Source organism: Lutra lutra, chromosome 11 (assembly GCF_902655055.1).
Source record: "Lutra lutra chromosome 11, mLutLut1.2, whole genome shotgun sequence".
In the NCBI taxonomy this organism is placed as follows: domain Eukaryota; kingdom Metazoa; phylum Chordata; class Mammalia; order Carnivora; family Mustelidae; genus Lutra; species Lutra lutra.
The window spans coordinates 66,376,252-66,520,430 of NC_062288.1; the positions used below are offsets into that span (position 1 = coordinate 66,376,252).

Sequence of the window (144,179 nt, forward strand, 5' to 3'; positions counted from 1 at the left end):
ATGATCTTTCCAAATAGTAACGACTACAGAACATACTTCTGTACACTTTAGAATCCTCCTTCTTGAAATAAGTGTCCACTTTGAGATCACTTCCCTCACCTTATTTAGAGCTCATCTAACTCCCCCTCAGCATTCAAGACCCTGTTCATCCCCCTCGTCCTGTAGAAGTGCTCTCAGACTCTACCAAGTAGAGCCAATCACAGCTTCTTCTGTGCCACCACCGTACCTGGCACTCTCCTCTGTCTTTGCCCCATCTCATCGTACTGGGATTTCCTTGATCTAGCATTCCTCCTTACCAAATCACGAGTCTCCAGGGGGCAGTCAGCATTTCTTACACAGCTTTGTTCATGCCAAGGATAGCTTTGAACCTGATATACATAGATGTTCAATAAATGGCAGTTTAACTATTTAATTTTGAACAAGTGCATTAATTTATTAATATTATTATCATTTGCCAAACTCCTTATTATGTGGAAATGGTTGGAGACAACTGGACTTCACGTGGATTGTTCTATGTAGAGACTGGATATCCTACCTAGACTGGATAATTGACTCTGCCATTCCCCTCTACGTGCATTACAAACTTATTTTAAAGAGGAGTTTCTTTTTTTATTATTATTATGTTATGTTAGTCACCATACAGTACACCATTAGTTTTTGATATAGTGTTCCATGATTCATTGTTTATGTATAAGTAACCCAGTGCTCCATGCAATACGTGCCCTCCTTAATACCCATCACCAGGCCAACCCATCCCCTCGCCCCTGTCCCCTGTAAAAGCCTCAGTTTGTTTCTCAGAATCCACAGTCTGTCATGGTTCGTCTCCCCCTCCGATTCCCCCCTCTTCAATTTTCCCTTCCTTCTTCTTATGTCCCCCATGTTATTCCTTATGTTCCACAATTAAGTGAAACCATATGATAATTGACTTTCTCTGCTTGACTTATTTAACTCAGCATAATTTCCTCCAGTCCCATCCATGTTGATGCAAATGGTGGGTATTCATCCTTTCTGATAGCTGAGTAATAGTCCATTGTATATATGGACCACATCTCTTTATCCATTCATCTGTTAAAGGGGATCTTGGCTCTTTCCACAGTTTGGCTATTGTGAACATTGCTATGAACGTTGGATACATATGGCCCTTCTTTTCACTACATCTGTATCTTTGGGGTAAACACCCTGTAGTGCAATTGCTGGGTCATAGGGTAGCTCTATTTTTAACCTTTTGAGGAACCTCCAAACTGTTTTCCAAAGTGGCTGCACCGACTTGCATTCCCACCAACAATGTAAGAGGGTTCCCCTTTCTCCACATCCTCTCCAACATTTGTTGTTTCTTGCCTTGTTAATTTTTGCCATTCTAACTGGTATAAGGTGGTATCTCAATGTGGTTTTCTTTCTTTTTTTTTTTACTTAAATTTTTTTTATATATTTTTTAATTTTCAGCCTAACAGTATTCCTTGTTTTTGCACCACACCCAGTGCTCCATGCAATCCGTGCCCTCTCTAATACCCACCACCTGGTTCCCCCAACCTCCCAACTCCCGCCGCTTCAAACCCCTCCGATTGTTTTTCAGAGTCCATAGACTCTCATGGTTCACCTCCCCTTCCAATTTCCCTCAACTCCCTTCTCCTCTCCATCTCCCCATGTCCTCTGTGTTATTCCTTATGCTCCACAAGTGAGACCGTATGATAACTGTCTCTCTCTGCTTGACTTACTTCACTCAGCATAATCTCTTCCAGTCCCATCCATGTTGCTACAAAAGTTGGGTATTCATCCTTTCTGATGGAGGCATATGAACAGACACTTCTCCAATGAAGACATACAAATGGCTATCAGACACATGAAAAAATGTTCATCATCACTAGCCATCAGGGAGATTCAAGTTAAAACCACATTGAGATATCACCTTACACCAGTTAGAATGGCCAAAATTAGCAAGACAGGAAACAACATGTGTTGGAGGGGATGTGGAGAAAGGGGAACCCTCTTACACTGTTGGTGGGAATGCAAGTTGGTGCAGCCACTTTGGAAAACAGTGTGGAGATTCCTCAAGAAATTAAAAATAGAGCTTCCCTATGACCCTGCAATTGCACTACTGGGTATTTACCCCAAAAGATATAGATGTAGTGAAAAGAAGGGCCATCTGTACACCCCAATGTTTATAGCAGCAATGGCCATGGTCACCAAACTGTGGAAAGAACAAAGATGCCCTTCAACAGACGAATGGATAAGGAAGATGTGGTCAATGTGGTTTTCATTTGAATTTCCCTGGTGGCTAATGTTGATGAACATTTTTTCATGTGTCTGTTAGCCATTTGTATGTCTTCATTGGAGAAGTGTCTGTTCATGTCTCCTGCCCGTTTTTTGACTTGATTATCTGTTTTTTGGGTGTTGAGTTAGAGAAGTTCTTTGTAGAGCTTGGATATCAGCCCTTTGTCTGTAATGTCATTTGTGAATATCTTCTCCCATTCCGTGGGTTACCTCTTTGTTTTGTTGACTGTTTCCTTTGCTGTGCAGAAGTTTTTATCTTGATGGAGTCTCAAAAGTTCATTTTCACTTTTGTTTCCCTTGCTTTTGCAGACATGTCTTGAAAGAAGCTGCTGTGGCCAATGTCGAAGAGGTTACTGCCTATGTTCTCCTCTAGGATTTTGATGCATTCTTGTCTCAAATTGAATTCTTTCATCCATTTTGAATTTATCTTTGTGTATGGTGTAAGATGGTCGAGTTTCATTCTTCTGTATATAGTTGTCCAAATGAGTTTCTTTCCAGCACCAAACCTATGTCTAACTCAGTCAATCTCCCACCTTTTTTGACGCAGCAATAAGACTGATCCTAAATTTTATTTATTAGCTTAAGGGAAATAAAAGATGTTATTAAGTCCTGAAACTTATGGGAATGAAAAATGGGGAGTTTATAACAAACAATAAGTAAATATTTATAATATTACATTTACAATGCCTGGGAGGCATGCATTATGCCTTTCCTGGGACAGCATTATAACAAATGGAAGAGATGATCAGAAAGATATTCATTCTTTCTGATCTATTGATCTGCTTGGCATAGCACGGGGAAGACATTCAGAACTACAGATTGTGTGTGTTTTTAAGGCAAGGAGCACCCTAAAAAGGTCAAAAAAGTAATTGGGATGTAATAGGATTGTGTGCGATTACATTAAAGCCTACAGTTATTCCGTTTATTACATTTTGCTATGAACCACTAAAATGTCTATCTATCTAAGCAAATGGAAGCTGATTCAGTTATGCTTACGAATGCTCAGATAATTAATATTTTAGAGGACCTCATTCACTAAAGCTACGGATAAAACATGTTTTCTCATGAGGAGTGGTTTGTCTAGTGAAAAGCACCATGACTGAGAAAGGCATTCTGAAACTTTAGTAATTCACACACCAAATTCATAATTTGGGCCACAGTCTTTGCTGTATTATCATACAACTGGTATATCTATTGTTCTACTTTGAGAAATTCATTCTTTTTCCTTTTCTACTTAAGTAAATTTATTTTAAAAGGAACTGCACACATTTAAATAAATATGTGCATGCACACACACACAGACACACACACACATCCTTCAAAGCTCCCCAGCCTTGGATAATGTGTGTGTATATATACATATGCATATGTATATATACATACACATATATACTTACATATATATTAGAGATACTGTTAATCTGAAGGCTCCGAGCCTGGAGGCCTGATCTTTCTTTACTCAAAAGTGAAATAAGAACACCATAGAGAGTATATGTTAACTAACTAGAATTTAAATAAAAATTTGAAACATAAAAAAATAATAATTAAAATAAAAAAGAACATGGTAAAAAGGTGATGGCATTCAGTATGGGACTAACCTGAGACTTCTCCATTGACATATTAATAAAAATAATTGAAAAGTGAATAACTGGGGTGCCTGGGTGGCTCAGTGGTTTAAGCCTCTGCCTTCTGCTCAGGTCATGATCTCAGGGTCCTGGGGTTGAGCCCCAGTCAGGCTCTCTGCTCGGCGGGGAGCCTGCTTCTGCCTCTCTCTCTGCCTGCCTCTCGGCCTACTTGTGATTTCTCTCTCTGTCAAATAAATAAATAAATCTTAAAAAAAAAAGTGAATAACTTTCTGTGAAAATGTAATTTAGTATTGTATCCCCAATCCACATAAAGTCTGTTTAAATACCATCAGATACACACACACTACAGCTTGGCAAGTATGAGCGTAGTAGAAAAAACACTGATTTTGGAGTCAGAGAGACCTAGATACAAACTCCAGCCCCACCACTTCCCATGTAACTTGGACAACTTCCCTTATCTCTCTGTGCTCCACTTCCCTCATCTGCAAAATGGGCATAACAAAGTACCACAATGGCATATAGTCGGAGAACAGAATGTCATAATTTGCAAAAGCATGCTGATGTATGAAGACAACTATAGTTTAGGTCAATAAAGAGTTCACATGTAATGTCTGTTAGAAAAAATTTTCAAACCTCAACAAAGTAAAAGAATACAGTGAACACCTATGTACCAATTTCTTATATTCAATAATGTTACTGTTCTGCCATTTTGCCATTCTCTTTTCTCTCTCTCTCTCTCTCTCTCTCAATCTATGTGAGTGTGTGTGTGTGTGTGTGTGTGTGTGTGTGTGTGTGTCTTTAGAAATTCATGGATGGAATAGAAAAGGGCTTTTTTGGGGGAACAATAAATTTTGCAAAACTCTGTCCTTAATCTTTCTAGCCTTATAAATCCAACTACTGACTCAGCTCTCCACTGGTTGTCTCATAAGCAGCCCAAATGTAACAGAAAACTTGACTCATCATTTCCTACACCAGACCTGCTCCACCTCTGTCTTCCTCACCCTAAGAAATGATAAAACTAACCATTCAGTTGTTCAGCATGAAAATCTTGGAATCAACCTTGATTCCCCTCTAACATGGGACACTTTGAAGAAAAAAAAAAGATGTAGGGGCGACGACCCAGAACAGGAGGGACCCTGATAGCATGGGGGTTATGAATATGGATGCCCTGAGTTCACTGTCAGATAGATAGCTCATGAGCTTTGTGAACGTGGGCAAGATACTAACTACTCCAACATTCAGGTTTCTCCTGTGAAATATCAAGAGGTGTATCTATGACTCCAAAGTTGCTGTAAGAATTAATAAACTCAGAGTGGCAGCTGTTCCAAGGTTAGCTCACCCAGGGCACTACAGAGTAAGCCTATTTCTGGTTCACAGTCTCCTCCTTGCAGTAATGGTAGAAAGGTAAAGTGAGAGCTACATGATTGTCCACCTACAATAAGCTGAGCAGCATCAGCAGGGGACAGGACCCATTGCCCCAGAAGCTCCTTCTGTAATTACATTTGGGTTTATATACTTTTACCAAACCAAACCATTTTCTTTGTTTATTCCCTCTTCTAACTGTTTACATTTCCAATCACAGCCCCTCTGGGGGTGGGATGCCTGGTGCCATCCCTTCCACGCTCACGTTAGTCTTCAACACCCACCTCTCTGTGTCATATAGCCATTATGATACAGGCCCTAGTTTAGGATCCTTTCCTGCCTTACTTGAAACCTATGATGCCTCCTCAGTGGATATGATTTAATAGTTAGCTTATTAAAATGAATGTATTCAAATGATAAATCCAAAATTATAATGACTTCTGGCTCACTATCAACCATGCAATAAATAAGTTTTCTAATTTGATTAAGTGTCAGAAGCAGATATATTATCATTTAAGGGCCAAGTTCTGTGCTATTTCACTCACTGATGAAATAATCATTTAAATATATATGAATGATAGAAAAAATGTTCAAGAAAAACCCAATATAATATATATTGTTCTAAAATATACCAATAGGTTAATTATATTTTAAAGCTATAGTTAAAATATTTATATTTATTATTTATTCTTATATTTATATATCTGTATATATCTAAATAGTCATGAAAGATTATTAATAATCCTTCACTGTAAATTATTACATGAATAATTTATAAAATGAGTAAAACTAGAAGTAGGATTTTGTTATTCAGTAAAGTCTGTGCCCCTTACAATATTACTTTTATGTACACATTATCCCTACTCTGCAAACTCAAGAAAACTAGTTAAGTTTACTAGCTAAGGGGGAATTTATGCTAAGGTAAATGCCTCTTACTTTGCCAGCATCAATATGATTGGAGAAATGGAACAGTCTATGATTAGACTAAAAAAAAGAAGAAACATGACCTGGATCTCTGGAGAAGACCCACCTGGACTCGGGGGCATATTTTCTTGGCCTGGGATTAGTCATCTGGCCCTGACTTTACAACTTATTACAAAAACCAATGTTGTTCTTTCATAATTGCCTATATCCCACTTGACTGGCACATTCTGTACTGTCAAAAAAAAATGCACAAACACTGTCAGATCAGATTATTCAACGACGCATCCTTCAATAAAAGGAGCAAGGAGTACTAATTTGACCAAGTACAAATAATGCTTTCTGGACAACCTCCTGATAAACAGAATCTCAGTAATGGTGAAAATCTCAGTATTGTGAATTAACGTCCTGTGGCCTCATTTTATCCGAACCTTGACCAGAATGAGAGTTAGACAAATAAATCTCTGAATGCCAACAGCCGCACTAACAGCAAGACCATGAGGTCCTGCCAAAGATAAACAATTTCACAGAACACTAACATCAGATGAGGTCACTCTGGGATCATGTCAGTGAGATAAAAGTGAGACTCCTTTGAAATTATTTCTGAGCACAGACAGGAACAAGGATATTGGGAAAACCATGAAAATAATCAAATGTCTCCTTCTCTCAGCTAACATGAGTGACAATGGCCTTTTTGCCAATTTCATCTTTAGCTCCACTCCACTTCTCCTACCTCCTAGATAAAAAGGATTAAGTTATCCAAGCATAGATTTAATTTGACTTCCTTACAGTATCCAATCTGGAAGAGTACTCTGCTTCTTTGAACACTCCATGAAATCACCTAACACAGGCTCCGATCCCGAGTTGTTTTCTGCTGTCCTCTGTTTGCAGCAAGTCACACAGGCAAATCTGTTCCCCCACAGATATGGTCTTAGGGAACTCTGGCTCCAGACAGTGTTAACACCAAGAGCTACACTGAGTCATCTGACCCAAAAATGATCCAATGACAGGGGAAACAGAAGAAATCGGAAATAGAAATTGCAATTATCACTCACGAGATGTGTGTCAGGAGGAATTTTCACATGTTTGCCTTTGTTTCACACACCAACTCCATGATTTTTTTCCTTCCCTCACAGCCTCTGAGCAATCCACAAGCAGGCTTCCTTAACCCACCTCAGAGCGCATCCCCAACCTGACCACGCCTCATCACCTCCACTGCACACACCAAGCCCAGCCTCCCTTAGCCACCACCTGCCCTGTTGCCCTCTGCACCTCAGCTGTGGCCTCCAGGCCCCTCCCATGGCCCATTTGTCTCACCATAGCCAAAAGGCACTTTACAAATAGGAAATATATATGTATATGTCATATTGAGTTTACGAAAAAGTGCTCGATGTCAACAAGCACTTCAACGTTTTCAAATTAAAGTAACATGATTCTCAATGTAGTACTTGGCACAAAAGCACTACAAAAGGCTACTCTGTGAATATTTATTGTGTGCATGAAGAATAATTTTTCATCCAACAACTGGCAAAGATTTAAAAATAGAAATTCACAGTATTGGCAAGGTCTCACCTTATTCCATGCACTTCTGGAGAGATTGTGCATTTTATCAGAACATTTGTCTCAAAAGCCTGAAATGTCCATACAGTTTGAGAAAGCACTTTCATATTTTTAAACTTGTGATTTAAGGATTTAATTAAGGATGTGCACAAAGCTCTATGTACATTCAATAGTCCAGGCATTTTCTTTTTTTTTTTTTAAGATGTATTTGTTTATTCTAGAGAAAGAAGGAGAGAGAGAAAGCACAAATTGGGGGAGGAACAGAGGGAGAGAATCTCAAGCAGGCTCTACACTTAGCGTGGAGCCCAATGCAGGGGTCAATCTCATAACCCATGAGTTCATGACCTGAGCTGAAATCAAGAGTCAGTCACATAATCAGCTGAGCCACCCAGGCACCCCAGTAGTAGTCCTGACATTTTAACTAGCTGTTTAACCTTACATGTACAAGAATGGATTTTTTTTAAGTTATAAAAATTCATCATGAAATAAAAAGATACTCTTCTGTTGTTAAACAGTGTCTTCATCCCCTACTGCTACTGCTACCATAACTGTTTACCCCTAACTTGTGGCTTAAAACAACATAAACTTATTATTCTAAATAAATGAGGGAAGGAAATCAGAAATGGATCTCACTGGGCTAAAATCAAGATATCATCAGGGCTGTGCTCTGTCTGGACACTCTAGAAGGAAATCCATTTCCTTGTCTTTTCTGTCTTCTACAAGCCTCCTACATGTAAGATGCCTACATTTCTATAGTTCTTGACTCATGGCCTCTTCAACTTCAAAGCCAGTGGCTCATTAATTTCAAATCTCTCTGTGATTCTGACCTCCTCTTCTGCCTCCCTCTTCCACTTTGAAGGCCCCTTATAATTGCAACAAGCTCACTTCCATAACCCAGAATAATATCCCAATTTTAAGGTCAGATGATTGGCAACTTAGTTCTTTCTGTAACCTTAATTCTCCCTTGCTATGTAATATAACATAGTCAGACATTCTGGGAATTCAGCTATGGACATTTTTGGAGAGCCACTATTCTATCTACCATGGGGGCGGGTAAGAAAATTTTGATCTCAATTCTAAGAAAATGATGACATTCCAATTTAGAAAGCTGGTTTTCAAACTTTGAAAGTAGGCTGGAGTTTGCAGCCTCAGCAGCAGAAAATGAGAAAGACTTCTCAGCACACTCCAAATACCTTTGATGAGGACTGTAGTCTTGGTGGTTGGGAATCAGCATTGTTCTTGTTTGAAATCCAAATATTCAGGCAAATAAGGTGGCCTGACCAGAGCCCTGGTGCGTATTTGATCCTCAGACCCTAGGTTCAGTCTACTTGAAGCTATCTGGAGGGGAGGAAGGCCAGAACTTGAGTTCTTAGGCCATCTGAGAGTCAAAATTGAGAAAACAAAGTCCAAACACAAAACCCACGCAGCAAAAGTAGGGCTGACACTGTGAGACCAAGCCAGTAGCAGAAACCAAGTATAAGTGGGATAAAACTGGAACTAAGCATCCAAAAATTGAGCCCATTCAGCTAAGACACCTACTGTGTGCCTATTTGCCAACTGCTCTCATTGTGTTCAGACAAGTCAGCCTGGCTTAAAGGTATAACTTTGATTGACATCATTTTTCTCAGAGGAGAAATTAAAATTTTCCTTTTTCTCATACAGATTGAAAAAGCTCAGTAGTTAGAAGATGAACCTTTGGCCCCATGCCTAATAATAATTTGAATGTGGAAGCGGCCTTTGGAGCCACTGGCTGGGGTCTCCTTTCCCAGCACCTCTGCAGGTTACTCACTTATAGTACATACAAGAAGGGACACGAGATGGAAACCAGCATCTAGTGCACACCACTCACACATTTCCAAAGAACCCATATTGCACTGATTCTCCCCTTCCATCCAGGTTTATCTTATATATTTTCTTTCAAGCAATAATGGAATGCCATTGGTGAAGGAAATAATGCATGAAACCTCTAGCTTATTCCTCTGTGGTTCAGAGAAAAGAGATTTAGTGTTCACACCTCTGACTCATGTGCTTCCTTGATTTGAACAAGTAAAGGAGAAAAAAAAAAACTATAGCTAACTTCATTCTGAAACATGGAAGGTGGGGAGGATTATATAGGATAGAGATAAAGGAAGAAAGGGCAGATCAACTAATTCTATTTCTCCCAACAAAGGATCAAGAAAACAAAAGCCCAAATCTTTACCATAAACTACTGGGTGCCAGACTCCTAAAATTCTTAGGACTCTTGTAGCATTACCAATAAGCTGAAAGAAACCAGGTCAGTGTAGAACAGTCTTGAGACTCCATCACAAATTCTGGTCTCCCTTCCCATACCCTCTGATGTGACTGGTTGGTAGGAAAACAAATTGTCTCCATTTGACTGCAAACAAAGCTCACAGAAGAAACATTTCTTTTGAACCCAGCCTCTGCTTCATCCAATGCTTATGATTCACTCAGGGCCAGGCCCTGGGGCCCACCTCAGGGGTGAGACTTCTCTTCACCCCGCATTAAGGAAGCAGTGTTGAAAGCAAAGTATTTGATTTCAAGAAAGGAAGGCCTGTTCTCAAGACCTAAACATTTAACTGTAAATGTGTAAACGGTGCCATGGAATTCTGGCTGTGGTATGTGTCAAGCTAAGAAGGCAACATGCCATCTTGCCACTCTGTGTTACACAGAGGTACAGAGAGGCTGAGATAGATAAACACATACAGAACATAGTTCATTGTGATATTCAAATAAGAAAGCCACTCAGAGAACTTCTCTGCTGCTGAAAAATTAAAAGCCATAGACATTTTGGCTTGATATCATCATCAGTTAAGCTGCAGTTATTATAATTTGTCACTGGAAATGTATAAAGATAAGGGAATACCTTGTTTTTCACTTGACAGGTTTCTGAAAATATGGAATGTATTTTGTAAGTGATGTCATACTGGGCATACCACTATTTAAAAACTTTTTTCTATAGCACTTACTACCTTCTAGTATATAATTCACTTACTTGTTGCATTTATTGTTTATTGATTCTCTCCCTCCTATTGCAGCATGCAGATCTTTGCCTATGGTGGCTGCTGCCACTGCTGTGATGGTTGGCCCAGGACCCAGCGAAAACCTCAGCCCCAGGACTTCCTACTCCACACTTAGATCTCTTTCTTTACCTACCACTCCACTTTGCAAGCCTAGGGTGCTAACACTAATACTTCATTATCCAAAAGGAATTATAGGGTGATTTAGTCCCCAAACAGGCAGAAGGCATCCCTTTTACCAACCCTTCCCTGCAATCACCATCCCAGGTTAGCATGATGTTCCCACACAAACATGCCCTGATTTACTATTTCAACCTCAACATTTTTCAACAACTAATACTTACTAAGCACCTACTATGTGCAAGGTACTATCCTGGGTCCTTAGGGTATAAACAAAGCAGACAAAAACTCTTGAATTAATTCAACTAATATTTCTTAAGTACCCACTGAAGTTGATCCTGTATGCAATGCCTCTCTATAAATTTACCTTATATGTCTAACTCCATCCTTACAATCAATTCCACATTAAAATATCAACCTGAGGGACGCCTGGGTGGCTCAGTTGGTTAAGCAGCTGCCTTCGGGTCAGGTCATGATCCCAGCGTCCTGGGATCGAGTCCCACATCGGGCTCCTTGCTTGGCGGGGAGCCTGCTTCTCCCTCTGCCTCTGCCTGCCATTCTGTCTGCCTGTGCTCACTCGCTCTCCTCTCTCTCTGACAAATAAATAAAATCTTAAAAAAAAATTAAAAAAAAAATATCAACCTGACACTAATATCTGATGCTTGCCTTTAAGATGAGCAGACAATAGGGCTTATAATAGTCCAGATCTCTAGGGTTTTTGTGAAAATATCTTAATTCACACTTACTGTAAATGAACAGGTGCTCACCTCCCATATGGCCTTGGGGAAAAAAATCATTGAGTGTAAATATCACAGGCTGTACAAATCTCGTACTCACGTCTAGGAGACTCCTCACACTCCCCAAGTAACCAAAAAGCCAAACTGAATTATTATGGAATTCTGGAATAAATCTCCTAATCCTCTCAGACATCTCTGTCAGTCTGTATCCATCTCAGCATACTGGTCCACAATCCACCCAAGCAGAAACTCTTGCCCAGGCAAACCAATGGACGTTTTTAGTTGGAGTGTAATTTATGTACCATATCATAATAACTACCTCAAAAATATTATGAAAAGTCAATATAATGAAAAGCTTTCCCTTGTCTCATTCTTGAAATTCTTCTCCAGCTTAACCCAATTGCATGAGTCACTTAGAGGCCTTTAAACAAAATGAAATCCTAATGATGTCTCTGCCATGAATAATTAATTGTTCATGTACAATCTTCTCAACAAAATCCATTCTCATTAGATTAGAGGTTTCCTCAAGATGCGTGAGTTCATTATGGACATTTTTACCTCCTTCTTGTATCTTTCTTTCTTTGTCCATCTTATCTGTGTCTGTGATCTGAGATTCCATCACCCTGGCAGCCTTCCAAAGAAGAAGAGTTGGAAGGCATTTAAAGAACTTTGAGAAGTGGTCAAATGTCTAATGTTTTAGAACATAGTGGCTTAACTGAGACAGTAAACAACAGATAGTGAAGAACTAAACTCACCATGGTAAGGAAGGGTAGTTTGCTCTTTTAGTGGGAAACAAGGGGAGTAGGATAGGTATGCTTAGCCGTCTTCATAGAAACTCACTTTTTCATCTATGAGTCTTCTGTCTTCATGAGAAAATCTTGATGATCGAAAAGCCTTGGGAAAAAAGAAAGGTAATAAAGTCTTGTAATTTCTTTTCAGGTGACAGAATGCAATGTCATAAACACAAGGGGAGAAACTTTGGTGGTCATCTCCCACTTACTTGACAAAGAGCTGAATGTAGCCATCTGTTAACAGTTCTAGCCACTGGACCATAATGAAAGTCCCTATCCCCTTCACAACCCTTCCCTTCCACACTTCCCTCTTCCAGGCTTACACACAAGTGGGTTCAATTCTTCCAGTTGTATTGCTGAACTGAATCAGATTTATTAAATCTGTTTGAATTTTTCTAACTACTCTAGAAGAAGAAAAGGATCCCATCTCCAACTTCAAACACATACTATTTCTATTTTCCTCCTAAACATAAGATATACACATTGGATGATGCCTAAATTATCATTGTTGTTCACAGTAATGGTCTAAAGAACACTTAGGCATAAAGTGGACTTGGCAGATACTAGGCACAGAGCTTTTTGTTTCACAGTTTTTTAATATAACTATATTCATCCAATAGACAAGATTTTGTGTTCTGTCCTTTTTCGTCTAGCATATCCTATGCATTTTTGAGTTTACACATAGGCTTTACAACCACCATTTAGAAAAGCTGAGTGACATTCCTTCAGGTGGACACACTCTACTTTAACAAACCATGCTCTTTTCTTTCCATTTTTCATGATTATTAATAACACTGCAATGAGGGACATCTTTCTGCATAAAACTTTTCCAATATTTAGTATTATTTCTATAGCTTCAACTCTTAGAAGTGTAACTACTGAATTAAAGGATAATATTTAGCTTGTTGAGATATGTTGTGAAAAACTTTCCCAAAACACTCCTCCAATTTATACTCTTACATATTCTATTCAAATTAACAGGATCAATTCATGTACAATTCAAGGTAGTCAACAAAGTACAGAAGAGGGTGACTTTAAATGTTTATTGTGAAAGGTATTTTACATGCAGAAAAATATGTAACATACATGGAATTTAAAGAATAACAAAATTAACACTCATGTATCCATCACCCAGTTTAAGACAGTATTATGAATACCTTAGAAGCCCCCTTCGTATATTGTTGCACCTACAGACAGATCTCATAATCTCAATAGATTAAAATTCATATACAGACATATACATTTATATTCCATTCATATCCTAAGGAACTCTCCTTGACATAATTTTGGGGTGTTTCCATCTTATAATTTTGCCATCTTGAAACTTTTTTCTGCCTCTATTCAAGTATAACAAAGAAGAGACGGCATGGGGGTGTCTGGGTGGCTCAGTGGGCTAAGCCTCTGCTTTCGGCTGAGGTCATGATCTCAGGGTTCTGGGATAGAGCCCCATGTCAGGCTCTCTGCTCAGCAGGGAGCCACTTTTAACTGCCTTTCTCAAGAAGTGACACATCTCCGCTTTCCTTGTGAGAACTGCCTCATGGCCTCAACTTTATGGTAAAGAAGGTTGGCAGATGCGGCCTCTGTTTACACCCAAACAATGCTGCCCATCACATACAACCTCCACAATAGCCCCCTTCCCCAAGTGATAACCCCTTCTTGACTTTTCCTGTTAATCACTCCCTTGCTTCTCTTTATACTTAAAAACAAATTGCCTAGGAAGCACAAACCTAATTGTGTGAGAGAAGCACCCAAAATCATATTCATTCTAGACAATCTATTGTTGACTGACTTCTCAGATGCATTCCTTCTGTCATCATTTTTTTTAAATTACTGCCTTCTACATGCAAAATCTGGAAGAAAAGATGCAATTAATTTGTATGATATCACATAGTACTTGGCTCCATCAGTCCATCAGCAAACTTCCATCATGAGAAAATTCTAACTGTAATCAAGGAAGTAAATATCTCCCAAGAGCTCCTGGGAGAAATGGCTAATTCGAGGGCTGGGGCAGGACATTTACAATATGGGCCTGGAGCACCTTGTTACACCAAGAATTAAGGGAAGAAAGAGAAAAAAGAAAAATCCCATTTCGAAAGAAAAATCCCAGTGATGGGAATATGTCAAAGGGACATAGGAGCCAACTAAAAGCACTCACGATGGCCAAAGCTGGAACAATTTGAGCAGCAAAATAAAGTAGCATTGGTTTAAAACTCAAAGTATAAAATATGTTAAGATCCATGAACCCAATAAATGAACCCATAAATAAATGACTGGAAAATAAATGGGAGAGAAGAGACAAATCTTGCATGTAGAAGAATTCTAATTTATGTAGTATATACTCCATCTGCAAAGTGGTAGAACAGAGCTCCCTATGACTTAAGTGTAGGCTATATATACATGGTGACTTCCTTACAAAGAGCAGAGTATGGAAAGGGAATAATTTTACAGTGAAGAAATCTGACAAACACTACCTCAACCAGGTGATCACAGTCAACGTCAAGAGTGATAAGTCATGTTGATGGAATGTACTCCTGATAAGATGTGAAGAAAAGGGCAATTTATCTCTTTTATGATCATCCCCCAAAACACATATGACCCTAGTCTAGTGAGAAAAACAGACAAATTCCAAAGGAGGGCCATCCTATAAAATACCTGACCAGTACCTCTTCAAATGTTAAGGTCATCAAAAACAAGTGAAGTCTGAGAAACTGTCAGAGCCTAGTTTAAGTAGACAAGATAACTAAATGTAATGTGATATCCTAGAGAGGATTCTGGAATAGAAAAGGGACATTAGGTAAATATTAAGGAAATCTGAATAAAGTATGGATTTTAGTGAATAACTACATATCAGTATTGGTTTGTTAATGCAATAAATGTACCCTACTAGTGTCAGCTGTTAATAATGGGAGAAACTGGGTAAAGGGGACATGGGAACTCTCTGCACTATCTTTGCAATTTTTTCTGTAAATCTAAAACTGTTCCAAAATTAAACATTCATTTTTTCAAGTTAAAGAAGCTAAAGGAAAAGATCAAAAGAAGTATCAAGCAATTGTGGCCACTTTTATCTATATGCTTCAGTTTTAGACAGTAATAATTAAATCCCTGTAATAAGAGCTGAAGGCTGAAGAGAAATGTCTCCCAAGGGAACAGTAGGTATATGGCATGAGGCAGAGGGTGTTATCTCACTACCAAAAACTGTAGTCTTATTGGTGAGTTTTCTGTGAATTTGTCCAAAATAGAGGTTGTCAAAAATTTAAATAACCTTCACCTGAAAAATAACGGTCTGATTCAACCACCAGCACTCAGCTCTGCACATAGGAAGATAGCGACAGCAATGCTTAGCTCCTTCCGGAACCACTTGCCTCTCTGGTGCCCCCCTCCAGCATCCCTGAGGCACCTGCACAAGCCATTATTATTCTCTGCATTTTTCTGTATGCTTGAAACACTCCATAGTAATATTAAGGTCATGTTTTTCTAGAATTTTTTCCTATTGAACCTTCAATTTTGAAATTATTCCAGGCAACAATTTGCAAAAATAGTATGCCCTTCCCCCAGTGTTCCTAAATGTTAACATTTTACATAGCCATAGTACAATGATCAAAACCAAGATGCTAATTTGGAAGGAATACTATTAATTAATCTACAAACTATCTCCAAATGTCACCAACTGCCCCACTAATGCCTCTTTTCTGGTCCAGGATCACACACTGCATTTAGCTGCCACATCTCCAATCTGGGGTTGTTCCTCTGTCTTTGTCTTTCATATCCTTAGCCTTTTTGAACAGAGTAAAACAGTTAAACCCATGGAGTTTATGGCAATCTCCCCAAAACAGTTTCATTGAAGGCAGTTCTTTAAATCGTTGCCAGCACATCAGGGAAGACCTGTGATATGGGTTCTTACCTGAGAGGATGCAGTCACCTCAGGCGAATCCCCAGGAGCAAGAGAATAAGGAAGTGGCTGAGCAGGGGCAGGACTGTCCTGCACCGAGTTTTAAGGTCTCCTGTGCCTCTACCACAGTGCCAAGCTCCTAGAAGTCCAGAAAGCTCACCTCATGTGCAGAGACTTCACAGGTAGGGGGCCCCACCGTGGGTAAGTGTGTGCCCAAGTCCCCTCAGCAGGGCTTGTGGAGGAGTTCAACCCAACACTGAGAGAGCACCAGGCTGTCAGTACCACACGTCCTGGAGCTGACTGGGGGCCATGGTCTCCAGCTTTCCCCACGTTTAGCAGAAAAGACCAGACTATCAGGTCCAAGAGAGGGGGTCCTCTCTCGCATGCTTTCTCATGCCACTGTGACATAGCATCCTGCCCTACAGTGCCCCAGAGCGCTAAGTAACCTTCTTCTAGGACTCCCAGCAATAGAGATACACAGTGGCACATCACCATCTAGTGCTGAAATAAGGAAGTGCAACAATGCTCTTCCCTGCCTCTCCAGTTGCTGTTATCGGAAGCAGAAGACTAGTTTTTCTGCAGAGGTTGATGACCTTGAAGAAGCAACATGACAAGATTTAATCAGTTGACTAATTTAATAGTATGACAAGTCAATGTGGTTTATTGAGCAGAGAGACTTTGGATTCAGATGGACCAGGAGAGAATCCCTTCTCTGTTCATATTCAATGAGGCTTGTTCAGCCTCTGAATGTCACTGACCCTTATTTTCCTCACATTTAAAATGAGGGTAATATAATTACATTTAAGGTTGTTGTAACATACCTTGATGAGGCCTGGGTTCATAGTAGGCCCCCAATAAATATGCATTTCCCTCTCATGCTCCTCTCTTTGCTCTTGTGTGCAATTTCATTGAGATTGAAGTCACTGAAAAGAGACAGTTCATGAGAGGTATGATAACATTTATCCAAAAAGCGAGACACGCTGTAAAATCCAGAAGCCAGACCACATAGTGCTTAGAGCAGAGACTGTGACAGGGGACTGCCTTGTTTTGAATACCAGCCCTGCCAGTTGCTGGCTTTTCCATCTGTAAAACAGAAACGGTAATAAACATACCTACCTCCTAGGGTTATTGTGAAATTTAAATAAAGGAATACCTGCAAGGCGCCTAGAAGAGTCAACATTTGATGAGTGTGATCTCATTAATAATATTTCTTAATATTGCTGACCCAAAAATGCAGGCCTGGGAGTGCTAGCATTTATTTGATTTATAAAAAGAAAATGTTACACCTTTTTTGTCCTTTTCTTTTTTTTAAAGATTTTATTTATTTACTTGATTTTATTTATTTACTTTTTTTAAAAGATTTTATTTATTTATTTACTTTATTTATTTATTTATTTTAGAGATCACAAGTAGACAGAGAGGCAGGCAGAGAGAGGGAGGGAAGCAGGCTCCCCACCCTGCAGAGAGCCCGATGCGGGACTCGATCCCAGGACCCCAAGATCACGACCCGAGCCGAAGGCAGCGGCTTAAACCACTGAGCCACCCAGGCGCCCCCTTTTTTTGTCCTTTTGAATGCTGCTACTCTATCCCTTGTTTTCCCCTAAAACACACACACACACACACACACACACACCACCACCACCACCACCACCCTGGACTCTATCTCCAAATAGTTACTTTGAGTCTGGTGCTTCTTGACTGTTAGCTTCCTGGGCCAGATGAAGATGCAGCGGGGCCTGGGCAGCCTATCTGCGCTTCATAAACAGCTCAAACCCCCAGAGAGTTGCACCTTCCTCATAAAGTGAAATACCCCTCTTACTCCAGTAATTCTTCTTACCTTAAAGTCTGCTTTGGATGCTAAATACACCAGCTTCCTATTGATTCATAATTGCATGGGAAGGCATTTTCAAACACTCTTTTACTTTCAACCTTCCCGTATCCTTATACTTCACTCTTGTTGTTTTTAAGTCTCGTAGAATTAGGTTTTGTTCTTTATCCAGGTTGGCAATATTGACTTTAAATTGTAATGTTTAGTCCATTTACGCATGATGTAAATATTGATGCATTCACTTTAAATCTACTTTACTGTTTACTCCACTTGTCCCCATCTGTGCTATGTGCCTCTTTTCTCTTTTCTTGCCTTTTTTCCAATTTTTAAAGTGTCATATTCTCCTTCATCTGTTTGGTTTACATTTTAGTTATTCTTTTAGTAAATACCATAGAAATCAAAATACGTACCTTGTTTTATTATTTCCTAGTATAAATTAGTGTCTTCAACATTTCCATTTCCAAGACAATTTAAGGACCTCAGGATATTCAATTCCATTTACCTCTCATCAGATGTATGGGCTACTTTTGTAGTTCATTATATATGTAAGACCCCATAGAGCATGAAATTCCCATTTTATGGCATTATCTTTTTAGATTTATACACACATTTACCTTTCCACTGCTTTTTGATTCCTTTCTGCTCCTCCGAGTGATCTGTGGCCATTCTCCTTATGCTGAAACACACATTAGTGTTTCCTTTTGGTACTTTTGGTACTTCCAGATGGTGACAAAGTCTACCTTCATTTGCCTGAAAATGTCTTTTAAAGGATATTTTTGTTGCAAATAGTCTCCCACGTTGACTGCTGTTTTCTTTCAGCTCTTCGAAAATATCACCTATTAGGCTTACTTACTGTTGCTTCTTTGAAAGTTTTTCTCTGGCTACTTTTAAAATTTGTCCTTTTTTCAGCACTTGTACTAGGAAGTAGTTGGTGTGATTTCCTTTGTATGCTCTGCTTACCACAGTGTAGCTACCATCTGTCCCCATATGACATTATTACAATACCATTGACTATATTCCCTATGCTATACCTTTTATCCTTGTGATTTATTCATTCTGTAGCTGGAAGACTGTTTCTCCCATTCCCCTTCACTCATTTTGCCCATGCCTCTACCCACCTCCACTTTGGTAACCATCAGTCTATTCTCTGTATTAAAAGTTCCAATTCTGCTTTTTGATTGCTTATTCATGTTTTTTTATATTCCACGTATAAATGAAATCACGTATCTTTCTTAATCTGACTTATTTCACTTAGCATAATAGCCTCTACGAGCATCCATGTTGTCACAAATGGCAAGATCTCATCCTTTTTATGGCTGCATAATAGTCCTCTGTATGTGTGCAGGTGTGTGTGTGTGTGTCTTCATCCTTTTATCTATCAATAGACATTTAGGTTGCTTCTGTATCTTTGCTATTATAAATAATGTTGCAATAAACATAGGGGTAAAAAGATAAACACATCTTTTCAAATTAGTGTTTCTATTCTCTTTGGATAAATACTCAATAGCATTTGAGTAATTTTTTTGTTTTTAATTTTTTGAGGAGGCTCCATGCAGTCTCTCACGGTGGCTGCTCCAGTGTGCATTCTCATCAGCAGTGTACCGGGGTTCCTTTCTCCCCACATCCTCACCAACACTGTCCTCTGTTTTTTTATTTTAGCCACTCTGGCAGGTATAAGGTGATAGCTCCATGGGATTTTGATTTCCATTTCCCTGATGACTGATGTTGAACATTTTTTCATGTGTCTGTTGGCCATCTGGATGTCTTCTTTGAAAATACGTCTATTCAAGTCGCCCGCCCATTTTTAAATTGGATTGTTGTTGTGGTTTTTTTTAGTGTTGCATTGTATGAGTTCTTTATATATTTAGGATATTAATGCCTTATCAGATATATCATTTGCAAATATCTTCTCCCATTCATTAGATTGTCTTCCGTTTTACGGATGGTTTCCTTACATAAGTTAGGGAAATTTTCAGCTATTATTCCTTCAAATAAGCTTTCTGCCCTTTTCTTTCTTCTCTTCCTGGGACCGCTATAATGTGAATGTTTGTTCACTTGATGTTGTCTAAGAGATCCCTTAACCCATCCTCATGTTTTTTATTCCTTTTTTGTTATTAGCTTGGGTGCTTTTCATTACCCTGTCTTCCAAATTGCTAATCCATTCTTCTACATCTGCTAATCTGCCGTTGATTTCCTCTGGCATATTTTCTTTATTTCTGGCATATTTTGTAGTCTTCAATTCTGATTCTTTTTTATATTTTCTTTCTCTTTACTGAAAGTCTGAGTCCTTCCACTCCTCTCTGCAGCCCAGTGAGTATCTTTACAATCATTACTTTAAATTCTTTAGCAGGCATATTGTTTATCTCCATTTCATTTAGTTCTTTTTCTGAGGTTGTGTCTTATTCTTTCTTTTGCAGCATATTCTCATGTCTCCCCATTTTGGTTGGCTTTCTGTGCTTATTTCTATGAATTACACAGAAGAGCTACTCCTCCTAAACCTGAAGGAATGGTCTTGTGTGTGGTCACCTCCCAAGCAGACTGTGTGTGCCGGGTGAATGTGCTGACTGGCTGGAGCTATGGGTGGCATGGGCTAGGGGTCCCACGGCTCTCCATGCAGCAGGTGCCCTGATAGGGCAGCTAAGGCTAAAGTGAGTGCAAGCCAGGGTATTGAGGCTCTACACACAGAAAACACCTTAGCACAATAGCTGAAGCTGAAGTGGGTGTCATCTGGGGTGCCCTGGCAGGCTGGCTGAGCCAAGGTACAGGTCAGGAAGTCCTGGGCCTTTGTACACAGAGGGTACAGGGAAAACAGCTAAAGCTGAAGTGGGTGCAAGCCAGGGGCTATGGGGCACTCTCTGCAGGGGTACCCTGCTGGGGCAGCTAGAGCTGAAGCAGTGTGTAGGCTGGGAAGTCCCTGGACTTCTGCACAGAGGGTGTCCTGGCAGGACAGCTGAATCTAAAGTTTGTTAGCAGCCAAGGGAATCCAGAGCTCTCTGCACAGAGGGCACTTTGGCAAGATAGCTCTAGCTGAAGTGGTATTCTAGGACTCGTCACACAAAGGGTGCACTGGAGGGGTGACTGGAGCCAAGGCAGGGTCCAGGCCAGAGGGTCCTGGGTGCTCCACTCAGGGGAAGCCTGGCGGGACAGCTAAAGCTAGGGTGGGCAGTGGTCCCTGGGCTCTTTGCAAAATGCACCCTAGCAAGACAGGTGAAACTGAAGTTGTTGCAAAGGGGTTGTTCTGGGGCTCTCCACACTGAAGGCGGCCTCGTGGGACAGCTGAGGCTGAACTGGGTGCACGTCACGGTGTCCCAGGGTGCTCAGCTCAGGGCCTGACGACTGGAGCCAAGGCCAGTGCAGGTGAGAGGGGATGCCCCCCACAGGGGGTGTCCTGGCAAGGGCGCTGGGGGCTTCCGGGCAGGGCAGCTAGATCTGAAGGAGAGGTCAGCCGGAATGTTCTTGAGAGCTCTGGGCAGGGGTTGCTCTAGGAAGCCGTCTGAAGCCGAGATGGTGTGGAGCTGGAGCGTTCCGACGTCAGCCAAGGCTGCGTGCGGCTGGAGTGAGCACTAATCAGGAGTATCCCCGGGTGCAGAGCCCCGAGGCCACCCTAGAGGACAGCTGCGGCTGGAGCAGGCTGGGGACCCGGGGCTCGAGAGGCGGCAGGCGGGTTAGGGCGCTAAGCCTGTGCCCTCAGGGCGGAGGGGGAACATGGACCCGCGGACAGCCGCTCCCACCCCAGAGCCGTCCAGCAGCTCCGGGCCTAATGGCCGAGTCCTAGAACTGACTTTTCTATGCCAGTCGCTCTCTTAAACTCCGGCTTTTCCCCCCGTGTCCGAGGACAGAAGGGTCTGCTCCCTGTCCGTCCGCACTCGCCCTCCCGGTGGCCGTTCGCGGCACTGGCGGCTTGGGGTTCTCGCCTTACCTTGTCTCCGTCTCTCTTGCTGTTCTCTCTTGCCTTCTGTCTTTTGTTGTACCAGAGCTGTTCAGTGGGCCCTCGGTTCTTCCTCAGGAGGAACTGCTCGATAAATCCGTGAAATCTGGCGCCTCGGGTGGAGCGCCCGGCGAGTTTGGGCTCTTCCGACGCCGCCATCTTGGGCCGGAACCTTTCATTCCTTGAAGCTTTTAATCCCAGCTCTCATTAAGGTCTGTCAGATAATGCTAGATACCTGAATTTTCTGAGGCTCTGTTTCTATTCAATTTCTCATTTTAGTCAAATCCTATGTTTCTGTGTTCTTAGTTACCTTTTATTAATGAACAGAGTTCAAAAAACCTGTAGAGAAAATTGAGAAACTATATGTTATCTTCCGCCGGAATTTATTTTTGCTTCTGGCTGTTATTAGGTTTGGTGCAAGTTGCCTCATTCTGTGAGGGGTGGAGGTGGTTTGAGACTGGGCTTTGGTTCTTGTGAGAACAGGCCCATTTCCAGTTTGTATACTGGAGGGGTAGGTAGCCCTTTTGGGGTGCCAGTAGAAAAGCCTGGGGTGCTCAAAATCACTTCCACTCCGTACATCCTGGACTCTAGTTTTTGTTACCGATGAGTCTCCCAAAAATTTTTGTGCTGCTTCCCAGCCACTACACTTGACTGAACAAGGCTTTCAGGTCGGAAAAAGTGGCACCAAATGTAGGTCACACCTGTCTAGAATACTGGCTTTTGCTTTCTTGGTAGCTCTCTGGTGTCTTATTGAACACACATGTTCTGACTTTTCTAGTTTTCTCAGCAGAAGGGTTGGTGCAAAAACAAGCTAATCACCGATTGCTGGAACCTGAACTCTCCACATGCCTTACATGAATAATTAATTTTAAAGAGTTCAAGTTCTGAAGTAAAATGAACAAGTTCAAATCTTTTTTTTTTTTAAAGATTTTATTTATTTATGACAGAGAGAGAGATCACAAGTAGGCAGAGAGGCAGGCAGAGAGAGAGGAGGAAGCAGACTCCCTGCTGAGCAGAGAGCCCGATGTGGGGCTCGATCCCAGGACCCTGAGATCATGACCTGAGCTGAAGGCAGCGGCTTAATCCACTGAGCCACCCAGGTGCCCCAACAAGTTCAAATCTTGACTGTGTCACTTACTAGCTATGGGACCTTAGGTGAGCTATTTAACTTCGTTGTGTCTTAGTGTCCTCATCTGGAAAAATAGAAGTAACAATAGCCCTACCTTGAGTTTTTTTGTTTTTTGTTTTTAAGATTTTATTTTTTTATTTATTTGACAGAGAGAGAGAGAGATCACAAGCAGGCAGAGAGGCAGGCAGAGAGAGAGGGGGAAGCAGGCTCCCTACTGAGCAGAGAGCCCGATGCGGGGCTCAATCCCAGGACCCTGGGATCATGACCTGAGCCAAAGGCAGAGGCTTTAACCCACTGAGCCACCCAGGTGCTCCTATCTTGAGTTGATTTAAGGAATTTTTTTTAAGATGCAGGTAGAGCACAGAGCCAGGGATGTAGCAAATATTCAACTGTTATTCAAATATTAGTGATAACTGTTTTCAGAGTACTATAATAATTTACATAAATTAACACAAAACACCAGCCTCTCTCCTATGCACCCTCTGTGAGGGGTGGTAACTGGTAAAGATCCAAAACAGATCTTAATTTTTCCAACTTTCCTATGGCTTTCGAACCCTTGGATAGAGTGGCTTACTGCACTGCATGAAATAGTTTACGCAGGCATTCAAATTGGAAAATAAAACAATCGGAGTAAGAGAAAATTTAGTAGCAGGATCAAGGAAGTAGGATGCATGAAATTAGTCCTCCTAGACTATAGCCTCGAGGGTGTATCCAAGTGTAATGAGAGAAAGTAACCATCAAGGTTTGCTCTGGAAAAGGGAGACAGATCTTTTGCTGTCCTCCCCATATTAGGGCTGAGCCCTCATTGTGCTGGGAAAAAACATTCTGCTTACTATGACTCCTGGACACAGAGAAGCTCCAGGTGCTAAGGAACAAGAACCCTAAATAATTATTCTGGGTTCTCTTTGTAAGAAAAGCCTTTATTTCAAAGCTTCCATAGTATTTTAATAAGAGGCTACACTGCTTCACAACATTCAAGAAGCATCATTTAAATGTCTTAAATGGTTTTAAATGCTACTGTATTGAACACGTAAAAATCTGTTAATAGTCTAGATCTCATGTTCAATATTCCTACTGTGTAAAAAATTTCAAGAAAATGTTTAAAGTACTTTTAATTCTTGAAGTATTGAAACATCCAAACTATATTTATGTAAGATAGAGAATACCAGAAGCATGTTTTGTACTCACCATGTGGCCAATTTATTTCACTTTCCCAGGTTACAGTTACAGCATATGATGCCACATGGAGAGGTAAGTTCAGTTCACTGGGACTCCCAGGAAAAACTCTGTCATTAAGAACACTACATTCCAGAGCCTGCAGTTTTGCCAACCCAGAACGAAATTTCAGATATGACAGGCCCGATGGTCTGATTTATACCAGACTTACAGAAAACTGATCTATAAATCAGCACACCTTGGTCTCTCCACAGTGAAGCAAAAACAGCTCCTGGGACTGTACAAATGAGGATCCAAACATGGTCTTTTCTCTCCTCATTTGAAAAGCCAAATTTCAATAGTGATGATGGAGCCAGAAAACCAGTTAGAGAAACGATGGATGGTGGCATTGAACAACGCCACCAAACTATGGCAAGAATTGTCTCCAACTCTCCAGCCCTGAGGATCACCCTTTTCTTTTACCCTCTCACCCATACTGCTTGGCTATACAAAGTCTACTCTTTATTGTGATGTATAGGAACAGAAGTCCTAAGAAGTGTTTGTATTCCACAAATCCATTCTGGCTGTTGCTAGTCAGCACTTGGCCAGAGACCGGTGTCTAAGCTGCTGTGCTGCTCTTTTGCCATCTGGAAACCATCTCCAAGCTACCGCAGCCCCCTAGGCACCGTCTGGCCCCAGTATGGACACAGCTCCTCCCTTAATCCTCTAAAACACAGCCGACACTGGGCTGCAGGTTTTGACAAAGACTCACCCAAAGTGAGCCTAATAAAAGGGAATTAATAATGTGGAGAAATCATTAAAATCCAGCAACACGTTCTATTGTTCTTAGAATCCTTAGCCACCCCCCTTTAAAGGGGGGCGTCTATGACTAACATTTTTCTCCTTAGCCCCAGTCTACGGTTAGGATACAGTAACCTGTCCATTTCCTCCACAGGGGTGTCCCCTACAATGCTGTTCCCCTCTATGAATTCGATGGCTCCAATTCTCCCATCTCTAGCTCCCAATGGTAGAAAGACTAATCTGTCTCATTACCTCTGCATTCTTACCCTACCCACCCATTCTGGTTTAGGATATGACCCATGAAGCATTTCTTACAGCTTTAACAGTTTATTTATTTAGCTTCCAGGTTAAAATCCAGACCCTCCCTCTGGATGCACTCTCTCCCATCAGCCCTGAAACAAGCCATCCCTAATCCTGATCCAAACAGTATACAAATGTACCATAGCTCACACAGTTGAACACCTATCAGTTCTAGTTCTTTCCTGTTAAACAATGGAATGAATATCTTAAAGCTAAATCTCACACATACACCATACCTTTTCGAACTTTTGCTGATTCAAAGGGTATGCACAAAAAATAAACAAAAAAAACCCAAAAAACAAAAAAACAAAGGGTTATGTACATTTTCAATCACTCATTCAGTATCAAACTAATTATGGGCACTCTTCAAGGACTGGGGATGTAATAATGAGCATATGTCGCCTACCTCATAGTCCTCGTATCTTGTGAGAGAGACAAAAGGAAATAAATGTAAACTGCAATGGTGTAATATGTGAAGACCAGTGCTGCCAGGGAAAAGCTTCTCTACAGACTAGCCATTAGCTCAGATTTCATGAATGATTAGTAAATGTTAACAAGGAAAAAAAAAAAAAAAAGGAAGAGACTGTGTTCCAAGCAAAAAGAACAATTTAAAAGTCTTGGGGCTGGAAGGATGGAAGGAGAGAGTCCTGGGATTGGAAGACCAGCCTAGCTCAAACAAAGGCTTTAATGATGAGCAGAGACTGAGAGGGTCCAAGGATCCAACCTTTCAGAACTTTGTAAACATGTTAAGGAATCTGATCTTTATTCCAGTAACAATAGGATGACACTGAGTGATTCTGTGTACACTTTGAAAATTCGGTACTTGCTGAAAGGGCTATATACTATTTTATATTCCCCTATAGCTTCACCTACACTGAGTATTATCTTAATATGATAGTTTTAACCTTGAGACCCATTACATCTGTTTTCATATTTATTGCCCATATTTGTATCTGCTACAGACATAATGTTTGTGTGTCCCCTCCCCCTCATATTCGTGTTGAAATCCCAACCCCCAATGTGATAGTATTAGGAGGTAGGGTCTTTGGGCGGTAATTAGGGCATGAGAGCAGAGCTCTCAGGAATAGGGTCAGTGCCCTGTAAGAAAAGATGGGAGAGCGCGCGCTTCTGCTCTGTTCTCTGCCATATGAATATACAGCAAGATGGTCATCTACAAGCCAAGAAGAGGGCCTTCACCTGACACAGAATCTGCCAGAACCTTGATCTTGGACTTCTTAGCCTCAAAAACTGTGAGAAACAAATGTTTGTTGTGTAAGCCACCCAGTCCAAACTGACTAGAGAGTATCCTTGCCCATTTCCTTACTGGGACACTGTCTTCTTTTAACAAAATTTAAGACTTACTTATTACTATCTTTTTAATCTTTTTTCCCTCTAATTGTTTGCCTTTTAATTATGTATGTCAAAATATTATATACATAGCAACCTTTTCTTTCAGGAATTCTGTCATAAAGGCATTTTGTCACCCCAGTATTATAGAAGTATTCACCTATGTTTTTTGTTAGTATTTGCATGTTCAATTGCTCATACTGAATCATGATATTTTGACTGACATCTATAAACAGAAATCTAATTTCACTTTTCAAAGGGTTAACCAGTTATCCCTTGAAATGTCACTTTCATCATTATAAGTAAACAACTTAGAAAATAATTTGTTTTCTTAATCTTCTATTTTGTTCTTTTATCTAATCATATATTACCAGACCAGTACCACATATAACTTTATAATACATTTCATGTGAGATGAAGTTCTTCACACTAAGTTCTCCCACCCTCATTTGTCCAATTTTAATTTTTTTTATTTCTTTTCAGCGTAACAGAATTCATTGTTTTTGCACCACACCCAGTGCTCCATGCAATGCGTGCCCTCCATAATACCCACCACCTGGCTCCCCCAACCTCTCACCCCCCGCCCCTTCAAAACCCTCAGGTTGTTTTTCAGAGTCCATAGTCTCTCGTGTCCAATTTTAATTTTTAGCTACCCTATGAGAAACTTACTCCTTTTGTATGAAATACTGAATTGGCTTTCACAGGGCTTTTTAAATAGACTATCAGGGTTTCAGACTGAGAACTAAGAGACATCCATCTGGAACACAAAGAGGTGAAAATGACCTGGAAGACTTCAGCAACTTTTCCCAACAACTACTGAAATTTACATAGATTTTTACATGTAATGGGTATACTGGTGAAGGGTCCAAACAAATATCCCATAAGACAGTTTACCATAATTGACCTTTTATTTTAAAAAATTACAGGGAGCAATTTCCAGCATATTTTATAAAAGTACTGCCTGTATCAAACATTTATATCACTATTAATTCCATTGAAGAGCTGCCTTTTTTTTAAGGTACTTATTCCAATTGATGGGATACATGCCCTTAAAATAGAAAGTTTCCATTATTTATCCAAATGTCAAAATTAAGATTATTGAGAAGTTTATTGCTTTATGGCTGGGCAAGATGCTGCTAGCACATTTTAGGTAAATAATATTCTTTATTAAAAACTATGAGGTCATTCTGTTTAAAACTTTCAGGATAATTCACAGAAAATAGATATATTTATTCAAATTATACACTGAAGGGCTGGGCTATTGGCTATAGACATTTACATGTGAAGCAGCTCTTTAAAGAAATAAGACACACAAATAGATCTGCCTTGATATAATATACATAATTGAAATTAACAAAACCTGGAAGACCAATATTGTTATACTATGTTTTGTTAGGATCTTAAAAAAGAAATCACACATTTAGTAGTCCATTTGTGCTTAAAATATTCATATGCATGAGAAGTTTAAAGAAAAAAACACCTCTGTACATGATGATGAAAAGAAAGTAATAAATTTTTTTGAAATTGCACTGTTATTTAAAACACTTTCCTAAAGTTAGATCCTCCTTTGTAGCTGGCACAGTTTTTCAGGTCTAATTGGCAACCTGGGGAGGCCCCTCTGGTATCAGTGAAGTAAAGAAGGTGGTGATAAAAGACCAAGCTGATGCCATTAATCCAGGCCTTTGAACTGCACTGGCGTCTTCACCTGCATCTTCTCCACTCTCATCTTCAAGCCCATCATCCATAAGACGCTCCTTTCAAACAAAACAAGAAACATTCTCCTAAGGGATTTGAAGTTAATATTAACTCATGACAGAAAAAGAAAGAATTAAATCCTTCCCTACAGAAAAGGAATATGAGCATGTAATAAGGAAGTGGTACATATCTGGTCATTAGAAATCTTTGTTAAATCCAAAATTGATAAATTCCTCAGTGTTCAAGTTCAAAGGGATAACTGCCAATTTAATCAAATAAATTCTCATGGTATGCATAATTTTCTTTCTAGGTTATTTTCAATAAGAATAATGCTAATTTTTCCTGCTTAACTCTTCTTTGGGTTTTGTTTGTTTGAGAGAGAGAGCAAGCGAGCATGGGGGAGGAGCAGAGGGAGAGGGAGAGAGAATCTTAAGCAGCCTTCCTGCTGAGTGCACAGCCCAAAACAAAGATCTATCTCACAACCCGTGGATCATGATGTGGGCCAAAATCAAGAGTTGGATGCTTAACCACCTCAGCCACCCAGGCACCCCCTACTTAATTCGAATATATGACTGATTCAGTATTATATTCTAAGTTCTCCCAGAAAAAAATCATACAATTTTATATGTTAACTTTTCTTCCCATGCTATTCCACAAAAACTTGTGGAATGCTCCAAGATTTTTTTATCATGTTGGTTTCTTACACTACTGAGGAACATCTATATTTTAAGTATACGAAAGCCTCATTAGCATACCATTTCTTCAAGTTCTAGGTTGTTTGCATTTTGCCCATCATTGTTAACTTCAGCATTATTGTTGGGAGCCTGTTGCTGACCTCCTTCTTGCCTAAAAGGAAACCATCCAGCTTGGTGTCTGTTCAGTAAAATAAAGAGAAAAGGAAAGAAGTCGCAACTTTTTATTTGTAATGCTGTAAAACATTAGTGTCCTACGAAAGAAAAATTATTTCCACTATAATAGATAAAAAGACCAAATTTCCTACTTAGGGCCAAGAACTGCCCCTCTCAAAGCAATGAGAGCAAAACAGGAATCAACTTAAGTCTAAAAATCTATCATGGACTTTGCTGGTTCTATATCAGGTATCTTAACAACGAACCTAGCTGTCTTAATGTCCTAACATACCGAGAGTCATAACATCTTTCCCAATATTTTTCAAAATGAAATTCAACTACATTATTTCTTTGCCTCTTGGAATAAAGGTGGGCAAGAAAAAGTGTACTTAGGAAAAAAAGTCTGACCTATTCCTATAGGTCTTCTTACTGATAACTTTAACTAAAAAAGACTATCCTTATGCAATAGTGCATCAGACACTTCAAGTTCTAAATAATTGATAGAGCATGTCTAAATGAATTAATTTTAATGAAAGACAGTAAAAAAAAAATCTGCTTGGAGACAGTTCTGATAAATGTTCTAATTCTTACTCTTACTCTGGAGTCCAAAACTCCTATTCCTTCACTCAAGAGTCATGACAGACTACTGCATGCCAAATTCTGTCAACAGTTTTAGAAATTAAAAGAAAGCACAAGAAGTTAACAAGCATCACTCACAAATATACCAGTAGCATGGCTCCCATTACCATGATAAACCGACTAAAAGAAGAATAGAAGTATACAATGCTAAGGAGAATTGCGGCTCGTGAGAACGTGTACATCCAGTCTAGCCAGTCTCGGTTGAAGTCTTCTTCATTTAGCACTGGACCTCCCTGTGCATTCATTTGAACATTCTCATTCATGGGTCGATTTTCTTGGGCCACTAGGTTTGGAGCTGGTGGGGGTTCTTCGCCAGGAACATGTGCCAGATTTAGAGGCTGTGAAGCAGCAGGCTGGGCTGGGTTGGCATTTGATGTGGCCTGAGCTGAAACTGCAGCTTGGCTGAAATATTCACCAAAATAAATATTAAAAAGAAAAAAAAAAAGCTGTTATCATACTCTCTTTTATTTTGCAAAATGTTCTTGGGGAGTCATATGTATTTTTTCATAAACCTAATATGGAATATCACAACTCCAGTACCACATTTCTTAGGTAAGTACGAATCCCAGTGGAAAAGTGGAGCCAAGACTGATGGTAGGAGTGAGTAGCTCAGGAAAAGATGCTCTCTTAGCCTTACAGTCTAAGATGGTAGGGGAGAGGTGGAAGAGAAAGAAGGCCATGGTAATCATTATCTTTTCTCTCTTTCATTAAATTACTTTATACGGTAATGACTGAATCTTTTTCCAAATCTTTTCACTAATGGCCCCTTTTGTTTTTCTACATCGGATGACTATCACGGCACCCTCTCCTTTAGAGCCATGTTTTGAAAAATATGTCTAAATATGTACAGTGATCATTACCCTGTGTGGCTATTGGCAGTGATAAATGATTTGTATTTATGTTTTAAGATATTAACCAGATCTCAGATAACAACCCCTCAACCCAAATCCTGATTTTTGGGAACTCCACCTGGGAACCCTGGAATAGGTATTCGTACACCAATGAAGACTTGTGATCCTGAAGTTTGCTTATAATTTGACTGCTTGAAAGAATAAATTTTCCCATATAAGGCTCTCAGTAAAATGATAATGTATCTGGGATTTCCTTTAAATTATCCAGCACAGGAGGGACAAGTTCTAGAACAAGAATGCCATGGTTTGATAAATGTTGAGGCTGGGTGATAAGTACACAGGGATTCATTTCACTATTCTATCTTTTCACATGCTGAAAGTTTTCTACAATAAAATGTTAAAAAATCAAGATAGCAAAATAAAACAGTAGTTTCCTGGCCTACAAAAGCCTATTTAATTCAGTAAGCTAATACCTTGTATCTGTAGGGAGAGCTTTTTAGTTTCCAAAACACTTTCCACCTCACAGATATTCTGATTCATAGTGACTTATTTCATTAAAGAAGAGAACTTGAGGCTCAGAAGTTAAATAATGTACAAATATTGTATGATTCAATAGCAAGCTACAATAAGCCCTACCTTATCTTACACAGTTCTCAAAAGGTTATAAATAAGACAAGGGGTGTAAAGCATCCAGCATCTGGCAGAATATAAGCACAAAGCAGTCAGTCCGATGGTAGCTTTTACCACAGCAATAGGTAAGGTACAAATAGCCAGTCTGCAGCCAAGGGATCATGCAAGAGAACATGAGGATACAAGGTTCCTAGAGCACATCAGCTTTATGGGGTAAGGTCTGCAGTAAGGTTAAGGATGCAGACTTCACACTGTGGGCAAGGGAACCATATTTGGGAGGATGGGGAATGACTGGCTCAATGTTGTATTAAGCACATTAACCGGGCAGCAGCAGGATGAAATATAATGAAGAGTCTGAAAGGAGAAAGAACAGTTGCAGTAAAGTAAATCCAAAATGAGAAAAGATTTGGGCAAAATATTGAAAGTAAGGTCTAGGGGAAGAACAAAAGTTAGAAACAACATATTAACTCATCTTGGTAAACTGTTGGGTTTAGGGATCACTGAAGGCAGAGTCAAAGCTGATTAAAGCCTGGAGAATGAGTAAGAAGAGACTGTGTCACTGACGAAGAAGTCAGGAAGGAGAACACATTTAAGAGGATGGTGGTGTCAAATTTGAGACAGCCTGAATTTAGAGGAAAGGCAAATTTCCCTACAGAAATCTCCCAGCAACCGGGATGAAGCACAGGAGATAAAGAATAGGGGTCATCCACAGAAAGCTAGCGACAAAGCCACAGAAGAAAGAAGTCCAAGAGGACTGGCGCAGGGCTGAACCCTGTCTTCCTTACCAGACTGTCCTGAGGTACATGGCAAGTACACCGATATTTGTCTAACTAAACAAGCAATGTTACCATTTAGAAGAATGAAAAAAATACACCATCAAGGACACAAGATGAGTGATCAGAAAAACAGAAACAAGAGGACAACAAAATCATAGAAACAAGAGAACAGTAAAGAGAAGCTAGAAATGTTAAATGAACGCATAGAGTCCAGAAGAGTGAAGGCTGAGAAGCTGTGCTCAGTGCTAAGACACATGCTGACCAGAAGCAAGACTTATGAAAATGCTGATAGTCCAGAAAGCATATTATTAGCCTTATGTCAACACGAATCTCCCTGACACAGGATTCCTTTTCATTGAGCGTCCTATCTCTTCATGGGGATTTGCTGCCTTCCAGTGAAAGTTCCCTCAGTTTTCTCCTCTTAAGTAGATAAAATGCTATATTAAAGAAAGCATCTCAAGGCTGCTAAATGTAATTAGGGGAAAGAGGGAGAAACAAAGAACAGGTTTAGCTGATGTGAACTGGATGTGAACCCTTTTCTCGTAAGCCAAATAATTTAAAAGAAAGTATCTTTTGAAATGTTGGCAAATTCATTCTCACAGTAATTTTTAAAAACCAATAAAATACATCAGTAAATGAAAGCCCAAATCAACTTACCTAGGCTGAGAAAGAAAATAAAGCAAATAGCACACTAAGCAAAAAAACCGAACTCAAACTAACTTACTACTGCATGTAATACTGATGAGCATACAGCTGTTGCCACCACAGCATCTGCAAGGGGCTGAAAGCGGGATACACTGGGAACCCAGCTGGAATGGCTTGCCCAGGAAGTTGGTTGTCCACATTTCTGCAATAAAGAGATAAAGAAATGTCTTTCCATGCTCTAGAAGTTGAAAGCATTTCTCGGAATTTTCATTTCTTAAGTATAAGGCACCCGTGACAAAACGTACTAAGTCATAGTGAAAAGAGAAATACTTATTTTCAACATTCTTCAAATAAGATTATGGCCTACAGAAGATGACCCAGGCCCCCAAATATATAGAATAACTAACATTTCAGCCCAATCTTAATAAGAAAATAAAGCAAATCACCCACAAAATGTGTGGCAAGCCTGATCATTTTGCTATCTTTTCATTTCAGCAAAAAATGCCAAAATGCTTTTAATTACATTTTAAGTACACTCTCCTTAAGAACCAAAAGCCCTAAAATAAACTTCACAACAAAATATTTTGAGGAATGGGGAACCTACCAAAATGATACTGTATATTAGTAATATTATTAAAAACATAGCATCTATTAGCTATAAAATAAAAAACATTATAAAAATCTATAAAATATTTTTTTAGTTAAAAAAAACAAGATTGGCAGAACATATGTATACATGTATTCTTTTTTTTTTTTTTTTAAAGGCTTTACCTTTTTTTTTTTTTTTTTTTTTTTTTTGACAGAGAGATCACAAGCAGGCAGAGAGGCAGGCAGAGAGAGAGGAGGAAGCAGGCTCCCCGAGAGAGCAGAGAGCCCGATTCGGGGCTCGATCCCAGGACTCCGAGATCATGACCTGAGCCGAAGGCAGCGGCTTAACCCACTGAGCCACCCAGGCACCCCTGTATACACGTATTCTTAAAGTAGGTTAAATGTCTATTAACTCAATAAAAGTTGTGGAAGGCATATTTAAGTTCTCTATGACTCAGTTTCCTCACCTCAAAAATGGGGCTAATAATAGAATCTCCCTCATAAGATTGTTAGTCTGTACTCAATAAATGTAGCTATTTTTATTTTTATTGTCCCCTATGCCTAAATCAGAATAAACTCCAGAGTGTATTTGTAGATTTGTAGAAACTTGTAGAATTTGTAGATTTGTAGAAATTCACATATATCAAGACAACTATAGGGATAAATATGTGAGTAAACACAGAATTTGCGTATTTGCTAACTTTCTTTTTCTTCATATTACTTGAATTTTATCTTTAGCTGATATAACCTGGGTCTAACCAGAATGAGACAAGAATCATTGCTAAATTCATGAATTTTTAACATGATATTCAAAAGACTATTAATGTACATATAATTGGCAATAATTGACTTCACTGCTAACAGGATGAACTGGAATAAGGCTTTAAAAATGATTTTACAAAATTAAATACCTTTAAAAATGTTGACTTTGACCCAACTTCCCAAGTAATTCTGCTTCTGAGAATTAACTTAAATACAAAATATGGAAAAAAATTTCACATCTCTGCCCTACCCAAATGATATTTTGTTTTGGCAATATTGTTAAAACATAGCAGCTTTTAGCTATAAAATAAAAAATAAACATTATGAAAATCTGTTAAAAAAAAAAAAAGAGGGGGAGAAAGGAGTAAAGGATTAGAAGAGCTTTAAGAATCATCAACCAAGGAGCACCTGGGTGGCTCAGTGGGTTAAAGCCTCTGTCTTCAGCTCAGGTCATGATCCCAGGGTCCTGGGATGGAGCCCCGCATCGGGCTCCCCGCTCCGCGGGGAGCCTGCTTCCCCCTCTCTCTCTCTGCCTGCCTCTCTGCCTACTTGTGATCTCTGTCTGTCAAATAAATAAATAAAATCTTAAAAAAAAAAAAAAAAGAAACATCAACCAAATGTAATATCAACCTCTCTGAATACTGATTCAATCAAGACAACTATAAAAAGACATTTGAGATAATCAGGAAAAACTGAATACAAATAGGGTATTTGAGTGGCGCCTGGGTGGCTCAGTGGGTTAAGCCTCTGCCTTCGGCTCAGGTCATGATTTCAGGGTCCTGGAATCGAGCCCTGCATCAGGCTCTCTGCTCAGCAGGGAGCCTGCTTCCTCCTTTCTCTCTGCCTGCCACTCTGTCTGCCTGTGCTCACTCGCTCTCTCTCTGACAAATAAATAAATAAAATCTAAAAAAAAAAAAAAAAAATTAAAATTAAAACTTTATTTTAGTTAGATCTACTGATCAGATTTTAAGTATTGGTGACTGAGTAAGTAAATCTGTTTCTTTCTTTTTTTTTTTTTTTTAAAGATTTTATTTATTTATTTGACAGAGAGAAATCATAAGTAAGCAGAGAGGCAGGCAGAGAGAGAGGAGGAAGCAGGCTCCCCGCTGAGCAGAGAGCCCGATGCGGGACTCGATCCCAGGATGCTGGGATCATGACCTGAGCTGAAGGCAGCTGCCTAACCAACTGAGCCATCCAGGCGTCCCTAAAATAAAGTTTTAAATGGGAGGACAGAGAAGAGAGAAACACCATTATAAATGAAGTCAAAACACAAATGGCAACCTACTAAAACAAATGACAAAATAGAGTCACTTCAACAAGACTGTTAAGAACATAGACTTTCAGGGCGCCTGGGTGGCTCAGTGGGTTAAGCCGCTGCCTTCGGCTCGGGTCATGGTCTCGGGGTCCTGGGATCCAGTCCCGCATCGGGTTCTCTGCTCGGCAGAGATCCTGCTTCCCTCTCTCTCTCTCTGCCTGCCTCTCCATCTACTTGTGATCTCTCTCTGTCAAATAAATATATAAAATCTTTAAAAAAAAAAAAAAAAGAACACAGACTTTCAAGTGAGATATGGATTTGAATTCTAGTTCTGCTGCTGACCACGTCTGTGAACTTAGGCAAGCTTGGACCCTTTAAGCCCTTTTCTCATCTATAAAATGGGAGAAAATAGTACTTAGACCACAGAGTTTATGTAAAAGTCAATGTATAGCACTGAATTACAGCATGTATAAATGTTTAATACAATGCCTAGCTTGTGCTAAGTGCTCTCTAAGTATTACTAATATTCTTTTAGATAAAGAACTGTCAGAAATTAAAAACAGCAACACACCACATATAAGTATTTCACAAAACAAAGCAAAAAGAATGTCTCTTTATCATGACTCAAATTAAAACAGGAACATTACAATTCATCACACTGGCAAGTAGTCATTTGTATGGGGTATCAGACACCTTAACAACTGTTATTGGGAGAATAAACTGGTACAACTTTTCTTTACTGCAATTTTGCAATAATAGTCTTTAAGAGTCTCAAAAAGTCTTAAGAAACACCTTGACCCAAGAATTTCCCTTCTTACAAATTATCCTAAAAGAATAGCCACTAACTGTGAGTATTTAAGAATATTGAGGAGCACCTGGGTGGCTCAGTGGGTTAAGCCTCTGCCTTCAGCTCAGGTCATGATTCCAGGGTCCTGGGATTGAGCCCCGAATCGGGCTCTCTGCTCAGCAGGGAGCCTGCTTCCCCCTCTCTCTCTGCCTGCCTCTCTGCCTGCTTGTGCGCTCTCTCTCTCTCTGTGTCAAATAAATAAAAAAACTCAAAAAAAAAAAAAAGAGTATTGATTGTCGTGAGGTTTAGTGGGAAGAAATTAAACAACCCAAATATTTATGATAGAATATTGCCCAAATTCTTCACTCTTCTATAACAGGATTATACACACATACTGTCTAGCATATAGAGGCAAAGTGGGCTTAGGCCAGCTAATATTGACTCACAAAACTAATTATTTTAATTGTGAGCCAACCCTGGTATCTTGAAATCAGTCATGGTGAAAGTGTAAATACCACAGAAATCAGCAAATGCCACAAATCAGTTTATTCGCCCTCCCCACAGGAAAAGCCAGTTCGTAAGCATTTACTGGCACATCTCTGGTAACCTGGCAATACCTCAATGCTATTGAGCATGGCCATGTGATCTGTTTTGTCCAAGGGAACATTAGTGAATGTGACACATGCAGAGGCCGTAAATGCGGTCAGGGGTTAGCTTCCCCTCTTATGTTCCTGTCATTTGTCATAAAAAGAACCTGTCCAGGGAGTTTCTGGTCCAAAGAATGAGAAACATGAAACAGATCAGAACTCAACCTAAATATAGCCTGAAGCAGAGCTGTCCCAAGTGCCTAACAAGATTCATGAACAAGGAAAATGAAGTGTTTTGTTGTAAGCCACTGAGATTTTGAGGTCATTAGGTAGTACAACTAACTAAAGACATTCTTTATCGATAGAATAGTGAGAAAAGTGGCATATCCACATAATGAAAAATCTTAAACTTTCTTAAATAAATGGACACCAGATGTTGAAACATACAGAGATAATGCTAGGAACAAAAAATGTCCTGTGTGCATCAAAGTAGTCTCCCTGGAAAGAATGGGCTTTGAATTGGGTGGTGAATGGTAAGAATATGATTAGCAAGTGCTAACCAAAGGCTGTTTCAAACAAGAAGTCGGTACAGAAGCCGACCAAGGGGAAGCCAACCAGGATGTTAAACTAAGGCACTACCGAAACTTCAACAACTGGAGAAACTTGTACTTTTTAGATCTTCTCTAACGAGAACTACACATATGTGGAGAGAGTATTTCAATAAGATGCTTGGGGTGGTGGGAAGGGAATGTTCATGTTCAAATAATAATGCTTGGTCTTTGAACTTCCTGGTTAGCAGCAGGGCTTTTATTTTGCTGTTTGGGCACTGCCTCTAATGGTCTTTGTCCCTGTTCTTTATCCCCACTTCCAACTCTAGTCCAGAGTTAAATCACCCTAAATGAATATTGAACAAAAGTCTAAAAAACATTGGTGTAAATTTAAGAACTCATCCAGAGTGCCACGTGTCTCAAGACTTTAAATGTGGTAGATTTATATTTGAACTGGAAATATGTCCTGACTAAATTATATTTTTAAAAAAGATTTACCAAATATAATAGTATTATTTTTATTTAAAAAGTTTACTTAGAAGAGTAAAAGGATATTACAAAAATAGTTACTTCTATGTGATGAGCTATAAGCAATCTTTACTTTTGGAGGGTGATGCAGGAGAGAGAATCTTAAGCAGTATCCATACCCAGCACAGAGCCCAACTGTGGGCTCCATCTCACAACCCGAAGATCAGGACCTGAGCTGAAATTAAGAGTCAGACACTTAAACGACTAAGCCACCCAGGCACCCCAGCAATTTTTACAATTTTTACTTTAAAAAAAAAAGTCAGGGCGCCTGGGTGGCTCGGTCACTTGAGCGGCTGCCTTTGGGTCCGGTCATGATCCCAGGGTCCTGGGATCGAGCCCTGCTTCGAGCTCCCTGTTCAGCGGAGAGACTGCTTCTCCCTCTCCCTGCTGCTCTGCCTACTTGTGCTCTCTCTCTGTCTCTCTCTCAAATAAATAAATAAAATCTTTAAAAAAAAAAAGTCAATATGCAAGGGTACAACGAGTAGGTTTTGTTAGTATTACAGGGGAAAATCCGAGATACAAAACAGTGGGTATTCTATACCCAATCAGTAATTTTTGGAGTTAAAGTAAATAAATGTGACAAAAGACTGAGTCCAAAAGAGTCAGTCAAGATTTATAAATGATGGACAGCTACTGTGGTGATGTACATGTACTGCTTTGGTCTTCTTACATTTCCTCAATACCTAACTATGGGCAAATAATCACTGTATCAGGATTTCTCAAAGTTAGGTTCCCAGAGTATTAAGTTGGCAAATTCCTGAGCACCACCCCAAACCTAGTCATTCAAAATCTCAGGGGAGAAGGGACCAGAATTTAGCAGTTTTAACAAGCTCACTAAAGACTGAGAACACTAACCTACATGGTGAAAAACAGGTAATTAGTTAAATGTAAGCTGTACTGAATTTTGAAAAAGGAATGCAGAGCTTCTATTTTGTTGGTGAGTTCATCAAGGTCACTAAATTATTGCTCTTGCACATTTAAGGCTAAGGCACATGTTAAAATCACTTAAAGACAGATTTAGGGGCGCCTGGGTGGCTCAGTGGGTTAAAGCCTCTGCTCAGGTCATGATCTCAGGGCCCTGGGATCGAGCCCCACATGGGGCTCTCTGCTCAGCAGGGAGCCTGCTTCCTCCTCTCTCTCTGCCTGCCTCTCTGGCTACTTGTGATTTCTGTCTTGTCAAATAAATAAATAAAATCTTTAAAAAAAAAAAAGACAGATTTAAAGTCTTCATTAGTAAAAAATTATACCTGTGAGATTAAGTTAAATTATATTCATTATTAAACTGAATAATCTATTAAACTTTCAGTAAATTGCTTTGTATATCACAAAGTACTCTTCCCAAATAATATTTATTTTCTAGCACCTAGTACTGGCATTCATTCATTCAAGTCTGTTTGCTGAATCAACGTACAACATTCTCTTCTAAATATGAATGAATTTGTAAGTAATTGCTAACACATCACTAAACACTTTACATACATGAACTCTTTTAATCCATATTGGAATCCTGTATGGTAACTACTATAATCTCCAGATAATGAGCAAACTGAAGCAAAGCAGGGAAAAGACTTGCCCAAGCTAGTCAGCAGATAGATTCAAACCAAGGCAGGCTGACTCAAGAATCCGTAGTCACTAAGCTGTACCGCCTTCCTGATTTGAAACCAAACATTATTCATCTGGTAAGAGATTCCCTAAGTAAAGCTATAATATCTTTAAGGATTTTACTGTTCATCATCTTAATACTCATATTTGGCAAAATAAACACTATTTCTGAATTTTCTGATCTGTTTAATACATTGCTAAGAGCTGAACACTTTCATCTCATGAAATGAAATTATTAGAGAAGAGAAACTTTTAGAGAAGTTATTAATCCTAGAGAAATTATTCATCTTTTTCCAAGATATTTATGGCATTATTATGAAGACCTGCAACTTATAAGCTTTGTTGTATTACAAAATATATTCAGTGTAAGTATGGGAAAGAGTTAAAAATCTTATATTCTTTTAGGTTTATTATATACATTATACTCTCACTTTCCAGCACTACCACCAAATAAAATAAATAAAATCACTGTACAAATTGAAAGGAACTGAAACTGTCTTATTCTAAAAAAAAATTAAAAAAAAGAGAGAAGAAATGAATTACTGTCATAGGATAGAAAATATTTTAAGCTACTATTCCATAATGTAAACCCTGTGAACATTAATTTTTACAAATAACTGTTTTGGTATGCAGTAATCGTTTTCTAAAAACAAAAATTGTTTCATAGGTGCCTCATAAAAGCCGATCATCAGCCTTACCTAAATACTTTTACAGAAAAAACTTCACATTCAAAAAATAGGAGACAATGAGTTTTCTTATATTTTGCTATGTACTCACCTTTGTTTTTCAACATTAAGAATAGAGTTTTGCTGTACACCTTAATTACCTAATGTTTTATGTCAAATATAATTCAATATTCTAAACTGTCTAAATATTCTAGACTGTCTAAAGCCCTAAGTAAAAAGTATCTTAATGTTTATTCTATCCCTTTTAACATAGCCATCAATGGCTACTCCTTGGTTATGTCCCTTATGACCACTCTACGGTCCTAGCTACTTCCTTATTTCCAGCCTCACAATCATAGATCTGGAGCACTGCCACACACTGCAGGACCATAGCATGCTATGCAATACAAAACTATCTCACTACCAATATATTACTCATGTTTCCTTTACTTCAAAAGTAACAATAGTACCCCAAGTTAAATACCTTGGTTTCACACATAACCCAGGTCCAAACCGTATTCTCCAGGATCTTCTTTGAGCTGTCTGAAGGATGTGCTGTGGCTGTTGGCTACACTTCCCCCTAGAACTGCCTAATTCAAGAGACCCGTTATAATTGCTAAATATAATGTAGCCATAACAAGCCTCTTGGGTAAACTCCTCTAACACAGACTCTAGATAACATGCAATGGTTTACATATCCTTTTTAATACATCACAGTTGTTAACAAGTCTGGCTGATCAGAAACACCTGTGGAACTTTCTAAAACCAGATTATTGGGCCTTATACTCTTCCATGAACATCCTCACTCACCCATCATCTTCCCAGAAAGCTAATTTGAGTAGATCCATTGTGAAACTGACTAAAAAAGAATTTGTTTAGTTACCTAGATCCTGCTATTTGAAGTGTGCTCAAAGCATCAGAAGCATCAGCAGCACCTGGGAGCTTGCTGGAAATGCCGAATCTCAGGCTCATCAGATTTACTGCATCAGACTTACAGCTTAACAAGATCCCCAGGTGATTAGCACAGAGAGTAAAGGCTGAAAAGCACTGCCCTAGATGATTCTGAGGTATGGCCAGCTTTCAAAAGCACTGCTCTACTTAACCCCCTAATTCTCAAAATGTATAAGGAAGAATATGAATAAATTTCCAATATACATTGATTATTGCAGAGGGACGATCCTGAAATCAGGAGTAACAGATTTTTAAGAGACTCAACTACAATTTCACTCACCCTTGCATTACATAGGGGAACTGATGACTCTGTGCTGGGTCGGTTTGTGCTTGTGGAAGGGTACGTTGCCTCAATCCTTCTGAGGAAGAACTGGCAGCTAAAGACAAGGTTTCTTGACTGGATGATGGAGATGTTGATCCTGACTGATCTGAACTCTACAAACAAAAATGTAATTATTTCTTCAAGGAGATTTAATTCATTGCAATCATGAGATTAGAGACACAGTGGTAAAAACGTATTTATGAACTGCAAAAAATGAATTTTAGAAATATACAGATTTGAATCTTGGGCCCAACATAACAGGCTGATATTTTAATTCTGATGAGATTAAAAGTTCAGAAAATCAAAAATACTTTTTTTTACAAAATGAACAAGATATCAATAAAGATTTTAAAATTTTCATGTTCTGATGATATTAACTCAGAGATTCAATAACCTTAAAAATGTAATGATTTAAAGACCACCCCAATTTGTTGCTGTTTGAAAATAGTTTGTCACGTGTTTTATATAAATTTAAAACATAATTACATTTGAAATATAAAATAGCTGGACACAATATAATTTTAACATCTTTCCAACTTCATTAAAATTATATTTTACCTGTACTGCCTTCCTATTAACTGGATGTCTTTTGGTATGTCTATCTTCCTAACTCCTGCTATGCAAAAAGTGCCTGCCAAGAAGAGCAGTCTTTTGCAAAACTAACAAAGCTTTAAGACGTTATTCCACATAAAGTAGACACCAAATAGGTGTCTACCTAATCAGTCCAGGGAGTCTGATTCTTAGGGACCTAAACTGGTAAAGGCTTCCTTTCTGTCAAAATTTCTCATTAAATGGACCAGCACAATATGTTAGTCATTTTTTTAAAAAAATTAACAGAAGAAAGGCATATCCATTTGGCAACACAGCCTAATTTTGCTAGAACTAATTTTTTTCTGACCTTATTAGATAACACTTTCAATGACTAGATTTTGAAGACATTCTCAAATCCCACTGAAATTTCTCAGCCATAAGAAAAGGATAATTCAACTTAATTTTCCCCTAATACTTTTCAGATTTTCATAACACGGCTTGAAAAAAATGAATATATATATACTAACGACATGAAATCATGGTTGAGGAACCACAAGACAAGTCAGGAAGGATCCTTCTTAACAAAAACTGAAGCAACATATATGTGTCCAAAGACTATATCCTGAACTCTGTGCCAAGGCCAGTGTTTTGTCCCTTCTTATTGAAAGGTAGGAAACATAGAAAGACCCTTGGGTTTACTGATAAACCAAACTTCAGTTTAATGAAAGCTAAATTCCCATAGCTCATGCTGGAAAATACTTACCACTGAGCCCATACTAATTAAATATAGCAACTAAAGGATCTAGTTTCTTAAAGAAACAGTTAACTAGTAATTACTGGAAGATCCTTCAACTAGTTATAACCTCGGCCATCCATCCCCCCCTTCAAGTTTTGGTTAGATTCTTGACAAGAAGGTAAGTATACTTAGCAGTATGTAAGTTCCTTGTCCAAGAGGTTTAAAGCAACCTTCCATTCATCTCATCCTTTTCTCTCACCTCCAAAGGTGTCATATAAAACTTTAATGGGAAATCAAAAATAATTAAACATAAAGAATTTGTCTTTAAAAGTTGTATGAGTATATCTAAGTTGAAAAGTTCAACATTTTAAAAATTTCCAAAACAATTCTGGCAGATGGAAAAATAAGAAGGGAAAAATGAATACCCAAGTCTAAAAGAACTGAGCAGATGAAGTAATTTTTCCTCCTGAAGTTGGAATGTATGTCCAAATCCAGTCATTTAAAAAAAAACAAAATTCTTGACGAAGCAATCTACTTCAAGAAGATTTAGCATACTCAAAACTTAAATAATTTAATCCACCTTGAATACAAGTACCTTTAATATTTGTGAAACTTTACTGGTCCTAGATTTTAAACTGTGTAATCATATCATCACTCTGTTTTCTGGGTATTTTAGCATTTAACCTTTGAAGATTGGATCTTCAATCCCTATAGCAAATAACTCAAGCTTCCAGGGATAACACTATGCACTGGATCTCTAAAAACAAAGTTTAAACGCCTAACTCAAGCCATTCAAAACACAATCTCACAACCCACAAGCTCCAATTGTTCTGTTTTTTCACTTCTAAGGATAATCAGAAAACTTCAACATTTACTCCTCCCCAGAAAACTCACAGAACTGCTGCTGGATGCCAATGCTTCATGATTTTCTCTAGTGGTGCTGGATTTTGGAGAACTGGGAGGAGTCCGAGAAGTACATACTAGATGAACCATATGATACTCATCTTGCTAAAATTAAAGAAAATTACATTGAAAGGGTAGTACTGGAAAGTGTATAATTCAAAAAGTCAGTAACTAAGCTGAAATATTTAACTCCAATTTTAAATTCCTTTCTAGCGTAGCCATTTTATTAGTAATAAATCGTTGCCATCTGAAGGGATGGTGATTTACTCTTTCAGTATCTGGGGCCCTTCTGAATTCAATATATTCTCCATGCTCTACAGAAAACCATCTAGTCTAACTATAGACTATGCAGTACCTACTATACGAAAAAATTACTTTGTATATCAAGGAGTCTCAAAGCAAGCAGTGCTGTGAAGTTGTATCAATGCAATCTACTTCTTCAACATAAAGATATCTAGCATTTTAATACCAAAACTATGTAACAGTCACATTGGAACTTAGGCCTACAAATTTTGAGTAGTGAAAATATTTCCATTACTTGAGACTTTGCAGCCCTAATAAAGAAACTCAACTGTACCTACTCTACCTTAATTTTAGCCAGGTGATGTATAGTTTCTTTTATTTTAATTCAAAAATCAGTTTTACCTCTAACAATTATACACAGATTTAAAGTATATATTTGAACTACATCCTGTACATATACCAGGTGTTTCCACATAAACTTATAACTATGGCTGAAGGAAAATATTCTAATAAGGATTAGGATTGGCATTAAAGCTTAGTGATTTCATGAGTATATTTATAGTCAGGCATAAAGCTAGTATATATAAGATGGAGAAAGGAGAGAAAATAAAGGAGGGCAGAGAAGAACAAAGGATGGCTCAGCAGCTTAAAAAAAGGAAAAAAGAAAAGAAAACAAGAAAATGATAAAGGGGACAGAAAGAAAAGAAAGATTCCCATTTGTGAGAAAGAGAAACGAAGCTACCAGAAACTAAGAATGTATCAACGCCTTCCATCAACCTAGAATTGTGAGTAATTCTGAGGTGAATCCACAAAAGGGTAAGAGTCAACCCTTCACCTAAAGAGGCTCAGGACATTGTTAAAATATCAGAACAACACATTAGAACCCAGTTAGGGAATATATAAAACAGTCTTTTGCACAAAACTGATAGGCATAAATTACAATTGCTTAACAAGTTAACAAGGTTAGAAAGCTAGGGAGAAGACATTCCCAGAGAAAGCATGACACGAACTATGCCTAGGAAGGTAGGTAGAAAGCACACCTGACTTAAGGTCCTCTTAGCTTCAGAATACAAAATACTAAAAAGCATCCAAGTATAAGATGTTTATCCTTAGAAACCTAGTTTCAAAGGTCATATTAATCACAATTAATTAATAGTTTTCATTCACCTTTGGAGAACGTTTCGGCAAAATATTTTATAACTAAACTGGTAAAGCTAATGTCAGCATCTACCTGAAAAAAAGTAAAGGGGTACCCTGACTTTAACAAAAACGCTTTTATGATCTATTCAAAATATAAACAGATTGTTCAAAATGTTTCATATAAGGGGCACAACATCCTTTGAGCATTTGTATTTTAACTCTTCTGGACAGAAATCATTTATGGAAGCAAAAACCTTTTTAAAAATATTAAGAGGCACCTGGGTGGCTCAGTCATTAAGTGTCTGCCTTTGACTCGGATCATGATCCCAGGTCCTGCAATCGCCCGTGCTGGACTCCCTGCTCAGCAGGAAGCCTGCTTCTCCCTCTCCCACTGGCCCTGCCTGTGTTCCCTCTCTCGCTGTCTCTCTCTCTGTCAAATAAATAATTATTTTAAAAGTATTCATATGCATAGTCTAGCCATCTTGGATTAAAATTATAAATAAGTGTGTATTTCAAAGAGCATATAGCAGAAACGTTTTTAAGCATAAACACAGGGGGAAGATGAACAGGTGGAGCACACAGGATTTCTAGGGTAGTGAAACTATTCTTCAGGATATTATAACGGTGGATATACATCATTATTTACTTGGGAAACCCATAAATTGTACCTCACCAAGAGTGAACCCTAATGTAAACTACGGACTTTTGATGATAATGCTGCATCACTGTAATACACTGTGTACAATGTCAGTTATAACAAATATACCACTCCGATGTGGAATTTTGTTAGTGGGGTAGCCTAGGCATGTGTAAAAACATGGGGTATATGGGGAATCTCTATACCTTCTGCTCAATTGTGCTGTGAACCTAAAACTACTCCAAAAATTCAAGTCTATCAGGGCACCTGGCTGGGTCATTAGTAAGGATGTGGCTCTTGATCTCAGGGTCATGAATTCAAGCCCCACATAGAGCATAGGGCTTACTTTAAAAAAAAGTCTATCAAAGAGAGAGAAAGGGGGAAAATCTGCTGCAATCCACTATTTTTTTTAAGGTTTTTATTTATTTATTTGACAGAGAGAGAGATCACAAGTAGGCAGAGAGAGAGAGAAGGAAGCAGGCTCCCTGCTGAGCAGAGAGCCCAATGCGGGACTCGATCCCAGGACCCTGAGATCATGACCTGAACCAAAGGCAGAGGCTTAACCCACTGAACCACCAAGGCACCCCCGCAATCCACTATTTTTGAGGGGGGTCAAGGAAGAGAAGCTGTTAAGCCACTTTGGCAAACTAAAACTACCTGATTAAAACGAAAATGACAGCAAGAAGTCACAACAGCAAAGCTAAAATTTAAGATTTAAGATTTAAGGGATTTAAGAGAGAAGAGATTATCAGTGAAAATCCTTCACTACTACTTGAATACTCTACTGATAAGTCAATACTGCTTTCTTATATAACAAATACCTGCACAGAAACATAAAATCATATTTCATATTTAGCTATCAGAGGATATACAAAACTATTACCTAAACTAACTAGACTCCATCATTATGTTTCTTACTTTCTAATTCATGTTCATCTGTTTTGCTACCCAAAAGGGTTGATTTTTAATATCTAAAAACTGAACTAGTTGGATATAGATAAAACTTCAGAACATATCTCTTTTCATACTCTGAAAGTATCTGGTATCAAATAGTGGTTAGAAAAGCTTACTTTTCTGAGAATGTCTTTCAGCTGCAGATGATCGGGAAGCAGTCTGCCCGAATACACCAATCTCTGATCCTTCGTCAACTAAGAAATGGGACAAAGAAAATAATTCAACTTTTTCTAATTATACAAATTGGAAGTTGGGGATAACATGCCTAAATATGAGTAAAGTAAAACTCCCTTTAGGCACAGTTTAGCAGAAAACTGACATAATTTAAGAATTTTTTTTTTCCAAATTCTACTTAAGACATTAAGAGCTCAGCAAATGATAGTCTATAATAAAATATAAATAGGTAGATAAAACTAAATACAGGTAATTACCATTTTTTAAAAAAAAGGAGAAAAAGGTAAACTACAAGTTTGCCTTTTCAGCCATCATACAATGCATGTGTGACTATCATTAAAAACCTTTAACAATATGAGAAGATGGCTAGCCTTCTAGTAATAATAAGTCAACAATGGGATAAAATTTCAAGGTCACCACAGTTACTTTTAATTGTTTTATCAGTATTTATAATTTAAAAGAATACACCAAATTTATTTTCTTCTTTACTAACATACAGCACAATTTATTGGTTTTAATTCAAGAGTCATTTGGATTCAGTTACAGTTTTACGTAACAATTCCAGTTTTTATTATTCCTGCCATTCTCACAAATACCTCTGTACATTTTTCAAAAACACAGGACTAAAGAAAAATCAACTCAAGTGCATAAATATTCAGCTGTCATCTCTATATGAAACCGAGAATAGGAAATATGTTCTGGTTACTTCTGTCCTATTTTGTATGTATGATAAATCTGCTAAGTGCTCACACTACTACTATTAAAGTATTTAAAATAAAATTATGTACAGTCCCCATAGTACCTAAATAGGCAGATGTTCCACAAATTCTATTAAAACAATCAAGTATTAGTTATATTAACAATTGTTAAATATGCCAAATCCAAGCAACAACTGTAACAATTTTCAAACAGAATATATGTATTCAGCATGGCTACTAACAAGGGTCTTATATCAAAAATAACCATAATAGAAACTGTCATACTGAGTAAGATCTGTGGTTCAGGGTTGCTTGAGTACCCACGATGAAGGGAAAGGTATAGCTCTGTTTCCAAGATACTTAGCTGTTAGGCATAATCTAGCTTCTCCTGTAAGTATTTTGAGTGTGCCATTCCCAAAATGCACAAGTTCAAATTCCAATATATAAACAACCGAATCAACACAGGAGGTGTTTTTTTTAAAATACACTGTCACAAATCTTGAAATTTCAATCAATACATATAAATACTGAGTGGGGAATGAATAGTAAATTATATAACATAACTTAAAAGCTAAGTAGATAATAACTGATTTAACCCATGGACAAAATGAATTCTATAATGCTTTATAAGTTTCCATAATATACTTATTAATTCAGCTGGAATCTTAAAAAGTTTCTTTGATACTACAGTCATCATAAGGTATCATTTTTCCATCAGTCCAAACATTTAATAGATACTTCTATGTCATAACATTCTGCATAAAGGACAGTCTTATGAATTTTTTTTCTTTACTACGAAAATTTTCAAACATACACAAGGTGGAGAGAACAAAACGAACCCCAAGATACCATCTTCAAGAACTCCCAAGTATTCAACTCAAACAGTTATCAATATTTTGCTATTCTTCTTTCATCTATCCCCCATTGCCTTTTTGAGGGAAAAGAGAGTTTTGAAACAAATATCACACATCATTTCTTTTCACCTGCAAAAGCAGTAGGTATCTGGAACAGGTTTTGGGTTTTTGTTTTTGTTTCTTTTACCCCCAAATAACTGCAACGTTACCACAGTCAACAAAATAAGTATCAATTAGGTCAACTTTGAATAAACCTTTATCTTTCCACAACAAGGGAACATCGATTTTCAAAAAGGCATACAATAATATAGCAAAATTACCTGGCACGCACCCCCCACCAAGTACATGAAGCAAAAACAAATATGGATGAGGATGTGGAGAATTTGGAACCCTCACACACCACTGGTAGGAATATGAAATGGAACAGCCTCTATGAAAGTTTGGCAGTTCCTCAGAGAGTTAAAGAGTTACCCAATGCAGGGCACCTACGTGGCTCAGTCAGTTAAGCTGCAGATTCTTGATTTCCGGCTCAGGTCAGGATCTCATGGTCTTTTGAGATCAAGCCTGAAGAAGGATTCCATGCTCAGCACAGAATCTGCTTGAGAGTCTCTTTCCCTCTCCCTCTGCTCTTTTCCCTGTTCACTCTCTGTCTCTCTAAAATAAGTAAATCTACCCACCCACCCCAAAAAAAGAGTTACCTGATGACTCAGGATATATCCAATTCCACTCCTAGGTATATATCAAAGAAAACTGAAAACTTATGTCCACACAATAACTTGCTTAAGAACGTCCAGAACAACTTTAGCCATAATAGCCAAAAAGTAGAAACAATCTCGTCCATCAACTGATGAATGAATAAACAAAGTATGATAAATACATAAAATAAATACTAGTTGGCCATAAAAAGTAATGAAAAACTGATACATGCTGTAATGTGGGTGAACCTTGTAAACATTATGCTAAGTGAAAGGAGCCAGACAAAAAAGACCATATATACTATGATTCCATTTATACGTAAAGGGAAATCTATAGACAGAAAGTAGATCAGTAGTTACCAAAAATAGAGAGTGACTACTAGTGAGTGTAAGTTTTCTTTTTTGAGGTATCAAAAATGTTCTGAAATTAGACAGTCATAATAACTGCACAACTTTGTGAATTAACTAAGAACCACTGGGTTGCACATGTTAAAGAGCAAGGATTTTTTTTTGTTTTTATTTTATTATTTTATTTTGGTTTTTGCTTTTTTTTTTTTGGTTTTTGCTTTTTTTAATTAACTAATTTATTATTTGTTTCAGGGGTACAGGTCTGTGATTCATCAGTTTTACACAATTCACAGCATTCACCATAGCACATACCCTCCCCAGTATCCATCACCCAGACACCCCATCCCTCCCACACCCCTCCACTCCAGCAACCTTCAGTTTGTTTACTGAGATTGAGAGTCTCTTATGGTTTGTTTCCCACTCTGGTTTCATCTTGTTTCATTTTTCCCTCCCTTCCGTGATCCTCTGCCTGTTTCTCAAATCCCACATATCAGTGAGATCATATAATTGTCTTTCTCTGATTGACTTATTTCTTAGCATTAATACCCTCTAGTTCCATCCACATCATTGCAAAAGGCAAGATTTCATTTCTTGATGGCTGCATAATATTCCACTGTGTATGTATAGGTATATATGCATATATATATATATGCTACATGTGATACATATATATATATATATATATATATATATATATATATGCATGCATACCACATCTTCTTTATTCTTCTGTTGATGGACTTCTAGACTTTAAAAAGCAAGTTTTACAGTATGTGAATTATATCTCAATAAAACTGTTTCATGAAATTAAATATTCAAATGTCTTCAAATAATCAGAAATTTTAAAAGAAAGGAATTCTTTAATTTTACTATGACTGAAAAACAGAAAAAGGAATTTTCATGTGCCTAACTTAGGTGAGAAGATCTGAAAATTTTTCTATGTCACTAAAAAAAATTGCCTCTTCACTTTAAATATCAATACATTAATTAATTTAAATATCTGGAAAACCAGTAGTTAGACATGATAACAAAACAATCAGTAATCAACTGATTCAGGCAGTAATCAACTGCCGGAACTTTCGACTAGCCATTTTGGATCATAAACTAGAGTACTGGGAAAAATACAGATTTCTGAGATCTCAATTCGACTCAGTTTCACTTATATAAGTGACACAGGGGCACCTGGGTGGCTCAGTGGGTTAAGCCTCTGCCTTCGGCTCAGGTCATGATCTCAGGCTCCTGGGATTGAGTCCCACATCGGGCTCTCTGCTCAGCAGGGAGCCTGCTTTCACCTCTCTCTCTGCCTGCCTCTCGGCCTGCTTGTGATTTCTGTCTGTCAAAAAAATAAATAAAATCTTTAAAAAATAAATAAATAAATAAATAAAATAAAATAAAATAAAAGTGACACAATTTTATTTATCCAGACCAGCTAATAACAGCATCGTTTATCGTGATTGGAAATCCATTTCTGTATTAGTTAGGTTAAGTAATGTTACTATATATATGCTATAACAAACTTCATAATCTCAGTAGCTTTTAAAAAAAAAAAAAAATCACATGGTACCCTTTTGATATAAAAATCCAGAAGACTGGGGGAGAGGAGTCAAGATGGCAGAGAAGTAGCAGGCTGAGACTACTTCAGGTAGCGGGAGATCAGCTAGATAGCTTATCTAAAGATTGCAAACACCTACAAATCCAACGGGAGATCGAAGAGAAGAAGAACAGCAACTCTAGAAACAGAAAATCAACCACTTTCTGAAAGGTAGGACTGGCGGAGAAGTGAATCCAAAGCGACTGGAAGATAGACCGCGGGGGGAGGGGCCGACTCCCGGCAAGCGGCGGAGCAATGGAGCACAAAATCAGGACTTTTAAAAGTCTGTTCCACTGAGGGACATCGCTCCAGAGGCTTAACCGGGGTGAAGCCCACGCAGGGTCAGCGTGGCCTCAGGTCCCGCAGGGTCACAGAAGGATCGGGGGTGTCTGAGTGTCGCAGAGCTCACAGGTATTAGAATGGGGAAGCCAGCTACAGAGACAGAACCGAGGAGTAAGCTCTAAGCTCGGGGTTACCTTGAACCGGTCGCAGGCTCGGTCAGCTCAGAGCGCGGCCGGAGGCCAGGGTGACGGGAGTAATTGGGTGCTGTTCTCTGAGGGCGCACTGAGGAGTGGGGCCCCGGGCTCTCGGCTCCTCCGGGCCGGAGACCGGGAGGCCGCCATCTTCATTCCCGCCCTCCGGAACTCTACGGAAAGCGCTCAGGGAACAAAAGCTCCCGAAAGCGAACCCCAGCGGATTACTCAGCCAGGCCCCGGGTAAGGGCGGTGCAACTCCGCCTGGGGCAAAGACGCTTGAGAATCACTACAACAGGCCCCTCCCCCAGAAGATCAACAAGAAACCCAGCCAGGACCAATTCACCTACCAAGGAGTGTAGTTTCAATACCAAGGAGAGCAGCAGAATTCCAGAGGAGAAAGCAAAGCACGGAACTCATGGCTTTCTCCCCATGATTCTTTAGCCTTGCAGTTAATTTAATTTTTTTTTCTTTTTCAATTTTTTTTCTTCTTCTGCTAAATTTTTTTAACTTTTACCCTTTTCTTTTTTAATGTTTTTTAACTAGTTTATCTAATATATATATATATATTTTTTTTCCTTTTTATATTTTTTCTTTATTGGTTTTCTTTTTTTTCTGAACCTCTTTTTATCCCCTTTCTCCCCCTTCACGATTTGGGATCTCTTCTGATTTGGCTAAAGCATATTTTCCTGGGGTTGTTGCCACCCTTTTAGTATTTTACTTGCACCTTCATATACTCTTATCTGGACAAAATGACAAGGCAGAAAAATTCACCACAAAAAAAAGAACAAGAGGCAGTACCAAAGGCTAGGGACCTAAACAATACAGACATTGGTAATATGTCAGATCCAGAGTTCAGAATGACGATTCTCAAGGTTCTAGCCGGGCTCGAAAAAGGCATGGAAGATATTAGAGAAACCCTCTCGGGAGATATAAAAGCCCTTTCTGGAGAAATAAAAGAACTAAAATCGAACCAAGTTGAAATCAAAAAAGCTATTAATGAGGTGCAAACAAAAATGGAGGCTCTGACTGCTAGGATAAATGAGGCAGAAGAAAGAATTAGCGATATAGAAGACCAAATGACAGAGAATAAAGAAGCTGAGCAAAAGAGGGACAAACAGCTACTCAACCACGAGGGGAGAATTCGAGAGATAAGTGACACCATAAGACGAAACAACATTAGAATAATTGGGATTCCAGAAGAGGAAACAGAAAGGGGAGCAGAAGGTGTATTGGAGAGAATTATTGGAGAGAATTTCCCCAATATGGCAAAGGGAACAAGCATCAAAATCCAGGAGGTTCAGAGAACCCCCCTCAAAATCAGTAAGAATAGGTCCACACCCCGTCACCTAATAGTAAAATTTACAAGTCTTAGTGACAAAGAGAAGATCCTGAAAGCAGCCCGGGAAAAGAAGTCTGTAACGTACAATGGTAAAAATATTAGATTGGCAGCAGACTTATCCACAGAGACCTGGCATGATATATTCCGAGTACTAAACGAGAAAAACATGCAGCCAAGAATATTATATCCAGCTAGGCTATCATTAAAAATAGAAGGAGAGGGGCGCCTGGGTGGCTCAGTGGGTTAAGCCGCTGCCTTCGGCTCGGGTCATGATCTCAGAGTCCTGGGATCGAGCCCCGCATCGGGCTCTCTGCTCAGCAGGGAGCCTGCTTCCTCCTCTCTCTCTGCCTGCCTCTCTGCCTGCTTGTGATCTCTCTGTCAAATAAATAAATAAAATCTTTAAAAAAAAAAAAATAGAAGGAGAGATTAAAAGCTTCCAGGACAAACAAAAACTGAAAGAATTTGCAAATACCAAACCAGATCTACAGGAAATATTGAAAGGGGTCCTCTAAGCAAAGAGAGACCCTAAAAGAAGTAGATCAGAAAGAAACAGAGAAAATATACAATAACAGACACCTTACAGGCAATACAATGGCACTAAATTCATATCTCTCAATACTTACCCTGAATGTTAATGGGCTAAATGCCCAAATCAAAAGACACAGGGTATCAGAATGGATAAAAAAACAAAACCCAACTATATGTTGCCTACAAGAAACTCATCTTAAACCTGAAGACACCTCCAGATTTAAAGTGAGGGGGTGGAAAAGAATTTACCATGCTAATGGACATCAGAAGAAAGCAGGAGTGGCAATCCTTATATCGGATCAATTAGATTTTAAGCCAAAGACTATAATAAGAGATGAGGAAGGACACTATATCATACTCAAAGGAACTATCCAACAAGAATATCTAACAATTTTAAATATCTATGCCCCTAACGTGGGAGCAGCCAACTATATAAACCAATTAATAACAAAATCAAAGAAACATATCGACAATAATACAATAATAGTAGGGGACTTTAACACTCCCCTCACTGAACTGGACAGATCATCCAAGCAAAAGATCAACAAGGAAATAAGGCCTTAAATGACACACTGGAACAGATGGACATCACAGATATATTCAGAACATTTAATCCCAAAGCAACAGAATACACATTCTTCTCTAGTGCACATGGAACATTCTCCAGAATAGATCACATTCTTGGTCCTAAATCAGGTCTCAACCATTATCAAAAGATTGGAATCATTCCCTGCATATTTTCAGACCACAATGCTCTGAAGCTAGAACTCAATCACAAGAGGAAATTTGGAAAGAACCCAAATACATGGAGACTAAACAGCATCCTTCTAAAGAATGAATGGGTCAACCAGGAAATTAAAGAAGAATTGAAAAAATTCATGGAAACAAATGATAATGAAAACACAACGGTTCAAAATCTGTGGGACACAACAAAGGCAGTCCTGAGAGGAAAATATATAGCGGTACAAGCCTTTCTCAAGAAACAAGAAAGGTCTCAGGTACACAACCTAACCCTACACCTAAAGGAGCTGGAGAAAGAACAAGAAAGAAACCCTAAACCCAGCAGGAGAAGAGAAATCATAAAGATCAGAGCAGAAATCAATGAAATAGAAACCAAAAAAACAATAGAACAAATCAACGAAACCAGGAGCTGGTTCTTTGAAAGAATTAATAAGATTGATAAACCCCTGGCCAGACTTATCAAAAAGAAAAGAGAAAGGACCCAAATAAATAAAATCATGAATGAAAGAGGAGAGATCACAACTAACACCAAAGAAATTCAGACAATTATAAGAAATACTATGAGCAACTCTACGCCAACAAATTTGACAATCTGGAAGAAAGGGATGCATTACTAGAGACATATAAACTACCACAACTGAACCAGGAAGAAGTAGAAAGCCTGAACAGACCCATAACCAGTAAGGAGATTGAAACAGTCATCAAAAATCACCAAACAAACAAAAGCCCAGGGCCAGACGGCTTCCCAGGGGAATTCTACCAAACATTTAAAGAAGAACTAATTCCTATTCTCCTGAAACTGTTCCAAAAAATAGAAATGGAAGGAAAACTTCCAAACTCATTTTATGAGGCCAGCATCACCTTGATCCCAAAACCAGACAAGGATCCCATCAAAAAAGAGAACTACAGACCAATATCCTTGGTGAACACAGATGCAAAAATTCTCACCAAAATACTAGCCAATAGGATTCAACAGTACATTAAAAGGATTATTCACCACGACCAAGTGGGATTTATTCCAGGGCTGCAAGGTTGGTTCAACATCCGCAAATCAATCAATGTGATACAACACATTAATAAAAGAAACAACAAGAACCATATGATACTCTCCATAGATGCTGAAAAAGCATTTGACAAAGTACAGCATCCCTTCCTGATCAAAACTCTTCAAAGTGTACGGATAGACGGCACATACCTCAATATTTTCAAAGCCATCTATGAAAAACCCACCGCAAATATCATTCTCAATGGAGAAAAACTGAAAGCTTTTCCGCTAAGGTCAGGAACACGGCAGGGATGTCCGTTATCACCACTGCTATTCAACATAGTACTAGAAGTCCTAGCCTCAGCAATCAGACAACAAAAGGAAATTAAAGGCATCCAAATCGGCAAAGAAGAAGTCAAACTATCACTCTTCGCAGATGATATGATACTATATGTGGAAAACCCAAAAGACTCCACTCCAAAACTGCTAGAACTTGTACAGGAATTCAGTAAAGTGTCAGGATATAAAATCAATGCACAGAAATCAGTTGCATTTCTCTACACCAATAACAAGACAGAAGAAAGAGAAATTAAGGAGTCCATCCCATTTACAATTGCACCCAAAACTATAAGATACCTAGGAATAAACCTAACCAAAGAGACTAAGAATCTATACTCAGAAAACTATAAAGTACTCATGAAAGAAGTTGAGGAAGACACAAAGAAATGGAAAAATGTTCCATGCTCCTGGATTGGAAGAATAAATATTGTGAAAATGTCTATGCTACCTAAAGCAGTCTACACATTTAATGCAATTCCTATCAAAGTACCATCCATTTTTTTCAAAGAAATGGAACAAATAATCCTAAAATTTATATGGAACCAGAAAAGACCTCGAATAGCCAAAGGAATATTGAAAAAGAAAGCCAAAGTTGGTGGCATCACAATTCCAGACTTCAAGCTCTATTACAAAGCTGTCATCATCAAGACAGCATGGTACTGGAACAAAAACAGACACATAGATCAATGGAACAGAATAGAGAGCACAGAAATAGACCCTCAACTCTATGGTCAACTAATCTTCGACAAAGCAGGAAAGAATGTCCAATGGAAAAAAGACAGCCTCTTCAATAAATGGTGTTGGGAATATGGACAGCCACATGCAGAAAAATGAAATTGGATCATTTCCTTACACCACACACGAAAATAGACTCCAAATGGATGAAGGATCTCAATGTGAGAAAGGAATCCATCAAAATCCTTGAGGAGAACACAGGCAGCAACCTCTTCGACCTCAGCCGCAGCAACATCTTCCTAGGAACATCGCCAAAGGCAAGGGAAGCAAGGGCAAAAATGAACTATTGGGATTTTATCAAGATCAAAAGCTTTTGCACAGCAAAGGAAACAGTGAACAAAACCAAAAGACAACTGACAGAATGGGAGAAGATATTTGCAAATGACATATCAGATAAAGGGCTAGTGTCCAAAATCTATAAAGAACTTAGCAAACTCAACACCAAAAGAACAAATAATCCAATCAAGAAATGGGCAGAGGACATGAACAGACATTTCTGCAGAGAAGACATCCAGATGGCCAATAGACACATGAAAAGTGCTCCACATCACTCAGCATCAGGGAAATACAAATCAAAACCACAATGAGATATCACCTCACACCTGTCAGAATGGCTAAAATTAACAAGTCAGGAAATGACAGATGCTGGCGAGGATGCGGAGAAAGGGGAACCCTCCTACACTGTTGGTGGGAATGCAAGTTGGTGCAACCACTCTGGAAAACAGCATGGAGGTTCCTCAAAATGTTGAAAATAGAACTACCCTATGACCCAGCAATTGCACTGCTGGGTATTTACCCTAAAGATACAAACGTAGTGATCCGAAGGGGCACGTGCACCCGAATGTTTATAGCAGCAATGTCTACAATAGCCAAACTATGGAAAGAACCTAGATGTCCATCAACAGACGAATGGATAAAGAAGATGTGGTATATATACACAATGGAATACTATGCAGCCATCAAAAGAAATGAAATCTTGCCATTTGCGACGACGTGGATGGAACTAGAGGGTATCATGCTTAGCGAAATAAGTCAATCGGAGAAAGACAACTATCATATGATCTCCCTGATATTAGGGAGAGGAGATGCAACATGGGGGGTTGAGGGGGTAGGAGAAGAGTAAATGAAACAAGATGGGATCAGGAGGGAGACAAACCATAAGTGACTCTTAATCTCACAAAACAAACTGAGGGTTGATGGGGGGAGGGGGGTTAGGAGGGGGGTGGGATTATGGACATTGGGGAGGGTATGTGCTATGGTGAGTGCTGTGAAGTGTGTAAACCTGGCGATTCACAGACCTGTACCCCTGGGGATAAAAATATATTATATGTTTATAAAAAATAAAATTTAAAAAAATTAATAAAAAAAATAATAAATAAATAAATAACAAACAAACAAAAATCAGGAAGACTCAGGATTGGTAAATCTAAAACTAAGTCCTAATTAAATTGTCCATTAAAAGTGTACTGTTAAGATACTGGTTACACAGATACATAACACTTGACCATCTATGTTAACACCACCACCATTCTTCCTGTTGCTCACACACTACATCCAATAGTCAGCAAGTCCTATCAGATAATGCTACTCTCACTACTTCCACTACTCAACCACTAGATAAAGCCTAGCGATACATGGTACCTGGTATTATATGGTAGAGCAGAGGCAGCTAAATTACCAAGTTAGGAACATCCTGATGGTACCCTGAGGAGCCCAGAGACAGAACCAAGGCCACTCCAAATAAATACCTGCTTAACTAGCTGGCCCAAAAATTTCTGCCACCCACTTAACAGACATTGCTAAAAACCAAGGTGAGGAAAGCTCATCAGCTTAATATAATATGCAAAAATAAGTCATAAACTGGGAAGATGTTTTTCTTCCTAAAAGGTTTACATATACTATCTAAAGTATCTGACTTTTTAACATTTAATCAGATATCAAAAATAGACAAAACACTGTGCATCCCTAATGCATTTAAAATAGAAGAATTTGATAGATGAGTTTACAAAACCAACAACAGTTTCGTATTTCTAGAAAGTCACCTCGTTGGTATCAAAAGATTAAATTTTGTATATGAGGAACTAAATACAGTCTCATTGTGGATGGCTTAAAAAAATCGTGTTTTTATTAGTATATCTGAATCAACATAATAAAAAACCTTAGTAAAAAATCTTCAAATTGCATGTTAGTTCAAAGAACTAGAACCCAAGTCTATCACTGAAAGTGGTAATTATTAGTATTTCGGTACTTACATATAGCTCAGTCACTAGCGTCAAATAGCTGTAAAGAGGTGGTTCCCAGAAGGTACACAACATATTGATTCTGTGGGAAATGAATTCTATGAATTTGGACTGTAACATATCTTCCTCTCATTCCCACTAAATTCACCCAAATTAAAAACCCCAGAGAATTCAGAAGCACTGTAAATGGAAGCATGGTTTACCCCAAACTGCCTCTACCCCTAATCTCCTTGGAACAGCAATAAACAAAACCAGCATATAGGAACTTAAAAAATAATTTTCTCTAGAATTCCAAAGGGACATCCCTGCTTAGCTGTTTCCACTCACAGGCCATTTGCAAATCAGGTATACATACAGCAGAGAATGCCAAAATCTATGTCTGCTATGGTTTATACAAACAAGCAAGAATGTGAAAAGTTAAAGCAAAGCAATGTGCTTTTGAGGTCTTAAGATACTAGATTCCTATAACTTCCCTAAAATTTATCAAAATAAACAGAAATAGCATACACTAACATGACCTGCATTAGAACACTATTAAGGCTATGTTATCCATTCATCTACAGCCTTTAAATGACAAACCACCTAACCATACACCTCTTTTTATACTTCACTTCTTTGCAGTCTCTAGGAATATAGCTAAGATGGCCAGGTCCCTAAATGCCTTTCTTCATCTTATTACATATAACCATCATATACAATGTGAATTAATGGTTTAAGCACTGAGACTTGAAAGTCAGACCAACCTGGGTTCAAATTCTAATTCTACTACATAAGGAGTTCTATTATCTATACAATAGAGCTAATAAATAAAACTTATATCGTAAGGTGTCTATGAGGATTAAATGTGATAAAACATACAAAATACTTAGTAGAATGCTTAAGATACATGGCAACCACTTAGTAAATGGAAGTTTAAAATCTGAGCACCGAAAAAAATAAAATAAAATAAAATAAAATAAAATCTGAGCACCAACTGTGACAGTTAAACAAAAGCATTTGAGACTATGAAATCACTATCTATTATGTAGAGGTGAGAAACTTAACTAAAAGTTCTAGAAAAATCTATATCTTAAAAAATGCATGATTAAACAAAACATAATACTGTTATTTCCTGAAAAAATACATTAGGAAAAGACTACAAAGGAGTTAAATAAAACAAATTTAAGGATGTCCGGTGGCTCAGTTGGTTAAGTGCCTGCCTTCAGCTCAGGTCATGACCCAGGGTCCTGGGATGAGTCCCACATAGGGCTCCTCGCTCAGCAGGGATCCTGCTGATTCTCCCTCTGCCTCCAGATCCCCCTGCTTGTGCGCTCCTTCTCTCCCTCCCACTCTTCCTCCCTCTCTTTTTCTGAAAAATAAAATCTCAAAAAAATTTAAAAATAAAAAATAAGGGGCACCCGGGTGGCTCAGTCACTAAACATCTGCCTTCGGCTCAGGTCATGATCCCAGGTTCCCCGCTTAGCCGAAGCCTGCTTCTCCCTCTCCCACTCCCCCTGCTTGTGTTCCCTTTCTTGCTGTATCTCTCTCTGTCAAATAAATAAATAAAATCTTTTTTTTTTTTAAAGATTTTATTTTATTTATTTATTTGACAGACAGAGATCACAAGTAGGCAGAGGCAGGCAGAGAGAGAGGAAGGGAAGCAGGCTCCCTGCTGAGCAGAGAACCCGATGCGGGACTCGATCCCAGGACCCTGAGATCATGACCTGAGCCGAAGGCAGCGGCTTAACCCACTGAGCCACCCAGGCGCCCCAAAATCTTTTAAAAAATAAAAAATAAAACAGATTTAGTCCGCACTGATTCAAAACTTTTAACTTTTCATCAATCTTCACAATGTAATAATGTCCTTTGTTCAGAATTTTAAAAATATGAACTATATTGCTACACGACATGAAACCCTCTTAAACATATGCACTAAAATTGTAAAGACAAGTCTTATAAAACAAAAATTATTTAAAAGTATGGATTATAAGCCCCTTTAAGTCAACAGTTCTGAGACAGTTAAGTAAGTTTTTTAAGTGATATGCCTGAGTAAGGTAATAGGGAATTACAAAAATGAGGCAGATATAAACCTCAAATTATATTATTCAAGCTATTTCCACTGCTAATGAAATTAAGACTTCCATCTGAACTGTAGGCAATTTTGTTATGGAATGTTATATTCTCAGAACCGAACCCATACAACTGGTTCTATTCCTATGTCTTTAATTCTAACATAATCTCAGAGCAGTGGAGCAATTTGAAAAACCAGAACAAACCTCCCTAGCTGAGCAGGAGAGCTAGAAGAGGAAATGATATTGACTGCTTTAGTTTTAAGAGTATAAAGCACCTAGACAAAGGAAATCTACCCAGAACCGAGGGACACGTTTAACAGGCATTTTGACCTCAAGACTGAAAAGTGAGAAGCTAAGGAAAGCCCCAGTTTATCCTCAAAACTGAATTCAGGGTGAGTCGGGTCCATTTTAGTTATTGTTTGTGTATGAGAAAAAGAAGCAATAATGAGAAAGAGGCCTAATAAGACTTAGAGATCCCTACTTTTTAAAGTTTTCTCTAAGACAGTCCATTCTACTGAATAACATTAAGTTCAGCTATTTTCATATTTACATCTCTAGCAAATAAACTTAAACTGGATTAAAGTCGCAAACTACTCAAGTAAAAGTCGCCTTCCTGACAGATATCTTCATGCCCCAGGAGCAATTACCCAAATTTACAGAATAATTATTTCACATTACAGGCCAATTTCAGGATCTGAAAATCTAAAGTCATGAAGTGATGACAAATGTCATATCACAACATAATTCACAATTATCTATGTACACTATCAACATGAACTGATGCACTTTTCAATTCCTACACCAAATCCTAAACCAATTATCAATAACATTCAAAGTTAAAGAAAACTCCCAGAGTTCAATTCCAGGTTTTTAGTGATGGCACTATAAAGTTTTATGTAAATATGGCAACTGCCCTATTTCCTAACTAGAAAACACCTTCCCCTCTGGAGCCCATCATGGATCTGTAATCTTTTTACATAGTACAGAATTACAGTGAGAATCATCAGAGCAACATTACCTTTGAAATAAAAGGTTTAAAAAAGAAAAAAAAGCAGCTACTTGTCTGCTTAAAACTGTTACAAACTCTTTAAGAAAAATGTCCCCAAGAGCACCTGGGTGGCTCAGTTGGTTAAGTGAATGCCTTCAGCTCAGGTCATGATCTCTGACCCCAGAGGATCATGCTCCTTGCTCAGCAGGGAGTCTACTTCTCTCTCTGATCCTCCCCCTTCTCATGCTCTCTTTCTCATTCTCTCTCTTTCAAATAACAAAATCTTAAAAAAAAAAAAGAAAGAAAGAAAAGAAAAGAAAAGAAAGAAAAATGTCACTGTGAACCTTTTCTTAAATCAGCTACACATTCCCTTACCTCCCCTTCAGAGTTGACCATTCCCTCCCTATGCTCCTACAGCATCCCTCTCGTGTAACACAAGTCACATAATACTAGAGGTTTTACTACATATCTGTATCCCCACTAGATCTGAGCTTCATAACAGCAAAGGAATCATCATCACCTTCATGCTTAACATATAGACACCCAAATGCCAGGTCAATAAAATCCCAATTAAATAAATAAATGAAGCCCAAGAAAATATGCTTTGGTGGGAAAGGGTTTATTTGCTGCGGGTTTACTGACAGATGGAAAATTGAATTTCAAATATTCATGTGGAGATTGTGATTAAGTCAAATCAGTATCTGACGATAAGACTAAAATCTTAAGACTAAATATGCTCTTGTTTAGCCAGTTCTGTTAACTGTTTAGCTAGTTAGCTAAGAGCTAACTGTAGCTCAGAGTTTAGCCAGAGTTCTGCTAACAGCAGTAGACATGTGACCTATTTTAGAGATCCTAAAAGGACAACTTCAAATCTCCATTCTTTTCCCTCTAGCAGCTCCTATTTACTTTCCTAGAAACCACTGCCCACAGAGACGAAGGCCCTCCACCCACCCTTGGCCCATCAAACCCAATTAGAGTGCTACTGACCAGAGCCATCAACTTTTCTACTCCTTACTGGAGAACACTTACTTCTACAAGGCACTGGAACCATACTCTGCTTCTAAATCATCCACCTCCACCAGGCAGATGTGCGAAGAATCAGGCCTAAGAAATAATCTCTGTTAAACACCAAATAGCACTTAAGATGCCTAAACACAGAATTAGTGTCAAGCAGTCTTTGTGGGTGCTCATAAGAACCCAAACTTCCCTCATAATATATTAATATTGCTTATATTACAAAATGTTCTGTTCTAAATAACCATCTTATAAAGTTAACTTCTAATACTCCAGTTCCTATACTGAAGACTACCTGTGGGGTATCATGAAATAGTTGGTGTGTTCAACAATTTAAAAACTTCAAATCAGTTTTCATGTGGTAAGTAAATTAGAATGTAAGCCTGTCAAATCTAATAACCACGGGAAGTTTTCAGTGAAGTTCTTTTTTTTTTTTTTTTAAAGATTTTATTTATTTATTTGAGAGAGACAATGAGAGAGAGCATGAGCGAGGAGAAGGTCAGAGAGAGAAGCGGACTCCCCGCAGAGCCGGGAGCCCGATGCGGGACTCGATCCTGGGACTCCAGGATCACGACCTGAGCCGAAGGCAGTCGTCCAACCAACTGAGCCACCCAGGCGTCCCTTTCAGTGAAGTTCTAAGACAACAAACACATGGTCCTCACCCCCAGTTCCACCCACTCTCATTAACTAGAAATAAATTTTAGTATTACAGTTCACCCGGAGGGGTGCCTGGGTAGCTCAGTGGGTTAAGCATCTGCCTTCAGCTCAGATCACGATCCCAGGGTCCTGGGATTGAGCCCTTCATTGGGCTCCCTGCTCAGCAGGGAGTCTGCTTCTCCCTCTCCCTCTGCAGCACCCCCTGTTTGTGCATGCACGCACTCTCTCTGTCAAATAAATAAATAAAATCTTTTAAAAAAAATACAATTCACTTGGAGATGACTTGCTGGAAGAGAAGAGAAAAGTCAAGTTTGCCACAGTTAAACCTGGAAGTGTGTGTACGAGTTGTAAGTGGGTTAAGGAGACGGTGTAGAAAAGTTTGCAACTGATCTGTCCTCCCAGCAACCAAATGATCCATACAGGTACTAGAGATTAGTACTAGGAGGGCAGAACTCCTGCCAAAAACTGACTTCTAGGGTGCAGGTAAGGCAAATGGGTTTCACACCACTATTCTCTTAGATACTTTTTGAAAAAGAAAAAGTTTTAAAAAAGTGGTAACTCTTGGTCTACCATAGTGCAAACCAAGTCCCTTTTGGTTTAATCATACAATATAAAGATCTCACGTAAGCACATACTTGAGCATATATCTAAATGTATATGTATATACACACTTTTATATATAGATACATATATAGAGACAGAGACACACAAACACACACTTAGATATATGCTCTGGTATATACTTATATATTTAGGAATGGTATTCCAGCTATGTTATAGACAGCACTATGGAAGTATCTGACTTTCAATTCTGACTATTCTGAAAAACGATTTTTCTACTTTGAAAATGTGTAGAATGTATCATATGCAATAGGAAATCTTCTGTAAACCAGAAAATTTTAAAACAAGTCTGTTACCCCTGTGAAAATCTTAACTTTAAAACAAAGGATCTGGAAAAAATGACAGTTCCAGCTAGTTTGTTCCAAGCACTTAAATAACTCGGGGTTTTTATTTCCTCTATTAAAAATATTTGTATCAAAAATACTGACAAGGGACGCCTGGGTGGCTCAGTTGGTTAAGCAGCTGCCTTCGGCTCAGGTCATGATCCCAGCGTCCTGGGATGGAGTCCCACATCGGGCTCCTTGCTTGGCAGGGAGCCTGCTTCTCCCTCTGCCTCTGCCTGCCTCTCTGTCTGCCTGTGCTCGCGCTCTCTCTCTCTCTCTCTCTCTCTCTGACAAATAAATAAATAAAATCTTTAAAAAAAAAAAATACTGACAAGACCAACTAAGAGTTGTTTTTCTAAACCTCCTGCTTTTGCAGTAACTGCCTTATTTTTGTAGTTCTTCTAAAAGTCTCAACGCCTAACTAAAGCAATAAAAGCTTTAATATAGGTTGCAGTGTTTACCTTTTTTTTTAAGGATCCATCTGTCTCTCCCATACTAGGCCAATGACTTAAGTCCAATGAAAATGATCCTTTTTTATGCCTGTCAGTTATTATGTCCCTTGATATTTTTGTACACAGTACTCTTACTAATTAACTGAACCTCATGAGGAAGATATTAATGATGGCTGAGACACTCAAGACACACACACACACACACACACACCTCGGAACTCAAAATACTTCGCAGTCTAGCAAGAGACCTATTTGATTCAAGAGGGGAGGGGATGAACAGAGAGACGAGAGTGCATGGCACGAAAAGTTGCTGGCCAGAGCAGCCAGCTGCGCCCAGCTTTTAAGACACTTACTGGTTTGCTAGGGTACACGTTAGATAGATGCGTTTTTAGTTTCCCCACGGTCCAGTTCAAGAAGCAGCTAATAGTCTGGTCACTGTATTTCTGATTTGGTGCTTTAATGATGAGGGTCACAGGAATCTCCATCCCATTTTGGTCCATGGTGCCCCCGAGTTGAACAGTCAAGAGGAGCAGCCCAAATGAGCCGAGGTGGTAACTGCCGGCGCGACTGGCACAGGGACGGCAGCAAGTAGGTTCTTAATATTCCGTGTCCAAGTCAGTCACAAGTGCATCGGGCGATACAAAGGCCATTGCCGGTACCAAGGATGATGGACAGTGGCGGCGGCGGGGTCCGGGGACCCGGCCGTGGGTGCAGCTTTCCCCGCCAGGTCCGGGCTCCGCCGGGCTCCGGACTGCGGAGAGAGGCCGGGAGGAAGAGAGAGAAAGCAATGATAAGGGAAGGAGTCACTGCCCCGCCCCCGCCGCGACCCCCAAGCTGAAACGCAATAAGGCCCCTACGCGACGGCCCTGCCAAGCGGACCAGAGAAGGGGCCGAGCCGCTCAGGGCGACCCGCCGGGGCAGGGGGTACCTGAAAGAAGGCCGCGGGGCCCGCCACCGCCGCCCTCCGCGCCCGAACAGGGCCGCCGTCCGCACAGTCCCACCGGGCGTCCTCCGCGGCGGCCGCTCCCTTCCTGCTGCTCCGCGGCGGCCACAACCCGGCCCCGGGTCTCGCGAGGCGGCGCGGCGGCCGCGGGAGAAGTTGGCCAAAGGGCGCGGTCCGCTCTCCGCCTGACCCCTCGGGCGGGACACGGCAGCGCGGCGCAGAGCCGGGCGCGGCCAAGGCGGCGGCAGGTGGCAGGAGGGCGGGGACTAGAAGCCCAGGGTCCCGGCGCGAGCGCGCTGGTTTTGTTGTTGCGAGGAAGGTCCGGGGCCCCTTTAAGCCGGAAGGCGCAGGACGGAAGTGCGTCACGCGCGGCCCGCCCCGGCGCCCGGCTTTGGCTCTGTAGTCGGAGCCCCCCGCCGCCCCCTGACCGCCCGGGGGACAGCGGGCTGAGCTCCGGGTCGCCCCGAAGCCGCTGGGCTGTGCTGGAGCCCACGTGGCCTGACCGCTCGCTCGGTCCCGTCCCCCAGCAGTGCTCAGGCCTCACCACGAGCTGAGCTGGCGCTAGCACGTCCTGTTTTGACCACACCCTGAAGACTGGAGAAGTGTTCTCCACCCTAAGAGTTTCTCTGCAGAAGTTAGTGTCCTTCAAGATGCTGAATCAAACTTCCGCTCCAAATGTCTTGTGTCGACTATCTGCAAAGCACGGTACCAGGACCTTTGGTGGAGGAGAGACCCTGGGGTACCCTGCGTAGGGAGCAAAGGCTTTCAGTGAAGCCTGAAGCCTGCCTTTACTTTCCGTGTGACCCTGGCTATCCTTTCTGAGCCTAGGTTTAGTTCTCCAAACGGTAATAGCTATCTAACTGCGTGTTGATGAGCACATGAGCCACGTATGTAAGCCTTCTGGTACAGTTCAGGCATATGACAGTATCTCAGATGTTAATTTCCATCTCTTTCTTCTTAGTCTTCACGGAAGTTGGCAAGTGTTTACTGAGCCCCTACTGTGTGTTTCGTTCAGTGGGAGATGAAGAAAGATGGGAGTGTTATTTTTCTGTTTCACGGCTTGGGCATAGAACGCAAAGGTTTTGTCCACTGCCCAAAACTGACTTATTCTCCATTTTCTGCACGGGTTTGGGGATCAGTACAGCAAGTTAAAGTTGGACGTGCATTTTACACTTCCACTTACAGGACAAGGCAAGCAGATAATAAAGAGAGCTAGTCTTTTTCCCTCTCGCCTTCAGAAGGGTTAATGAAGAAGGTTAGCTACCATTTAGTGACCAAGGAGGAAACTCTTCCTCTATAGCTAATGCAGCAGGATCCCTTACACCCTAACTTCCTTCACCACCTTCTTTGTGGTAGGACATCTACCATATTTAAGCCATACCCTCTAAATGCTCTTCAGAAATAAGAGTGAGGCCCCCTTTATTTTTTATCATGTAGTAAGGATAGCTTACTATGACTCAGGTTTTCTGTAGCAGACCCTGGTCTCTTTCTACCTAGTATTTAGTCAACCTAATGGAACTTTAACTTAATTCTAGCTAAAAATACCTTTTCTAGACCCCTGAACATCTAGGGGTAGTCCATTTGACGCAGCTCCAGCCAATTAGACAAAAGTTGAAGTTGCCACTGGCTGGCCCTTTCAAGAAAGCTTTTAGATGGACATGTTCTGTGGGCCAGAACATGTCCTAAACCTGGTTTTTTTTTGCTTGAGGAATATGATGCCAGAGGTGCAGCAGCTATAGTTCGGTCATGAAGCAACAAACGGAACAGAGGCCTGCATTCCAAGGATGACAGAGCAGAACAATTCAAAGAGGCTAGATCCTTTATGGCATCATTGTGCGACCATGTAAGTCCATGTAAGCTGTCTGCCCTAAGACTTCTTTTGTGTCCATTTCCTGTTTGAGCCAGGAAGTTTCCGCAACCACCACCACCTAACTCTGCAACTCTTGTCACTTACGCTTGTGACTTAGACTGAGTAATGTGGTCATCTCAGTTGGCACTGTGAAATGTACATTTTTGGTGATATATATGTTAGTAATTATTAACATTAAGGCAGAATGTGCATTTCACTGTGCTCTTCACTATTTAAAGCAGAGGTTCACTAGTATGGACAAAAACATTTTTAAAAATGTAATGAACATTCAAGAGATTGAAATATATGGTTATAAAAATGATATAGACAAAAATGATTTTTTTAAATTTCACAGTCACCTAAGTGCTTTAGAAATGCTTTTGATGCTGTTGAATTTGGCCATAACACATGATCCTGGAATGTGATCCCATTTTTGTTAAGTATACATGTGTATAGAACAATGTATGAAAGGATGGTCCCCAAAATGTGGATAGTGTTTACCTTGGAATTTGGGGTAGAAAAAATTTGTTAGCATTGAGGAGATGCAGGATTGCAGTTACTTAAAGACTGCTATGAGCATTGAACTGCCTATTTAGATCATTGTACAAGTTACAGATAAATGGAAATGGGAAAGAACAATTGTACATCTCAGTTACCATTTATTGCTAAAAAAGAGCCTCCAATGAGAATACTTAAGGGTGTGATGCTAATAGATAGTAAAGTATTTATGGTGGTTAAGACTAAATATACTTAAGGGGCGCCTGGGTGGCTCAGGGAGTTAAGCCTCTGCCTTCGGCTCAGGTCATGGTCTCAGGGTCCTGGGATGGAGCCCCACATCAGGCTCTCTGCTCAGCGGAGACCCTGCTTCCGCCTCTCCCTCTTCCTGCCTCTCTGTCTACTTGTGATCTCTCTCTCTCTCTCTGTCAAATAAATAAATAAAATCTTTAAAAAAAAAAAGACTAAATCTACTTGAACAATATTAACTATTCAGCACACATAATCCTAGTAGATAATTCAGTAGTTCAGGGTGACTTCTGCCCATGGGGTTAAGAAAGTAAAACACATCTAAAAGAAAATTATTTGTAAATCATGAGTTGATTTACAGTATTTGTGGGACATTTTCCAATTCTTTTCATCTTTGGGGTGGGAAAGAAGATAGCTAGATAAGCATATATTGACGCATACTGTGAGATTCCAGTTTCTCCTAAAAATCTAAAGAAAATAAAGTGCTTGTTACTGAACTTTTCTTAACTGAAATTTGGACTATCTTCCAGGAAGGTAAAATACTTTTTGATGTTGAATAATATAGTTTGTGGTGTTTTGATTTTTTTTTTTTTTTAATAATCTTGAGAGGAAAGACTTCAGTCAAGTGATGATCTTGCAGTTGCAAATTTCAAAGATGATGTTGGCCATCTGGTTTCTGATTCCTTCTATTTCTACTTACACCAAACTTGTCTTTTTTTTTTTTTTTTTTTAGGACGCTGTGCCACAAAGTATCTAATCAAATGTTAATCAAGTTCATTGTTTAAAAACAATGAAATCCTACACTTAAAGCCTAGGCAAATTAGCTCGTTTCAACACTACACTTTCAAAATCTTAATGGGTCCCAGATGTTTGATTATAAACCATATTGTGGAAATGGAAGGAAGAAAACCACACATGCATTAAACGCCAAATGGGTGATTTGAGGGATGTGTCATCTAATGAGTTCTCAGAACAGCCCTGAGAGGTAGTGAGGACAGTGAAGTGCAGAAATGCGAAATGTCTTGCCCAAAATCACGCAGCTAGTTCTGACTCCTGTATAATGCAGACTCTTCCCACTACACTGAACTTTCTTATTTAAAGATATTCATACCTACCAACACACATTCAGGAGGAGAAGGCTTTCAGGAACAACATCTTAGAAGTTATCTAGATCAGTATTCCAGCTACTGCCAGAATCACCATATCTCTGAAGGGCAGTCAGCCAACTTTGGCTTGAACCCTTCCAAGGAGAAGGAACACTGTTGTTTTCACTACAGCATGACCTGATGTTCAACAGCCATGGTTATTATAAGCGAATTAAAATCTGCCTTCCTATTATTTGCCATTAGACAGCTTTTCTCCTCTTGCCGAATCTAAAATATGTTTACCCTTATACCACATGCCAGCCCTTCAAATGAATAAATACTCTGACTTCTCCAGACTAAAAAGGCCCAGATCCTTCAGTCATCCTTAAGAATAGTTTCCAGATCACCCAGAATACTGACTCACCTTTGGACACAGGAGTTTGTGTATCCCTCATCAGTTATGGTGACTGCAATAAGCATTTAGACACCTAAGTTCCTTAGAATAGTCTTCATAAGGACACATCTGTATTTCTATTAATTTGTGCATTAGTAGAAATCTTCATAAGCTGGTTTCACCGTTGGATTTCTGCTTTTCAGAAACTATGTATCTAGTCGATACTTAAAGTGACCATTTGGCTAAGACTGAAGTCTCTCCCTGATAATTCAATCTAGTGACTTACTTATGACAGTCCTTGGAGGAAATCATAGCTAAATAATACCTCACTGACATCTTTAGGTGACGAGAGAAGCAGGGAGGGGCAAATCCCTTATACTTTTCACCCTTTAGAGAATTTTGACTTAAATTTATAGATTGTCTATTGCTGCGAAACAATATACACCCAAAACCGCAGGTCAGAATTTGGGGAACTGGTTAGCTAATGGTGTTGGTTTGAGTCTCTCATGAAATAGTAGGCAGGATTTCAGCTGCAGGAATTCAGATTCAATTTTCTGAAGGCCCTGTTGGGATGACTGGAGATACTTCTTCCAAAGTGGCTCACTTGTAAGGCTGACAAGCTGGACTGGTTATTAGTGTGAAATCTCACTTCCTCCCCATGTAGGTTCTTCACCGCACTGCTCCAGTGTCCTCACAACAGTGGGATTCCCCCAGAATGAGAGGTCCAAGAGACAAAGGCAGAAGCAGGAATGCCTTTCATCTCAGAAGTCACACCTTACCACCTCCATGGTGCTCTGTTGGTCACAGAAACCAGCCCTAAGTCAGCGTGGGAGGAGAGTACATACAAGCATGAATACCAGGAGGTAAGGACCATCAGTCTCATAGTGGAAGCCAGCTACCACCATAATGACCCTTACCAAAGCATAACAGGTCATAGTAGACACCCCGTTCTCTCAATATACAACCATCCAAGTCCAAATCCCAGTCATAGTCTTGTGATTGTTTCACAACTGCTTGCCTTTCCTCTCTCCCCCACCAGAGATCTTTCACCAATTTCCTTCCCCCCAAATTAGAACCATCCTCAACACTATTGGCTCTATTTCTCAAATGTTTATAAATGTTTACATTTGTTGCTAAAAGCAAATATAGTTGAATTTGGGAATACTACATTTGCTATTCCACAGTAGTCAAGAATAATCACTAAATTGAACCTGGAGAATAGTCCTTAGGCCTTACCCATGGCCTTATCTCTTAATCTGAGTTCAGAGATATACCTTGAATCATCTACAGAACTGTGCACTTATGTTCATGTGTCCATTTATCCAGAGAGAGAGTCCATGGTTTTTATTGGTTTCTCGAAAGGGCCATTTCTAATGCCTTCCAGAGCCCCTAGTAAAATCCAGTCCTCATTGTAAGGTTTTTCCAGTTAAAGGAAATGGGTTATTGAGCCATTTATCAAGTTTTTGCCTCAAAAATCCAAAAATACTCTTCACTGCCTGGTTTGTGATAATAGAGATAAACCCTGTAAATATTTCTCCTTCTCTAACTGTCATGAAACTAAGCTTTGTCAGTAGAGGGCACTGGAGGGACACTAGAGGAAGAAGAGATCTCTCCACCTATGTAGTGTCGTATTCTTTAGGTGGGCTCTTCCAGCACACAAGGCTTCTGCAGCCCATGCTGGGTAGCAATCCCCATGAGCAACTTCTCCACAAGCTCTCAGGCAACTTTGCAGGCAACCCTCATGAACAGCTTCACAAGTGGCTTCACAGTGGAGACCACCAATACAATACCCTCCAGAAGCAGCCGCCCCTCACACCCATTAGGCAGCCTTGAGCAAACCCCTCTGAACTCAAATGAGCCATAATCACTGGACTTCTTTAAAAAGGGTCCATCTCGGGGCGCCTGGGTGGCTCAGTGGGTTGGGCCGCTGCCTTCGGCTCAGGTCATGATCTCAGAGTCCTGGGATCGAGTCCCGCATCGGGCTCTCTGCTCAGCAGGGAGCCTGCTTCCTCCTCTCTCTCTGCCTGCCTCTCTGCCTGCTTGTGATCTCTCTGTCAAATAAATAAATAAAATCTTTAAAAAAAAAAAAAAAAAAGGGTCCATCTCAGGCCTAAGAGAAATTGGATGATCCCTATATCTGATTTTCCTATATTCTTTAGAATTCTCTTTGCTCCTACTAACCATCTTTTTATCATTCCAATTCCCTGTTAGAAGGAATAATTCTTTATATTTAACCTTCCATGTTCAAAATATTGTTTGATTTCTCTCTTGATTGGACCCTGATACATAGAATTGGCATCAGTAGTGGTCCCAGGAGATAAACATATAAAGAATTTAGGAATTGTTTTGGTCATGCCTTTTGGCTGAACTCTTGTCAGTGGGAAATGAGGTAAGGGCATTACAATTAAACTACCACTTGTGGTTGATTGTGATGACATACCAACTGTAGCAAGGGATTGCTCAAGTGTTGTTGTATTTGACCATTATGGCACTTAAGATGCCCATCAAGACAGTGGCATGGGACAGATTCTTCTGAATGCACTTTAGTTCTTATCAAGAGAAAGTGATGAAAAAAAAAAATGACAAGTTCATCTTTGAACTCTCAGTTCCAGTCACACCATAAGACCAGAATGCTTCCATGATAGCTATAGAAGAATCTTTTAGTTCTTGCAGACAGAGGGATGATGTTGATGAGAATCATGCACAAAATTTGAAGAGTTGCTAAATTATAGCAATAATTGAATTCACAGTCCCATCACATTTTTCACTTAAAAATTAGGGTATTCCACGGGAAAGAATGAGATCCTGAAGTTGGAGAGGGGACATCTGCTTAGACCCAGATGAAACTGACAGTCTTAAACTACAAGTCACTCTAAGGTTCTTCAGTTAATTAAAGTAGCCTGCCCTCAGGAGACTAGCCTTATTGCTTAAAAATTCTGTGATAATCTCAGCTGGGGCAGAGTCCTTAAGAGAGGATGTTTCTTCTCCTCAAGACCCACCATAACCATCTCCTATTGCATATTGTATCTCGTAGACCTACAACTAGGGTTAAATCTCAGCATGTTTCATGATGACAGGTACACACCATGAAGCAGGAAGAAATAGCTTACACACCAAAATACTGGCAAGCCTTTGGTAACCTCTATCAGCAGAAATTGGGAACATGCATGGCTGTATATTCTAAGAGTGTTAGACTGAGAAGGATGAAATACAACACTAGATTGGGACAAATTCTTCAGTATGAGTGTACTTACTAGAGATTCCAGAGTTCATGTGCTAGTTCATAAAACTAATGGTGGTGCTCACAATTTGATTGATTGACTGAAACATGGTCTCAATCATGACCTACATTTAATACAGCTAAGATACCAGAGCTTTCCTGGCATGATGTAGCTAAAGGAATCCAAGGGCCTAGGGAGATAGGAATGTTAAACTCTATCATGTGTTACCTACACACTCGCCCCCCCTCCAGTGTTCCATGAGAACACCCAAAAGCACTCACTTCACCAAGATATTGAGAAACCCCTTAGTGAGGGGAGCACTCACATGCTTGTAAAGCTCTGTGGTTGCTCTCATTTGTTGACAAAGTATGGCTGAAAGGGATGCTGCCACTGAGATGAACTCCCTAGTATAGTGCCGGATAGGAGACAGCACCCTGAAATGATGGGAATGTTTTCTAGGACATGGTATGTTTGAATCAGCGGCCATTATATGCAGAAAGGCATGTGAATTCTTAGCTCAACTGCAAAGATACTTAATGTCCACCATTTACATAATAATAATTGGGCTAGTCAGTGTTGTAGAGGATGTGAAGAGCAGTAAGACATACTCACCTTCGAGGAGTTTGCAGTTTAGTAGGAAAAAATAAGCACACAAATGACTATAAGACACAATAGGCAAAGAGATGCCCCAGGCCCTTCTATACCCCAGCCAGTTCATGCCTCACTAAAAGTGGAAGAGGAAAGGGAGGTTACATATGTGATCTGTTATATGAAAGTGGTCTGGGGCAATTTGCAAAAAGCAAACAGTAATTTGACATGACTTTTCCTTTCCTTGGCCTTTTCCAGCTTTTCCTCACATTTCCCCCAGATTATATGTTCATTAAAAACCCATCCACTGCCTTTCTCCAGGCCCAACTGAGCCTCTTTCAGTTCAGCCACTTGGAAGCTAAGAAGATGGCCTCCATACCACCAGGCATGCACGCATACCTCCCCTTTATTAATGCCTGTTTTTCACTGTGCCATGCTTAAGGACAGCCTCAACCCCTTTTCATACTCACTACAATCCCTCCCATTTCGCTTCCAGTAGGTACAGTAATTTCATTCTGTTGCTAGTGGCATCCTGGTTAATTGTGTTAAGATTCTGAGGCCAGATCTAGGATCAGCAGAATAATTGATTGTTTGAATGACAAGAGTAAGGGAAAGAGGGAATGGCAACTAAGTATTTCAAACACTGTACACTAGAAACCCATTTCATTCACTCATTCATTCATTCATTCTATGTGTTTTCACACTCCAAAGATTTTGCACTTCTTATCTTGAAAAGCAGTTCCAAGAACATGTGTAACAGTTTTTAAATAATTATAAAAGTGGTCAGGGGAGGGGTGCTTGAGTGGCTCAGTCAGTTAAGCATCTGACTTTTGATCTCAACTCAGGTCCTGATCTGTGGCTCAGCAGGGCGGCTGCTTGTCTCCCTCTCCTTCTGCCTCTTTCCCGGCCCCTCCCACACATGGGCCCGTGTTTTCTCTTTCTCTCTCTGTCTCTAAAATAATAAGTCTTAAAAAAAAAAAGTGTGGGCATGGTCAGGGGAAAGGCCACAGTTCTTGAGAAAAATCTTGGCTGAGTTCATATTTTCTACTCTTCTTAGTTTCTTTGTGTATTTTTCTTCATGACTCCCTATGGTTTGTCAACTAGGTGGAATCTTTGAAACAGCAAGCTAGCTTTAATTAAGAAAATTTGTTAAATTCCAGGCTTTAGAGAGTACTAGGACAGTTTCTTGAGTACAGTCTATGTACCACTCATTCTTAAAGAATGCAGGATTTTTATCTCCCTGAAGGGATTTATGTTTCACAACTTTGATGTTGCCCAGTGTACAATGCTCAGTTCTGTTGCAAGAGTTTGTAACTAAAGTCACTCAAGAAGGAAACTAAAGCAGCTTAGCAACAAGCAGAGCCCCCATTACACATGTGGAGTGTGCTAGGTGTTTTTGTACAGTCATCTTTTTGAATCCCCTCAAGACAAATGCTGAGCCCCTATTTCCAGACTTCCCCATTCTTAGATGCTTTCTTTGTGCTTCCACACACGTGACATCTCTTATCGCATTTACCATGTGACCATTATCTCTTGATAAGTGTGTCTCTTTCCCCAGACTGTGAGCTCCCTGGGGCTACCTAGAATGCTGTCACTTTTTTATCACTAGTACCCAGCGCATTTCCTATTGCATAATGACAATAAATATTATCGACAAAATGATAAAACTCATTTTACAGAGAAGGGAGAAGAGCTGTGGAGAAGCTAAGTAATTTGCCCAAAGTCACTCAGTTAATAATTGTTAGAGCCGTTGATATAAAAGTCCATTAATTTTATGGCATTTCCTATTTGTTCCTATTTAATTCCACTTCTGGCTTCTGATTCTGTAAGATTTTTGTGTAACTATCCATGTGCTCTTTTAAGTGTGTAATAATAGACAGTAGAGTGTCTGGTAGAACTACAGGATAGGTGTCTGGGTCAGTAAGGAGATGTACCATGAGATTAGCAAAAAGACTACTGAATTGTCACAGAGACAAACTTCAGAAGTGATGGGGGGATGCGACTCTTCATATACCTGCTGAGAATTTGAGGTAGCTAAAAGCAGCATCCCTGATAACTATAAACTTGTTTGTTATCTACCCACAGATATTTTAGCATTATACCTAATCCTTATCTTTTACACCCTTCTGTCATTTAATGATGAGCCAGACCACAGGCATTTTTCTGATAACTCCCTTGCCAAACTCAGTATTTTAATCTGTTATTTGTTCTTTTACATGTCACTGGAATCTCCTATAATTATTATATGCTTGTAGCATTTTTATTTTGAGTCTGTGAAAGCCATTCCTTGGTTAACACAACAGTGTTCTATTCATTCTTACCTGAAAGTACAGCTTATAGAGTAACGCTTCAGGAAGGGAAAAGTTTGAGGCACTTCCAATGAACTGCCCATATTTGTGAAGATGTCTAGGAATTAATAAAAATAAATTTAAAGAAGGAAGAGAGTGTTCTGCATAATCTGGTATTTTTTTCTCGGATTCATGTGAGACATGAACTTTGCTCCTACCAATTATGTATTGGTTCTCCAGTTTTTGCAAGAAAATTCCCTTAGAAGCCTCTGTTTGAATACATGGTTTCATTTTGACTTTTATTAACAGAAACCATTTTTAGATTGATATATTATAGAAATATCATAGAAAAAAATCAGTTGTAATTTTTTATTAAAAATGTATTTTTTAACTTTATAAGAAACTTTTGGCTTTTATAATCCCACTATCTATTAGCAACTATCTTTATTTTTTATGATGTCTTCCAGTTTTCATTATGTAAGTATACATATTTATAATGAATTCATGCATATGTATGGTTTTATTAGGTTATAATAATAGTATTATGTGTAATAGTAATAGTATTATGTGTAATAACTATTATTATAACCTTATATTAATAGTATTATGTAATACTATTATACTATTTATTATATATGATATAACATATAATATTGTATTTATTATACTATTATTACTATACTATTAACTATTATATACTAATATATATAATATATATAAAAAACTAACACTATTTTAGAAATACCTTTTTTCACTTAAAAGTGTTTTTGTAAGTTCTTATTTCTATTTGATTACTTTTTTAATTTTACAAAATCATATTATCAGTGCTAGAGTTTCAAAATATAATGCCGTATTAACATGCCACAATTTTATTCAGTTTCTCAAGTGATAAGTGAGTTCACAATTTTTCATTATTAAAAATAATATTTCTGTAAGTCAAGCAGAGAGAGTCAATTATCATATGGTTTCACTTATTTGTGGAGCATAACAAATAGCATGGAGGACAAGGGGAGATGGAGAGGAGAAGGGAGTTGAGGGAAATTGGAAGGGGAGGTGAACCATGAGAGACTATGGACTCTGAAAAACGATCTGAGAATTTTGAAGGGGTGGGGGGTGGGAGGTTGGGGGCACCAGGTGGTGGGTATTGTAGAGGGCACGGATTGCATGGAGCACTGGGTGTGGTGCAAAAATAATGAATACTGTTATGCTGAAAAAAAATAAAAAATTAAATATCAAAAAAAAATAATATTTCTGAAAAAAAATAAAATAAAATAAAAAATAAAATAATAATTCTGTAAATACCTTGGTATGCTTAGCTCTTAATCTTGAAACATATTGCTAGGAGAATGATTACTACATCAAAGGAACTGAACATTTTGTCACTCTTGATATTCTTTGGCCATTATATTTTTAAATCAATTGAAATAAAGTTTGAAATGAAAGTAAGAATTTGGCATTATTTTATTTTTAACTTGCTTTATTTAGTTCAGCTGTAGATATAAAATGTGTAGTCATCAACATTTTGAATTTTTTTTTTTTAAGATTTTATTTATTTGACAGAGACACAGCAAGAAAGGGAACAGGGGGAGTGGGAGAGGGAGGAGCAGGCTTCCCACTGAGCAGGGAGCCCAATGCAGGGCCCAGAGCCAGGACCCTGGGATCATGAGCTGAATCCAAGGCAGACACTTAATAACTGAGCCACCCAGATACCCCAGCATTTTGAAATTTCCAAAAATATGCCACTTTGTCTATTTTGTTACAAGTGATACTAGCTTACTATCAAAAAGTCATGGCTGGATTCAGTTCTCTTTCTCATTCTTTGATTACCCAATGATATATTGCTATCATTCATTATTGGGTATTCTCCCAATAGAAAAGATGGCCTACATCTTTAAGACTCATGACTTCCATATATGAGATCTCAAGATTCTGATTATCCTTACTTGGCTCTAATGCCTACCCTGGACCAATCATTATGTCCATGAAGATGTAGTACTCTTATTGGTCCATCTTGGTCACATGTTGATGAGATGGAGCACAAGGCACTGTGACTGACAGCCCTCCCAAGGAACCATGAATTTGGAAAGGTGATTTTCTTAGAGGGGCTATTGGTAGCCAGAAACAACATATCTGTTATATACATGACCTGTGTTGTTTTTAAACTTCTTTACATTTATAAATGTAAATGTAAACTTGACCCTATTTAAGATTGTGAAGTAAGGAAGTTTTACTTTCTCTCATCTCCCCTTTACTGCATCTTTCTTTCTCTTTTCTCTTAGACCTACCCTCCACTGTCCAGTGACCTAATAATCTTTCTAACCTGTTTCCTATCAAAACCTACTCTCAGTTAGTAGAGTTGAAAACAAACTGAAAAATCAAATTAAGACCCAGGATTCAAATTCCTATCTTCTTTAAAGTTGGTTTGTTTTTAATTGAGGACAATCAGAAAGGAGTAAGAAAGACAGAACTTTCAGGAGAGTAGGGACATCTGAGCACCTTCAGATATTGCCCTTATACTAAGAATTCATTTCCCCCAGTTTGTTTATAAAAATATGTATTTATTTGAAAGGGAGTGAAAGAGAGAGAGAGAACACAAGCTGGTGGGGGTGGTTTGCAGAGGAAGAAAAAAACTCCCCACTGAGCAGGGAGCCTAATTCAGGGCTTGATCTCAGGGATCATGACCTGAACTGAAGGTAGATGCATAACCAACTGAGCCACCCTGTGAAATAGCACCTGTGAAAGGATGTAAGAGCTGCTCGGGACCTAGGATCTTGAACCCTTGAATACTGTCCATTCAGCTAGTCCCCAGAGAAAATACCCATGTAGAAAGCAAGGTGAGCCAATACATGCTCTCTATTCCCATGACACTATTGTGTAACGAAGTAGAAGTAGTCAAGAGCTTAGACTCTGGAGTCAGACCAGCCTGTGTGCAAATGTGGCTCTATCACTTATTACCTATATGATTTTGGGCAAGTGAGTTAACCTCTGGGAATGTTAGTACCTTTGAACATAAAATAGGGATAGTAATTTCTACCTTATGGTGCTGTGAGGACTAAAAGAGATAACGCATGCAGACTGCTTAGTTCAGTGCCTGGCACATAGTAAGGCCTCAGTAAATGAGAATTGCTTGATGATGATAAAGAAGAATGAGGAGGAGGAAGAAGAAGGGGGAGGAGGAGAAAAGAAGAAGAAAGGGGAAGGAGAGGAAAGGAAAGGGGAAGGGAAAAGAGGAAGAAAAGAGAAAGAAGGAGAAGGAGGAGGACATCATCTTCTGACCTAAAAGGACAAATCAAAATCCTTTTCATTTAGCTACAGGTGGGTCTTAGGGCCTAAAATAGTAATCTTCAAAAATTTTTGTTCTTACAGCTCCAAAATAATTTTTTTAAGCTGTGAAACCCCTCATGCATTTTTAAGTTGATATCTAAACTTTTTCATCATGAGTTTAAATAGTTATAAAGAGATATTATTCCTGGCATTTTTATTTTTAAATAAAACTATTATATCACTTTTAGCTGCTCAGTTGTTAGAGTCCTTCACTTATCATTATCACAGGGTAATCACAAAAGAAGCCTATACCAAGACATCAAATAATTATACCCATTTTTCTCTCTCTTGGAAACAACTTGTTAATCCACCAGATTCAGAAAGGGAAATTGGAAATGAGTTAATTTCAATATACTTTTGTCATTACCATATGTTTAAAGTATATGTTCATAAAAATTTTGGAGCTACAGATTTCACTCATTTATTTTATGACTCTATTTGTTATTATACTTTAATTACCAAAGCTGGCCTAACCGGGTATCAGACTGTTTTTTCTTTAGGAAAAGATTAACTCCCTATTCAATGGATATATACAGGTTGACAAAGGGAAGTGAATTCTTTTTTTTGTTGTTGAAGATTTTATTTATTTATTTTGCAGAGAGAGAGCATAAGTAGGGAGAGCAGCAAGCAGAGGAAGAGGGAGAAGCAGGCTCTCTGCTGAGCAGGGAGCCTGATGCAGGGCTTGATCCCAGGATCTTGAGATCATGACCTGAGCCGAAGGCAGCCGCTTAACCAGCTGAGCCACCAAGGCGTCCCAGGAAAGTGAATTCTAAGTGTATGAGGTATGTATGTACACACACACACACACACACACACACACACACATCTACATAATTCACACATATGGTTTGAAGATCCAGGCCTCATACCAATAAAAGTAGGCTGTCTCCCTGTCATGGGCCCTTTTCATCTTAAAGCCACTTGAAAGTCCAGTGCTACATCAGTCTGACACTGAGAAGTGATCAACCCAAGGGAAAGGACACGAAACTGAGAAAATGTTTTGAGCTACAGCCCATTCCTGTACCCAAGCTGTGTTGCAATTGTGTCTGACTCAGCTTGGGCGGGAGGTCAGTAAAGGGCCAAGATGTGCGTATGAAATATGGTAGTAGAAGTGAACTGAAATTCAAACCTGAGCTGTATGTCCAAATATTGTATGGGAATCCGGGCGCCTGAGTGGCTCAGTGGGTTAAGCGTCTGACTCTTGATGTCAACTCAGGTCATGATCTCAGGGTCTTGAGATCGAGCCCCATGTCAGGCTCCTCACTCAGCTCAGAATCTGCTTGTCCTCTCTCTCTGCTCCGCTCCCAACTTGCACTCTCTCTCTCTCAAATAAATAAATAAAATCTTTTTAAAAAATTACTGTATAGGAATCACACATACAATGTAAGCATTGCCAATGCGACATGTCATGTAGTTCCATCTGAGTTTTTACTATTGGATTCATAGACAGACAGATTGCAGTCGCTGTGGACACCTAATGTACTGCTTGCAGCGGTCTAGATGAGTTCCACATTTCTGGGAATGCAATTTGATAATGCATATCAAAATTTTAAAAGAGGACTGTAATCAGGAAGGGGTGGGATGTATTCTGAGGGCCAGTAATGTTCTATTTCTTGACTTGGGTGGTAGATACACTTGTTTACTTTATAACCGTTAGTTAAAGCAGGTAAGTCGGATATATTTTTTCTCTATGTTATAGTTCACAATTAAAATATTGTTGTAAAATATACTTATTTGGCTATTCACTTTAAACAACTCTTCCATAGTTTAAAAAGGATGTAGGAATGATTCTAGATGATTGTTTATAATAGCAAAAAATGAAAGCTAAAAATCCAATACTAAGGGGTTGGTTCAGTAAAGCACAGTGTAAACATACACTGGAGCACTATACAGCTTTTTTTTTTTAAAGATTTTTATTTTTTTATGTGACACAGAGAGACACACAGCAAGAGCGAGGACACAAGCAGGGGAAGTGGGAGAGGGAGAAGCAGGCTTCCCGCTGAGCAGGGAGTCTGATGCGGGGCTCCATCCCGGGATGCCAGGATCAGGACCTGAGCCGAAGGCAGACACTTAACAACTGAGCCGCCCAGGTGCCCCACTATACAGCTTTTTAAAAATTACATACAGATAAATATATACTGAGATAGAAAGGTTTCATGGCATGAGGTGAGAAACAAACTGTAGAAATTAGGTTTGGTAAAATCCCTTTTCACTTAAAAATCATATAATCCATATATGAAGAACAATTTCTGGAAATATCTTAATCAGAATATCAATAGTGGAATTGTGAATATTTTACCTCTTTCTGCCTATCCATGTTTTTTAATTTTTTAAATAAATTTGTTTTACTATTTTGATAAGAAAAAAATGTAATTTTTAACTTTTAAAAACTCACTTATCCTTTGATTCAGCAGCAAGCCTTATTGGCATTATTCTCATTTTTGGCCTTTCTGATTTTTAAATAAAATATACATCTTACAAGGACAACCAGTTCTTCTCATAAATCCTTATATTTGGGGCACCTGGATGGCCCAGTTTGCTAAGTGTCTGCCTTCTGGGGTCCTGATCCAGGGTCCTGGGATTGAGCCCCATGTTGGGCTCTCTGCTTAGCAGGGAGTTTGCTTCTCGCTCTCCCTCTGCCTGTGGTTCCCTCTGCTTGTGCATGCTCTCTGTCTCTCTCTCTCTCTCTCTCTGTCAAATAAATAAGTAAAATCTTAAAAAAACTAAACATTTATATTTTAAAATATTAGTATATTTTGTTTATTGACAATCTAGATGGAGTCAGACATTATGAGACTTTAAGTTAATTTCATGTTTTAAGTTTTAATCTCTATAAGAAATACTTTCTAAAATCAAAACTGTTACTAAAAAAGGAACCTACTTTGGTGGTTTCAAAAACCCACCTTTTTTTAGGGGCACCTGGGTGGCTTAGTTGGTTAAACAACTGCCTTCGGCTTAGGTCATGATCCTGGCGTTCCGGGATCCAGTCCCACATCGGGCTCCCTGCCAGGCAGGGAGTCTGCTTCTCTCTCTGACCCTCCCCCCCTCACTCTTTCTGACCCTCCCACTCTCTCTCATTCTCCCTCTCTCAAATAAGCAAATAAAATCTTAAAAAATATATAACACTTTTTTAAGAAAGTAGGCAGGATTGAATGATATTTTTATTTTAAAAATTTGCTTGCTTACCAATTCTTCAGTCTTTTAGATAAAGACCTAATTTGAGAGTGATATTCACGTTACAGATTTCATATTTACTATCACATTATTAAATTTCTTCTTAGAGGTACTTAGTGTCGTATTTTCATGAGAAAGTATACTCATTTGTAGAACAGGAAACAGAATGAACCATGAAATGCACCATTGCTGCGGTTAACCACATCTGCCACTGGGTGGCTCTGCTGTTTCACTCCGTTTGCTATCTCTGCTGGTGGAAGTTTCCAATAAAACCCAAGATGAAGAGTCAGGCTTTATTTACAGAATGCTTAATTAGGAACTGATGCAGCATTTACATTACCAACATTTTATTTAGAAACAGTTCTGCTCGTGTATGCACTATTTTCTTGTGTTCTTTGATAACTGGGCATTTGATTTGCCAAGGAAAGGAAGGGGAAAGTTGTTTTTTTTTTTCTTCTTAACATCTCATCATTTCCTATTCCAATTTTTTAATCAGAACCAAAAATTCTTCATTTGTGTCATCTTAGCTACTTTCATAGCTATCATTTAAGAGTCCTATAATAAAATAATTCCAGTAGAAACAAGAAAAGTTAACCACTAGACAGGAACTTAGTATCTTCTTTTGGAAAGGTAGAAAGGTACCTCTTTTGTAGAGGTAGCTTTTGCCCCTAAAAAAATGTCATTGTGTTCTGGTGAGGACTCGTGAGTAGAAGACAGAAATAAACCCCAGAAATGCATCATTAGCCTCTGAATAAGGGATCCTTAAGGCTAAATTTCTCTGGAATTACAGATCTACACCTTGGGTTTAATCATAATTTAGGAACCTGACCTCAGTTTTTATTATTTGATGCCATTATATTTGCATTTCATGCATTTATGATAAAATTTTTTTCTCCATCCTGCATTCTTTTAGTCTAACTTTTCAACCCTAAATCTGTCCCCATCTTTCTCCTTTTTGTATGTCCCTTTTCATTTGCTAGGTTGAACATATAATTTTTGAATGAGAGTCATTGTTTTAAAAAGTCTGCTTTAGCCCTGAATCATTCCTTCAGAGGAAAGGAATTCTAGAAATCTAACATAAATGGTTCAGAGCTTCAGATGCCCCTGTGAACACAGTTACATGAATACTTAAGTTGTAATCACTGCTATTTAATAAATTAGCTGTATAACTGATTTACTAATGTGCTTGGGAAAACTAATGAATGATGGGATCAGATTAAAAAAATTGAATTCAAACAACAGTGAAAGTAGAAAGAGAACATATTTTTGATGCTACACACTACAAATAGAGTAACTAAGAACAGAATTTGGTGTAGACTATAGAACTCCAATGGAGAAAGTAGAAATTAAACAAGTTCACCTTATCAGGAAAAAAATACAGTCATGACTTAGAAAATACATAATTTTAAACATATTCAAATAGATAAGGAAGAAGTAATGTAGGATCTTGGATACCAGGTTTGGGAATAATTTAATCTCATAGAGTTTATGGGGAGAAGAATAAGGAATCTGATTGGTAATCAGAGAGAGAATAAATCACAGCTATTATCCTGCCTGAGAAGATTAATGCACACAAAACCCTAGAAGCCCAGTCATGCCATATATCCCAAGGGTGGGTCAAATCCCTATGCAGTCAGAAACAGGATTATTTGCATAGTGTGGGAGCCAAATGGGAGCAAACATACCCATCCCAAGTCTTCTGGGATTAGATTTATATTTTTTTGAATGAAACTCTACAGTAGCTGAATCTCATGGGATACGAGCTTATATTTGAATAACAACTCTTAAATGGGGCTAAATCTATAACATTCTTCATCCATAAATAGACTTGTGTCAATAAAATTTTAGATCAAAAATGTTTTTAATATTCCTAAATGTCTCATTTGTGCAAATATTCAGTTCCCTCTTGCTGCAACTTGAGTCCATTGTTACTTTTTTTTAATAATGAGATGTTTCCAGGGTATAGAAAATTATAAAGAATCATAGAATGAACTTCCAGGTGCCCATTATACAGCCAAGACAATTTTTAACATTTTCCTTATTTGCCTGAGCATTTTCCTAAGAATTTTTTAATACAACTGAAATATTTTAGATAACAGAAGTAATCTCTGGTATTATCTCTCCTAACTCCACTGCCTATCATCCTTCCCTTCAAGTAACCACTACCATGAATTTGGTGTTTATCATCCCATGCATGTTTTTATAGTTTGACAACAGAGGTGTATGTATTCCTAAATAAAATATATATAAATGAACATTTTAACCTTTTCTAAAAATAGCACCATATTTTATATAGCCTTCTGCAATTTGCTTTTTTTACTTAACATTGTATTTTTAAAATTTACCCATTTTGAGAATATTACTCAGCCATTAAAAAAAAAATGAAATCTTGCCATTTGCAACAACATGGGTGGACTGAGAGGGTATTATGCTAAGTGAAATAAGTCAGTCAGAGAAAGACAAATGCCATATGATTTCATTCATATGTGGAATTTAAAAACCAAACAAGCAAACAAAGAACAAAAAAAGAGAGAAACCAAAAAACAAACTCTTCACTACAGAGAATAAACTGCTTGTTACTAAAGGAGAGATAGGTGGGAAGATGAGTGAAACAGGTGAAGGGGATTAAGAGGACACTTAATCCTGATGAGCGCTGAGTAATGTAGAGAATTGTCAAATCACTATATTGTATACCTGAGACTAATATAACACTGTTAGTTATGCTGGAATTAAAAATAGAGAAATGCGGTGCTTGGGGGGCTCATCGGTTTAAGAGTCTGCCTTCGGCTCAGGTCATGATCTTGGGGTCCTGGGTTCAAGCCCCATATCAGGCTCCCAGTTTAGCCGGGAGCCTGCTTCTCTCTCTGCCCCGACTCATGTTCTCTCCCATTCTCTCTCTCTCTCTCTCTCAAATAAATAAATTGTAAAAATCTTAAAAATAAAAAGAGAGAAATAGAGAAATGATTTATCCATTTTGCTACATTTACCATCAGTCGTAATTTGTTTTAATTTGGACCTGCAGCTCAGTTCTGATTTTGCATTATTCATTAGGCAGTTTGGCCTTAGAGAAGTTTACTATTTAGTGGAGAGAATGAGGAATTGCTGTTTTTGAAACAGCCATGATTTTAATCTTATCTGTTTACCATGGAGAAACAGATTAAGAAAAACAGTCTGTTTTCAGATTTTTTCATATATTTTCTTTCTTAAAAAAAAAAAAACAGATTTTATTTATTTATGAGAGAGCATGAAAGTGTCAGAGGGAGAAGCAGACTCCCTGCTGAGTGGGGAGCTGGATATGGGTTGCGGGACTCAATCCCAGGACTCTGGGATCATGACCTGAGCGAGAGGCAGTGGATTAACCGTTTGAGCTATCCAGGCGCCCTTTTTTCATATAGTTTCTAAAGATGACCTGAGCTATTCAAGTAATTAATACCCCAGAAGTTTTTCTATGTGTGATGAACACCATTAAATGCATTTGGAGCTCTGGGTAAAGTGGAGTTCTTGTCCCTAGGAATTAGTGGTCTTACAGTCTTGTCTTGACTCTACTGTCTTCGGCACTCTATCCAGCTCCTCTGGCTCTCATTTTTCTCGTCTGTAAAATGAATCCGTTAGACGAGATCCTTCTGGTGCTCATTTCAATGATCTGTGAAATAGTTAAATAGAAATTATAAAATCTTAAAATTTATTTTAAGTCATATGCTTTAGTAGAATTTCATTTTCTGTCTGAAATAAAATTTTATTACAGTCCTTTGTTAAGGAAACTGCATAATGTTATGGAAAATGCATAATGTGAATACCCATTTTTTAGGACATTGAGTGTATTTAGCTGTTTAAATTAGTATGTAGGCGTATAGTTATGATATTGACTTCATGACATGCTTTCTTCACATCTGTAGTCTGTATGTAGGCAAATTATAAAGACTGCGGCTGGGGTGTGTGGCACTGTGGTCCCCTGCAGATATTTCGCAGTTTTAGTTACTCTTCCTGGACCCTTCAAATATGGGAGTAAGTTCTTTTATTAAAGCCGCAACCTGCAGAATCCTCCCTTGATCCTTTATCAGAAAAAGAAAATAAGTCATGTTAGAGGATTTTTGAATTTCTAATTGCAGACATAAATAACTATGAGTCTGGAAAATGGCTGCGTGTAATCAAAAATATAATGTTCTAACACTGGAAGCTTTATAGTAACACAAAACTGCCACTCCTCTATCTCACTCATCCTCCCACTCTTAAACTAACTCCTGTCCACAATTTCAAAAGAGACATGAGAAAATCCTTTTAAACCACCATTTGCCTTGAAGTAAACTTAAAAAGTGTGATCAGGGATAGAAACAACGTAGGTGCTAAAAGTATGAAAATAAATCTTGATGATTGCCTAAGCATCTAATAACTTGTCCACCAATACTCTATTTAAGAAGTATCAATTTTCAGGAATAACGAATTATAATGATGATTTGCCTTCGAACAGCCGGTTTCCTTCCCACTCCTTTTTAGCGTAGGAGCATCCCTCACTTATTGCTATGGGGACTTGCCCTATTTTGCCTTGTTTCAGAAAGAAACCATCTACTTTTGTGGGAAACCATTCTCATCACATAATGTTTTAATCCATTTTTTTCCCCAAGATTTTTGCACTCAAACACCAATTATATCATCTCTTGGGGTATGATAAAATTATATTTAAAAACCCATGTTAAAGCTGCAGATTTCCTTTACTGCTCTACATAACAGCCTTACTCCCAGAGAATTCACAAATTATATTCAAGGAATAAGGGAACTTCCTTTCTTCATTTTATTCTCACTAAATCTTCTAGGACATTGATCGATTAAAGAGGATTGGTCTACTAAAGTGTGTAGGGCATGCCACTAGTCAAATGCCAGGGCTCTGAATGGGTAGGGTTTCATGGTCAAGTACAGCTCTCTTAATACTCACAATCTCCTTCTCATGCCTCCTCACTCCCACACTCTTCCATTTCACTGCTCTTCGTTCTTACTCCTACTAATAACTCCACTTAGATTCTCGCATCCCACCTCCTTTCCCATAACTCCATAACTCCTTCCTCTCAGTAAGTTTCACTCTTCCCACCTATATTTAGCCATATCTGCTGGGATCTGTAGGCATATTTTGCCGTAAACCCTAGGCAGGTAAAGAGAGGCAATACTATCAACCTGTCCAAGAAGCACAGCAGTTGTGGAGGGTAGATAAGCAGGAGGTAGCCAGAGCATCCAAGTGAATCTGGGCCAGGCCTGGGCACCTGCCGGGCTGGCCTACTCGCAGGCATTAATGTGATAGCCACATGAAGCAGGAGGCATCACCGTTACTGTAAGTTCCGAGCGCAGGAAAGAGGGAGCAGCAAGGGGGAAAGAATTCTCCAAGGAAAAGTAGAAAGCCAAGATTAGAATCCCAGGAAGATCAAGTGCCAGTGCCATGTCCAGCCTGTTGGGGGAAGGACCAAAGTCATTGTGGTAGAGCTAGGAGTTTGCCTTGTGCTTTGGCTTTATCGGTACATGGGCGCAAGCAAGTGCCCACAGCAGAGCCCATCTCGGCCAACACAAGGAGAAATCAAGCGTGTCAGAGAAAACATGAGGGCGAGGAGCCCACCACAGGCGTTGCTGAGGCACAGCTTAGAAAGCAGCCGGCCAAACTGGCAGAGGCGGCTGGGCAGATCAGGCCCCACCAATGATAGAGAGGCCGGCCTAGGTGAACGGCAGCTGCCAGGCAGGACAAACCAGCTGGGCCAGTCCCACAGCTGAGGCCATGTTGGGCTGGGATCGGGAAGGTTGAGGCAAATATGAGAACGTAGAAGAGACCTAATAGGTAAGCCAAAGTAGTGAGTGCCAGGATGAACAGACCCAGGGCAGGCCAGATGGCTGTTCCCTATGTGTCCAATTTCCAGCTGTGATCAAATAACCGAGTTAAAATGTTAAGTCACTATAGGTCAAGGTCAATTTGAATTCTGTGCTTTGCTGGTGATACAGGATCATTACCTGCATCAATAATGCCCACCCTAAACCCATTCTGAAATGGGGGCAGTTGTATCCTTATTGCTGGTCTGGATATGTTCAACAAAAAGGAAATGATGAAGGCAAAATCGTGCAACTATTATTTATTTATTTATTTATTTATTTATTCATTCATTCATTCATTTATAGAAAGAGTGTACATGCTCACAAGCAGGGGGGAGGGGCAAAGGGAGAGGCAGAGAGAATTTTAAGCAGGTTCCACGCCCACCCCAGCATGGAGATTCAGGCCCAGCTCAATCTCATGACCCTTAGGTCATGACCCAAGCCAAAATCTAGAGTCAGACGCTCAAGACTGAGCCGACTGAGCCACCCAGGCACCCCACCATGCAATTATTTTTAAAACTGGTGCTCATTCATAAGGTCTAGGGAATCCTGAGGAGCTTTAACTTGACCATGTTGATATTCACGTAACTTTATGTTGAGAATTCATTTTCCAGAAATACTTTGTTTCAGTTAGTCACATTTTTATCTTACACTAAAGTGTAAATTTAATTTAGTGTAAATATCTACCGTTTGAATACTAATACAGTCTTTTTCCTTACACAAAAAATAAAAGAACATTTATGTATATGCATGCACATGCATGCATCAAGACTAAAAATTAAATGTAGGTTTAAGTCTTTAGCTAAGAACGAACAATTGGCAAATTCACAAGTTAGAACTTAAAATTCCATTGTGAATATAAATTCACTTACAATTCCATTGTTAGTGTAAATAAGATTGTGAACATGTAAAAAAGGTGATCCTGTCTCAGTTGTAGCTACAGATTGCAAATCTTGGGTCAGTTCAAATTTTTACCAACAGATGCTAATGACTTCACTGAAGGCAGAAAATATTTAGAATGGAAATGGAAGTGCAAACACAGCGCTAGTCATTTAACATGCTCATTGTACTTCCTCAATATGATACTAACAAATATTCAGCTTTTGAGTTGATCAGTGATATATTCAACATATCATGGGATTATAATTTTTAAAATTATTTGTCCAAAGTTTCTCTCAATCCATCCTAGCAACAGAGCTGAGTGTTAGAGTTATTGCCGCCTGAGTTACAACAGCTGCCCTGGGAATCTTGCCCAAACAGCAAGTTAACTGCTATTCACAGTACTATCTGGTCTTTCCCACCCCCAAACACACACAAAAGATTTTTGTCATTCTTGGCATTGAGCAAGAGAAGTAGCAAGACATGCCAGTAGAACTCCAAAGGCAGAATGTCCTTCCACCTGTTTTGTGCTGTAAGACAGACTTCCGAGCGCGAGGCCGTGTGGAGGCTGCTTCCTTGAATGGCAGCTGAACGCACCAGCAGGGTCCTTGGCAGCAGTGCCCAGGCACTGAAGCCGGGCATTCAGGAGAGCGATGGAGGAAAGAAACTTGAGCAAACTGCTTCCTGGAACACTGAGAACCTAAACGAGAAATTAAGAACTACCAGATTCTCTCTGTCCTTACACCAGCCAAGGTCAGATTTCCAAGCTCCTATTTATTCTAATCTTTCCCCCAAAAAAGTGCTATGGCAAGTTATGAAGATAATAAAAAAAAAATACTTTTTTCCTTTGAGAAAATGATGTTGCTTACTGCTTTATTACGTTCTTACTTGAGAATTTTTTCCCCATCCTAAAGTAACAACATTGTACTGGGAAAGAGGTTCATTTAGGGGGATAAGTGACTTATTCTACATCTCAAAGGACAACTCCTTAGGTAAAAGGCATCAGATATTCCAGTTTGCTTTTTGAACTTCGAGGTATCACATTAACAGAAAACGGGGGCGAAAGTCTGGCCTCTGCCTGCTTGGCAGACAAAAATCTCACCACCCAGCAGGACGCGTAGACGGGGAGAACTTGGAGCAGGAGTAACTCCCACAGTGGAGCACTCATTACCAGGCACCAGGATAAACTGATAGCAAAAGACCTACAAGTCACCCTACAAGTCACAGACTTGTGTCAATTTTGTGCTGTGTGCCTGGTGCCAAGTGGAATGCTAGTGTCAAACCTAGAAGCTTAGCAATTTCAGAAAGTAATAACCACAGTCCGAGGGGGCAGGGGAGAATTCCTCCAGCTGCTTTCAGCGTTTCAAGAAGCTTAAAAGTAATTGTTTACTCAAAGGCGCAAGGATGACTTTCAGTTTTGGGGGTTGGGGGGGGATCTTGATTCCTTGATTTCCTTTTGGGAAGATAAATTCATTGTTAGTTAACAAATGTGTCTGTTTGCTTCTATTCAAAGCAGGGATTCTATGGGGGAAATCACATTAAAAGGGGTTTTCAGTGGGGAAGAGATTAGGAAACACTGTCCTACAGAAAACTGTTTTAGGAATGTAGATTTTCAAGTTGTTTTCATAAACATTTCACAAACAGTGGCTTACTTCCCATTCTGCTTGCATCTAATTCAATCAAAGTACTGAAGCTTTACAGAGCTTGTTGGAGGAGTGGCTGTGGGAAATTCCAAAGCTGCCGCCTCCTGTGGAGACTTCCTTTACTCAGTGTCTCAGATCCCAGACACTCCGATCCAGATCCCACGGTCTTATTTGCCAGGGCTGCAAGGAAATGATAGAAATTCAGTAGAAGTAGACCTTGCTGCCGCCAGGCAGCCTTCTCCTAAAGTTAGGGATTCTTCAAGTGGTTTTACCAAAGTAGAGGCAGAGCATACATATGGACTTACACAGATTGAACAAATGTGGGCAACAACATTTCTTATTTGCCGTCCTCTCTTTTCATCAGCGAGAACAAAATCCATTGTCCTCAATTGGCACAAAGTGTATTTATTCATTAACCCATCAGGCATTGCTCACGTACCCATCATTTGCCAGGCTCTGTGCTAAGTGCCGGGGATATAAAGATGAGTGAGACTCAACAGTGGCCCAAGCAGGATTGTCAAAAACTGACCTCCTTCTGTGTTGCTTGGACCTTGGGACCTTGGGCTCCTCACTTCCCACAGAAGGGATTGCACCCAGACTTCTAACGAAACCAGTTTCTCCCTTCAGTAGAACCAAGGCCCTTGGGTGCTGGACACCTGGCTTTCCCAGGTTACTCCTATACAGACAGTCTCTAACCCCAGACTGGATGATATCCGAAAAGATTGATTATCCCCACCACCATCTCAGTCATTCTCACTCTTGCCCTATAAAGAGAACAGCAAGGGAATAAGTTCTCTTCCCTGGAATGTCCACCCATGGTGTGTCCAGCAGAGAATCGTGGCCCGTCTCTTCTGTTCTCTTGTTCATTCTTGCTTTGCAGATTACTCCAGTAGAGCCTATGAGATTTCACAGAATTCATCACGAACCTTGTTGCAGGACAGGTGATGAGCATGAAAGCATCTGTCTTACAGAACAATGCTTCCCAGCTTCTGTAATACTATTCAGCACCATGCTGAAATCACCTGTTCCAGAACAAATCCTGTCCTTTGACACAAAGGATTTAATGTTCAGTTCAGTGGGATCTGGCCAAGGGAGGGAGTTGGGAAACACTTCAGGGGGTCAACACCAACTTCCCAGCAGAGGGGTGGAGAGTTTGTGCCCTGGAATTCCAGGGTTTCTTCTGTAACTGGTCAGCTCCTGTGGACAGTGCCTGCATTAAGCCTCCCACAACCATTGATCACATACATGTTTGTTTCATGCGTTCATTAGTTTAGTCACATAATCAGAGCTACCACATAATCAGGGGCCTTGAAAAAGCATAGTGCTCTATCCAAGTAATATTATTTGGATATCAAAGCTATATTGACCATAGATGATCAGTTTCATTTTTTTGTTGTTTGCTTTTAAACGAAGAACTTATTCCCCAGATGAAGGCTTATAATGAAGCTCAGAATATAAAATACATGTATGTGGACCTGCTTCAACTGAAGTGAGGCAGAGGGGTAGGACGTCAAGGATCCCAAGGAACACTGTTTGAAAAGCACTGTGAGAAATACCAAAATGGTAAAAGAGTTCAGAATTTTCTTGAAAAAAAAAAAACCCCAATTGTTATGTAGCTTGACTATGATGGTGAATACACAAACCTACATGTGGGATGAAACTGCATAGAACTAAGTAGGCTCATACACAAACGAGGACATGCAAAACTCGTGAAATCTGAAGATCAGTGGATTGTATCAATGTCAATTTTCTGGTTGGGATATTGTGTTATAACTCCGTACAATGTTGCAACTGGGGAAAACTGACAGAAGGGTATACCAGGTCTCCCTGTTTTAGTTTTTCCTACTGCATGTGGCTCTCCAATTATCTTTAAAAATTTTATCATAAATAAATAAGTCCATGGCATGAATTTCTCATCCTGTCCTTTTCCTCCTTCTGAAATCATAGAACAGTTAAACAAAAACTAACCTGTGACTACCAGCTGAGATTCTTTGGTGTTCATATTGATGGATGTAGGCAGGTGTATCAGGAAGCCTTCAGCTATAAGTAACAGATAATGCTGGGGCACCTGGGTGGCTCAGTGGGTTAAAGCCTGTGCTGTCAGCTCAGGCCTGCTTCCTCCTCTCTCTCTGCCTGCTTCTCTGTGATCTCCGTCTGTCAAATAAATAAATAAAATCTTAAAAAAAAAAAAAATTCCTAAGTAACAGATAATGCTGACCCAACTGACTTAAGCAATAAGGAAAATGTGGTGTGTTATATATTAAGTCTAGAGTAGGGTAGTCCCATGGTCACTTGGATTCAGTAGCTCGCCATCATCAGTCAAGGACACGTATTCTTTCCATCTCTCTACCCTACCATCTGCCACATGTTAATTTTGTCCTTAGATGAGCTTCATTAGCAAATAGCCCCTATCATACCAAACCATATCATTTTCTTAAGTTTCATGTTAAGAGTAAGGAAACATTTGTGGATCTTTCTACCACTCGATTCACCCACTTATTTCTATTGACCAGGATCAAGTCACAAGCACTTCCCTGCATGAATCACTGGCCGGGGGATAATTTTACCTAGTTGTAGCCCCTGGTGGTGGGAGATGTTTACATCTTAAAAAAAAAAAAAAAATCAGCACTCTACCAATGAGTAAGAGCCAGGGGTGGATGGATAGATAGGCAACCCATTACCACAGAGCCACAACGATGTGGGGTGAGTTATTTTAGAAGATTCCAGGCATTTTTCAATAGTACAGCCATTGAATCTCCTAGAAAATTTTGAGGCAAGCTCAGAAAGTGATGAAGATGAAGCAGGCACCTTCCAGCACCCAGAACAACTGGAAGGAACATACTTTTACAATCAATTCCTGATTCCACACCAAGGAGAATGATGAGTCCAGCTTCCCATGCAAGCCTGGGGAACTCAGAACCGGGAGGAGAGCAAGGGAAAGAGGCTGCCATAGCAGAAACCCAGAGAATGAACCTCCTCCCAGGAGTTGGCAAGGCTGTCCTTGTTAAAGAGCCTGTTCTGGTTTAAAGGTGAGTAATTTTTTTGCTTTGTTTTGTTTAGCATGGGTGAGGGTTGAGTTAAAGTAAGATAACGTATAAGGATTATTTTATCAAAATAAAACGATTTTAAAAGAGGAAATGCAACAGCTGCCTTTCAGATGATTGATTTCCCGGTCATTATTTATTTCCTTTTTTATTTACCCCAAATTTCTGACCAACAAGCATAGCACCTAATGCAGTATTTGTCATTGAGTCCTTGCTTAATTGTGTGTAAGATAAGACTCCTTGAAACTGGAGGCAGGGTTTGAGGGACATGAATACCAACCAGAAACAAGGATAGACTCTTACCTCTGGAGTTGGTGCCAGGAGACACCGGGAGGGAACAAGGAGTCAGTGTGTATATTTGAAGATATGCCCGTATTTGGTGTGGTTGGAAGGGTACAAAATATGGGGCAAATGACTTTTACTGCCTCCCCCACTGCAATGTCAACCTCAAGGAGGCAGAGACTCAGACATCTTCCCCAGTGCCTTTCTGTATGCCCAATGCTATCCCATAATACATGTAAATATTTATTTAATTAGTCAAAATTTTCCTTGTGTACTATCAAATTATAAAAGACCAGAAGGGTATATTCTGAGGACCATGGCCTCAAGAAGAAAGGAAGGAAGCTGAAGATAGCTGTTTCAGTCATTGTCGCTCATACCCTTTACATTTGTGGTCCTCTATCAGGACATCCACTTGCACCCGGTCCTGGAGCAGGAAATGGTGGGCAAGATGGACTCGCCCAGCTCAGGAAGAACTTACCTTCTCCAACCAGGCTTTTGAGTAAGGAGTGGGAATGGGAGACTAGTACTTACAGGGTCTAAATCTTAGCGCTGGAATTAGAATTTAGTGCTATGTCAGCAGATCTGGAGGGCCTGGCATCCTGCAGGCCAAAGGCCGTTCTCCCCAAGTTCCGGGCAGTGGAAGATGTGTGAGCTGAATAGTGAGCTCATCTAAACTTTGAAAGGATGGGAAAGACTGTTGTTCCTCTCCCCCTGCAGGAACTTTACAAATGACCTTGTCAAGCAGCCCCTCAAAATCTACAGAACCAAATTTTTCAGAATCCTCTTTATCCCTCTGCTTCTATTTTCTTTTTCTTCCTTTTTTTCCTTCTACCTTTCTTTTCTCTCTTTCCCTTCCTCTGTTTATTCTTGTCACTCCCTGTTTCTCTCCCATTTCCCCAACTCTTCCTCCTCCTCCCCAGTAAAAGGGATAATTTGGAACTGAAAGTATATGTCACGATTTATTGAAAGCAGTTGTCTTTTTCATAGGATTCTTGGACCTTTCATAGAAAATGATTCTTCTACGGGGCGCCTGGGTGGCTCACGGGGTTAAAGCCTCTGCTTTCGGCTCGGGTCATGATCCCAGTATCCTAGGATCAACCCCACAGACTCCCTGCTCAGCGGGAAGCCTGCTTCCTCCTCTCTCTCTGCCTGCCTCTCTGCCTACTTATGATCTCTGTAAAATAAATAAATTAAAAAAAAAAAAGAAAAAGAAAGAAAATGATTCTTCTATCCCAAGGTGACTTTCAAAATAATTCCCTGGAGACTAAAGAATTATATGTAAATTTAGTACATTAAAAGGGAAAAAAAATTAAATACTAACATTTAAGCATTCTGGCCTCTATTATTTTAAAATTATAAGTTTGACTTCATGCCATTCATATTAGAATTCCTGAAACTACAACCATCATCTATGGCTTGCAGGCTTCTTTTATCTACACAGACATTTCCTGTCCCATTTTCTCTTTCCCCAGAGACCCATAACAACTTACATATTGTTGATTTCAGGTTCTATGTGGGAGGGCAAGGAGAGAGAAGCCATTTTATTTTATTTTATTTTATTTAAATAAGATTATTTATTTATTTATTTGACAGATCATAAGTAGGCAGAGAGGCAGGCAGAGAGAGAGAGGAGGAAGCAGGCTCCCTGCTGAGCAGAGAGCCCGATGCAGGACTCGATCCTGAGCCGAAGGCAGAGGCTTTAACCCACTGAGCCACCCAGGCGCCTGAGAGAAGCCATTTTAGACAAACGTTTGAGGCAAGGTGGAGGACAGCACGACATGTCAACCCTCACATAAGCTGGCATGTTTACTCTTGCCTACCCAGGGCACTTGGGAATAAAAATATCTTCCCACTTGATTAATTTAAAATTAGTTTCTTGAATATGTTTTCCAGAACTCAGTGTGCCCACACACAATTGTGTATGCAACATTGGTGCACAACATCATAAGTTCTCAAACCCAAGTCCCTAGATCTGGGGTCAGCAAGGCCCACTAACCCTCCTACAGAGCCTCCCACGTGCTGCGCACCATGCAAATCTCTTCTCATGTATCGGTTCATCTCATCCTTCGACAGCCGTACAAGGGAGGTGTCTTAGTCGCCTCCGATGGCCATCACAGAATACCATGAACTGGTGGCTTAAGCAATAGACATTTATTTTCTCACAGTTGTAGAGATTAGAAGCCCAGCGATCAAGGGGCCAGCAGCAGGGTTGGTATCTGGAAAGAACTCCCGTGTTGGGTGGCAGATGGGACTCCCTTCTTGCTGGCTACTTACGTGGCCTTTCCCCATGCTCCTGCGGAGGGAGAAAGTGAGCAAGTACTCTGGTGTGTCTTCTTACAAGGATACCAATCTTACTGGATCAACCCCCCGCCCCCTTTAGGACCTCACTTAACCTTCATTACTGCTCTAGAGGCCTTGTGCCTAAATACTGCCACACTGGAGATTAGGACTTCAACATGAATTTGGGGAGAACACATTCAATCCATGACAGCACGTAATGTTGTTCCCGTTTTTCAGGACAGGACGCAGAGATCTAGGCAGATCGAAGAGTTTGCCCAACATCACAGAGCTATTAAATGGCAACAATGGGATCTGAACTCCAGCATTATGCTCTTCAGCACCCTCCTGTATATGTCTCTTCAGCCGGTAGGAGTCCTAGTATCCCATCTAACAGCCCCAATCCCTGGCAGACAACATACACCAGTCCTAATATTATCAGAGCGTTGCTGTGCCTTTTTTAAATTGCTTTTCCTGCAGGGACACAATCTCTCACTATTACTATTATTATTTTATTAGAGATACATTTTTATATTATCAAATTAAAATTTTTTTTAAGATTTTATTTATTTATTTGACAGACAGAGATTACAAGTAGGCAGAGAGGCAGGCAGAGAGAGAGGAGGAAGCAGGTTCCCTCACTGAGCAGAGAGCCCCATGTGGGGCTCGATCCCAGGACTCTGAGATCATGACCTGAGCCGAAGGCAGAGGGTTTAACCCACTGAGCCACCCAGGCGCCCCTATATTACCAAATTTAGAGAAAAAATGTATAGTTACTACTCTTCTTTTTTTTTAAGATTTTATTTATTTATTTGACAGTGAGAGACAGATAGCAGGAGAGGAAACATAAGCAGTAGGAGTGGGAGAGGGAGAAGCAGGCTTCCCACTGAGCAAGGAGCCTGATGGCCAGGCTCGATCCCAGGACCCTAGGATCATGACCAAAGGCAGACATTTAATGACTGAGCCACCCAGGTGCCCCTATAGTTACTACTCTTAAAATTCTTATACATCTTAGTTAATCATCTAGTGAAAACTTCTCTAAGTGTCTGTAGTCTGTATTTATATTCTAATGACTCTAAGTACATCCAGTAGTGATATTTTAAAGGCTCTATTATTTTTTCGAGGACATAAAACTTTTCAATCCAAATTTCTACTCAGAAAACTGGGGCATTGTAATTTGGTGAGGCGGCTCATAGAATTCTTACCAGTCAATGAAGAAAATATTTATACCAACTTACAGACTGCATGATGTTCAGATCAAATATGTACTAAATGGAATGTGATGACCGGATTGGCAACAATTCTAGGATTTTCAGTGGAAGTATTTGGGGGTAGGGAAGGTGGAGAGGAATGATGCATTGGATAAGAGCAAAGATTCTGGAATCTGGTCATCTGGGTCTGAAATCCTAACTCTGCTATGTCCTGGAGCAAGTCACTGACAACTCCTTATTAGTAAAATGAAGCCAGTGGTAGCTTTTATGTTACGTAAGGATGCATGAGAGAATTCTTAAGTGTAAATTAAATAGTGCCTGGCTCACTAAAAATTAAAATTTTTCCTGCTTTATAGAAACATAATTGATATATACCATTATATAAGTTTAAAGTATACAATGTAATGATAGATATAGATATAGATATAAATGTGTATATGATTACCACAAGGTTAGTTAACATATCCCTGACATAGTTACAATTTTGTATGTGAGAACTTTAAAAATCTACCCTCTTAGCGACTATCAAATATCCAATACAGTATTGTTAACTATAGTCACCATGCTATACAATACATTCCTAGAACTTATTCATCTTAAAACTGGAATTTTATACCCTATGACCACTTTCTTCCATTTCCCCTGTCCCCCAACCCCCCATCCCTGGCAACCACCAATCAAGTCTCTGTTTCTGCGTCTGTTTTTTAGACTCCACATATAAGTGAGCTTGTGCAGTATCTGTCTTTCTCTGTCTGACTTATTTCACGTTGCATAATGCCCTCAAAAACTGAATCTTTTAAAATTGTAAACTTCTAAAGAGTACATTTTAGATTTCTAAAAAATTTCTAAAAATCCCCAACAGGAAGGAACGCAATGAGTGTTAAATGAAAGAACAGTAAATGTCTTGAGAGGTCAATGTCCCACCGTGGCCCATTCTCAGTATTATTAGTTTCACCAGGAAATAGGGGGAGCTCTGTCTTGATGTGAAACAGGGCCTCATACAGGCAAAAGCATTGCTAGACCACAGGCCTTGCTCTTAAACCACAGCTCCATACCCCAGCCTGACATGAGACTGGGGCGGAGCTCTTGCTTCATTCCCAGGATCAACAGGTTCTCACCTTTGCAGTTCTTGTGATTTTTTTTATACAAATGTGCATGTATGTTCAGTCTTTCTTAGTGATTACATTATGACATGGAATATTTCTCTTCAGAATCTATTTAAAACTAGGTATTTCAGCTGTTGGAGTGAATTAAAATTATTTTTTCTTTTAAAGATTTTATTTATTTGTCAGAGAGAGAGAGAGAGATCACAAGTAGGCAGAGAGGCAGGCAGAGAGAGAGAGGGGAGGAAGCAGGCTCCCTGAGGAGCAGAGAGCCCGATGCGGGGCTCGATCCCAGGACCCTGGGATCATGACCCGAGCCGAAGGCAGAGGCTTTAACCCACTGAGCCACCCAGGCACCCCGTGAATTAAAATTATTAAGTACTACAGAAAATATATTTTGGTCAGCTGAGCCTAATTTTAGACTGTGAACACAGACACCCATCGGCACAACTACCACCCCCACAGACACTGTAGCATCTGCTTGCCTCTACTGATGTGACTGAGAAATTTGTGACTTGGAGAGGGGACCCAAGTGTAGCTTGCTGAGATGGCTGAGAACCAGAGGTAGGAGGGATGGTACAGATTCTCTTCCCACCTAGCTTTTTGGACTTGGTTTGAAGCATCAGCGGTTAGAAGTGAGGGCCAGGAAGTGGGGGGACTATTCAGAAGAAACCTTTCTGACTCTCAGTCCAAAACATCATCGCTTCAGATCACAGCACAGAGCTGGGAAGCAAGAAGACATGTTCTCTGCTTGTTTGTGGAACGTCGTCGCTCTGCTCTGACAAGCTGAGGGCTGCTGGGCTTGGCAGCACTGGGAGAGACCGTGGACTTGGCACCGGCAGCATTGCTTTCATGATGGGCAGCTCCAGCGCCAACTCTTTCCAAGTGACCCTGCGGGAAGCAGACCAGAAGGAGCCAGAGCAGGAGGGAGAGGACCAGGTGGATCTGCATGGTTGTAGCAGCTGGTGTGTAAGCACGAATGACACATCCTGTTGGGGACGCCCTGAAATAGCTGGAGGACCCTGAGGTCAAGCTAAGATCCTGTCATTACTTTTGTAATTTGGACATCAAAAGGACATTTAGCCTGGTTTTACATAGTCTGGGAGAACTGGACATGCTGTCACTAAACTATAATTGCAGTTAATGGGCTGCTTTATAAGTAACCTAATTTCACAGAGTAATTGGTGGCTTACAATAAAATAAGGAGATTATAGCCATTGCCAAAAACGCCTATGAATTGGAAAGATTAATACACAGGCAAAAATTTTGAATGAAGTTATGCAGAAAGAGAAAAATACAGAGCTTGGAAAGAATGAGACTTGCTTCATGGATAGCTTATACCATGAGTTCCAGCATTTCTTTACAAAAAGAGCTTAGGAGTAGAAATGTGGATGAAAGATGGATGGATGACTTTTTTGGCATTGGCATGTCACTCTACTTTGTTTTAGATGTATTTTTCTTTTCAAAATTTTTTTAATTTAAATTCAATTTAGTTAATGTATAGTATATTATTAGTTTCAGGGGTAGAATTTAACGATTCATCAGTTGCATATAACACCCAATGCTCATTACATCACATGTCCTCCTTAATGCCCATCACCCAGTTACCCCATCCCCCTGCCCACCTCCCCTCCAGCAGCGCTCAGTTGGTCTCCTATAGTTAAGAGTCTCCTATGGTTTGCCTCCCTCTCTGTTTGTTTTTTTTGTTTTTGTTTTTAAGATTTTATTTATTTATGTGACAGAGAGAGCGAGAGAGGGAACAAAAGCAGGGAGAGGGGCGAAGCAGGCTTCCCACTGAGCAGGGAGCCTGATGTGGGACTCTGTCTCAGGACCCTGGGATCATGATCAGAGCCAAAGGCAGACACCTAATGATTGAGCCACCCAGGCAACCTCCCTCTCTGTTTTTATCTTATTTCATTTTTGCTTCCCTTCCCCTGTGTTCATCTGCTTTATTTCTTCAATTCCACATATGATTAAAATCATATGGTATTTGTCTTTTTCTGACTGACTTATTTCACTTAGCATAATATCCTCTAGTTCCATCTACATTGTTGCAAATGGCAAGATTTTATTCTTTTTCGTGGCTGAGTAATATTCCATTATATATACACACTTCTTTTTTTTTTTTAAGATTTTATTTATTTATTTGACAGAGAGAGATCACAAGTAGACAGAGAGGCAGGCAGAGAGAGAGAGAGGGAAGCAGGCTCCCTGCTGAGCAGAGAGCCCGATTCAGGACTCGATCCCAGGACCCTGAGATCATGACCTGAGCCGAAGGCAGCGGCTTAACCCACTGAGCCACCCAGGCGCCCCTATATATACACTTCTTTATCCATTCATCTGTTGATGGACATCTGGGCTCCTTCCATATTTTTGCTGTTGTGGACATTGCATGCCACTCTACTTAAGACCAAGAAAATGTCAGGGCACCTGGGTGGCTCAGTTGTTAAGCATCTGCCTTCGGCTCGGGTCATGATCCCAGGGTCCTGGGATTGAGCCCCACATCAGGGTCCCTGCTCAGTGGGAAGCCTGCTTCTCCCTCACTCTCTTCCCCTGCTTGTGTTACTTTTCTTGTTGTCTCTCTCTGTCAAATAAATTTTTTAAAAAATTTTAAATAGAAAAAAAAAAAAGACCGAGAAAATATCAGTTGTTTTCATCAGAGGATGGGGTGTTAATGGACTTGCTGACCCCAGGGTATCCTTAGGTTTTTAACCACTTCCACACTAGACTTGTCAACTACCATTGACTTCCTTTCCTCCCAATGAGAGCCACATGGGGTGCAGACAATGGGTCCAGGACTGGGGGAGGCATAGCCGTGGCACTAGGAGACACCTCACACAATCTCTGCCCACTTCCACTTGACATCCCACTGTGGATTCCAGTGAGAAACACCTTCTAGCAAACTCTATTGTTAGATCAGTTTCCCTAAGAACAGGAACTGAGAAGCCCTGAGGGGCGGCCCATCTTACCGTCCCATTCTGTCTGCCCATTTCCCTCCAAGCAATGAAGATTTCTCTACTCATCCTTTACTTTTCAGCTGGTAAGTCACTTTCTCAGGGAAACCTCCCCTGACTAGGTTAGGCTTTTCATCACCCTTTTTACTTCTTCATAATTAACTAATACTGACATAGTTGTGTATTTAATTACTGCAGATAATGTGGGCAAGGATCAGGCCCATATTATTCACTGATGAGCCCTCAGTTCCTGGCACACAGTAAAATATAAAATATCTGTTGCATGAGCAAATGCTGGTATCACCTGAGAGCTCTCCCTACATGGCTTAAGGCTTCGGCTAAGGCATTGGGTATTTTGTATCCTACTCTGAATATTTTAAAATTGTTTTTAATATTATATAAGCAATATGTGAGTATGTGTTCATCGTAAAAAAAAAATCAAAGAACACATACACATACATATGGAAGTCATGGTCTTGTATATGTGAATTAGGCCACAAAAAGCTATTTTTAGAAAGCTCTAATTTTCCTTCACAATTCCACACCATCCCAGTCCTATTCCTTTTCCCAGGCATAAAACCACTTCCAAATCCTCTTCTGTGGGCTTTCATACATATATGCGTCTTTATACAGGTATATTCATACACATATTCACATTTCCATGCATATATGTGGTGTATGCAAACATTTAGAGTCAAATCAGAAGGCAGAAGCTATGCTAGAAACTACAGAGGTTGTTTAACACAGATGAGAGAAGAGTTAAGAGACCAGAGAACAGCAAGGAGCCACCTCAACTCTGGGGCTAGAGGGACAAGGGAGAAGGCAGTGTTATCCCAGTGCCAGGCCCACCTAAAAGTATCTGGAACCACTGAAGCACTTCCAGGCTAAGGCTGAAATCACAGGGAAATCTGCTTGTAGAGCAGAGGCTGAAGAATCGACAGGATGCTGCCAGACACCATCTGAAACAGAGAGAAGGAAAGAAATAACCTGGCTTCTCCCTTCCTCTCATTCTCCAGGGTTTCATCACTGACTTTCTTTGGCTGGGTCTGTAAGGGACCCTAGAGAAAGCAGTTCCCAGGGATGTTAAGCCCAGGATAGAGGATGGTAGAGAATAGATCTGAGAGCAAACAGACAAAAGACCAGCATATGTGGTTGAAAATAAAGCCCATAAATAGCATCATGGTATATGCAGTGTTCTAAATCTGTCCTGTCATTTTTGCAGGCAAAAAATCTGCTTAAAATGGCCATTGAGAGCAGGCTTGATCCACAGAAACAAGGTTACAGCAATAGAGCACAGAGGAAAGCAGCAGAAGGCAGAGGTGTTATAGGAGAAATGCACTTCCAGCCAAAGGGAAAGCACATCACAGAGTGGCAGGTCAGAGGACTGGTGTAGGTACAGGTCTGTTCTGAAATAACCAGGCTGACCTGTTCTGCAGACTGGTGGGAGGAGAGCCTTCTGGCATGTCTCATGAAGGAATTCACCCGGGGAAGATCTTTACCTTAGAAACTGTTCTAGCCTCCAGAGTCTGGTTTTAATTGCCTTTGGCAAAATTTCAGAACCTTCAGTGCTCTCCAGGAGCTGAGCTGGATACAGATGCACAAGATACAATAAAGAATGAGCCTTGTACTTCTTCCAGGAGTCCTAACTCTCATGAGGGTCAGAAGTGAATCAAAGGATTATGATACAATGGGATAAATGTAATAATATCTGTGCCACAGAAGAGGGAGGGAGTAACTGCTGGGGGCTGGGGAGCTCAGGAAAGTGGACTGAGAAGGCCTCACGAAAGTGACATGATGAAAGGTGAAGGAAGGAGAGGAGCTCCTCGGACCTCTGAGTCCGACTCTAAAATAACAGCATTGAACCAAACTTCCCTAAACACCACTATAACCCCTCAAGGATTGACAAAGCAGCTGTTGTTGCCGCATTTACTTCTCATGTAATGGAGACCATGCATACATGTAACATGTTTGAAAGTAAACGATGGATAAAACGAGTCCACGAGCCCCATCAGTCAGCATCAGCAGGGCCAGGCTGACCTCCAGAGACGGTGAACCAAAAAGTGAATGATGCTGTTCACATATAATTTAACGTTGCAACAACGTGCTTCTAAGGAAGTCCTGTACAGTTCTCTTTTCCCACAATAACACCTCTCTTATGTTTGGCCACCCGTGGCCGGGATGACACTCTCGTGATTATTGCCGTGCCCCCACTTTGCTGGCACCCCATGCACGCGTTTGGCCTGTCGGCCGGTGATCCTGCTGGGAGGAGGCAGCCCCTTTCCGCTCTAAGACACCCAGACCAGGTCGGCTTCAACAAGTTCATGTTCCTGTTCTTAAGCTAATGGACGCAGAGCTGCTCTTTCACTTCCCCACACAGCCCGTGCATTATGACTTTGTGCTTGACCCCTTCTGTCAGTACCTTGCAACTCAGGAAAGCCACCTGAAGCCTTGCGGTCTGGCTCCCCGAGAAGAAAGGCTGATGTGAGAAACTGTTTCCTTACACGGAGCTCAGCGGCTGCTTATCAGAGGAAGACTGTATTGTGGTGAAGTGTTTATGAGCCCGGGCGTCTGAAACAGGTCCTCGTCGCCGTGTGATCTTGGGCAAGCGATTTCACCCCGATGAGCCCAAGGTTTGTCTCCTAGAAATGTGCTTCACTTATAGAAGGAAGTGACATCATTTTTTCGATACGGACTTCAAATGTCCCTACTATGTGCCCGGCACCGTTCTTGAAGAAAGAGATGCAAGAGATAAAAGAATCCCTGGCCTAGAGCTGACGTTCTAGGGGAAAAAGACAACGCAAATAAAAAGAATCTCGATCAGGTTAGAAAGGAAACGGGCTAGGGAGCTCTGGGAGAGATGCCATTTTAGGTGAAACGACCAGAAGGGCCTGAGTGAGCAGGTGATTTGGTAGATGGAAGAACAGCAGCAAGAGGACACGTGGGGGCCTGCCTTCCAGGCAGAGGGAACAGCCTGAGCGGGGACCTAGAGGCAGAAGCCAGTCTGGTAGGTCTGAAGAACATTGAGGGAGTCTGGCTGACAGCGACTGAGAGTGAGAACAGACAGGAGGGAAATGAGGTCAGAGCTCAGGAGAGAAGAGGAATGACAGGCTCTGACTTGCCTTTGAATAGGCTCACTCCCGGGAAACCGGTCCGGAAGCTCCCGTAGTGATCCAGGTGAGAGAGAGAGGAAGCACACTGAGTCCTAACCTTGGCACCTGGCTGGAACCAGCTCTGGGGGAGTGCCCACTGACCTGAAGCTGGCGCATGCGCAGCTGGCGAGGGAAGACCTCAGCTTTGTTTCCTTTCTGCCCCTCTCTCAGCCTTCCATCTACTGTCAGAGTCATCATCTTCCTCAATCACCCTGTTTGTCATCTTCTTCCCCTTTTCTTCTCTCTCTGCTTCCTCTTCACTCTGCTGTCTGCCTTTACTTTCTCTGATGAACGGTCTGTCCTCCAGGGCAGAGTTGTGGGGGGTGGTTTTGCATCTTGGGGAGAAAGCAGTGCACCTCCAGTCCTGTCAGTACCACAGGATGCATCAGTGCAACCAAGGTGGGTGACAGGCACAGAAGGTGCCCAGAGAGACAGCTCTGCCATGCTAGTGGTACTGAGGCCACAGGCAGAGCTCTGAGCCTGGTCAAAGTTCAGCCATGAAAAGAGAAACCTCTTTCAGGCAAGTATTTCAGGTATTTCAGGCAAGTCCTAAAATGACACTGATGCAGGGAGTTAGAGGCTGACAGACCACAGCCAGACCAGGAGAGCAAAGATCAAAAGGCCATTTTCAGAAAATCAAGAAGTATAGGGCATGTAGGGAAACCACCACAAATAATCCCAAAGCCTTCAGTACCTGAGCAAGTGATTCTCAGAAGGAACCTCATTGATACCAGCCACCACCTTAGTGTCACAATATCAGGTAAATGGTCACAGTAGGCCACAGGGAGATTCCCAGAAGTCGTTCTGACAGCAGGACCACTGGCCATAACATAATTAGGCATCATGACCCAAGTAGGCATGACGTAACACAGAAATGTCTGAAAATCACAGCAATACATTCCACTGAAACCAGACTCAACATGTCCTGAGCTCAATTTTCCCTCATCCAGAGCCTCAGGGTACCCAGGGCCACTCTCATCCCCCTGACAAGGTGACAGAAGGGAAGTCAGAGTGGAGAGACACAGCACCTTAACTGTGATTTAAAATAACTTACTTTTGCTAGTTTTACAAAAACATCTGGCCCTGTGCATACACGCATTGCTCAGACCCCTCCCAGGGCCCTCGAGGGTGTGCTCTGAGTGAGGGCTCCCGCAGCTTCAGCTTCTCATGGAAAATCTGTCTCTGCCTGGAGCAGAAGCAATTTACCTTCACTGGCCAGAGAGCTGATTCCATCATAGGCAGGGGCGTTGGGCCAGTGTGAAGTTTCCTTGGGAATTGTTTGGAGCAGTAATGTTTTGCTCAGCTTGGAAACTGCTAATAACACTACTAGATGATTTATTAAATTGATACAAATTTGAATTAGTAGAAAATGAGCCACGGTGTGTAGCCTTTACTCTCAGACTTCTGAATCACTCCTCTTTCAGTCAGTATGACCCAAATTTGTCTATTCAACGAAAATATATTGAGGGCATACTCCATGCAGGCACTGTGCTAAGCTCACAGTGGGGAGGAGGGTAACCATGAACTCTGATTGTAAGGGGCCTTCAGGGGAAGAGACAAATAATCAAGTAATCCGTCAAGTTAAGGACTAGAGGGGGTCCCACCGAGAATACAGACAAGTGATCCTTACCTAATGCTCTAACAGGAGAGACTGAGGGATTCATTCTTTCAACAATTTGGGGGGCTGCCTACTCTCTGCCCACACAATGCTAACGGCCAGGATACAGGCAAGCAAAAAAGCTGCAGTATCCATGCCTTTCCCGAACCATCCACTGGAGGAAGCATTATCACAGAATCGGATTGCATCTATCCTTCCTGACAACCCAGCTATGGCCTCCGTGAAGGAGTGCGGCAGGTGCACCAGCGAGCATATTTGAAGAAGGTGGGGGTGCCGCGGGACAGACTTTCAGGAGGGGCCACAGCACGCTGAGAACCAGAGGTGAATTAACTGATGAGAGAGATGGAGGCAGGGCTTGTGGGAGTCTCCTAGGCAAAAGGAGCTGCAGGAAAAAAAAGACCTGGGGCGGGGTGGGGGGGGGGGAGTAGTGGGATTGAAGTGGGGGGTGGAATGTAGAAGGGAGAAAAAGACAAAAAGAAGCCAGCGTGGCTGAGGCATCTCCGGGAGTGGAGAGGAGAGAATATGGATACATGGGGTTGGAAAAATAGAAATGGGCTAGTGTGCCGAAAACCAACAGGAGCCCCAGAAGTTTCTGAGGAGTGGAGAGACATTGCCCAGTTGGCATTATATGGAAGGCTCTGGCTGCAGTGAGAATATTGGATGACGAGGGTTGCTTTGGCAGGAGCTGCATCCTAATTACTTCCCCCTTTCTCACTTTCCTTTCCGGTAGCCACAAAGATCTAAATAAATGCATGCCAGATAGTCAGTTCAAAGCACCGACAATGAAGGGCTGTGTGGCTCAGAGAAGAACACACTGCCTTCAGTCAGGCAGACGCAAATTAGATCTTCCCTCCACCTCTAGTCAAGCGGTGGCTCTGGGGAGTTGCTCGCCCTCTCTATAACCCACTTTCCACCCACTCTAATAATGCCTCCCGCGCAGAGTTAACGAGTGTCAGAAAGGGTGTGTGCAAATTACCTGGCATTTGGCAGAACTCTGGACACACCAGCTACTATTGGAAGTGACTGCAGGGCAGGGAAGCTAGTCAGAGGAAGATTTCCAACCAGAAGTAATACTAGCAAAAGCTCTGGGAATACAGTGCAATCTCTCCTATTAAAAAAAAAAAATAGGGGGCGCCTGGGTGGCTCAGTGGGTTAAGCCGCTGCCTTCGGCTCAGGTCATGATCCCAGGTCCTGGGTTCGAGCCCCGCATCGGGCTTTCTGCTCAGTGGGGAGCCTGCTTCCTCCTCTCTGCCTGCCTCTCTGTTTACTTGTGATTTCTCTCTGTCAAATAAATAAATAAAATCTTTAAAAAATAAAAAAAAAATAGAAACGTGCAATATCCTATATTTATGTAACTAGCAATTTTTAGAGATAGCTGTCTAATGAAATCTTCCTAACAGCAGTGTTGGAAAACAAGCCTATGTTATATATGCAGTTAAAATATATACACATATACAATAAAGCTTAAGAGCTTTCTCAATAAATTATATTGTGCAAGACTTGCATTATCTCTGGCCTTTTTCTGTTTGCAGCTGTCCTGACAACAAATGAGAAACTGAATTCATTTGTTAGCAGATGCATCTCCCAGACTGAACAACATTAGCTTCTCAAGCATGGGGCTATTGATTTCTGTTTCTGCAGAGTGTGCCGGAAACCCTGGCACTCAGTAGTAGGTATGTAGTGAATACTTGCGGAACAGAAAAATAGGTAATAAACAAAAGAAAAAAAAAATTGAACGTATGAGTCTAGCAACTGTAGTTGATGAACCAAAATCAAGACACACTGTCTCTTCCACAGAATATGAATGTCTTGGAGAGAACTTGGCACGGAATGTTGAACACAGAAAATTCAGGATATACGATCGGCATACACCTCAAACAGCTGAGTCGGTTTGAAAAGAGCTATGGCCAGTTCCACTGTGAGCTTGTGTTATACTTATTTTGCAGTATAAAAATGGTTGCAAGTCCTTTGTTCACAATGGAAGGAACAATCTAGAAGATTTAAAGGATTTCTGTTTAGCTATTGACACAAGGACTCAGGATCAGCTTTTCTCTTATCTCACTCACTGTAATTAATTAGCTGCCCTGATGAGACCTCTACTGGCACAAAAAGAACAAGTGAAACAGCCATACATTTTGTTTGTGAAGCACAGCTGAGCTGAGCTCAACAGAGTGTCGATTCAAAAGAGGGAAATAAAATATGCAGCAAAGTTGGGGACAGGGAACAAAGAATCCAGTATGACAATTGAAAGGAGGGCTAAACAAGCATTCAGAGTACCATCAAGAAGGTAAAAAGCCTTAAGAGTCTAGAAAAAAGATAAACTGGTGGGACAAGGCTGATAAATTGGACCAATTTAATAATCAATGAAGAAATTTAAGACTTTGTTCTAAAGGAATATTTTGACGAGTCAGGTTTATTGAAGTAAAATTTACATACTATAATAGTCACCCTCTCGGGGCACCTGGGTGGCTCAGCGGGTTAAGGCCCCTGCCTTCAGCTCAGGTCATGATCCCAGGGTCATGGGATCGAGCCCCGTATCAGGCTCCCTGCTCAGGCTGGGAGCCTGCTTCCCTTCCTCTCTCTCTGCCTGCCTCTCTGCCTACTTGTGGTCTCTGTCTGTCAAATAAATAAATAAAATCTTAAAAAAAAAAAAGTCACCCTCTCAGTGTAAAGTTCAGTGAGTTTTAAACATCACATAGGGTGTGTAGTTATCACCACAATCAAGAGGTAGAATAGTTCCATCACCCCCAAATTCCCACTTGACCCTTATTAATCAATCCCTCCCTCACCCTTAGCTCCCAGCAGCCACTGTTCTGTTCTTCTGTTGCTCTAGTTTTTCCTGCTTTCAAGGAATTTAGTAGCAGAACTTAAAATGGGAGAGAAAAGGCACTGAGATATTTTCCCCCTACCATCCACTCACTTCCTATACCCTTCAATAGCATCATTTAGCGAACTTAGTTTTACTGAGGATCTATTATTTACTAAAGATTTTAAGTACGTCATCTTTCAGTTTTATAGCTTGTCGGGGAAGGAAGTTTATTCTCCCCATTTTCCAGGTGGAAGATGACACTCAAGGGTGTCATTCGGTAAGAGAACAGAGATTCCAAGTCAGAGGTGACCAAAAATGTCACCATGGTTTATATCGGGGTGTTAGGTGAGAGCTCGTTTGTACTTGCTTTCTTATACATTGTTTGCATTATCAAAGTTTTTAACAATGAACTTATGTTACTTTTATAACCAAAAAAAAAAACTTTTATAAATAAATACATAAATATACACTATAACAAGGTCTGATTCCAAAACCTATCCTCTTTACCGAGCAAAGTGGGGAAGACAGGAAAAATAATTTAGAAGGGAACATAGGAAAGTCTCTTCTTGGCCATAGGCACACATTCAGAAAAGAGGGACCAGAATCAACTTTACCAAAAAGACTGGAGCACAGCTTTGCTCTGTGTCCCTAGTTCTCACCTCTGTCGAATATCTTCAAAAGGTCCCCTAGCAAAAATGTCTTTCCCAAATAGTGAACATAAGCCCCAGAGGCCAATAGAAACCCACTGAGACCACTCCAGACCCAGCAGACAATCCTGTGTATTTTCCTGCCTCGTCTCCAAAGACCAGGTAGGAACAAGATAACCATCACGGGCAAGTGAGGTACAGCAACCACTTCTGGAGAGACAGGATGGTGAATACCAAGGCCAAGGTAAAGGGAGCATGGGATAGGAGATCATATTTAAATACGACTATGTATGGCGTGCCTGAGTGGCTCAGTCCTTAAGCTTCTGCCTTCGGCTCAGGTCATATTCCCAGGGTCCTGGGATCAAGCCCACATTGTACTCCCTGCTCAGTGGAGAGCCTGCTTCTCCCTCTCCCACTTCCCTCTCTCACTGTGTCTCTCTCTGTCAAATAAATAAAATCTATAAAGAAAGAAAGAAAGAAAGAAAGAGAAAGAAAGAAAGAAAGAAAGAAAGAAAGAAAGAAAGAAAGAAAGACAGACTATGTAGCGGGGGACATTACCCATTCATGGTGCTGCAAGGGATTCATGAGGGCATTCTCTGATCTTTAGGCAGAATCTATTTATTCCCTGTCCCAAAAAATATTTGATGGGTCTTACAAAGGTATACATAATACAAAAATTTTTATGTTAATTATATGAACTTAAAATAAAAAGCAAGGAAAAAAATAGTGTAAGTACTGGAACCACATAGCCAAATAGAAAGACAATGAACCTTGACTCCTACCTTATACTATACACAATTAATTCAAGAAGGTTCACAGGCCTTAATGTAAAAGTAAAAACTAAAACTTCTGGAAGAAAAAAAAAGAATATCCTCACAAATAGGGATAAACAAAGATTTCTTAGACAAGAGGCAAAAAGCAAGAACCATTGAAAAACTGATAAATCGGATTATACCAAAACTTAAGCCTTTTGCTCCTAAACAGATAGTCTTAATTAACTACCATAGACTGATATAAAATATTTGTAAAAACATGTATCTGACAAAGAATTAGTTTTAGAATATGTAAAGAACCCCTATACCTCAAAAGTTTTTAAAAAAATCATAGACTGAGAAAATCCATACAGTGATATGAAATATTTATAGAAACATGTATCTGACAAAGAATTAGTACTAGACTATGTGCCGAACTTTTATACCTAAAAACAAACAAACAAAAAACCCAAAACCAAACAACTCAATTTAGATGGACACTTCACAAGGGAAGAGACATTAATGGCTCAAAAGCCTTTTAAAAGATTCTCAATATCATTATTCATCAGGGAAATACAAATTAAAGACACAGTGCAAAACTGCTATTCACGTAAATGGCTAAAATAAAAATGACTGCCAACACTAAAAGTTGGAAGAACATGAAACAACCTGAACTTGCGATGCCACTGGTGACAACCACCATTTTGAGGAAAAGGTCTGACAGCTTTTTATGAAACTAAACATGCATCTCCCCAATGACCCAGCAACTGCACTCGTAGGACACACGGCCAGCCAAGAGTCACGAAAGCATTTCCATGAAGAGACTTGTACAAAAACATTCCTAGCAGCTTTAATTGCTAAGCAAACTGAGGTATAGTCACAAAAGGGAATACTAATCAGCAATATAAAGAAACAAGTTCAGATAGCATAATAGGGCAGATGAATCCTTAAACTACCGGGCCCAGTGAAAGAAGGTTTATATAAGCGTACCTGCCCTGTGAGTCCATTTATATGAAGTTGTAAGACAGAGAAAACAGGGGAAAATCTCGGAACAGTAGTTGTCTCTGAGCTTGTGCGGGTGAAAAAAGGGGCATAAGTGACCTTGCTGGCCTATTGCTGGGACTATTCTGCATCTTGATAAGGATTTGTTATGCCAAGTGTGTTCATTTGTCAAAAATCGCTGGATGGTAGACTTAAGGTGAGTGCATTTTGTTGTATATATAAATTTTAACTTAATAAAAAACAAAGAAAAACCATAACCAAATTTTGAGCTTTAGTTAATGATATGCATACTAAAAGGTTTAGGGGTTAAGTGTATAGATGTTTGCAATTTACTTTGAAAATATAATTGAAAGAGAGATGGATACTTAGATAATATGTAATAAAACAAGGATGATAAAAACTTAATTATGAAATCCAGGTGGTGGGAATATGGATGTTAACTATAAAATTCTGTCAGATTGGTAGGTATTTGAGAATTTTTGTAATAAAGTTTTGGAAAAGATAGGTTAGGATTTAGGAGAAAGGAAAAATGAAGGTCAGGCAAAAAGGATGAAATTGAAGTTAGAACCTCATAAAGATAGGTCTTTGAGCTTCCTAAGAGCCAAAGCAAAAGAAAGAGGACAAACGCAGGAGAGGAAGAGGAAGGAGAAGGGAGTGAAGAGAAAGAGAGAGAGAGAGCAAGGCTCAGTTAATATTAGCAATGCCCATAAGATTTTTTTTTTTTTAATAGGCTCCATTCCCAGCGTGGAGCCCAACATGGGGCCTGAAATCATGACCCTGAGATTAAGAGATAGATCCTTAACCGACTGAGTCACCCAGGCACCACTGATTTTTAAAAAATTTTTCTAATAGAACACCACTTTTCCTGATACAAGTTTTCATCAAGAGGGCATTGTGCACTGTGGTTCTATTAGGTAATGTAAGGACAAGGCTCAGAGACTTTATTTTTTAAGCAAGAAATTCATTTCTCTCTCATACATAGTAATCTATAGATAGTTTTCTGAGACTAGTATGGTGGCTCTGTTCAAGGGAAAATAGGTGATTGGGGCTCCAAAATTTGGTAATTTAGGAAATAGCTGTGATGATTTTATCCAGGAAAAAAAAAATTGTATCCAAAGATATAAAAACCCTTGAAAATCTCTAGGAAAAATAGTCTAACATTTGTCTCATTGATCTACTCCAGTGCATCTTGCTAAATCCATTTCTCTCTGAACATGTACCATATGCTATGCACCATAGAGAATGATAATAATAACTTTTTTGTGCCATATTTCAACGATTCTAAGATGCATGATTTTTTCCCCACATTTTGGCTCCTCTGAAATCAAGATGGGTCTTAAAATCAATGGCATGTTGTAATTGGTGGGATTATTTTCTTTCTCTCTTTTTTTTAAGATTTTATTTATTTATTTGAGAGAGAGAAAGGAGTGTATGTGTGTGAGAGAGAGAGAGAGCATGAACAGGAGGGAGGGGTAGAAGGGGAAGCCGACTCCCTAGCAGGGAGCCTGATGAAGGGCCCAATCCCAGGACCCTGCTTAACAGACTGAGCCACCCAGGTGCCTGATTTTTTTTCTTTCTTAATGGTACACAAAATAATAGTGTTTCTTCACTCGGTGGTGTATTTTAGATTTAACAAAAGACATCCACTCCTTCATGGTTCAAACTATTTTCATCTTATTTGAAACTCACATCATATTTTGGTGAGATAGGTAGTTATTTCTATTCCAAATACGGAAATTGAGATTCAGAAAGTTTAAATGACCTTTCCAAGGCCCTCGCCTAGACTGTGATGAAGCCATAACTCTAATCTGAACTCCCTAAATTTGAAATACCTCAATATCACACAAAATATTTAGGGAACGAAAGCTCCATGGAAACAAGGAATCTGTTTTATTCACTGCTATAGCATCAGAGTACAAAACATTGCTTGGCACATAGCAGGTATTTAACAAGTTTACTGAATAAATTAATATTACAGAAGCGAATGGTCAAAAGGGAAAGAGCCTGTGGGCTGTAGTGGGCTGGGAGGGTCATATGGAGGGTCACTCTCCTGCTGTCTTCTCTCCACTTTGATGTACTTCTCATTAATCTTTCAAATAGTACCTGCTTCCTGATGCCTAAATCAGATTAAGCTAAATATATTTGCTCCCTAATAACCTGAGAAGCAATCTAGTATAAGACAAAGTATACCGGTTTTCATGTGAGGAAATCTGGGCTTAAATCCCTTCCAATTGTTAATCACCTATTAGCATTAAATTTGGGGAGAAATTACTTAACTTTCCTGAGCTTCATTATTCTTGTCTGCAAAATAGGGAATGATAGAACTTTCCAGACTGCCTCACTGTGCGGCTTTAGTGAAACCAGATATGTGAAGACAACTTACACAGAACAGGGGCTCAAATATGAATTCTCTGTCCTAAAACATGCTCCATTTGAACTTGGTGAGCACTTCCCTTCTTGCATTTCACATTTCCCCCCAAGATCATAGGTTTCTAAAAGAACCCGTTCAGTTCGTACCCCCATTTTCAGAGCCCTGGGGGGTGACAGACACTTAGATATTTTCAGAGTTCCTTCATTCGTGTATTGAATCTATAAATATTTTTCGTGTGCCTGTTATGTGCCAGGCCCTGTTCTAGTTGCTGACGATACAACAACGAACAAAACTAACCAAAATCCCTATCCCCTTGGAGGCAGGTGGACAATACATGAATAAATAATGCACGGTATTAAGTGCTATAGAGAAAAATAAAGCACGGAATGGGGACTGGAAGTTGGAGTGCAGGGGTGGGGGAGTGACTTTTTTTTTTTTTTTTTAAGATTTTACTTATTTATTTGACAGAGATCACAAGTAGGAAGAGAGGCCGGCAGAGAGAGAGGGAGGGGGAAGCAGACTCGCTGCTGAGCAGAGAGCCCGATGCGGGGCTCAATCCCAGGACCCCGGGATCATGACCTGAGCCAAAGGCAGAGGCTTTAACCCACTGAGCCACCCAGGCACCCGACGTGACTCATAATATTAATTCGAGTGTTAAAGAAAAGCCTTACTCACAGGACATTGAAACAGAGACTGGAAGGAAACGATGGGAAGATCACGCAGACCTCTGGCTTAAATTTGAAGAGCCATATAAATATCAGTAGGAACAATAAATAAAAAGAAGTAAATAAAACATTACAGAATGTGGGAACATTTGACCAAAGACTTGATAGAGAATCAAGTAGAAGGCTTCCTCGGGCAGTACTAAATGGACCAATCTAACTGGAGTATGAGGACCTAGAACATCAGGAAAAGAACTTGTATTTTATGTTAGGGACAATGGTGAGCCCCCGCAGGCTTGGGAGCAAGTGCGTGTGAAAGCATGAAAATAGCAGTATGGGAAGCTTACTTGGGTAGAGCAACCCATGCAGGGGGTATTAAAGGGAAGAGAGAGCAGTTCCATCTCAGATATGTTGAGTTTGACTTTACAGGGAGTTCTCAAAACGAGCATGCTCAGTGGACCGTTGGAAAGGTAGGCTCGCGGAGCTAAGTGTGAGGCGAGGGCTTGAGATTTAAGGCACGGAGCTGTCTGAATCCAACAGCTGATTGTCATCATCTCCTGAGCGTCCCAGACTCCCATCTGTGAGCAACAAACCGATCTTGTTAGAGTTTTACTTCTGGCCTGAAAATGAGTAGAACATTCCTCTTTGGAATTTTCCAAGCTTACGCCAAGACTAGACAGTCAGAGTCAGCAATAATGAGAATGATGTGCAGGACCTGATGGGGAGACATGCCAGCAAATTAAGAAGGAAAAAAAAAAAAAAACAAAAAATCCCTGAAAGGTGGGGCACAATATGCCATGGGAAGCTCAGACTCTCGAGAAATCTGGAAGAACATATATCATGTCAGAATGCTTCAGCCTTATGGGAGGGCTTTTGCTTGAAAGCATGCTATGTGAGGTGATGTAGACGTCCTTCAAAAAATCAACATGCCAGTGAGTCATCCTGTCTGAAAAAACATGCAGCCCCTCACGTTGGACTTTCCAGTCAAACACTGATTGGAAATAATAAAAGTGATGTCCTTGCCATTTGGAATGATTTCTCATTCACGCACCAACGAGCAGGAAGGGAGTCGGTGGAACCCGAGGAGTGGGGTTTGTAAACTGCAGGGAGAAAAGTTACAGGAAGCACTTGCAGCTTTATAGAAGATTCTTGAATCCTACTGATGAGCTCATAGCTGTGTGACAGTGGAAATCTACCGCTGAGAAAAAAGAAAAGAAAACATTGTCAAAATAACCTAGGTCCTCACTAAGAAAAGCAAAGGACTGCCATCTTGCCTGGGATCCTGCTTGGGTGTACTGTGTGCCTATAATTAGCCTTTGACTTCCGGGAGGAGACCAAAGAGATAGAAAGGAGAGGGTCTCCCTTCCTTGAAATGTATTTCATTAAAAAATTTTATGTATTTATTTATATGAGAGAAAGAGAGAACACGAGCAGGGGGAGAAGCAGAGGGAGAGGGAGAAGCAGACTTTCCCTACTGAGCAGGGAGCCCTTTGAGGGGCTTGATGCCAGGAGCCTGGAATGATGACCTGAGACAAAATCAGACTGTTAAACAACTGAGCCAATCAAGCGCCCCTTCTTGAAAAGTATTATCTTAGCCCGGAAATCTATAAATATATTGTTTACATAACCCTAAAAGAATTGCTTAAAATTGTAACTCCCTGCATATTTCAATTGTCATCTAAAATTCTTCATCATAAGATGATGGTAGATTGTAACTGAGAGAAATATTTCATGACACTATTTGACAAAATAGGTTTTTAACTCCCTAATGAATGAAACACCCACATCTTAAATCATACAAAATTTTTATACCAGTTTCCTCCAATGTTTCTCAAAAAAAAGCTTGTCTTTTTTTTTAATTTCTTTTCAGCGTAACAGAATTCATTGTTTTTGCACCACACCCAGTGCTCCATGCAATCCGTGCCCTCCTTAATACCCACCACCAGGCTCCCCCAACCTCCCACCCCCCGCCCCTTCAGAACCCTCAGGTTGTTTTTCAGAGTGCTTGTCTTATAAGGATATTTTAGTTAACTTTAGGAGAATGAGCATCGGCAAGACAAAAAGTACACTGTTGGGACGCCTGGGTGGCTCAGTGAGTTAAGCCGCTGCCTTCGGCTCAGGTCATGAACTCAGGGTCCTGGGATGGAGCCCCGCATCGGGCTCTCTGCTCAGCAGGGAGCCTGCTTCCTCCTCTCTCTTTGCCTGCCTTTCTGCCTGCTTGTGATCTCTCTCTCTGTCAAATAAATAAATAAATAAAATCTTAAAAAAAAAAAAAAGTACACTGTCCAGGGGCTCCAAATCCAGAGCTTCCCCACAAAGGCCACTGATTGCATTTCTAATGCCAAACTTTACTCTTAACAGAAATATATACAAGATAGGGAAAGAAGGGAAGCCTTATGCATCTAAGAAAATTTGATTAATAATAAATAAAGTTGTCTTCACCAAACCAATATTTCTTTCTTGTTTTTTACCTCTATATGCATCTGCAAAAATAAGACCAATTTCCTGCACTGTTACCCCTAACAAAAGGGTTTAGTTCATGTTAAAATTTCTCACATGCCCCCCAAACACCCTTTATGGCTGATATATCCAATCCAAGATTCAATCCTGGACCACATATTCCAGCTGGTTGTTAACATCCCTTGTCTCTTCTAATAGACGCTGCATTTTAGTGGGAGTGATATTGTCCCCAAGGGAGTGAAAATTAATTCTTGGGGGATAAAAAAAATCTTACTGTTTTTGTGTGCAAAGTAAAGATATACATACAATACATAAACATATACACAGTATACCTATGATATTAAACTTTCATGGTGGAGGACACAATTAGGAAAAAATGTCAAAAAAGTGGGGGGGGGGGAGAGGAGGTGAGCAATAACAGAAAACAAAAGTTGAGAAACGCTGATCTAGAGCATTCCCCATTTCATGGCACTGACAGATGGACGAGACCCCAAACCAGTATTTCAGGGTACTCTCCAGTTGGTTCACAGAAGAGGTTTATAACCCGGGGCAATGCCCCATTGTAAGATTTGGGATGTATGATGTGGCAGACATGGAAACATACTGCTCGGATAGTCCCTCCAAGAAAGGACCTCCCCGCCAAATGGGAGGAATGTGGCTAGCTGAGCCTCCTCAGAATCTCCCTCAGCTTTCTAGAGGAGGTCATACTCTTCTCCAGACAAGCCCCCAGCCAGTGAATGAGCAAAGCTGGTGTACGAAGGCTCGGCCATTTTCACCCAATGCAAGAGCTTCTTGGAGGCATTCTTGGCTCTGAAGCTCCCCCATTGATCTGACAGAGACATTGTGGGGTCTGTGTTACCTGGCAACTCCAGCTGCCCAACCCTGCTTTATCCCTTTCTCTTTCACCAATGTTATTCCCCAATAAAACGTTTGCTTGCACTCTTAACTCTCGGCAGCCTCTTCCTGGAGAACCAAACTGGCTTCATCCCTATTTTGCAAGATTCTGTGAGGATTGTATTATGACAGAATATCCAAAGCCAGGTGTGCGGTGACACCATTTGATGTTTAATAAATGGCAGCTGTGATGTCAAGGATGTCTTATAGTTTCCAGTTTAATAACAGCATGTTGAGATTTTAGATCTGATGAATCTTTGGAAGATCACACAAGCCAAATCTGTTGGAGCTGGGGTTAGAATTCACAGTTTAGTTCCCCTAAAACCAGAGTTCTCCATGCCCTTGAGTGGCAAAGAGGGAAAAACCAGATCATTCCCATTGGTTAGCTGCCTATTGGGGAATGTCATCAACAGCTGCAGGCAAAGGCAGGAGTCAATAGGAAACCGTGTTCCATGTTGCTGTTGAAATTCAATATTTCCTGAAGGCAGATGCCTCCTTCATGCCTCAGAGAGTTGCAGTCAACCTGGGAATCATGGTGGCAAGTAAAGTTGTGAAGGATAGAAAAAGGTCACTCTGTCCAGCCATAATCTGATTTTCTCTACCCACTGCCTTCTTACACCAATATATGAATGAAGGGTCACAAACACACTTCCTGGTCAAAATGTACTTGGTCCTGCATTTAGTTGAGACTCTGTGGTTGCAAGAAACTGAAACCAGAATCAAACTAGCTATAAACAACAAGTAAATGCAGATGAAAGAAAAAAGAAGGAAAGGCCAGAAAGGAGTGGGATTATTATTGATTGGCTTATTACTTATTTGCTTCTTGCAATGGGAAGTCCAGGAGAACTCAACCTCAGAGGATTATAGGCATTTAGCAATGCAGGAAGATCTCTCTCTCTCTCTCTTTCTCCTTTCCTTGTTATCTTTTCATCTTTTCATCTCTCTGCTCTGCAGATGGGCTTGCTCTACCTTGCTGCAAGGAGGAAATAGAGCATAGTTCAGACAGTTCTCGGTTATAACGTCTCAGTCTAGTGACACCAGATTCCTTCTCCAAACCCGGGTAGAAAGTCCCAGGGAAAGACTGATTGGCTCAGCCCATGGCCTAAACATATTTCTAGCCAATCACTGTGGCCAGGTAGGAAGGCTATGGTTCGCCGCGTCTGGATCTCAAACCACTGAACTGGGGATCATCTTACCCCAAAGGAGATAAGGCACTCTGTCAACGGAGGATGGGGGAGGGAATGCTGACAGGCGCAGCTGACCGGTGTCCATTACAGATCCCTTATGTCTCAAGGTCTTGCTCTGTTTTCCAACAAATGTAAAACAGAGACTTTTGAAATTGCAAAGAAAAAATTTTGTTGACAGAAAGAGGAGAAAATGTGCAGAAGATAGGAGATGGGTAAATAAGGCTGACCTTAAATTCTTTGGAAGAGGGGCACCTGAGTGGCTCAGTCAATTAAACATCTGACTCTTGACTTCGGCTCAGGTCGTGATCTCAGGGTTGTGAGACTGAGCGTGCTTAAGATTCTCTCCCCCCGCCCACCCCAACCCAGCTCACACGTGTGCTCTCTCTCTCAAAACAAGCAAACAAACCTACCCAAAAAAGTCACCGGAAGAGTGCGTCATCTCTTTGTGCCTCTCTGGGAGTATGACTCTCATTTCTACTTCTACCAGCCCCTAATTCCAGTCTCTTGGCCTCAGGGGATTAAAGCATCACCTTGAATTGCATGAGTTACATGAGTTGCCTATTGGAGAATTACCGGTTAATTCAAGCAAGGCATGTAGTACAAAGCCCCATGCACAGAAAGCTATTTTACAAATAAAAATACAATTTGTATATATTCCTGTAGCACCCATATTCCTATGACATCCTGAGAGCTTTTTACTGCAAATACCGGCAACTCTCTGCTTAGGCCCAGGGAGACTCATGCAGAGAGTTAAGGCCCCAAATCAACTCTCAGCCAACCAGAGTTAGTGGCCAAATGCAGTAGAGAGCTTCCTTATCCCTCAGTGGGGCAGCTCCGAGTTCCCCAGGGTGGACTCATTTAAGAACATGCCCTTTTTTTTTTTTTTTTTTGGCTTCCTTTCCTTCCCCATCTTACTACCTCTGCTCCCCTGTCAGTGTTTCCTGAATCACCTCCTACATAAACTATTTACACTTAAATCCTGTCTCAGGACCTGCCTTTGAGAAACCTAAACTAAGACAATATATTTACCAAAAAAAAAAAAAAAAAAGTGAAGGAAAATGCACTCGAATGTTCACCATCATTATTCTATGACTGTTGAGACTGCAAATGATTTTCCTGTTTATTATCTATATTTAAAACATTTTCAGGGGCGCCTGGGTGGCTCAGTTGGTTGGGCAACTGACTGCCTTTGGCTCGGGTCATGACCTTGGAGTCCCAGGATCAAGTCCTGCGTCTGGCTCCCTGCTCGGTGGGGAGTCTGCTTCTCCCTCTGATCCTCCCCCCTTCTCATTCTCTCTCTCTCTCTCTAAAATAAATAAATAAAATCTTTTAAAAAATAAAATATTTTCCACAAATATGAACATGGATAGCAACTAATTGCTATAGAAACAGTCTAAAATCTTAAGCCTGGTTGTTCAGTTTCTGCAGGACCTCATCACCTTTGTCTTCTGCCTACTTCTAACTCTATATACTTAATAAACGAGTGTTACTTTGGCACCACTGAGTCCATCCCTAGCTCTGCGCCTTCACTTGTACTTTACTTTGCACTTTTTACTAATTTTACCACTTCCAGGAGACTTCCCCTATTCCCTCCAGCTCATGATGTCATTTTTATTTTATTTCATTTTAAGATTTTATTTATTTATTTCACACACACACACACACACACACACACACACACACAGCACAAGTAGGCAGAGCAGCAGGCAGAGAGAGAGGGAGAAGCAGGCTTTCCGCTGAGCAGGGAGCCTGATGCGGGGCTCGATCCTAGGACCCTGGGATTATGACCTGAGTTGAAGGCGGAGGCTTTAACCCACTGAGCCACCCAGGCGCCCTGATACAATTTTTTTTTTAAGATTTTTATTTATTTGAGAGAGAGAGCTATGAAGAGAGAGAGAGAGCACCAGCAGCAGGGATGGGCTGAGGCAGAAGGAGAGGTAGACTCCTCCTTGACCAGGGAGCCTGTTGTGGTGCTGGATCCAGGACCCTGGGATCATGATCCCAGCCCACGGCAGACACTTAACCAACTGAGCCACCCAGGTGCCCCCCGATGAAGCCATTTTATTATGGCATAATGGCCCCCCTTATACCCACTTTTTCCTTGAATCATTTCATTGATGTTATTTGCATACCTTACCTTATTTTAAAGATACACATAAAGCACTTCTTTGGCATGGGTCTCTCCACTTTCTGGGATATTTGCATCACAGTAGAACTATTTTCAACACTAAAATGGTGCTGGATCAATTCAAGATAAAATAACCCCCAAATTATTTCAGATAATATCTGAGCTGCATCTGCTGTTTCAGTCTTTAACAAAGTGTCTTTCTTACGGGTCTGCAGCAATGGGGGAAGAAAAGGAAAGAAACAGAAGCTGGCTCTCATGCACTCATTCCACCAGCCATAAATGATCTTTTCATGAGGACACAGCCGATAAGGAGAGAAGGAAAGACAAAAAGCATTCTTGACTTAGGAATGGAACAGCAGCTCCCCCTCGGTGTCTGATTCAGTTACTCAGAATGGCTTTCTTATGGCTGCGCCTCTTGTGAATTAGAGAGTCTCTCTCTTCCCCCCACCCCCAGTCCCCCTCCCCAGGCTTCATATTAAAGACGAGATGCAGCTGCCAGGACTCCAGAGATTTCCCAGCAACCTACTATGGTGAAACAAAATACCATGTTATGCTGGAAAACTCCCCAGTCCTTTCTTCACATGGGCTATGCTATCTCATGGCCAGGATGAGGGATCCCAGGCCCGGACACTGACTGCTTCTCCTGAGATTTGTCACGTCGTCTTCTAGACAGTACTCAAATCTTTTTGTGTTCCAGCTTCCCAGCGTGCTATTGATAAGGGTCTTCTAAAGGGCTGATGAATGTTTGTACAATACATGTGTACCCCAACTTCTTGAAATACCATCCCGAAGGAGGGCATTTCGTTACCATTAGAGCAACGATTTTACTTCCAAGGAAAGAGGGGTTCTGCAGTCCTGTCGCCACAGATGATTCGAGATATTGACAGCTTTGTGATCTTCCCTTTTTGCGTCTTCTGTGTCGTTACCACCAGGGCCGAGGTTTAGACATAATGATTGGTTGAACTGCCTGTGATGTTGCAATCTCGGCTCTATCTGCCCCAGAGGAAAATGGGGCTAAACCAGGTCTGTAAGCTTGTGTGGAGATTCTGAGCACGCTTGTGAAATGGTGGGGAAGTATCACATTGGAGACTCTCTCTAGCTGAACAGTTTAAACCTTATTAGAGACTGAAGCTAAAAGTAAACACAATGCCCCATCTTCATATCTGGATTTCAATCTTTAAATAATAGGATAGGCTGGGGTGCCTGGGTGGCTCAGGCAGTTAAGTGTCTGCTCTTAGTTCTGGTCATGATACCAGGGTCCTGGGATCCAGCCCTATGTCGGGCTCTCAGATCAGCAGGGAGTCTGCTTGTCCCTCTCTTTCTACCCTTCCCCCTGTCTCCTGCTCTCTCCCTCTCTCTATCTCTTTCAAATAAATAAAGCCTTTAGAAATTAAAAGAAAATGAAAAATAAGAAAATTATAACTAATAGGATAGGCTTCAAATCCCAGCAAAAGCTGAGATGAGCCTATAGCAAAAGAGAAGGAAGAATGTGAGATATTACTGAGTTCTTGCTGGTAACAGTAGCTCTCCAAGACTCAGCAGACCATCCTCTCTACTCCTTTTTCCCTCTCCCATTTTCCTCCATTTATTGGCTAGCAAATACAATAAATGAAGATCCCCTTTTCTGTCAGATATACCCTGTATTCAGAAGTCTTTACTAGACTAAAATCAGATACTAAGAATTGAATTTCTTCCTAACCCCTCTTTGGGGTATACATGGGAGAAGAGGTAAGGATCCAAATCGTGAAACAAATGTTCATTTATATATTCAATCAGACAAACAGGCCCCTTGGGGGGTACACAAATACAAGCTGAAAGTAGTTCAGTTTTGTAACAGGTGATCATGAACTATAGTTGAGTTGAATCATTAAGTTGAAAACATCTATGCCAGTTTTGAAGAACATAATCTGAAAGCAAATTACCAAATGTAAGGAATATGCAAATTACACTTTGAACCCCTTCTCTGCTTTTCAATTGTGAAATTGAAACGCTTACCAAGTCTAATTTGTTCATTTTTACCAGTCCTAACAGTCCCCGAAGGAAAGGAGTCACAGTCAGAATCCTTCCATTTCACAGACGTGAGAACTGAAGAACCAGGAATGAGTCAGTGAGTCAGTCAGTGTACGATGATGAGAAACTGGAACAGAAGAGACAGAAATCATCCCTGAATCTACATTGGGGCGCCTTGTCTATCTCCTCGCCTCCTGTAACTATAATAACAACTTAGGAAGCCCTGACATTGCACTCTGGTACAACAGAAGAGACGCCCCCTACCCCTCAGAGGGGCAGAGCAAGGATACAGATCCCTGAAGTCGGTCAGAGCAGGGACTCTGTTTAGTCCCCTACCATGGGTCCCCCTCCACTTGCACACTTCAGTGCCTACCTAACTCAGCACTCAGCTTAACCCTCATGAACTCTGGCCGAATGGAAGAAAGAATAAATGATAACTTGCAATTCCCATTTTGGCTTTTGAACCATTAATTCAATATTTCTTAAAATGGTGCAGTTGGTTCCTTTAAAAGAGAATTCCGCCCCCTGCCCCGCCCACCAGGGCCTCATCACTTATCTGCAATCATTCTTGTGAACTGCAGTGAGAATCCCTCCAGGTTGACAAGGGACCCATGCATTTGGTTCTAGCTGACGTCCTTTTCTAATTAAACAAATACCTAAGTAAATAAATAAACAAACGAACACAAATACCATATATGAGGAAGGGTCTTCGTTATGTGATAAGGTGAGAAAGCTCTAAGACAGGACATCCCCTGGACCACCTGCTTTTAAATGCATTATCTGGTTTGATCTTCACAGAAGCTTTTTGAGATGAGTGGTCTTTTTTGGTTCCTTTTCATAGATAAGGAAACTGAGAGTAGTTGGGTAACTTACCCAGAATCACACAGCTTGCAAATGAGGATTTAAAACCTATTCTGTTTGGATCCAGAGCCGGACACCTTACTGCCTCACTCCGGTTCTTTCTCCCACTTTGGCTTCTTCTTCTTTTTTTTTTTTTTTAAAGATTTTATTTATTATTTATTTGACAGAGATCACACGTAGGCAGAGAGGCAGGCAGAGAGAGAGAGGAGAAAACAGCTCACCGTGGAGCAGATGGTCCAATGCGGGGCTCGATCCCATGATCCCGGGATCCCGGGATCCCGGGATCCTGACCTGAGCCGAAGGCAGAGGCTTTAACCCACTGAGCCACCCAGGCGCCCCTCCCACTTTGGCTTCTTGACTCCTCTCCTCCTTTTCTTTCTTCTCGTTCCCTCTCTCTCTCTCTCTTCTCTCTCTCTCTCTTTTTTCTCTCTCTCTCCCTCTCTTCCCCTCCTTTTCTCTGTCTCTCTGCCTGTTTCTCTCTCCCTTTTCTACCATGTATGTTTATCTAAGCATAGCTTTCCTCACATTCTCCAAGAGGCCCCGAATTTAGAAAAGTGTCCTCAGCAGACTGCCTTGCCAGTCCCGGACTGAAAGGCCAAGCAGGATGTCTGATATTCCATCCACCAGGCCACTGGCTAAGGTCACTGCCCAGCTGCTAAGCACATCCCAGACTCACAGACTCTGCCTGGGCTGGGGCCATCCATGCATTTTGTAGTTGGATTGGAAAACAGCAATTATTAATTTTAGAAGAAGTGTTTAGAAGTGGCTGTCACTTAAATTTTGTTGAGTAATTTGTATAAACATGTGCTGTCAATATAAATAATTTGCATCAGAGATTTGCTTGGGTTCTTCTGCAGAAACACTCTTCATACTCCAGGAATTGTGAAGATCAAAAAGATTAGCCAAGCAGCAGCTAATCTTCTTTCTTGGATGCCACACATATATACATACTTCTAATAGCTCACATTTTGAGTAATGCCACTATACCAAAAAAAAAAAAAAAAAGAAACAAACAAACAAACAAAAAACCCATAAGAGGTGTACATACATTATTTTACTTCACCAAGACTTAAAGTGTTAAACAATAGCCCAATTGTCACTTGGAAGTATATTATACGACAGAGCCAGCTTTCCAACAGAGGTGGGCCTCATATCAGGAACTGAGTTCTCAACCCTTCTGCTCCCAGTGACAAACATTGGGCCATCCTTGCAGAAGACAAAGATGAAAACAGCCTAGCAAGGTACTTGAATCCAGTAGCAAAGAGTTTCAAAGCCTCACAAAGTTAATAATAGAGAGCAGAACACAGTCTACTATCGTCTTCTCAGGCCAACAGGTAAGGAGTAGTAAGGAATTCGGAAAAAGAACAAGCCTTTCATTTGCCTGTGATGCTTTTTTAAAGAGCTTGGAGAAAAGAGGAAAACCACAGATCATGCTCTGAGACAGGCTGCCTTCCAAACATCACAATTAACTTCTGTGGAAAAGCAGAGCTAAGACAGGTGGTGGGGGTTGGGGAGGTTGGTGTTAAAGTCCAGAAAGCCAGTGGCCCGGAGTAGGTTTAAAACTTCTGTGCATCTGGAGATAAAGGAGTCAGAAGGGCCAGGAAAGATGAGAGTTAATGACCCACATGGCAGTGACCCCCTGATGCTGGCTCAGTGGCTCTTACCATCAGAATAGCACAGACACTGATAATTAAAAATTAGCCACTAACACTGGAAGGCCTTTGAAGGCCAAGACTTGTTCTTGTTTATTTTACTTTGCTATAAATCATTTACTTCGTATACTGTAGTTCTTAGGGTAATACACCCTGTATTAATTTGTGACTATTATCGAGTTGAGAGAAAACACAGAGTTTTTATACAAAAGAAAAAAAAATTCCCCAAATTGTTTTCTTTAGATGCATGGCTGGCCGGGGGGGGGGGGGGGGGGGGGAGGGGGCAGAATCAAAGCCAAGATTCATTTTTGAAGCATTGTCTAAACTCCAAAAGTTTTAAAATGATTCCAAACCCTAGTCACATTGGCAAGAGAGTGGTCTCCCCCACTGAAATTCTACTTTTCTTAAGGTCTTTCCCTTTTGACTTTAAAACCTATTTAAACATTCTGAAACATTGCAGAGGTAAGGAGTTCAGTAGTTTGGTGGGAGAATCACAATAACGTGACCCTCTTCAACATATGTTCATCAGGGACTCTTGTTTTTTTCAATACAAAGGCATTTATTCTACTAACTCATTTTCTGCCCACAATCCTATCTCTTAGTCAGGGTGCAGCATGGAATGGTGAAAAATGCAACCATTCCTCAGGAAAAAAAAACAGTTTCTTCCTACTGCATTCACCTTTTAAGGGTTATCTGATGGCAATTATCTTTCTCCTCCCACCCCCACCCCCACCCCCCGCCAAATAAAAAATAGAAAAAATCTTGCTGGAACTTGCAAAGTTCTAACAGAAATTGGAATGAAGCAGTCAGGCGATGGCAAGTCCAGAAGGGGGAAAAAAAAAACAGCGAGTTCGGACTTTGAAAAGTATTTACATACATTCCAGCACATTCCAAGCACATAAAGACTAAACTGAACAGGGAAAGACATTCCATGCCCCAAATTCAATCTTAGTCAAAGAAACACTTTATGTTACTGCTACATGGAGAGAAACAGAGCAGAAACTGTAGGCCCAGAGGAAGCGTCTGTAGAAGATTCGTGAGGAAGAAGGACAAACATACACCAAGTAGATGCTTCTCATAAGGACATGCTTTGCAATTTGAGCATTTTTGAGCTTGGAATGGAATTTTAAAGCCATCCAGAAACAACAGATGTTTGAACCCAAGTGATCCAACTTCTTGATGCCAAAATTAGGACTGAAGAGCGACTTAGAATTGTAACATATGAAGACCAACATCAGGAACTCTTCTCCAGGCAACAGTTGAAAGAGATTTATTCTGTGGCTTGCTGACCCTACCCTTTTATCTGTGCCCATTTATATTCTCAGCGATAAAAATTTCTGTCAAGTGGAAATATTAATAACTGAAATGCAAGCCTCTTTTCTAGGTCTGAGTTGGATCTCCTCTCTCCTTTGAGCACACTGCCTCTAAATTGAATTATGAAACCAGGAGAAGGACCCTTCTGAACATAACTTAGCCCTCAACTTTCACATATGAAAACCAATAACACGTTACAGTTGAACCTACACAGCACACAGAATTATCTAGCTAATGTGGTCCTTGTAAGCAGCCAAATCAGATATTTCGAGCAAGCAAACAAGAACCAACCAACATCAATCCCACTGACAATAAATAAGCAAACTGCACTTTACAAGCTACTTTTCTTCCCCCCAGAGTAAATAGGTAACAGATAAATGCCAAATCCCTCTTTACTTCACTTGAAGGATCTCTCAGGGTTGTTCAATTCCAAAACAAGTTTGTTTCTTCATTAGCTCGAAAGGTGAATGCCCACCACCACCTCCGTCTTGAGGTTAAACAAATGAATGCAACTGAGACATCAAATCACTTTATTCAGCGTTCCGAGGATACTCCTTGTACATCTCATTTACCAGATAAACTTCCCAGCAAGGCAGCAAGGTTTATTGGTTTCCAGAAGGATGTTACCATAAAGACGTTTCTTCTCTCAGCCACGTAAATACTGTCAAATGGCGCTGATGAGAAGAAAGTGGCAGTGTGGTCCTGGTTCTAAAAGGGAGCCAGGAACTCCGACTGGAACCGCATTTTAAAAATAGCACAGCAGCAATTATGATAATTTAGGTCCGCAGCACATAAGTGTGGTATGAACAGGAAATGGGAGTGCATCTTCTGAGCCTGATAAGATTCTCTAATGTAAGACATATGCTCTGTTTCTTAGCTGGAGAGCTAGGCCGCGGCAGGAAGAAGAAAGGCATATATGTTTTGGTTTCATATATGAACCCAAAGATCAAACTTAATCAAACTTGGAAGAGTTTTTTTTTTTAATTCCTATTGAATTAAGTGATAAAGTCAAGAAATGTGCAGTGTGAATTCAAATGAGAAAAAAAAATACACCTTTATTAGAAAAATCAAAATTTGAAGTAACATCCAGAGGAAAATTAACTAAGTGAGTATTGTCTCAAGGTAGCCTCCGCCAGGGAGAGCCCCTCCTCAGAGAAGTCACGCCTCATCCAGGGGACACTCCTGATAAAAGAATTTCCATGGGCTTTGAAAGGTCAAAGTTGAATTTACTAAGCATTGTGGGTCTTAAGATCATTCTACAATATTAATAATTATTCTTATTTCTACTTACGACGAGTAAGAATGTGGCAAAATGCCCTTGAGATTACTTTTATATTCTAGGAAGGAACTGATGGTTTATGTGGTTCCAGATTAGTGTTTTAGAGTAAGGATCAGGGGCGCCTGGGTGGCTCAATGGGTTAAGCCTCTGCCTTTGGCTCAGGTCATGATCTCAGGGTCCTGGGATAGAGCCCCCTCATCGGGCTCTCTGCTCAGCGGGGAGCCTGCTTCCCCCTCTCTCTCTGCCTACTTGTGACCTCTCTCTCTCTGTCAAATAAATAAATAAAATCTTAAAAAAAAAAAAAGAGTAAGGATCAGATAGGGCCACATGGCTCAGCATTGAATCCTTGACAATACATAAAAGTCCAGATGGACTAATCACATCTCCCAGTTTTATAGTCCACATTAGGACAATGAAAAGGAGCTGATATCCATGCCTATCATCAAAATACAAATTGGATTTATTATCCCTGAACATAGTTGGTTGTAAGAAAAACTTGTAACATCTGGAAAAGAAATCCAAAGAGCAGTTTGGTTTCTAGGCTCTCTTCCCTTACAAACAGAAAGCAAAGGAGATTTTTCTTGTTATCCAGAATAAGAATAAGTTCTCTTATTCAACAAGTATTTAGTAAATTAACTCCTATGCATGAGGCACTGTTGTAATTGCCAGCGATACAGCAGTGGGAATGTCAGTCAATAAATACATAAAGAAGAGAACTTCCAGGGTAATTAAGTCTATGAAGGGAATGAAAGGATGAAGTGTAGAAAAAAACATAATAGGTGGGAACTACTTTAAATAAGATGGCCAATGGGACACCTGGGTGGCTCAGTGGGTTAAAGCCTCTCCCTTCAGCTTGGGTCATGATCCCAAGGTCCTGGGATCGAGCCCCACATCTGTCTCTCTGCTCAGCGGGGACGCTGCTTTCTCCTCTCTCTCTCTCTCTCTGCCTGCCTCTCTGCCTACTTGTGATTTCTGTAAAGAAAAATCTTTTAAAAATAAATAAATAAATAAATAAATAAATAAATAAGATGGTCAAGGAAGAGTTTGCTTGAGCTGAGACCTGAATAATAAGAAGAAGCTAAATGGATGATATACAGGAGAATGTACTAAGGGAGAAGTGAAAGCTGGTGCAAAGGTCCTGCAGTTGGAACAAACTTGATTTCTTCAAGAAATAGGGAGGTCAGAACATGGTGATTGATGGGGAGAGGGGAAGAGATGAGGCTAGAAGGGTAGTGAGGGCTAGATTATGTAGGACTTGTTTTATCTTGGTAAGAGGTTTGTATTTCTTTCAAAGAACAATGAGAAGTCATTGGGGAATTTTATGTGACTTCAGTCTGATTTTTATGTTTTTTTAATTATAAAATATTTCAGGCATCCAAGAATGTAAAGATAACAATAAAATGAATACCTCTGAGAAATTGTGTTCTTGAAATTCCCATGTTACCCTTCTCTACCTTATTTCCTCTCCTCTTTAAAGATAACCCCGATTCTGGGGCATGTGGGTGGTTCAGTAAGATAAGCCACTGACTCTTGATTTCAGTTTAGGTCATGATCTCAGGGTTTCGAGACAGGAGCCCTCCACTGGGTTCTGTGCTGGGAGTGGAGACAGCTTGAGATTCTCTCTCTCCCTCTCCCTCTGTGCCTCCTCCTTTGCCTCCACCATGTACTAGTGTGCTCGCTCTCTCTCTGTTTAAAAAAAAAAAAAGAGAGATAACCCCTATTCTGAAATTTATGTTTATAAGTCCCAGTTTGTGCTTTTAACACACACACATACATGTCCATCCATAATATATGACACTGCCTTATATTTTTTTATTGAGATTTAGACATTGCATTTTTTATACCTTGGTATGAATGGTACCAAACTGTATACATTCTTCTACAATTTGCTTTTTTCCCCCTATAATATTTTTTTGAGATTTTTCCAGGCTGGTATTCAGAGTGCCTCCACATTAGGGGTGGAACCTACATTAAAAAAAAGAGAGAGAGAGAGAGGGTGCCGGGGTGGCTCAGTGGGTTAAAGCCTCTGCCTTTGGCTCAGGTCGTGATCTCAGTGTCCTGGGATCGAGCCCCACATCGGGCTCTCTGCTGGTGGGGAGCCTGCTTCTCCCCTTCTCTCTACCTGCCTCTCTGTCTACTTGTGATCTCTCTCTCTCTGTCAAATAAATAAAATCTTAAGGAAAAAAAAAGGAAGTATAGGATGCAAAGGAAACACACTATTGAACAACATTCTTACAAGAAGTCAGAAATGAACCTTCCTCAGACAACGCTTGAGATGGTTAGCAGCAGTTTCTTCGGAGTATGTAACTATGTCTAAATAGAAACCAGCCTGCTGACCACCACTGCATTTGAGAACAGGAGTGAATGTATGCATAGATCTAACATGGAAGTGCATCCCTGAGATACTGAGCTGAAATTATCTCTACCTTATCAAATTATTATACAGAAATCTATAGCTTTCCTAAATGAAAAAAATGCTTAGGAAATACAATGAAAGCAAAGAATCTACCTCTAATAAGCAATAATATGGAAAAAATTCTCCATCCTCAGTCATAATAAATGCTATTAAAACTTTTAAATCCTGCTGGTACCAATTTTCTTCAATGAGATGGGTAAAAAAATCCAAAAGTTTTGGAACACATTATGTTGGCAAAGCTGTCGGAGAATAGGTACTCTCATATATACAGTATAAACTGACAAAGCCCTTGTGGAAGGCAATTTGCCAATAGTGTCAAAATTATAAATACATTCACTCTTCAACCTGCCAAGGTCACTTCTAGGAATATTCTAGCCATGGAAGTGGCTGATATGCACTCTCAGTCACTGTGGCATTGTTTGCAGTGGCCAGTGTTTGAAGGTGGGGGGAAGGAATTAAGCATTCATCAAAAGACTTTTTTGTACAAAATGTATTTGTACAAAACTAAGTCATATAAATCTCGATTGAAAGACATTTTGTAAAATACCTAACCAGTGCTCCTCAAAACTATCAAGGTCAACAAAGCCAAGGAAAGTCTAAGAAACTGTCATAGCCAAAAGGAGCCTCAGGAGACTTGATGACTAAATGTAATATGATCTCCTGACAGAGACAGTAAAACTAAAGAAATCCGAACAAAGTATAGACTTTAGTTAATAATGTATCAGTATTGGTTCAATAATGCTAACAAATATACGAAGCTAAAGTAGAATGTTAATAACAGACGGGCATTTGGGAATTCTTTGCACCATCTTCAAAATTTTTAAAAAATATGTAATACTGTTGCTAAGAAATGAAAGTCATTGATTAAAAATAAACTATAGGAGGGACGCCTGGGTGGCTCAGTGGGTTAAAGCCTCTGCCTTCAGCTCAGGTCATGATCTCGGGGTCCTGGGATCGAGCTCCGCATCGGGCTTTCTGCTCGGTGGGGAGCCTGCTCCCTCCTCTCTCTCTCTGCCTGCCTCTCTGCCTACCTGTGATCTCTATCTGTCAAATAAATAAATAAAATCTTTAAAAAAAATAAATAAACTATAGGAGAGCCATACAATGTTTGGCTTTCTATACAACATTCAAGAATAAAGAAGCTCTGTTTGAAACAGATAATGAAAGATCTCTAAGGTTGTTAAGTGAAAAAAAAAGAGTTGTATAAGAACTTGTATTTGTCTAGAGAAACCCTACATGCACATACAAGGACCTAATAACAGTGATCATCTGTTGAGGATAGAATAGGAAAAACAGAGTGGATGGAGAATAAGGCAGAAAGGAAAAATTCAGACACACACACACACACACGTGCACACACATTAATGATGAGAATTGGAACACCCTCTTTAATTTTGTCACCTGCTGCATATAGGACATTCTGTGAATAAACAATGAGATGGACTCCCGAGTAAACTATGATTATTGTTGAGAAGCCATCTCCCCTCCCAAATGATGAATCTTTCTAAACCCGGCATTTCTATGGATTCTTTAAAAAAGTACAAAATGAAAACCCTGCTGATTTGAGTCTGCCAAACTTCTATGAGCCAAAACTCCTGAATGGCTTTGCCTCAAAGATCATGCTACCCTCTTCTGTAGATCCTCTGTTTCTTTTTCTGTAAAGTGAGAGTAAATTTAAGTGAAAGTTTCTGTTTTGAAAAACTTGTGTGATTGATTGAAAGAGAGATAATTTATGGATAAGAAAAAAAAAGGGTGAGTACAGAATGGCAGAGCCATAAAGAAACTACTTGAAGCGAAGAACAGCTATGAAAGTTTGTTATTTTCTAAGGAGATTAACAAAGGGAAGTTCTCTGCTGAATATCCCAAGAACAGAGATATGAGGGACAGAATAATTTGAAATTGGAAATTATTCATTTAAAAACCGTGATTTGAAGAGTAAGATTCCTTTTGCATTTATTTCAAAGAGCTGTTAGAAACCTGATGTAAAGCCATTTAATTATATACGGTTCACAATGATATTATCCGTAAATCAGGTCTGCCTCCTAACATATGAGGAGGTCCAGGGCAAAAGTACACATTAAAGTGAAAATGTATATAAATATTTTAAAGTTATAAATCAAGCTACCAGATTGTTAAATAAATATTTAAATCCTCCTACCTTGGCATCTTCATAACAACCTAAATGATTAGGTCTGAATTTAGATTTCTCAGACTGATGTTCAGAGTTCTATGCCAGAAAATAGCAGGAAGGAAGAGGAGAGCTAGTTTGTAGTCCCAACCCATGGCCTACCCAGCCTTGTGAGGATAGAAGTCAGGAAGAAGCCACAGATGTTCTTTGGACCATGTGAGCTTGGAACTCCTCTGTCCAGGCTACCCCAAATATGGTCTGGTAGAGGACATACAGGCTCAAGTAGGCATGTCCCTTGGCAACACAGACCCCTCAACTCATGGGGAGGGGCATGGCCAAAGGAAAACAAAAATAGGGCCCACAAAAGTTTGGGGTCCAGAGTATGGGACTTTTTGCTTCCTGGTCTAAGAGCGAAACTGTTTCAGATATTTCTTAGTGATTAATCAACAGATGAGAGAATAAAGAGTAAAGCTTTCAGTCTTCTGGGTCCTTTAAAATATCACCTTGAAATGGAGATTTTTGTTATGATGATATTGACCAATAGAGAAAAATCAAAAGATGTAATCATTTGGCTTTGGGCATTGTACAACACTGGGATTTTCTGAAATTCAAGTTCATTTATAAAATGAAGAGGAGGGCACCTGGGTGGCTCAGTGGGTTAAAGAGCATTTGCCTTCAGCTCAGATCATGATCCCAGGGTTCTGGGATCGAGCCCCACATCTGGCTCTCTGCTTAGCGGGAAGCCTGCTTCCTCCTTTCTCTCTCTGCCTGCCTCTTTGCCTACTTGTGATCTCTGTCTGTCAAATAAATAAAAAAAATCTTTAAAAAATAAAATAAAATGAAGTGGAGTCGGTTGATTTGTATGACTTAGTACAGTTTTTACGTAGTATGTGATTCAAAAGACTACCTCTAGAGAGGATGAATGGGAGATAGGGAGAATGAAGTAGACTTTTACTCTTCAATTGATACCACTCTTAACTGTTAGATTTTTAATTTTTATCATGTATATATATTGCATTTACATTTGAACAACAACAAAGAAATGAAGATTTTCTAATGGTCTCCTAAGCAAATATAGAAGTTTTTTTTTTTTTTTAAAGATTTTATTTATTTATTTGACAGAGAGATCACAAGCAGGCAGAGAGGCAGGCAGAGAGAGAGGAGGAAGCAGGCTCCCTGCTGAGCAGAGAGCCCGATGCGGGGCTCGATCCCAGGACTCCGAGATCATGACCTGAGCCGAAGGCAGTAGCTTAACCCACTGAGCCACCCAGGCGCACTGAGCCACCCAAGCGCCCCGCAAATATAGAAGTTTGAATGTTGAATTTAATAATCAGGCCTAAGTCTTTTGGTCCCCAGATGAAGCATTGCCAACACAACATATTAGGTAATGTGATAAATACAGAAACTCTATTTTTTCTTAATGGCAACATTCACATTTGAAGCAAGCTGTCAGTAGCAAATAGCTTCGCTTGAGTTGCCTGGTTTAGCAGATGTCTTTGTTAGGAATGTGACAATTATCACCATTATTTATTTCACTGAATATCAAGTGGTACAGAGTGAAGCCAAGTGCTCATCAATAGTGCACGTGGTTAATTACATCATGCTATCTCCTCACATGCCTTTTTCTTGGCTGCTTGTTTTTGAAATTATCCTAAAAACACATCTCTGACTGACTTAAAACTGAATGCAGTTCAAAATTAATATTAGCTGTCAACACAAAACAGTGGACTATGTGGGATAAAGGAAATTTTCTTTTCCAGTTATTTTATTTGTTGTGTAATAATATTAGGTAACATTTACCAAGTGCTTACTCTGTCCCAGAAAAAGAGTAAGCACTTCCCATATATTTTTTCTTTTAACTACAATCAGAAACTCCCCTGATATTTGTTTATATTCTTTCTTCTGCACTGTGCCTTCCTATGACATGTTATTATTTGTTGTTTTAGTCAGTGACTTGCTTTTATATGATGAATATTATGAATTTTTTGTCCATTGAATAATTCCTACTATAGAAGTTCTATATAAATGGAAAAATTATAATACAGACCAAGTCATTGAAGAAAACAAAATTGGAATCTTGCTTTCCCAAATAAGCTGAATTTTATTCTCAATTCTACAGATTAAATCAAGGCAACTCTTGCTATAGAATTCGACAATTCAGTAAATGAGAAATCACCTACTTTTTGAGCGCTCCTCCGTTGTTGGGTTGGATAAAAAATGATTTAGACTGTCTCCTCTAAGTGTATGGTCTAATGGAGAGGAGCAAAACACAGTTGGATGCCAAGAAAAATCATGGAAAATTCTGTGTTATGAATATCAACCAGGTATTTAGGGAAGCTCTTGTTCTGACTTTGGTGGTGGGGAGACAGCATTTTGGAGAATGATTTGAAGCGTGCTTTAAAGAATAGGTAACTTACAAGAGCTGATCTAGAAGGAAGGGCATACATAGTTTAAGAAAAAGCAACTGAGCACAGGAGGACTTGTCATAGACCAGGCTGCAAAAGTTGAGTGGAAGATAAGTCTAGAATAATGGATTTGGACCAAATCATGGAGGGCTTTGACTACAGAAAGCAGAGTTAGGAAGGGAGTCTTTGAGCTCAAAGGGACACTCCCAAATTGAAAATTTTGGAAGATGACTCTAGCAGTGTCCAAAAAAAGCCAACATTAAAGATATTTGTGAGAAAAGACCATTAAATGAGCCAAAGAATGGGAGTCTTTCAAAGGGCAAAAGCTTTAAGACATGAACAAATTTGATTTGCTATTTTTCCACTAAACAGAAGGAAACCAAACTGAAAGCAGGGAGACCATTTAGGAAAATATGCAGTGATCCAAGCAAAAGTTAATGAGTTCTGAAGAAGGGTAGTGAACAGAAGATTGATTTGAAAGATAATGATGGAAGGAGACCATTGAATTGATGAGCCAAGAACAAAGACATAGGAGTGAAAAGCGATGAGTTTAATTTAGATCAGAGTTTAAGGTGTGGGATGCTCAGATTATAGGGATGGGGTCTGATTAGGGGAAGACAATGAGGGTAAAAGTTCAGGGCTGAGAGTCCTTCTCCTAACAGGGAGAGCATAACAGGGAGACATAGCTGTAAGATAGGAAGAGATTACCAACAGGCAGTCAAGAGTTAAAACAGAGGGCTGGAGACTGAATCTTCAGAAAGCTTATATTTAAAGTGTTTATTTCAAGAGAAAGGGGAAGGGGTAAAAAATCCTGGAAGGAAACCAAGCAGAAGCAGTCCAGGATGGAGGAAAGCCAGAATAATGTCCCATGGGCTCTGGTGGAAATGAAAGTTCTAGTAAGGAAAGGGTAGTAATATCAAATTCTGCTGAAAACAGTTTGAGCAGAAGGTCTATAAAGAGGTTTTGGCTTTAGGATTTTGCATAGGCTGATGGTGCTGAGGCTCAAGAAGGAGAGGAAACTAAGGTGGATACAGTCTATAGATGGAAAAGCAGGAGAGTGACAGAAATACCATAAACAGAAATTAGAAAATTATAATCAAGGGGGAGCAGTAGGCCAGGAGAGAAAAGGTGTGTTACCTATCAGGGGGGTTAAGGGGTGAGAGTAGCAGGGAGGGAGTCCCGGAAAATGGAAGAGGAATAGAGAAAAAGGGTAAAGTCAAGAAGGACATGAGTGAGGGAGGAAAGAAAAGGACAGATGGGAATACCGGCTTTAGAAGGAAATCAGGAAAATTCTTCAGAGACTAGAGAGAAGATAAAGGGAATGGATAATCATTTGGACAGAATGGAATTTATATAGGATTCATAGCAGATGACCTCCAGCTTCTCGGAAGCAGGTAGCAAAAGAGGGCAGAGGTAGGTATAGAAACCCAATAGGAGTGCAGAAGTCTGGAATTAATGTGAGGTGAATTAATGAGAGGTGCGAAAAATCTCAAGTGTTGAATTTTCCAGTTGGAAGGAATACAGTTTAGGGCATCTGGTCAATCTGGTCATAATCCTTTCTTCAAAAATGCTTTCTACAGCCAATGAACGCAGACTTGCAACCCATCTCACCACATCTCCCTCTGGTTTGTCATTAGACTAGCTCGGTGGTGGCACATTTGGAGGCATCGAATACAAGAACCGTAGCAAATGGGGCTCACTGGGTCTTTGTACCCCAGATGGGGACACAGCCACAATTTTCTAAAGTTCTAAAAATAAATAAGTTGTTTTTTTTTAGAGACAAGTACAGTGACTCTATTATATACACTCACCAGGAGATTGTGCAGTGTTTGTGATGTTGTAATCCTCTATCTCAAAGAGGAATTGTTAGCCAGATGTTGAAAAATATATGTAAATAGGCTTCGGGAGTACATGCTATCTCTACATCTTCCCAAAGAACATTGACCTAATCCTAAAGCATTTATTTACACATTCTTTTCAGTCTTTAAAGTAAATCCGGAAGCATTGTGTTATATCACATAGGTTAGTCCAATATAGACCAAATGTTCATCGTTGTTGAAGCTGTGTGACAGAAATGAGAATTTATTATACACGTCTCTCTACTTGGTATATGTTTGAAATTTTTCATAATTAAAAAGTTAAAGGAAAACAAGAAAAAAAGGGAGGGGAAATTGTCTTTAGTGTGTATTTATAGCTGAGAGTAATGAGACGCCTTTCTTGCTTTTCTCCTTCCAGCTAACACACACTTTAACCTTTGAGTAGTGGCTTACCCTAGTTTCTTTTTCTCCAGAACAAATTGTAATGGCCTGGCACTGAGATTTGGATGATACACCATCATTATTATTTCACATAGTCCTTTACATTTCATAAAACTCTTCCATGTGCTGTCATTTCATTTACTTCCATGGGATTTCTGTACTCCCAGACATTCTCCCCAATAGCTGCTCTCCCAAAATCCATCCCAGAAGAAAACAAGCTTTAATCACCAGGAGCCAATCTTTATTGAACAACTACCATGTGCCATTACTTTCAAGTTATTTTAAAACTCTATGGCTAAATATCTTTGTAAGGAGAAAAGTTAACACTCAACAGGAAGCCTTCGTTTACTCGGTAAACATTTATTAAGCACCCACTGTCTGCAGAGTAGAGGCCAGGGTCTCGGGAACACAGCATCCTGTGAACTTCTGCACACAAGCAAGACAGCTGAAGACCTGTGACGTGGCCCTTGCAGTGAGGGGTGGGGAGCTTTTTAAAAATGCAGATCCCCAGGCTCTGCATACAATGGAGGTCTCAGGAAGGATTAAGAAGCACTGGTCTACATCACCAGATGACCAGCAAATGGCTGAGTTGTATTTGAACCTAACTCTATTCTGACTGAAAGCCTATACTCTTTCTGTCCCTCCATGGCACTTACAGGAATGAGGCAAAGGCTTGTCAGGCTCCCTGAGGGTGATAGCTCAGAAGACCACGTGTGCATAAAAGGCTTTGCTCACAGAAGGCATCAGGCAGCTATCGTTATGCTCCACTCACTAGTGGGTAAAATAAACTTCCTGTGACTCCTGCCTGACAGGGTTCTGGTTAGTCCCCACATGATGTCTCAGGCAACAAAGGAAATTAGCAGGTTTATCTTTGTGCTCCCAGCCTCCCCAATTTTTACCTGTTTCTCGCCCAATCCCTGAGGAGGGGCCTATGGCCCTCACGCTCTTCACCTTCATGCACACCAAGTAATACATGTCTGATGAATGAAAGCGTGGTGCTTTGGGGGGCTTACCGCTTTTAAACAAAGAGGAGGAGTTTAGAGGAATGAAGTTAGTATCAGAGGCAGGAGCTAGGAAGGATTTGGAAGATATGCTGAATTCTCCTTCATCACACTCATAGATAGGCTGTAAGTAGCACATTCAAATCGATCCCATTGCTATCTGAAGAGAAGTGATAGGAATTTCAGGAGATGAGGTCATCAAGAGCCCCGCTGCTTCAGAGAGTCTCCTGAAGTACTTTCCACACCACCGTACCAGCCTATCTGTACAAAGTCCTCCTTTTCACAGGGAACAATACGTATGTGTGTGCTTTTTCCAGAGATGGTAATCAATGGGCAGAATCCATCAGAGCCTCTCTCTTTTGGTAAATGAAGTTATAGACCTAGACAAGGCTTTATTAGCATTCTAAACACCAGTACTGCCCTACCCTGCAGTAAACAAAATAAACTAGAGACGCTTTCCAGGTCCACCCCCAAAACCACATCGCCTGATCATCATACAACAAGGGCTCCAATCATGGAATTTTCTTCTACTTATCTAAATTACTTGTAAGTTCAAAATTGTTCTGGCAAATACTTGAGATTAGTGGTGATGAAATATAGATAGGTAGATAGATAGATAGATAGATAGATAGATATTGATTTAGCTTAGATTTAGAGGTGGAATTTATTTGCTAAGAGAATACAGTGATGACCTGTAAATGTGACTCTAAGATAACATCAAGCCGGATTGTAATTTTCTGTATCCTGTGTACACAACTGAAGAAAGTCATTTTACGAGGCAGCATGATAAAGTAGACCAAAGACCTGGCTTTATCAGCTGTGTAGCTTTTCAAATTACTTGACATCCTTGAGTCTTGTTTTCTTCACTGATAAGATTAAAATTGTAAAACTTGCCTTGAAAAGTTTTTGTGAGGATTAGATGTAATATATACAAAGAGCCCAACAACGCCTGGGACACAAAGGCTCAGAAATAGTTGTTGAACACATAAATAATAGATGCTCGATAAAGGTAGGTAGTTTTTATTATTTATTACAATGTTCATCATACTTTACAGGCTTTTAACCTGTCTACCCCATGTTCCTCAGGGATAATGAAAAAATTAATGGTTTCATTTTTAATTATAAGAGTAACCACATCAGTTGCAAAAATTGAAATTATGTAAGAGTATAAATAAAAAGTGAAAGGCCATACTCCAGAGCCCATACCTTAGAGGTAGCCACAGTTCAAGAGATATCCTTTCAGATCTTTTTCTAGGCCTGTGCAAATACATGATATAATTTCTAAACATGAGTTTGCACTATACACAGTGTTGGGCTACTTGAGTTTTTTGATGTAACATCTTGGACATCTTGCCAGACCTAGTATTCTATTTGCATAGTCAGACTTTAATTTATGATACAAATATCCTCTTAATGGAAAATCAGGTTATTTACTATTTTTTGCGGTTTCAGCTGTTTTGCAATGAACATCCTTATGTAAATACCCTCTTGGTGTATATACTAGTTAATTTTCTAGGATAAACTTTTTGAGGAATGGCCGCGTTAAAGGGTACAGATATTAACTAGACTCCGCCATGTTGCAGGGAGAGTGTTATGGGCTGAATTGTGTCCCCACAAAATTCCTATGTTGAATCCCTAACCCCTAGTGCCTCAGCATGTGATGGTATTTGGAGATAGGCCATTAAAAGGGGGTACTCAATTTTATGAGACCAGTAGGGTGGGCCCCCATTCAATCTGCTTATTCTTCTTGTAAGAAGAGGGAGTTTGGCCATACAAAAAGATACCAGGGATGGTCAGGCACAGAGGAAAGACCATGTGAAGACAGAGAGAGAAGGCAGTCATCTGCAAGCCGAGAAGGGAGATCTCAGGGGAACTCAAACCTGTGGCCCCCCGGATCTTGAACTTCCAGCCAGAGAACCGAGAGAAAATTAATTTCTATTGTTTAAGCTACCCATGCTGCGGTCTTTTGTTATGGCAGCCCCAGCAAACTAATACTGCAGGGTTATTCTCCAAACGTCGCTGGCCCTTCTACCTTGAGCTGAAGTCCAGGTGGTGTGAACAAGCTGTTCCAGCCGCTGCTCCCTACTTTCTTGATCCCATACTCTTGCTCTCTCTTCCTTCATTGTCTTTACCTTCCTTGCACATTACAGTTTAGTTAATAAGGGGGCACTTAATATGAACCTTGGGAATTTCAAGGATTTTTGGATGTTTGTGAATAATTTGGTTTTTGATGTGCCTCATTCTGGCATGGCATGAAGATAACGGGAAGTATTGATTGAGATATTTTCCCACTGAATTATCCTCTATTTTTATTATATGAACTAGGAAACATTGAGAAGAAAAATTTTCCCATACCATTTCTCTCACATTTCTTCCTCTGACTGATGAGAGTAAATAGCTCACCCTTTGTAGATTACTTCAACTTCATTAGTCAGATCTTTAGATTAAGATAATGAAATCACCCTACATCAGTTTAGTGGTCAAGATTGCACTCCTTGAAACATATTCCCTCACCTTGACTAACCGTCCTCCTTCGACCTTCTTTATATCTGGGGTGTGTGCTTCTGCAAGGAGGAGGCAGGAAGGCAGCTTGAAGTTACTGGAAGATCTACATTCTATTCCACGACCATCCCCAGTAACTGCCACATACTTGACATTCCTTTGATTTCCTGAAGAAGAATGACTCACCCAGAATCACATAGATGCAACAGATGGAATAATTGGTCTCAGGGTCTCCTAATACTTCTTTCTTCTGTCAGCAATTCTCTTTACTTGTAATGTGAATGGTGGTCTTCCTGGAGACTGCTGCATGTTGGTGACAATGGGAAAGGAAGAGGGAGAGGATCTGCCCGTGACTGAAAAAGAGGGCTTTCTTTTGTGAACTCTTCCTTCCCTGGTTTCTTTTCAATGTTCATGTTGGTTGCCTAAGCACCATAGGTCTGAGAAGTTTGTGCTTACATTTGCCTAACAGTTTAATATATCTTAGGAAGCTATGAGTCGGGCCTGTCTCTTTTCTAGTATTGATCGAGAGGGAAAGAGAAGGGCAGGAAGGAACTGGGCTGGGAGAAATAAAGGTGGTCCTGCCCTTTTTGCCCAATCTTATCAATGGCAGTGGCAACTGTGCCTCTCATTGCACTGGCAAGGAAGTGCCCCCCAAACCCCCAAATAAACCAACACAACATGGTGACACTAAAAACAAAATACACACGCAAAAAAACAAAATTAAGAGAACAAACAAAGAAATCTCTGCCATTTGAAATCTTGAGGGAAATCGTGTAAAAAAGGGTTTCCCCCACCAATGTGTATATGTGCAATGGAAGTTGGGAATGAATTAAGGAGCAAATATAATTTTTTAAAAAAGATTTTATTTATTTATTTGACAGACAGAGATCACAATTAAGCAGAGAGGCAGGTAGAGAGAGAGGAAGGGAAGCAGGCTCTCCGCTCAGCAGAGAACACGATGCGGGGCTTGATCCCAGGACACTGGGATCATGACCTGAGCCGAAAGCAGAGGCTTAACCCACTGAGCCACCCAGGCGCCCCTAAGGAGCAAATATATAGGTAATATAATAATCGCTTCCTAATTGCAACAATCAAGTTCTATTTTATTTTTGCCCCCTCTCCTTTTTTGGTGCTGTTTTTTCTATTCTAGACAGTTTCCTAAGCCACATAGGTTCCCTAAAAGTATGTGCTATTGTTTCCGAAGCTATTTGGGAGCCTACTATAGGCAAGGTACTATGTTAGGTTTGCACAAGATAAAAAGATGGCTAAGATTTAGTCTATGCTCAGGTTCTGCAATTTCATAGCAAAAGTAATTCATAATCATGTTTTCTTACAGATTTGCAAAAACAGCTAACTTTTACAAGATAAACCATTTTAATTGTCTTGCACTCATCAATAGCATTTAAATGTCATTGACATTTAGCTCAAACCAAAAACATAATTTGAAATACTAAGCAATTAAATGAACACTTATACCACAAACAAGGATTTCAGAAGAGTTGGCTTACTAATGTGTTATAAATTGTAAAAGGGAAAGAAAGAGTTATACCCAGGCCATATGGGAACTATGGAGCTATAAAGTAATTTATCATCTGTAATACATCTGTTTCATTTAATTCAAATTCTAACATTTATAATTCCAATAGTTGGTACTATGGTCTTTTACATGACATGAAAAAAAATAATACTTGAATTTGGTTCTTGAATTTGGTAGGTAACTGTTTAAAATTACAATGTCTCTTCCAACCCATAAGATACTATGTTCTATTAGGACACAAATGTAGCCTTTAGAATAGAACTCCTGAGGGAAATATGGGAAATATCTGTAGTTCAACACTAGTTAATGCTGTATTACTCTCATTTTGAATGCTAAAGATGGCCATTATTTTGGTTTCATAAAATCTGTTTGTTTATAGTAGTTGACTGGCAAAATGTTATCATTTGTTGCCGAATTTCTGGAAGCAAATCATGGAAAAAAGAGTATTACCTAAAAACCATAAATTAGCTCAATCATGAATACTCCCATGAAATGGATCAAATCATGGGCAACAATCACAAACAGATGCAATTTTTTTTATCAGATGCTTAAGTATTTCCTTAAAATAGGATCCAAACAATGTCAAATGATTGGAGGTATAATGTAGAAAGAGTCTAAGTTGTTGAGAGTCTCACAAAGGAAGGAAGTAATGACATACTATTTTAACTATTACTAAGCATTTGTCCTCCGCCCATCAGTCTCCATGGTAATCCAGTGCAATTGCTCCACATAAAGTAAGCACATTAGTCTGGCACAGGCATTTGCTTCCTCTCTGAATTTCCTGTTTTCCTAGATATGAGGTCTCTGAGGTGTGCCTTCAGGAAATAGTAACTCACTCAGCGGTCTGCCAGAAGAGCGATTTGGAGAGGGCAGGTTCCTAAGGCTTGCTAAAACCATAGCTTTGTTCCAACCTACCATGTTCCATCTACATAAACTTAAGTTCAACTCAATTCACTTTCACTAACCTATTATACAGCAGGAGGCATTCAATCATTGCCAAAGTCAGCATATTAAGTCTAGTTGTTGAAGGCAGCTGGTTTCTCATAGAACCATGTTTCTCTACTTCCTGTATCAGTCAGGTTATGATTCAGTGGTAGGAAATGCCAAAGAGAGCTGGCAACAATGGCCCTTTCCACTTACAATAGGTTTTCTTTTATGCACTTGGGATTTTTTCCCAGTGGTGTGCTCAATGGTATTCGTACCGCATAATCAGATCGGATGGCTCCACAAGGAGCTGATTGGCAAGAAAACCTCCAGGTAAATGGTTTCCTCTAGTCCCACAGACCCAGAGGCAACTGTGCTGCCAGTCTGTTACTAGGGATTTCCCCAGAGGGAAGTGGGGCTCTCATCTGTATTGGAATGAATCTTCCAGGAGGGCCCTGGAATTTGAAAATTCCTTGAGCCTCCACTGATAAGTTGAGATAAATTAGGCCTCCTGGGGCAGTCTGGATTCAGACATCTTATTTCTGTGCTTTTGCCTCCACTCCCTTCTTGGCTGGTGGGAAAAAGAAAAACTCCTCCTTCTAAGGTAAAGAATTTAAGAATGGGAGCTATTTTGCTGCTTGTTTAAGTCTCTGGTCTTCAAGTTGCATGGTTCTTTCATTTTATCTTCTTTTGTTTTGTTATTACTACTGTGTCTTTTGGCTTCTCTTCCTCTGTGGGGGTGAAGTTTGATCTTCACAAAGGAAGAGGAAGTATGAGGCTTGATGTTTTCTAATCATTGTTATCAGGTGTTTAACCTTGTAAGTGTCACTTGACTTCCTGTACAATATGGATTCTTAAGTCTACAAGAGGGCTTGTCAATATCTCTTCCCTTTCATTTGCAGAATATTAACATTGTCAATTATTTTAGTTAGATTGGTCTCAGAACTTT

The 144,179-nt window shown here is 40.1% G+C and overlaps 2 protein-coding genes and 1 long non-coding RNA gene across 3 annotated transcripts; all 3 read right to left on the reverse strand.

The window, feature by feature from the left end:
* Window positions 1–27,634: 27,634 nt before the first annotated feature.
* On the reverse strand, window positions 27,635–65,056 carry HERPUD2 (HERPUD family member 2). The gene is made up of 8 exons (XM_047695242.1): window positions 64,771–65,056; window positions 46,685–46,762; window positions 43,586–43,699; window positions 41,383–41,537; window positions 32,909–33,031; window positions 30,006–30,329; window positions 29,196–29,313; window positions 27,635–28,499 (listed from the first exon to the last, which is right to left on the reverse strand). Exons 1-8 carry the CDS (start codon window positions 64,915–64,917, stop codon window positions 28,338–28,340), a joined length of 1,221 nt encoding a protein of 406 aa, XP_047551198.1. The 5' UTR covers window positions 64,918–65,056; the 3' UTR covers window positions 27,635–28,337.
* LOC125080511 (translation initiation factor IF-2-like) lies at window positions 65,033–69,518 on the reverse strand. Its single transcript, XM_047694376.1, has 3 exons — window positions 69,463–69,518; window positions 65,346–66,013; window positions 65,033–65,175 (listed from the first exon to the last, which is right to left on the reverse strand). Exons 1-3 carry the CDS (start codon window positions 69,516–69,518, stop codon window positions 65,033–65,035), a joined length of 867 nt encoding a protein of 288 aa, XP_047550332.1.
* Window positions 69,519–88,318: 18,800 nt separating this feature from the next.
* LOC125080975 (uncharacterized) lies at window positions 88,319–104,234 on the reverse strand. The gene is made up of 3 exons (XR_007121554.1): window positions 103,684–104,234; window positions 92,362–92,547; window positions 88,319–90,573 (listed from the first exon to the last, which is right to left on the reverse strand). It is a non-coding gene; the product is annotated as an uncharacterized LOC125080975 (long non-coding RNA).
* Window positions 104,235–144,179: the final 39,945 nt, after the last annotated feature.

Excerpts from the sequence above, each read along its gene's own strand:
- HERPUD2 (XM_047695242.1), bottom strand. The coding sequence starts at position 64,917 with ATGGACCAAAATGGGATGGAGATTCCTGTGACCCTCATCATTAAAGCA. Across the intron at positions 41,538-43,585 it reads TGGCATCCAGCAGCAGTTCT|AGTTCAGATCAGTCAGGATC; the intron begins GTGAGTTTTCTG and ends TTTTGTTTGTAG. Across the intron at positions 33,032-41,382 it reads TTCCCCTATGTAATGCAAGG|AAATGTGGACAACCAACTTC; the intron begins GTGAGTGAAATT and ends TCTTTATTGCAG.
- LOC125080511 (XM_047694376.1), bottom strand. The coding sequence starts at position 69,518 with ATGCTTATTGCAGTCACCATAACTGATGAGGGATACACAAACTCCTGT. Across the intron at positions 66,014-69,462 it reads ACAAACTCCTGTGTCCAAAG|CATCTTGAAGGACACTAACT; the intron begins GTGAGTCAGTAT and ends AGTTTGATTCAG. Across the intron at positions 65,176-65,345 it reads GCCCCGCGGCCTTCTTTCAG|TCCGCAGTCCGGAGCCCGGC; the intron begins GTACCCCCTGCC and ends TCCCGGCCTCTC.